Source organism: Alnus glutinosa, chromosome 8, assembly GCF_958979055.1.
Source record: "Alnus glutinosa chromosome 8, dhAlnGlut1.1, whole genome shotgun sequence".
In the NCBI taxonomy this organism is placed as follows: domain Eukaryota; kingdom Viridiplantae; phylum Streptophyta; class Magnoliopsida; order Fagales; family Betulaceae; genus Alnus; species Alnus glutinosa.
Window position 1 is genome coordinate 26,833,535 of NC_084893.1, and position 119,300 is coordinate 26,952,834.

At 37.2% G+C, this 119,300-nt stretch overlaps 12 protein-coding genes, 2 non-coding genes and 1 pseudogene across 14 annotated transcripts in view; 6 read left to right on the forward strand and 9 right to left on the reverse strand.

The window, feature by feature from the left end:
• Positions 1-2,288, reverse strand: part of LOC133875194 (probable serine/threonine-protein kinase PBL23) — a 3,221-nt gene extending 933 nt beyond the window's left edge. Inside the window, exons 1-4 of the mRNA XM_062313228.1 lie at positions 2,044-2,288; positions 1,112-1,293; positions 828-1,017; positions 1-101 (exon numbers count right to left, since the gene is read on the reverse strand). The exon at positions 1-101 is cut by the window's left edge and continues 306 nt beyond it. Coding sequence (XP_062169212.1) covers positions 1-101; positions 828-1,017; positions 1,112-1,293; positions 2,044-2,167 — 597 coding nt within the window. The 5' untranslated portion in view covers positions 2,168-2,288. The remainder of the gene's footprint in view (positions 102-827; positions 1,018-1,111; positions 1,294-2,043) is intronic.
• Positions 2,289-9,109: 6,821 nt separating this feature from the next.
• Positions 9,110-11,344, reverse strand: LOC133876317 (uncharacterized). Its single transcript, XM_062314592.1, has one exon. The coding sequence runs from the start codon at positions 11,342-11,344 to the stop codon at positions 9,110-9,112; it is 2,235 nt and encodes a 744-aa protein (XP_062170576.1).
• A 3,896-nt stretch (positions 11,345-15,240) lies between these two features.
• LOC133876606 (small nucleolar RNA R21) lies at positions 15,241-15,317 on the reverse strand. Its single transcript, XR_009901594.1, has one exon. It is a non-coding gene; the product is annotated as a small nucleolar RNA R21 (small nucleolar RNA).
• A 191-nt stretch (positions 15,318-15,508) lies between these two features.
• On the reverse strand, positions 15,509-15,587 carry LOC133876607 (small nucleolar RNA R21). The gene has a single exon (XR_009901595.1). It is a non-coding gene; the product is annotated as a small nucleolar RNA R21 (small nucleolar RNA).
• A 3,132-nt stretch (positions 15,588-18,719) lies between these two features.
• Positions 18,720-21,203, forward strand: LOC133875429 (uncharacterized). Its single transcript, XM_062313566.1, has 2 exons — positions 18,720-18,951; positions 20,776-21,203. The coding sequence occupies exons 1-2, from the start codon at positions 18,795-18,797 to the stop codon at positions 21,057-21,059; spliced, it is 441 nt and encodes a 146-aa protein (XP_062169550.1). The 5' UTR covers positions 18,720-18,794; the 3' UTR covers positions 21,060-21,203.
• Positions 21,204-24,215: 3,012 nt separating this feature from the next.
• Positions 24,216-29,356, forward strand: LOC133875374 (probable folate-biopterin transporter 4). The gene is made up of 7 exons (XM_062313489.1): positions 24,216-24,537; positions 25,397-25,524; positions 26,312-26,533; positions 26,914-27,387; positions 27,737-27,934; positions 28,038-28,175; positions 28,439-29,356. The coding sequence occupies exons 1-7, from the start codon at positions 24,457-24,459 to the stop codon at positions 28,698-28,700; spliced, it is 1,503 nt and encodes a 500-aa protein (XP_062169473.1). The 5' UTR covers positions 24,216-24,456; the 3' UTR covers positions 28,701-29,356.
• A 1,909-nt stretch (positions 29,357-31,265) lies between these two features.
• On the forward strand, positions 31,266-34,808 carry LOC133875459 (vacuolar protein sorting-associated protein 22 homolog 1). Its single transcript, XM_062313605.1, has 7 exons — positions 31,266-31,492; positions 31,649-31,759; positions 32,014-32,149; positions 32,734-32,888; positions 33,263-33,370; positions 34,200-34,289; positions 34,391-34,808. The coding sequence occupies exons 1-7, from the start codon at positions 31,442-31,444 to the stop codon at positions 34,487-34,489; spliced, it is 750 nt and encodes a 249-aa protein (XP_062169589.1). The 5' UTR covers positions 31,266-31,441; the 3' UTR covers positions 34,490-34,808.
• A 577-nt stretch (positions 34,809-35,385) lies between these two features.
• On the reverse strand, positions 35,386-36,665 carry LOC133875780 (fatty acid desaturase 4, chloroplastic). Its single transcript, XM_062314014.1, has one exon. It carries the CDS (start codon positions 36,507-36,509, stop codon positions 35,580-35,582), a length of 930 nt encoding a protein of 309 aa, XP_062169998.1. The 5' UTR covers positions 36,510-36,665; the 3' UTR covers positions 35,386-35,579.
• Positions 36,666-39,464: 2,799 nt separating this feature from the next.
• LOC133875256 (uncharacterized) lies at positions 39,465-46,743 on the forward strand. The gene is made up of 7 exons (XM_062313314.1): positions 39,465-39,979; positions 42,165-42,305; positions 42,407-42,772; positions 44,225-44,470; positions 45,117-45,209; positions 45,644-45,844; positions 46,236-46,743. The coding sequence occupies exons 1-7, from the start codon at positions 39,668-39,670 to the stop codon at positions 46,449-46,451; spliced, it is 1,575 nt and encodes a 524-aa protein (XP_062169298.1). The 5' UTR covers positions 39,465-39,667; the 3' UTR covers positions 46,452-46,743.
• Positions 46,744-47,673: 930 nt separating this feature from the next.
• LOC133876319 (uncharacterized) lies at positions 47,674-48,060 on the forward strand. Its single transcript, XM_062314593.1, has one exon. The coding sequence runs from the start codon at positions 47,674-47,676 to the stop codon at positions 48,058-48,060; it is 387 nt and encodes a 128-aa protein (XP_062170577.1).
• Positions 48,061-49,734: 1,674 nt separating this feature from the next.
• Positions 49,735-59,805, reverse strand: LOC133876320 (fatty acid desaturase 4, chloroplastic-like; annotated as a pseudogene).
• A 5,074-nt stretch (positions 59,806-64,879) lies between these two features.
• LOC133875834 (uncharacterized) lies at positions 64,880-77,204 on the forward strand. Its single transcript, XM_062314077.1, has 7 exons — positions 64,880-65,420; positions 65,497-65,637; positions 65,740-66,105; positions 66,183-66,428; positions 75,691-75,783; positions 76,204-76,404; positions 76,796-77,204. The coding sequence occupies exons 1-7, from the start codon at positions 65,112-65,114 to the stop codon at positions 77,009-77,011; spliced, it is 1,572 nt and encodes a 523-aa protein (XP_062170061.1). The 5' UTR covers positions 64,880-65,111; the 3' UTR covers positions 77,012-77,204.
• A 9,490-nt stretch (positions 77,205-86,694) lies between these two features.
• Positions 86,695-89,037, reverse strand: LOC133875333 (cytochrome P450 716B1-like). Its single transcript, XM_062313435.1, is given in 5 exon segments — positions 86,695-87,006; positions 87,142-87,329; positions 87,766-87,909; positions 87,912-88,203; positions 88,461-89,037. Coding segments are annotated over 5 exon segments (1,419 nt in total). The 5' UTR covers positions 88,953-89,037; the 3' UTR covers positions 86,695-86,703.
• Positions 89,038-97,953: 8,916 nt separating this feature from the next.
• On the reverse strand, positions 97,954-100,505 carry LOC133875746 (cytochrome P450 716B1-like). The gene is made up of 4 exons (XM_062313972.1): positions 99,892-100,505; positions 99,122-99,563; positions 98,481-98,668; positions 97,954-98,351 (listed from the first exon to the last, which is right to left on the reverse strand). The coding sequence occupies exons 1-4, from the start codon at positions 100,381-100,383 to the stop codon at positions 98,049-98,051; spliced, it is 1,425 nt and encodes a 474-aa protein (XP_062169956.1). The 5' UTR covers positions 100,384-100,505; the 3' UTR covers positions 97,954-98,048.
• Positions 100,506-113,747: 13,242 nt separating this feature from the next.
• LOC133874581 (cytochrome P450 716B1-like) lies at positions 113,748-116,120 on the reverse strand. Its single transcript, XM_062312438.1, has 4 exons — positions 115,577-116,120; positions 114,881-115,322; positions 114,261-114,448; positions 113,748-114,169 (listed from the first exon to the last, which is right to left on the reverse strand). The coding sequence occupies exons 1-4, from the start codon at positions 116,066-116,068 to the stop codon at positions 113,867-113,869; spliced, it is 1,425 nt and encodes a 474-aa protein (XP_062168422.1). The 5' UTR covers positions 116,069-116,120; the 3' UTR covers positions 113,748-113,866.
• Positions 116,121-119,300: the final 3,180 nt, after the last annotated feature.

Genomic DNA, 119,300 nt, shown 5'->3' on the forward strand with positions numbered 1-119,300 from the left:
ATGCAAGTATTCAAGCCCTCTTGCTGCACCTTCAGCAATTTTCATTCTGGTACTCCAATCCAAAGGCTTTCTGTTTGGAGTTAAATCTGGTAAGCAGATTTCTTTGAATCACAAAAAAGTGTTAGTTCAGAATTTGCAGAAAAAATAAAACAGAAAAAGTAAATGCTTCTGATGTGCGTTACAAAGCCATTTTCTTTAAGAAGTTATTTGCACCCACCAATTATGATCAATTGCTATGCACTGGGTTTCAACAAACAAAACACTTCTCCAAGATACAATAGAGCCCAAAAATCATCTGAAGTTTGGTTGCATTTTGCACAAGACCAGAACACCCTCAGAATTTCTATCGCAGCAAGGAGAGAGAGAGAGACGAATTTTAAAGCTTCAGAATGATTTTGAAAGAGACAGAAGAAGAGAACATTTATATCTCTTAAACTGGTCTGCATTGACTTACAAGCAGTGTCAATTTAGCTGTTTTAATGTATGTTTGCTAACAGACAGTTGTTAAGGAACAATGACGATTGGGAAAGCTCAATAGTCACCTCTGGTCTAGCTATTGTACACATGGTTCGTCTCGCTAACAAGAAAAGACAAAGGCACACAACAAAGTTTGACAACATGCAGCATTTGAAACATAGCACTCGGATGCCAAATTGAAATAAAAATAAATTTTCTCTCTTGGATTTAGATTGGTTGGCTTAAAAACATCCAAGTGATCATCATATCAGCTTAAGCTTTTTGATAATTCACCCAGATTCTCTTTAGAAGCCCTTAACCTGATGCAATGCTGCCTATAAATGATGCAAAATAAGCCATATGGGGCTTACCAAGAAGGTGATCCTCTAAGGAACCATTGGCCATGTACTCATAAACTAAAATCCTCTGATCCCCATCAGCACAATATCCAACCAAATTGACAAGGTTAGGGTGGTGAAGAAGACTCAACATCAAAACCTCTACAAGAAATTCTCTGTTTCCTTGGAAACCATTCCTGTCAAGTTGCTTCACTGCAACAACCTGGGTGAGATGCAAAGCACAAAGTTAATAAAACTTCCTAGAATATCTTTTTCTTTGTACATGAATGAACTAAATATAGGTTATAATGGTGTACTTGATTTGTGCTTGCAATGTGCCCTTTGTACACCCTCCCAAAGCCTCCTTCACCCAGTAGATTTTCAGAACGGAAGTTTTGAGTTGCAACACATAGCTCCCGGAAAGTAAAAATCTTAGCTGAAATATTCCCCTTTCCAATCTTTTTAATCTCTTCTGATATGTAGTGTCGCCTGCTGCTATCTGCAAGATATATATAGAACCTGTTGAAGCTGCCAAAGGAAAAGGAAAAAAGCTACTACATCTTCATGACAACCTAGGAGACCATGATATGACAATGGAAAAAGGTGAAGGCAATTGCAAGGACATGATAAACTCAGCTAAAAATAACACACATTTTGTTCAAAGCATTGTTCTTAGTAACCATGCCATGAAGTCATAAAGAAGAAATGAACAAAACAAAAAATTAAAAAAATAAAATAAAAGACCCTCAAATTTTCAAATCAATTGTAGATGTAGATTGGCAAATGTTAGGTAGTTTAACATATATTATGCATCTGAAAGGTTTAGTACTTATCTTGATTCAAATGAGTAAACTTGCAGAGATTTGAAGGAAGCAGATGATGCCCGTTGTTATTAAAATAATTTTTTATCGGTTTAAAGTTTTGGAGTAGGCGGTGATTTAACAATTATAATAGCAACTAACACGTGAAATTAATGGTAGTATTCATAGGACACATATAAGAGATGGATCAAGAAAAAGGTCGAATCTAAGACGGGAACATCAAAATTCAAGTCTTTGAACATGAATATTGTTCATATAATCATATCACTTGCTAATAATTTACAAGACAAAAACTTGGATTACTGTACCTATATATCTTACAACATGATTGAGAGGCAAATAATATTGGAAAGAAAAAGGAAAACCAAGACAATTACTTCATCTGTAATTAGTTGAGGAAGATTAACATTGAGACTAAACAAATTTACCTGATTTGAAGGAGAGCTTAGCGAATGAGGCTAACGTTTTTGTGTCATGATATTCCTTAATACTTTTTTTCAACGACCTTCTGTTGATTTTCTCTTGTGACATGCAACAATTGAAGCAGTTCATCTTCCTCCCCCTCTACAACTTCAATCCCACCACACCCACATTCAAAAGATCATCAAAATCTCGCTTTGCATCTCCGGAAAACTTTATACGTCATGCCGATATATGTTTGATAAAATTCGATCACCGGAAGAAACAGTTTGAAATGGAAAAATCAATCCATCAATTGTCTAGGCAGGCTCTGGAAAAACCAGATCTTTGTTCTGGTCTATCATAAACAAAAGAACATTTTCCCACATTGTTTGTTTTGGTTCATTTTCCTCCAAATCCATTGAGTCCCAACAGGCAAATGACCAAGTCAAATTTGCTATATTAAGAAGAAAACAGACAGGTTTCCTGCCTTTGTTTAACTGCTTCTCTGATGCATTCTCAAATATTTGTTGGGGCCAAAAGGGTCTTCATTATGTGCTTTCCCCCATATATAGTGATTTATGGTTTACCTTTAAAAATGAACATGACCCACCATAAGAACTATAAGACTTGCTTGGGGCACATTATTCTCTTTGAAGTACTTGAAAACGGCTTTGTTTGATAACATATTTTTCCTTCTTCCTTACGTTTTTTTTTTTTTTTTTTTTGATTTTTTTTTTCTTTTCTTTTTCAAAAAACAAAAATATTAATAAATAAACTAAAACACAAAACACTTAAAACTATTTTCACATTTATATTACATTATAACTATAACAACCCACATCTGCGCTATTACCTTAAAATGACTACTCAATTTAGAGTTTCCCTATAATTCATGATAAAGCTCAATTTCACTTAATAACTAGGTAATGTGAGACTTAACACTTATGACTATTTTTATAAACCACATATTCTATGCGGGCTATTCATCTTCTCAATATGGGACCAGGGTGTTACAAACTCCCGATGTCCTCGTCAGGGCCACTTCATGCAACACTCTAGTACCACATGGCCTGGCATTACTAGGTGGCTCTGATACCATTTGTAACAACTCAGGGAAAAACGCTAGTCACATTTGTGCTATAATAACTAGAGAATGTGGAACTTAACACCCATGACTATCTTTATAAATCACACACTATATGTGGGTTACTCATCTTCTCAATATGGGACTGGGGTGTTACAAACTTCTAATGTCTTCGTTAGGGCCACTTCATGCAGCACTCTAGTACCACATGGTCTGGCATTACTAGGTGGCTTTGATACTATTTGTAGCGAGCCAGAGAAAAACGCTAGCCATATATGCGCTATTATCCCAAAAGGACTAATAAATTTGAAATTTTTATAAAATTCATTATAAAGTCTAGTTTCACCTAATAACTAGTGAATGTGGGATTTAACACTCATGACTATCTTTATAAACCACACAATCTATATGGTCTACTCATCTTCTTAATATAGGACTGGGGTGTTACAAACTCTTGACGTCCTCATTAGAGCCACGTCATGCAGCACCCTAGTGCCACATGACGACCCAAAAAAAAAAAGCTAGCTACATCTACGCTATTACTTCAAAATGACCAGTAAATTTTGAGTATCCCTAGAATTCCTTATAAAGCCTAGTTTTATTTAATAACTAGGCAATGTGAGATTTAACACTTATGACTATCTTTATAACTCACCCACTCTATGTGGGGCTATTCATTTTCCCAATATAGGACCGGAGTATTACAATAACACTTCTTGAAAAAAAAAAAGAAAAAAAAAAACCCTTTAAAATGCATTAACAAACAAAGCCGACAGAACCAATGGGGGCCAGAAGAGATTATGGCTTGCCGAGTTTTTATTTTTTGATTTATTAAAATATATATATATATATATATATATATATATATATATATATATATATATATATATATATATATATATATATATATATATATATATATATATATATATATATATATATTTGCCTAAATATTAAGCTTGGCCTATCGAAATTAGATTCGGTTCTCATTCATGCTTTGACCCTCCTAATGAAAAATCATTTTCCGTCTCTTTTCTTAATTACAAGGTTGAAAAGCTGTTTCTGTTTCTGTTCTTGTTTTTGTTTTTGTTTTATTATTATTATTATTATTATGCATGTGTATTAAGCCACAAGACACGGCCTAGAACAAAGAAAAGGGTGGTAAACAAATGCTACTCTTATTTTGCCTTCCAATTGCTGAAATTACAAGAGCATAGGGAACATTTTTTTTTCCTTTTTTTTAAAAAAATAATAATAATAATAAGTTGTAGAGGCGATTATTGTATATATTACGGCGAGAGGAAAGCAGACTTGATAGACATTATTGTAAAGTGGCTTATATAAAGCGGTTAAATTTGAATGTACGTTTTTAGAAGCAAATTTGGATCGAAGGCCTTCCTTCGCATGGCGCAGTATTTTATCATCTGAAGACCTCATTAAGGAGGGTTTGATTTGGAGAATTGGAAATAGTAATTCTGTTCACATTTGGGGGGACAAATGGTTGACTTCGCCAATGACTTACTCTGTCCAAACTCCGCGGAAGATTCTTCATGGAGACGAAACGGTTAGTGCTGTTATAGATCCTGAGTCTAAATGGTGGAATGTGACTCTTACATTCCATTTTCATCGAGGAGGAAGCTGAAATGATTACATCTATTCCTCTTAGTAAATATGGCCAACGTGATTTGCGGATCTGGCAGGGGTCTACGGCAGGTGAATTTACGGTGCGTAGTGCTTATTATACGGAAAAAGAATGACAGGAGGTATCGAGGGGAGAGAGTTCTCATAATTCAGTTTTGCAGAGTTTGTGGAGATTGATTTGGGGCTTGAAGGTTCCCAATCCGGTAAAAATGTTCTTCTGGCGGGCTTGCCACAACATTCTTCCCATGAAGGATAACTTACAAAAGAGAGGTGTGGTTCTTGATTCCTCGTGTATTTTTTGCAATTCAGAAAAGGAGTCGATCCGTCGTGTTCTTTGGGACTGTCCATCGGCTGTGGATGTTTGGGGGGCTTGTGGAAAACAAATCCAGAAATGTTGGGTTGGGGGCTTGTGGAAAACAAACTCGTTGTTGCTGGTGCAGGTATTTCGCAGGTATTTCGAGTTGTTGGTTAATTTTTTGTTTTTTTTTAAAAAAAAAAAAAGAAAAAAGAAAAGAAAAGAAAAGAAAAAAATGTTATCAATCAAAGCTCCCTATTGTCAATGAGCTGGGTTTGGTTAATGAGAGGCTATTATTTACACCAAATGCAACTAATAAAATAGTTATCAAATTTCTCTAAAAAAATAAATAAAACAGTTACCAAAACCTACATACTCTCGTACCTTAGTGTGATTAATATTTATATCAAAATTGTTAAAATATTAATTAAATGATTAGATACATTATTTAGAAGCATAAATACGACACTCAATTGGGTCAAAAGAAAAGCGCCTATAAATACGACCTAGTTGAACTGGGTCAAAACACCGAAATAGGTCATGAGGCTTTTTTTATTAGTCCAAGAAACATAATTCCATAAAACCCTGAGGGTGAAAAAGAATAAGGCTCGTTTAGTAAACCGGTTTTTGTTTTTGTTTTTGAGAATTGTTTTCGAGAACAAAACAAAAAACCATTTTCTATTTTTTTTTTTGGTTAAAAAAGTATTTGGCAAACTGTTTTCGAAAATAGTTTTTGAAAATAAAAAACAGTACCTAAGGCGTTTAGACAATTGTTTTCAAAACAGTTTTCACTTAAAGAAGAAAATAGAAAACTATTTGGCGTTTTTATATATTCTTTGTTTTTTTTGTTTTTTTTTTTTTTTCCATTTATTGGGTGATTTTCAAATAGAATTTTGTCAAATTTATGACATTAGACTTGATAGCCCAAATAAGAATAGTACATTGTGATTATTGAGGTATTTAAAGCAAAACTCTTTTACACTATTTTTGTTAAAAACTATTCATAATGTAAGCTCTATTTGGGTGGCCAACAAGATGTCCTTTTTAATAACCAAACTTGTCATTTACCTACACGAAGAATATGGATAAATGGTTATGAGTTAATAGAGATAGTAAAAAACTAAGAACTTAACATTTAAAATATGATTCACAGGCCACAACCATTCCTACTATCATGTGTCCCATATTTTTGGATAAACATGCCTAATAAAATTAAATTGATCAACCATGATCTATTGTCCCACCTGCTTCTAATAACAACATTAGTAATTCCTCATATAGTCATGAGAGATACAAGATTGTAGAAGAATTGAAACAGAAATCCACTTATCTAAATACTATAGAAGTTGAGGGAATAAAAATTGTAAATAACACAAAATATTAACCCTTCCATAGCCTTAATACTTGATACTAATAATGTCAGGTAGTGTCGTTCTCATTGCATAAGCTGCATAAACATGATAAACAATAAACTAGTTAAACATAACTGACTCTAAAGGCTATACGCATCTAATCAGTTCGATGCTGCCACATCTGTTGTGCAATACTCTCCCTCAAGACAGCCATCTCATGCCCAGCTAAATATAATAGGTTCCGCAGGTTTCTTACATGCCTCAAATCGGACCCACCGACACTTTCATAGTCATCCATGCGGTCTGGGGCACAAAGGGTTCAATTAAGAGACATCCTTATATTAACAATGATTAAACCATTTATTCAAGCCTTACATTAATTAATTCACCTCCAGTAATATAAATACGTAAATATCTAGTAACCTCCATACTTCAAAAGTACCAAACATAAATTATATGAACTCCATAAGGCATAAGCCATCACCATAACCAGCTCCCTGAAACAAAGACAATTTACCCTAATCTTGACAAATTATAGTTCCTATTTAGTGGCTAAAAATACCAAGGTTATTCAAACTTTCCATAGCGAAAACGTTGAACAAGTTGAATTGAACAAATAGTCAATGAGTTTGAATGACAGTGACAAGCAAGGGGTTGCCTCTTTTTTTTTTCTTCTTTTTTTTTTAAAAAAAAAGAAAAAAAAAAAAGAAACACTTACATTGGAAAGGAATAAACTCCTTGTTCAAATTCTTCATACAGTAATCAATTTGAGTCTAAGGAATCAGCACACTCATGTAGAGCAAGACTAGAAGGGTAGTAGCAATCTCGCTCCAATTGTATTGCATTCACCATCATTGCAAAAGCGATTTACACTATCATATTCCTTAGATGTTGCACAAAATAAATAATTCCATGCATATTACGGTTTATAGGTTTCTACCATTCAAGCTCACTCAATTGAGCAGAACAGAGCACAATGACCAAACCAACCAGCTTGTCTTACTTCAATAAATTCAAACACAAAGCAATTCTAACATGCCATAGAATGGGAGATGGAGTCCAAAGGGGTTCCAGAACAGAATTAAGCACTAGCCAGTTGATTTTATTTTTCATTTATACCACAATATCACTTCTGACAGAACAAGAAAGACAAGCAGCATAAAATAATCTCTTCAAAGGTTAGTAATAGGGTAAGTAATAGATTTGTGGACTTCTCATCAAATCATAAATGGATTTGGAGGCCATAATCTTATCAAACTAGTAAATTATAGTAGAAGAGTTCAATTTTTTGTAAAATTACCTCCACTTCCTCTGTGCTTAAGTTTCCCACTGCTACATAGTAAGTAGAAGACCTTGATATCATGTCCTGTGTAATCATATATACCACTTCCTGGTGAATTAGAAGTTGCCAACATCAGAATAGGATTAAAATAAACAGAATATATATACATACTGTCCAACTTCCATCTCACCATGAATGAGGTTCCACGATAATGTGGTATTAGGGTATGTAGGTACGTTCCTCAAGCCATTGAGTAAGGCCATCACTCCCTGCAATGTGCTGGCTTCAGAATAATATGGAGAACGAATGCTCAATTGCAATCAGTTGATAAGAATACATGAAAAGCCACAGGCAAATTTCACATTATGAGCACAAGAAGATTTAAAAAAAGAAACGTAGAAAAATGTTTCAGGTACAGTAGGCCTTATGATAGTCTAAATGCGGCTTCAAGGTGAAAATGTGATGCATACCAATTTTGTCATTCACCATACACAGTAGGTACACAACAGCAAGCCTTCTATCTGCATCGGCTGCTGCTTTGGGAACAACATTGAATGAAAAACATCATGTATGTGGACTGATTGTCATCAAATGGCCATGGTGTCAAGCTTATATGACCTTTCTCTTAAAAGAAACCTACAGTTGCAAGGAAGAAATCAGAGTAAAAGTGAATGAAAACTGTAATGCTTTGTAATTCTTAACATGGGAACTATAAGTTTTTTGAAAAACACAATAACTATGTTTGTGATAGTTACTGCTGAAATCTGTTCACTGCGTCTTCTGCTGAACAGATTTCAGCACTACATCAAGTAAACTATATGGACACCACTAATTATGCAACAACCTGCACAAAATATGCATCATCTAAAACATCAACAGAGGCTACAACTTAATGTAACAGGTTGAGCTAGAAGTATAAGCACCAAAATACTTAGTGCTTTGACTCCACCCTATGCGTTGAACCATGTAACTAGAAAGACATTGCACATTCACCAGCAGCATGTGGAACATGTCAACACTTGCACATAAAAGTTGAAGTGCTCCATTGAACCTCAATGAGATGACAGAGCTTAGGAGCTCTAAACCTGCATACTGTCCTACCAAAAGTTCTCCCACTTTTGCAATCATTAAGAAGGAGAATTGACGCTACTAACACAAATATTTAGATTTTCCATAGCTTGTAACAATACTCATTGATATCAGGCAAGACTGAGTCACAAGTTACTTCACAAGCAACAACTTTCAGCTCTAATCAGCACTCTCTAAACCGTAAATAAATTCTGTGAAACAAAAGCATTCAGACATGAGTTGTTCTAGAAGTAATTGTCAGAGAAGGATTACAATTGTTACACTGCCTGATCAGTTCCATAGGAAAGAAAATTGTTAGGCACCTAACAAAATAGTTTTACTTAGAAGCATTAGCAACTTATTAGTGCAGCTATGGATACTTCTTGGCGGGCTCGTTCACAAACTTGCGATCAGATCTTGCCGCTTTTAGCTCTGCATATAGTCTCTCAAGCCTATTTACCCGAACCTCAAGCTCCAATCCTGGCATGTCCTTTTTGCAATAGCTGCCGCTTTCTCCATCATTGTCTTTGACATGCACCTCAGCCTTGGATGGGCGTCCCATTTCAATCACAGTTGCATCTGCCAGATTTCTTTTGGGTTCACGCATTGAACCTCCACTGTGCAAAATCTTTGGCATTGTCTCATCAGCTCCATCATCTGCCATTGAATGTGATATAAATTTTGAACTAGAGCCTGAGAAAGGCTTAACATCAGTAGCCAGTTTGTTCTCAAGATTTTTAGGTGCACTCAAAGCTCCATAGAGTGTATGTTCAGCTTCCTTGATGGTTTTCTTTTCGTCTACTTTATGACATTTTGGAGGAAAACCAGGAGGAACAGAGACATGGTAATCTGCCAGAATTCTTTTGGGTTCAAGCATTGAACCTCGACTCTCCAATTTTTTTTGCATTGGGCTCATCAGCAAGTCTTTTTTAGCAGCTCCATCACCTGCCATTGAATGTGATATAATTTCTGAATTATAGCCTGAGAAAGGTTTAACGTCACTAGCCAGTTTGTTCTCAAGATTGTTGGGTGCACTAAAACCTCCAAAGGGTTCATACTCAACTTCTTCCTTGATGGTTTTCTTTTCGTCGACTTTACGACATTTCGGAGGAAAACCAGGAGGAACAGAGACGTGGGAATCTTCCACCTTTCGAGCAGGTATTCTGGCAAATCTTCTTCTATTTCTAGGCCGCCTAACAAAGTGCTTGATTGCGTCTTCCTGAGCAAACATTGATTGCTTCCACCACTTCAAGTATAGTTCGGTAACATCTGACTCAAAGAGTCTGGCTGGAACGTACAAATGTTTATCTTCAATTGGCCTACAGTAGTTGCTCCAAGCAGTTTCTCTATTCATATTGAATCGAGGAACACAGCCCGGAATATCTTGATCCATACCAAATTGCATAGCCACTCTGTGTGGAAGGTATTGCTCTATACACGTTTGTCCAACCAGCTCGCTTGCCCTTAAGCATCGTGCAAATGAAGCTACTTCTTCATCCAAATCAGGACCAATCGGCACCCACCTTTCTTCATTTCTATAGAGCTTTGGAGACAACCAGTTCTCCAAGCCTGCAGCATAAGGCCGCCACTGAAAACCATCTCCTTCAGAGTCTATGACCAATCCCAACTTCTCAATATTCAACTTCTTCACTTTATGCCACCGAGCAGCTCTTGGCTCACCATCTTTAATCAAATTTGGTGTTTGCCGCAATGTTGGGAATCTCTCCCAAATCCAAACCTGCACTAGCTGAAATGGCGCCCAAAGGTCAAGCACCAACCTGTCACCTTTATCCTCATTTTTCATACATCTGGCCAAATCAATATTTTCTTTCAATAAGCTCAAATCCCAGTATATGCTAGCGAGGACTGCCGGCGCTAGCGCAATTCTAGTTCCCCTCGCTAAATGAATTGCAATCGGAAAAAGATTTCTTCCAATGTTAGAATACAAAGATGCAGGAAAGACATACCTTGATAGCCACAGCGCCAGAAACGCTACATGCTCGAGCTTGTGGCCATTCCCCATGAAATAGTGCATCCATGCACCATGGCTTGCCACTGTAAGTTGTTTATGAGCTTCAGTCAAGCTATCTCTCATTTCCCACAAATCATTGGTTTCAAGGGGCTTTGAAATAGAGTCGCCTAAAACAGAGTAACCCCCCAAAACCATCATATCCTCCAGTGTGATTGTTGCTTCAGCCCAAGGAAAGAGAAAGGTATTGGTCTTAGAACACCACCTCTCAGCAACATTAACAATCAGATTATTGTGCCTTAGGATTTGGTATTTGGAGCTCAATATTGCCTCATATATACCAGCTTTCTTCCATGTGGATTGATGCTTGGAATGCAAGCTATCCACCCATTCTTTCCAGTTGTTCTGCGGGTGTCGCCGACCTTTGTACTTTACTATCAAAGGCAATTTCTCGACCTCAGGAATGGTGGGTTTGGGTGGAATAGGAAGAAAAGGAAGTTCAAAATCTGGTCCTGGAGCAGAGTTTACAGAGGGTTTAAGAAAGTGTGCTTTTCTTTTAGTTGGGATACTATCACCTGTGGGTGAAATCATCAGCTCCTGTCTTTCCTCGATGATGGTGTCTGATAGTCCGGCCATTGTACAGCTTGAAAAGGGTCACTACGGACGATAACAAAAAGAAATGTTTTTTTTTTCTTGCTTGGTTCTCTTTTTCTCATGAAAATGAGGGAAAGAAGAGGGTTCTGCTACTGATGGGACGCAAAGGCCGCTAAGATCATCTCGCTCTGCTGCTTTGTATATGACCTTAGGATCATCTTCCTTGACCTCATAGAAGGGATCCAAGGAAGAAAATGGTTGATGGGTATGGGTGTTTCCGTGTTTGTATCAGACTTTTCTCCAGTCAAAGCTTCCTCCTCTCCTCTGTTTGGTTACCAGGAATATGAAGGGGTAAAAGGATTGTGGCATTGTTATAAGACTGCCATAGGCTATGAAAAGGAACCCTCTCTTATATGGAAGACCTCATAAATGCATTATTTATCCTTTCAAAGTCTATCATCTGTTTGGTTCTCAGGAAAATGATGGAAAACACAAGGAAAATGTCAAGAAAATGGAGTTTTGAATGAAAAGTGAAAACAAAAAAGGTTTCTTTTTCGAGACATGATTCTTGCACAACAATTACACAACTCTACTCATACGAGGTGTGATCATGTGAATGGGTTGTGCACGGTTGTTGTACAATAAGCATTTTCCTTCTTTTTCCGGTGTCTATATTTGGCCATGCATGGCAGAACATCTTCACGCGGTATGTATGTACGACATGTCACTCAGTGAGTGCTGTAGCCTGTAGGCAAATCTGCAGGTGCTTAAAGTAAATGGACAAATGTGCCCTCAACACTGGCTAACGACACCAAATGTGATACATTTACAATTTTTGAACAACTTCAATAATTTCTTTTCAAATTAATTATTGAATTTGTGTTCTAAATTTGGCTTATATGTTGTAAAAAAACACTACAGCATAGCCGCCCGCTGCATAGGTGCCTTCTTTTTTTCTTTTCTTTTTTTTTTTTTTTTTTTTTTCTCTTTTTTATAAAACACTTAAAACTAGATCTTGATCATTAAAAAAACTATGGCACCTATGCTTTAATTTTTTTTATAGCACCTAAGCCTAATCCTCGTTTTTTTTACATATACGTCTTATATATTTAATGGTTAATTTTTTTTTTTAAAAAAAATTGTTAAAATTATATAGAAGTTGTAAATGTATTTTGTCTTTAATGACACTGTATCATAACTTCAAAGAAAGATAGAAAGAAAAATTATAAGAAGAGCATGTTTATGCATTGATGGACAAAGGGTGCTAGGAATTTTTTTTCACTTTAGTTTATTAAATTGGCATTTATTTTTAAATACGTGATTTTTATAAAAATTTTGTTTAACTCAATTTGAAAGAAAAATTTATCATAGATTTATATGAGAAATGCTAGATGTTTCAATTTAATTTTTAGGTTTTTAATTTCAACAATTAGATTCTTAGGTTTTCCTTTGATTTCAATTAGGTCCTTTCGTCAGTTTATTGTCCGTTTAATAAACAATATGCTACGTCAAATCACTAAACTAATGCAACATAGCTCTTGTTTGACATGTTAACTGAACGCGCCATGTAACACAATTACTTTAAATTATAAATACACTTTAAATTAGTTTTTAAAAAAATAGTTAAAAACAATTTATTTATTTACATTACATTTGTAATATTAAATAACTGTGCCACGTGACACGTATAATTGACATATAACATGTCAAATGAGAGTCACATGATTAGTCTGTAATAACATATTATTAATTAATTAGAAGGTCGGTTAACATATGTACCTATTTAAAATCAGAGAAAAATTTAAAGACTTAACTGTCAAAATTAAAAGCCTAAAAATTAAATTTAAATTGCAAGAAAACTTAAGGACTAAAATCTTTTTAAGATTAAGACCGTAATCAAAGACTAGGGCCAAAAAAAAAAAAAAAAAAAAATAATAATAATAATAATAATAATAAAATTTATACTTTAATAAGTCTTTGTGAGAAATCTGAAAATGACATGGGAATTAATGACGATGCTGCTGCTATGGCAGGAAAAGGAGCTTTACATTCATTATCTCATGAGACAGTGAAAAGGCAAATAGAGGACAGCTTACTGCTAGCTTTGATGGAAATGGCAGGGATTTTTGCTGAACCTTTCTGCTAGCTTATTACACATTTGTTATACATTCTCTCTCTCACATGGGGGAGACCCATATGTGATGAGTTCCACCCTACGTAAGAGAGGAAGTGTGGAACCACTGTATTTGCTTTATTTAGTCATTTTTGCACCTTACAAATATTTCCTGCATCTGACCAACTAGCTGTACACCACCAATATACTGTAATAGGACATGCTTTTTAGGATATTTGAATTTTTTATTTTTTATTTTCTCATTTTGAAAATTACCAATTGAATTGGTAAGAAACCTGTTGGCAAAGTACTTCGCAGCACGCCTTACAAATATTTGCTGACCAACTACACATTGTATGCATAGAACGTCTAAATAATACTGTTACACAAACTTTATATCAATTGGTTTGTGAAAAATTCAAATAAACTTTAAGCATATAAGGATCATTTTCAGTTTATTTAAACTGGAAATGAGTCGGTTAGTATAAAAATAAAGATAAAATTGTTATTTCATATTTTTTTAAACAATCTTGCTTTTCCACTTAAACTAACCGGCTCCTCTTCGGGTCAAATTTGAACTAGAGAGCATCCAAATGTCTTTCAAACTATTCTCACATGTAATTAAAAAAACATGTGTTTCTCATGCACAGAAAACACGTACCACTATTAGAAGTTGGTTGGTAGGAAATTTGCGAAATTTTTGTCCAGAATAATGCATGCCTAAAGATAGATCTTCCTTCAAAAACTCACAAATTTCAATTTTAAACCAACTGAACATTCGCTAGATATTTAGAAACTAATCAAAACCGAGAAGATTTTTGGAATGGCTGTTGATCAAAAACTTATAAAAACCAATTTACATCACTGCAGTCTCCAAACAAATTACAATGGCTGACTGGCTTTTGATCAATCTACCAAACACAAAATCTATCTAAGAGCAAGTATTTCAGATGCAATTAGCCCAATCGACTATCCCTTTTACAAAAGAAGTTGTTCTTCAGCATGCAAGGAAGACCCTCTGCCATTGGGTCTGATCAGGCCTGCTGTGACTACCACCATAATTTGCTAGCAGCCTAAAATGAGACGCCCACCTCCAATGATTAACCTAATGTAACATGCGTCTTCTTCTTTTTTCTCCCTCACTTGGCCAGGGCACTTAGTCTGGTGTTCATAAGCTCCACATATAGCATTTAATAGAAGACTTGGGGCAGGGGAAGGGGAAAATAGCTAATATTGCAAGTAATGGCATTAAGTTCCAAAGGAATTGGCATGGCATAAACAACATCTTAAAAAACAAAACTGTCTTATCATCCAGGTAAAAGTTACTTGAACCACTAAAACACTAAATAAGCAATCTATAAATTTAGCTAGTTCTTCAAGCAAAGACCATCCAATGGCTCACTACTCCACAATCCTCCTCTTGAAAAGCAAATAAATTTCACATTTTTTACAGTCAAACTCAAATTTTAACAGCATGTGTAAACAATTCATGCAACACAATAATATGCAAAGACAAAAAATAAAAAAAATAAAAAAAATTACAAAACACATCCATCAGATAGAACCTCCTCCCCTTATAAGAAGGGGATGGGGGGTGAGGCTATAGGTTCAAGAACCAGTATGTGCCTGCGCAACTTACCACTCAAAATGAATTGGATTGTTTTTCATTGGGATGCTAAGTCACTTTTAGAGATATCCATATATATAAAATAAACAAACAACCAAATGAATTTCACAAATCATTGATAAAATGAGTTCGCAAGCAGGTTTACTCCTTTCTTATAAAGCATGTAAAAATAAAGTGATACAAACCCAAAACCAAGCACATCCCTCAGAATCTATTACTCATCAATAGAATTCTGTCCACTACTTTTAATTTCTATATCAATCTTCATTGGGATGCACAAGATTTTTTTTAATAAGAGTCCAAACATAAACCAGGAAGATGTGCATGCAAAAGGCTAGCAAACAAGTAATCAACTTCCAGATGAAATAAAGAATGTGGTATCCTGGTGAAATGACTTGAAACCACTGAGAGAGAACTAACAAAGCATTTAAAAAGTCTAGATTTGCAACTCTATAATGCCAAAAGACATCCCTCAGAATAAATTGCTCATCAAATAGAAATTCAGTCCACTACTTTTGATTTTCACATAATTCTTCACAGGGATTCAGAGCAAAATTCTTGAGCAGAGCTCAAATATAGAAATCAAAGGTGCACACACACACAGACACACAACACATTCATTGCAATTTGCATTCAGAAAATCAACAATCAGAGCGCATGAAACACCTTAGAAGGCATATGCTTATTCAAACCAGCCACAAAAATACCAAAACCACAAACCCTAAACAATGAAATGCTAGACGCTTAGGCAAATACAGAACCATATCAAACATTGTGTTTGGCTACTGAGAGAAGAAAAGAAATGCAAAGAAAATCAATAGGATTCCGAAGGTTGACGAGTTAATCTCATAACTGAGAAACTCAAAACAATTGAAATGAGTGAAGAAAAAAAAAGATATATTTAGCCTTCAATCGTCTGAGTGATGATGAGCTGGTTCTCTCTGAGTTCGATTAGGGTTTGCTTGTGATATATAGGAGGGACGAGGAGGGAGAATTTCATTTTGAGTCCTTAAGATTTGATTTAATTAGATATAAACCCCTCAATTGAAGTGAATTCCCAAAACGTTGCCGGTCTAGCTCTTGTGTCAGGGTGCGTTTGAGATTGCGATTTCGTAGATAATAAGTGCGATTTAAAATCAAATTGTAGACATAAATCGTTTGAGAACTGCATTTTTAAAAATTACGATTTGAAAACGCAGAACATCTGCTTTTTCAAATCGCAGGTAATATGATGTTTTTTTAAAAATGCAGAATTTTAAAGACTAATTTGCGATTTTAAATGTTAAACTGTGATTTTGCCAAACACTTAATTGCGTTTTTAAAAATCACTTTTTTTTCAAATCGCACATTTTAAAATCGTGATTTTAAATAACACTTTTTGAAATTGCAAACCCAAACCCTCGGTGTGCTATTATTGTTTTTTTTTTTAATGACCACAAGTGAGATTTCGAAGTCTGCAAAATGTTTATCAATACTCAGTTTTCTAATTTTCTAATTAGACCTCTAATAAAAAGATTCACATGTTTAATCATAAAATGTGCGAACAGGTAAGGATTATTTAAAATTATGAAGTTTGTGATGCATTTTTTTTTTTTTTTTTATACATATATTTTTTATCAAAGGATTTTTACACTGAATTATACCTATATTATAATTCTTAGAAATTTAATGTTTTTAGTAAAATCCTCTAGTTAAAAAGATAAGTAATGAGAAAGTTACTTTGTTTATGGATAAATGATGGATTAATTACAGGAGTTTTCCTCTACTATTTTCAAATTTTTACATGAGATTTACATTCATATTTTTGGTGTCATTGAACAACTTTTATCTAAGTTAGTGCCTTCACATTAAGCTTTTAAAAAATGTACTAAGGATAGGTAATTTGGGGGATCAGAATTTAAAAGTTGATAATTTAGGAGATTACTTCTAAAACCGCTGATAGTTTGGAAGGCTAAATTGTAATTTTTCTTAAAAAAATAAAAATAAAAATATAATATAGTTGTTGTTTCTTTTAGATAAATGTTATATTTAGAACCAAAATTATAGTCATGATCATCAAATTTACTAGTGCTTTGCAAAGTGCTAACAATAAAATGCAAGTTTGCCAAAAAAAAATAAATTGCACTCTTTATTCCTTAACAAAACCTTTTACTAATGCCTCCGGTGAATTGCATAAAGATAATTTATTAAGGCTCGTTTATTTCGACGTAAAATATTTTTTGTTGAAAAATATTTTCAATTTTTTTTTTTTTTTTAAAAAATTGATTTATTTGAAAATAATTTTTGACGTTTGGCTTGTATGAAAAATAAACTACGGCGAAAAAAGGTCGGCAACTTCCGGTAACCTTCGGTAGTGGTTCGACGGATGGTCCGGCAAACTATGGTGATTTGAGAAGGAGGAGCTCAAACTTGAAAAATAATTGACGGTTTTTAAAAAGAAAAAAAATCATTTTACTTAAATTAAAGATGATAGTAGTTAATTGAAAATGTTTTCGGTTTAACCACAATTTTTTATTGTACCGAACACCAAAAAAATATGGAAACAAGGCAGAGCACAAGTTAGCCACAAATAAAAACTAATTTAGTTACCATGATGTCTTTGTAATTTTATAACCGTAGGAGTGTTTTTTTATTTTTTATTTTTATTTATTTTTGTTGACATTAACCGTAGGAGTTTCTTGGGTCAAAGTTTGAGGGCTAAAAGTGGTTGCCATCCCTTTAAGAAGCCTTAAAAAAAAATAAAAACTTTTTTTTGTAAGTCCATCAATTTTTTTTTTTTTTTTTTTTTTTTTTTTTTTTTTTTTTAATTTTTTTTAGAGTACATCACACAATTTTGAGGGATTATAGTATGACGAAGTTTCCCACCATATTAGATTGGACTAATTTTTTTCAATCTATCTTATTAAACTCATATAGGTTGTTAGAGTATGTAATTTTTATATGCATTTTTAATAAAATTAGCAAATTACACGAGTTCTCATATGTATTTGAGAATCACGTGCTCTAAAGACAAATGCTAATTTAATAAATTGAATTTTTAAAAAAATTCCAACCCAATTTTGAAAAAAAAAAAATTGTCCTTGTTATTGGAACTTTAAATAAAAATCAATGGAAAAACGTGGAAGGGTTATTCAAATAGTGATTTATTATAAATTAAATAGTAATTTTAAAAGTTCAATTATTTTTTTCTTTAAAAAAAGAAAAATAAGAAATCTTTTCGTAACACAAAAAAAGACACAAGAGACTCGGAGAACTTCACTTATTATAGTGTGTCAGGACAAAACTTATAATAGTTTATTTGAGTCAACTTTTTTTATTTATTTATATAACTTCCAAGATCCAACTTTTATTTTATCCATTATATAATTTCATATTTATTATTTAAGATAAATTAATATAATAAAGCAATATTCTCATATACAATTTATAAGATAATGTCTAAAGAATTATTGCACTAAATGTGTCATAGAACTCTTTTACTTACCAAGCCAAAAAAATAATAATAAAGCAAAAATACAAAGGACTTGTTTGGATGGGGAATTCTTAAGCTGACACTTCAAGTATCTTTTTTCACACTACCGACAGGTCCAACGCAAACCAGCCAAACAAGCCTAGTAGAACTGGACCGTACAGTAACTGTAGAGGACCCGGACCCAGTAAACAGACCGAACGGCAGGGCCTGCATATACATTCGTCGAAGGAAGGGTGTGTTTCTGAAGCCCTTGAACGTCTTGGAAGCCCAAGAGAAAACCATGGAAGCTCAGAAGAAGCTGGTGATGGGTCTCTTTCTGTTCGTAGTGTTCGTATCTGAGTCTGGTGTAAGAGCTTGGACTGGTGAAATCCATGGAAGAGTTGTCTGTGATGTCTGTGGTGATTCTTCCATTGGACCTGAGGACCATGTTCTTGAAGGTCACCCTCTCTCTCTGTTAACTATGATCTTATATTCCTTGGTCTGATTTTTGTGCTGGGTTTTTTTTTTGGGTCGTGATTGTTCATGGGTTGGTGATTATGATGTGGGTTATGATAAAAGTTGATCCTTTTGGGAAATTGGTGTTTGCTGATGTTAAATTGCTCTAGATTGTGTGTGAAATTTAAAAGAGTTGCACTGATTTTGAAGGTTATGGTTTTGTTTTTTTGCTATGTTCTGGTTTATTATTTTAATGCTTATTTGTAATGGTTGTGCTTTGACTGGTATGATCATTTGAGTGATAGTTCTTTCCCTTTCATCCATAGAGGTACAGATTTAGTGTTTGTTGTCATTAATAACATTTTTTTTTTCTTTCTGATCAACATGTAAATTCAAGACGTCCCCTCAATTGGTAAATATAAATCATTTATTCATGTTGTTTTACTGATTCCTCTACCATAACTTTTATTCGTAAACTATAGAATTGGGCACTTGTTGGCCAATTTAATGTTGCTTGCCTGCTGAAATCTTGTTTGCTTCTCATGTCAAAATCACGCTACTGGGATTATTTAGTGTGGAAAAGAATGCATAATCCTCTTGGTGAATGGGAGGCATGTATCATTTTGTGTTATCTAGTATCTAATAGAATGTCAGATCACGCTATATGTTCTACTGCTGCTACAATATGTTCTGATGCAGTTTCTTCCATCTGAGTGATTACATCTATATGAAGGTTTATTAGTTTTATGAGTCATAACTGGGTATTCTTACCTACTTTAGATGAATTTGAAAGACGGCAGTAAAAAGCTTCAAGGTTTCTTTATGTAATTGTTGATCTCGGGTTATGAGTTTCAATGTGTGTAATAGTGATCATGCAAGCTATAGATGTTCTTGGTTCTTTTTATGCCGAATTGACTATTTCAAGGTGCAGAGGGACTACCCACATCATTCATAATTTAAAGTTTAAAGTTTGAACATTTTAATAACTTTTCTTGTTGTGGCCATCAAAATTTTAGCATTTTTATTTTGTAAATTAAGTAGTCACCAACTTTTGAAATTTAATTGGAACAGTTGAGATTTTTATGGAAGGATAGAATGTTTTGAAAATCTGAAATGGAACGAGTAAGAAATATGGTAAATTTTAACAAAATAGTATGTCAAGATTCTCAATCTTGGTTGAAATTTAGTCCTTCTTATGAGCCTGGGAAGGCTGGTCAATTTAATACGAAAAGAAGGTTTTAGTGATTGATATAACAGCTTTCCAATACCCTACTAGGATTTTTAGAAACTTTCGTCAACAATGATTTTACAAAATAATGGAAATAAAGGACTTGCTTCCATGACTTGGTAGAAGTACTGAGATGCTTCACCCTCTCTCTTCCTTATGCTTTTTTGCCATATTGGTAGCTGCTAAATTTCTTAATATGTACTTATGAATCTTCACAAATTAGATCATTCCAATTATTTTACACAGCTTTGAAACACACATTTTGTCGTTCCGTACCATTTTAGCAGCATCTAGAATTTTGGGGAACATTATTATCAACTTTTGTCATCTCTTTTCGAGATATACTCAGTTTTGTTTCACAATATGATTCAATCATTTTGGTTGGTTTAAACGCTGAGAAAACAAAATGGAAGATATCCATATATTTCCTGAGGATATTAATCTTATCAAGCTGAGAAGGAAGCCACTTTGAACTTTTAATACCTTAAACAGTTATTTAAGATTCAATTCCAGAATTTACACAGATCGAAACTTAACCTTGTAGCTTGCGTTTAGAATCAGTGGATTGTTAAAAAGGGTGGTTATTATCATGATGCAGGTGCTGAGGTAGCTGTTCTTTGCATTACAAAATCAGGGGAAGTCTTAAATTATCAGGCATTCACCAATGCCAAGGGGGTATATACAGTGGCGGAGACAATGCCGGAGAGTGACCGCTGGGATGCTTGCCTCGCACGGCCTATCAGCAGTTTCCATGAACACTGTACCCATCTTGGCGATGGCAGCTCAGGAATCAAGTTCAATTATAATAATCCATCAGGTTATTCTCACACTGTCAAAACCTTCATCTACAGACCTGCCAGTATGCCAACCTACTGTATTTAAAATATCTAGGCCTGGTGTATATTTTTAGTTGAAGTTGGTACTTACTTGAAGCGAGAAGAAAAGTAAGCAACAAATGGTGCATATTGATCATGAATATGTGCTTATGTAATGGACATCTAATATACTTGCTTGCACCTTGTCGCAGATCATGTGATTGTATTTGTGCTTATTGTCATAAAAATAGGGGTGGGCGTCGGTTCGGTAGGCGGTTAAATCGGTTAATTCGGTTGGTTAACCAACTTTTGTCGGAATGCAGTCGGTGAATTTATTTCTGTTAAGTCGGTAAAGCGGTTAATAGGCGGTCGGTTAAGTCGGTTAAATCGGTTAAAATGGATAATGAAACGACGTCGTTTTGATTTTTTTAAAGGAAAAAAGAAAAAGAAAAAAAAAAGGATCAAACGTTTCGTTCTTACTAAAACGATGTCGTTTTGTTTTATGTCGGTTCCGTTAATAGGTCGGAATAGAAGTCGGTTTGGTTATCGCTTAAATGCGGTTCGGTTCGGTTCGGTTCGATTCGATTGTTGCTTAAAAGGTTCGGTTCGGTTGCCGATCCGGCTTTCAGAATAAAATTTTATACCGACTACCGAACCGAAATTAGTCGGTAAAGTCGGTAGGCGGTCGATGACGGTTCGGTTCGGTTCGGTTCGATAAGCAGTCGATAGACGGTTAGGCGGATAATTTGCCTACCCCTATATAAAAACCCTATCTTTTGCTCAAAGTGTAATACTTGAACTAGCCTAAAAATGTCAGGCTTGGCTTGTAGTGTCATTACAAATTTCAAAAGGGTATCACTATATGTTGGAATTAGACCTCGTGGAGCTTGGTTTGACAGATCTGAAGCAATTTGAGTAGCAAATATGAGAGAGCTCTTGTGAAGCCTTCTTGTCCGAACAAGAGGGTGGGCTGCCCGATAGATATGCTTGGATAGGTGGGTCTTAAAAAATCTCTCTCAACAATTCGAACAACAAAATTGTTGAAGATCTGTATCTTGGTTTAAAATGCCTCCCATGACCTTGTCGGGGCAGTTTTGCCTAGTGGATCATCAATTAAGGAGATGGCTCTTAAACCCAAAATCAACTTGCTTGCAATTGGATCGAGATCTTTTAGAATTCTTAGGATATTTATGTGAGTAGATTGATTCAAAATCTCTAATGAATTAATAAATGCTGATATGATAAATTCTCTATCATTTAATTTGAAAAGATTATTTCGTCATGTAAACTATTCGAAAAGATGTTTTTGAGTCTTATGACCCTTTTAAAAATAAAGGTTTAATCTTAATGTTTATTTTATTTTATTTTATTTTATATTGAATAATTTTACTTTTCTTACTTATTTTATACTGGTTGACGTGTCGTGTTTTTATAAATTGACATTAGAAATTACGTATAACACCTAACATTAGCCGGTACAAAATAAATGTGATAAATAGATGTGAAGAGTAATGCCACATATTCATTAGGTTAATGTGACAGTGCCCATCAGTTATTGGGATCAGTCCTTATTAAAAAAATAAAAAATAAATTTAAGAACTAATGACATTATCACGTCAATTCAATAAAACGAGAGCGTAGAATTTACTCTCTTTTTATTGAGTAGGGGGCATGTTTTTTGCTTTGGAATTTTGTATATTGTAGTTTTGCCTTTGAGTGGTGAACACGGTTACTCTAGATCATGGATTTCTTTAGGATCGATTTTGTTCCTAGTTTATTCTCGAAATTTTAAAAAATCTATGTAGTTGAACACCTTAATATCTCTGTAACCTAATAGTTTCCCAACCAAGATCAGCAGAACATATTTATTTAGGTGATAAATAATAAGATAATAAAATCTAAATTATTTATCAGATATCTTAAAGAATCTAAGTTGTTTAACCACCCCAATTTCAAAAATAGACTGAGACGGAGATTCTGTATTATTAAATCTCCGTTAAATTTAGAGTAATATATTTTTTTTTATTAATAATACTTTGTGCCACCAAGTACTTATTTTTGAACCTCAATGTAACCAAGCTTGTTTACTGAATACTCTGGCCTTTTACATATCATTTGAAAAATAAAAAAAAATAAATAAATAAAAAAAAAAAAAAGGGAAAAAAAAGGAATGAGTTTTGAGAAAATCAGTAAGTAAACACTTGAAAACTCTATGTAAAACATTATATTAAGGATATAATTTTTTTACAAAGCAGTTTGTAAGAAATTTCGTACAACCCTCTTTATTAAACTAAAAATATTGCATACGTGTTAAATATTTTCCTTACATATTTTTTGGAATATACAATGGCCCTGTTTGGAAATCTCTCTACCCACTTCTCCTTCTCCCTGTGCACTGTGCGCAGGTCAGAAAAGTACAGCTTTAGAAAAAATAGATTTTTTACTTTTCCATTTTACCCCTAGCGTGAAGAAAATGAAAAGCTATTAAGTGAGGAAATACGCATCTTGACATGGGTAAAAAATGAAAAAAAAAAAAAAAAAAAAAAAAAGTTCATTCTGGAGCACGTCATGTATACGCACATATCTGACAATGAATTTTTTACGTTCCCGTTTTACCCCTGACAAGAAAATAAAATAAAAAGTGTTGCCGTGAAGAAATATGCATCTTTCCAGAGGTAAAAAATGGAAAAAAAAAATTAGTACAGCTTTCAGAAAAAATAAATTTTCCACTTTCCTATTTTACCCATGGCAAAAAAAAAATGAAAAACATTGAAGGAAATACGCATGTTGACAAGGGTAAAAAATGAAAAAGAAAAAGAAAAAGAAAAAGAATTCATTATGAGGCACGCATATTTTTGATAATAGATTTTTTACTTTTCTGTTTTACTCTTAGAAAGAAAAAAATGAAAAGCATTGAAGTGAGGAAATATGCCTCTTGTTAAGAATAAAAAATAGAAAAAATAAAAAATAAAAGAATTTCGTACATTTCTGACTTGTACAGTGTGCAGATAGGGAGAGTAGTGGGTTGAGGAATTTTCAAACAGGGCAATGAATCTGATCCTTCTAAAAATACAAAAATACAAGGTATAAAAGTCAACGTACCGTCGTGATCAACGGCTGTGACTGTTTCATGACTATCGCTGTCCTTTTGTAGGGTTGGAAGCTCATGTGGCGAGACTTGGTAGGTGCGGTGACGCGTTCTGAAACGACGAAAAAGCCCCGTTGGGCAGCAACGTTGCCGCTACAACTTGAATTACACAGCAGGAGCAAAAAGGTCAATCATGTACACCACGAAAACGAAAGAAAAAGAAGCCGTTGAAGAGGGAGAGCGTCATGAAACGAAGCATGGAATATATATGAATACCCTCCAAAAACGGAGCAACAAACTGGGAAGGAAATAACCCAAAAGAGCCGAACAAGGAGAAAAAGTACAGAACACAAACGCGCGCACACACAGATTGAGAATGATAGGATGGGTGAAACGGTTGAAGGCAGCGTTTGGGGCTTCGTTTCTTTGGCTGATTTGCTTGATTTACTTCACCCAGGTTCACATTCTTCATCTCTGTCTCTCTGTCTCTCTTTTTTAGCTTAAAAGGGTTGCTTTATACAGCGAGTTTATTGGGTACCGTTGATCTGTGAATTCACGATTTTGGGTTTCTGGGTCCGGTAGTTTTTGGGTAGTTCTTTGGAAGATATCTTTTTTATTGCGTGGTTCTATGGAAGATTTTTCTTCTTCTTTTGTGTGTGTGTTTTGGGTGATTCTTTGGAAGATATCTTTTGGGGTTTTTGTTTTGTTTTAATTCTCAAATTATATGATGATCGGTTCTGAACTCTAGCTGATATGGGTTGGAAAAATATGAACTTTGTTATCTTTAGAATTTGATAAGCTGTAAAGATGGATGCTTGGAGCATAAGATAATCTTCAACAGACTAAATTTAGTGTCTTTGTTGATTGTTTGGCGTTGTTTTTGGAAGTACTTTTACTTGGTGCTTTTGAAAGCGAAATTACCCTTGATTTTTGGTAGAAGAAAATTCCTACGTTATGCTCATTGAGATAAGCGTTTTTTGTTAGAATTTTGGATGTACTTTCCGGCTTTTAAAATTGAAAATTACTTTTTTTTTTTTTTCCAAAATAAGTACTTCTAACATGTTCACCAAATGATGCACGAACAGACTAACTTTTAGAATGATCAAAATATTTTTGTTTGCACTTATATGTTTAGATATAGATTTTGGGTTAATTTTGTAGCTTAAGGTAGTTAGTTTGGCAAGCATGATTGTGCCTGAGCCCGAGGAGTAATTTTCATATAGAGTGTTTATGGCACTTCATGCTTCCCTTTACTTTTCTACCTTATGTTCAAATTTCACCAATTGAACATTTTTACTATGGATATGTGAATATAGGGTTTCAGATCCTTTGTTTGGACAGCAGTTTCCTACCAGCTGAAAGACAGGCTTAAGCTATCACCCTCGGCCTCCCAGTTCGTGACTTCAATAGCATTTTTTCCATGGAGCATCAAACCATTATATGGGTATGTATTTTTCTTTTACTCACTACACCCGCTTGAAGCACATGTATATGCATGTGCACATAAGCACACACTTACACATTCATCAGTGGAAGAATCAAACAGGATTTCCGAGGCAGTAACTTTAGCAATCTTGATAATGCTTATATGCTGCTTATTTACACAGTTATGTATTTGTATGATACTGGAAATATTCAGGTTCATGTTTATAATGTAGTTCTTATGGCATTCTTGAATCCAGTGGTCATGAACAAGTTGGCCTTGGCTTTTAGAGCAATTTAAGATATAAAGCAATCTTTGTAATCAAGTCAAATATTAAACTTGGAACAATTTAGTTAAATTTGAATAATCATACAATATGATAGTATAAGATTTGTGTGATGTTGTGTTTTAAAATTGCTATACCGTTGTTCATATAAGATCTATTCTATGCCTATGAGAGGCAACATCAATCCATTTCAAAATACCAAGCATATATTAGAAAGAAAGATTTCATGGGACTTTCAATCAGCCCTAAGAAATTTCCACACAATCGTAATCAAGCATGTCCATGTCTATCTGGCCAATTTTTTATTTAAAAAAAAAAGGATGTAGAAATTGTAAGCAAATATGTATAGCACATGATAAGTAGTAATGTATTCGGAGAGTGGAGAGTCTATTCAAACGAACTTCTAAATTGGTGGTAGGAAACATGGTGGGCTGTGTCTAGAAAGCTGCCTTTTTATTTTTTTTTTTATTTTTTTTTATTGATTATCATTTATATGGAATCTGGTGGTTTATGTCATTGCAGAATTTTGTCTGATTGTATACCGATTAAAGGAAGAAGAAGGATTCCGTACTTAGTGATTGCTACTGTGCTCTCTCTTGTGCCATGGCTTATTTTAGGCCTAAATGCAACCCTGAGGAGTTCCAGATGGCACCTCATGATTGTCTTAACAGTGCAGAACCTGGGCTCAGCCATGGCAGATGTTGTAGTTGATGCAATGATTGCTGAGGCAGTAAGACTTGAGCGGTATGGAACAAAATTTGAGTTTCATTTCCATTCCAGTGTACATGAAATTTAAGAACAAATTGAAAATTTCATGAAATGACTTGCCTGCTAGATTACCTGTCAATGGCAAAAGATTCAGTAGGCATACAACCTTAACTATTTAATTTCTGCCCAATAGGAGATCTCCTCTTTTAATTTTGTACGGCAGAATATCACTGAACCCACCCACCCAAGCTGATGGCTATATCTTGTGCTTGTGTCTAGTATTGGTGTGTGGATCTTTTTGGTCAGGCAAACTACCTTTTATGTTGCAAGTATTTCAAGTTGATTATTCAATTTAGTATACAGTATTGATGATCTTATAGGATAAGACTAAGATCTCAAAACTACACTTTGATCAGGGCCTCATTTGCTGGAGACCTCCAGTCATTATCTTGGTTGTCCATGGCTTTGGGAGGAATATGTGGAAGCATGCTTGGAGGACTTGCATTTACCAACTTGCAGATAGATACAATTTTTCTGCTTTTTTCTATACTCCCAGCTATACAGTTACTATCGTGTGGTTTGGTAGAGGAGAATTCTGCAGGCAGTGAAGTGTTGCCTGAATTTTCTAATTCAAGAAGCTCCCACATGGTCAATGGGAACAGTAGTGTTCTGGATGAAGATAATTTCTTAGCAAAGAAGTCCAATATCAGCACTTCAAGGAGAAAGAAGAACAAAAAGAAGAACAAAAAGAAGAACAAAAAGGAAGCAGTAATCCCTAGTAATTCCCGGATTCATGAAAAAGGCAACTTCTTGGCAATACAGTGGTTCCACTCTTTGAAAGCAGCTGCTTACAGTTTGTGCCACGCTTTTAGGCAACCAATCATTTTGAGGTAACTATTAAAAGAGAAAATTCATACTGAAATGGATTGATATAATTGCATGTGAATGTCAAAAACTAATGAGTTCCTCTCCAGGGGCTTTGCCATTTTTAAGGCAACCCATTGAGATGATCATGATCAGTCAAATAGATGATGTTGCATGGTCCAGGATAGTCTATAGGATGGGTAGTTAAATCATCTTATAGGATAATTTTTTTCCCCATAAATCTACCTGGTAGAAATGCAATTAATGAGCCTGTCCCCCATTGGTACTTGTTGTCAATCTAATTGATTCCCTGTATTTTTTATTCTTTCTAACCATGGTTACTTTTGATTCTAACTTCCTTCTCGGGAAGGACAGACCAATGACTTGGTTTTTCCTTGCCCATGTTACTGTTCCAAATCTGTCAACAGTCATGTTCTATTACCAGGCAGAGTTCTTGAACTTGGAAGCGTCTTTCTTGGGGACGGCACGTGTTGTTGCATGGTTAGGCCTGATGCTTGGAACCTTCATGTATAATAAGTACTTTAAGACAATGAAGTTAAGAAAAATCCTCATGTAAGTATTATGAAGTCCAGTTGGTATTTCTATGGCTGATACGTTCCTTCTCTTTTTCTGTAATTTAGTTTGACTAATGATGCTCTGATCATGATCTATGCAGGTCGGCTCATATTGGCTTGTCTTTCTTGAGTCTCCTAGATTTTGTGTTAGTGTCTCGATTGAATATTGCCTTTGGAATATCAGATAAGATCATGGTGGTCTTTGGATCAGCTCTCCCTGATGCAGTCAATCAACTTAAGTATGTTCACTTTTCACTTATTGCAATCTTCTCCTGTTATCTCTTGTTTGTTAGACAGTAAATATCTGTACATGTAGAATTTACCCCCGAATGTCATATTAATGTGTTTGCACAAAAACCTGTCTTATGAATTCATCCATTCATCTGCCCATCTATTCCTGCCTGCATGCATTTGACAATTCTGACCACAGGTGTCAGGAAATTAGAAGTTGGTGAATCTTTCATCATCCTTACTGTTGTTGACTTTTGTTCATAAACTGCAGGTTTATGCCATTCCTGATCTTATCAGGACAGCTTTGCCCTCCGGGAATTGAAGGGACTTTATTTGCCCTTTTTATGTCCATAAACAACTTAGGATCCACTTTGGGATCATTCATGGGTGCTGGGTTGGCTTCAATTTTGAACATCTCTTCGGGTTCTTTTGACAACCTTGGTTTAGGAATTGCCATTCAAGTCCTCTGTACTTTCATTCCGATTGCTTTTCTGTTTTTGATACCAAAGGAAGCTACAGGGATATCAGTGTAGATAGTGATTGATTCTTCAATGGAAAAGGGGATAGCCTACAACCACAATTGATAGAATTCTTTTCTTTTCCTCCACTGCAGTGATTGGATAGTGGTGGAGATTTACAGAACTGCACACTAAAAGTATTCAAGTTTTGGCTTCTTCTGAATTATAGTTTTCCATTCAGAGCATGCCTTTGGACCTCTGGTGATACTGATATATAACACTCTGTAGAGCAGTTTTGGTTTAGTAATTGATTATAAAATACAGAATATTAGTTTCCTGACATATTTATGAGCTAAAAGGAGGCTGCTTCTTTTATGGTATCAACCCTGAGATACTTTAATCTACATCACAATGCCAAGGATGGAGTTGTTTTTGGGACGCTTAAGAGGACGGACTGGGTGGGGAACGCTACTTAAAACACGCCAAATCAGCCGGTGTACTCCTTTCATCTTCTTCTTCCTCCTATAAATGAGAAGAACAGAAAGAAAATTACAAGGGTTCTTTCCCATTATCAAAGAGAAAGTCTAATAAATGAAAAAGAGAAGTTAGAAATACATTCAGTAAATCTGGAGAGAGCGGCCCATTTTGCTAGATCATAAGCATGACATAATTTGCTTGTATGAACTTTGAATGCAACGTCAATTTTATAAAAGGCTATTACTTATTAGTAACGAGTTCTTCAGGTTAGCAGAGCATTTTCTATAGATTCTCTAAAAGCCTCGTATTAGCTAAATAAATGTCTAATACGAGGCATTTTTCATCATCACCAGATTATCTTCAAATCATGCTAAAGGCATTTCTTTTTGTTACAGTAATTCTCAACATGTAGATAATTACTGTAGCAAAATGTTCCAATTTTTTTTTTTTTTAATCTTCTCTCTCTCTCTCTCTCTCTCTCCTTTTTGTATTGCTTTTGTGTTCCTCACTGCCAATCATCGACTCAGTGATTCGGAGCAATGGCCTCGTCCTCTCGACCGAGGACTAGGCTGCCATTCTTGTACCGCAAGCTATTGATGTCGTACACGTCATCCACGTCATTGTCTTCATTCTTTACCAATGTGTCTTGTGTGAGTGTAGTTGTTGTGCACAAGAAGTGTAAATATCATTTCTCGTACGAATGACCATATCGTGCCGCTTCGTGTTAATCCTATGTGGCGTTGTATAAAAATGAATAATTACCTAGAAAAGCGAAAAATAGCTTCTCAAATAGAGGACCCCAAGGATCTTATTTTAGCTATTTGTAGTCGCTATGATTATGGATAATTGTATCATTGGTCCTTGGGGTATGCTATAATTATAAATCACTCCCTATAGTTTAAAAAGTTCATGAGAGGTCCCTGTGATAAACTATAATTACAAATCGATCCCTGGAGTCAAATTCCGTTAAATTTTTTGACAAATTCTGTTAAATGCTACGTCAGCGCTGCGTCAAATCAATAAGATGTCGACATGTGTCCATCTGAATAAAAAAATATAAATAAACTTATTTTAAAAAATAAAATAAAAAAAGAAAAAAGAAAAAAAGGAGGCCATCTTATTGGTTTAAAAATTTATATTTTTTTATTCAGATGGACACATGTCGCCATCTTATTGGTTTGACGTGGCGCTGACGTGGCATTTAACAGAATTTATCAAAAAATTTAACGGAATTTGACTCCAGGGATCAATTTGTAATTATAGTTTATCACAGGGACCTCTCATGAACTTTTTAAACTATATGGAGTGATTTGTAATTATGGCATACCTCAGGGACCAATAGTACAATTAATAATTATCTCCTATGATTAAATGGCGGTTTAAGAAAACAATAATAATAATAATAATAATAATAATAATAAATTATAAAATAATATTTAAAGGAAATAGATAATTGAATAGAAAATTCGTTAGAGTTTTTATTAATAAAGTAGTAAGTAAAATAGAAAATAATGCTTTTTGGTTAGCTAAAATAGTTAACGTTGTTGGAGATGCTCTTAGTAAACGAGTCCTGAATTTGCATTATACACCAGATTTCTTGAAAATTTTTTTTTGAATTACGTGTGAGAGAAGACAATTGTAGGGCCCACATGCTCTGAGCAACCCGGAGTATGGGATTTGAGATTTGAGATTTGATTCATACACAATACCATCACAACAACCCTTCACATGAGGGTGGGCCAGTGAAAAGTCGTTGTGTTGGTGTTATAAATTTAACATTTTTCATGAAATTTATCTATCCATAAAAAGTGGGCCATGCACTCATCCTCTCTCATTCCTATTCAAATTGCTGTAACTCAAACAAAGAATTTCAACAGATCTCGAGAATTTCTTAATTTCAGTGAAATGGATAAAATCCATTTTACAAGCGAGCAAGATTATTTAACGGTGTCCATTGTGTCACACTATTTAAAATTTTTTAAAAAAGGTAGAAATATATTTATTTAAATCAATAAAATATAATTTAAACCATAAGTGAATGCTAACTAAAATGGATCGGATCCATTTACACAACACATGTAAAAGCGACAAAACCGCGGTACAGAAAGAATCTGTTTAACCGATATCTCTCGACGCAACAGAGCTAGAGTTCGTCGCTATAGGAAGTATTCATAACTGTTGTAGGCTTGTAGGCTGTAGCGACATTACTCGCCGCGATAACTTTAGGAGAAGCTACGTTTAACCATCAGAGCGATCAATTTGTCAGCCAAAATCAATTTGTGTGCGCGTACTGAAACTGTTCCTCTTTAGCTTCAAATTCCCAAGAAGGAGAAGAAAGAATGAGAAGAAGACCTGGAATTGGAGGATTACAAAATGCCGCTGCAGCTAGGGTTTGTTCCTTATTTTTATTTTTTATTTTTTTTAAAAAAATTCTTTTGTATTACTATAATCACCGTTTTGATTTGGGTTGGATTTTTTTTTTTTTTTTTTTTTTTTATTATTATTATTTGTACATGAATGAAATTAGAATGCAAATGAATCTGTAGGATCAGTATCGGATGCTGGGTGAAAATGTAGCCAAGATTAGAACCGATTTGATGAAGGAACAGCTCACCACGTTTCGCTCCCAGCTCGAAGAATTCGCTCGCAAACACAAGGTCCCAAATTCTTAATATTCCACCGAAATTAGCTTCTGATTCGGCGAATTTATCGAAAATCAAAATATTTGTGTAGGTTTTTAAGTTTCTGCAATTTGAAATTCGTTGATTTGAGTGGCTTGGAAGGTTGTGAGCGATCGGTTGCGTTGTTTGAGGGATTGGAATCAACGTTGTAATTTGTAATATAAGCTCGTGTTTGTTTGTTTTTAAGGATTTAAAGTTCGAGTTTGTACTCTACTGTTAATGTGGTGCAGAATGATATAAGGAAGAACCCGGCATTCAGATCGCAGTTCCATGAAATGTGTGCGAAAGTAGGAGTGGATCCCTTGGCCTCCAACAAGGGCTTCTGGGCGGAGCTCTTGGGGATCGGTGACTTCTACTATGAACTTGGTTGGTTTCGGCTTCTTGATCTTATGATAAAAGTGTTCAAATGTTGTTAATTTACAATCATGGAGCTATCATATTAGGTGTTTCCAAAGTGTTTTAGATGAATGCTTAATCAATGGGCCAGGAGTGAGTGAGGGAGAGGAAGCCTATGTGCCCCTTTTTATCTCATACTGAGAAATTGCTGATGAACATGCATTGAGAGAGATGCAAATATAACCATTTTTTCCTAGGCTGGGAAATAGATGATGATTTTGCGCTATTTGTAATTTTGAGCTATAATCATTACTTGGATTTTATGAATTGAGTTGCTATATTCTTGGTGTCTGCCTAAGTTGAGCGTCCTTTGCAATTTATGTTTACCTTAATCTTTAGTTCATTATTCCTTGTTATGTTGAAACTAGGAGTTGTGATGTTTTATGGACCCTTGTACATGCAATAACTTGAGCATTTTAGAAGATTTTCCCATATGATAAGACTCCCTGTTAAGTTCACTGTTGATTTCCTAGTTGTTCCTTTTAACTAAAAAGTTTACATGCCAATATTTTTTTAAAATAGAATGCTAAATAGTTAGCTACTTGGCTAGACAGGAGTACAAATTGTTGAGATTTGCTTGGCAACAAGACCCCACAATGGAGGCTTGATAAACCTGCAGGAACTGTGCAATTTGCTTCGTCAGAGACGGAAAAGTGACCGTGAAGCTGTTTCTGAGGATGACTGCCTGCGTGCCATAAGTAAGCTGAAGGTATTATTGTTACACCTTTATCACATTTATTTTGGTAGAGAATATATGCTTCATTTTAAGTTTGACAAAAATTAATGGTAGACTTACTTTCTTGCGGTGCCTGCTAGAACTTTGGGTGGCTTTGCTTAAATACTTTCATTTGTGCCACCATTTTGTCCTAGTGTTTGAGCTGCCAGTATATGCCTTTTAGCCCTGGTGGTTCTAGAGGCAAATTATATTTTGTTTTAGAGTATTAGTAACTTTTGAACTTATTGTTGCATTCTAAATGTAATCAAGAGTTCTGTATTGTGACCGGGATTTTTTTTTCTTCTGAATTGGCTTGCTTATTCATTGTGTAATGGTATTAATATTAACATCGAGTTCATGAATTCCAGGTAATGGGTAGTGGTTTCGAGGTGATTTCTGTTGGGAAGAAAAAGCTTGTTCGGTCTGTTCCAACCGAGTTGAACAAAGACCATAATGAAATTTTAGAGCTGGCTCAGGTTACTAGCATTTTCTATTTTCTTCTTCCATCAAACTTATAAGTATGCTTGATGAATATGATTACTTTTCAATTCTGGTCTCATGGGAGTTAATTAGAAATTTGGATGCACTTATAAAAAAAAAAAATAGAAATTTGGATGCATTTTTTTCTGAGATATAAAGGTCTATTACCTCGCTTTAGATGTGTGGTGCTGGATTGATAAGAGTGGAAGAATTTATTTTTTCATAAGTAATTTGCGAAGAGGAAGAATTTCAAAGTGTTACTGTTCCGAGATGTGGGACAAGCTCGTAAGCAAAATAAAACGTGGACACCTAGCTGGTTGAGGTTTTAAGGTCTTCTGTCAGGAACCTGAAATGGGTTTCTTGCAAAATGAACCTCTTCTCTAACATGCACTTTTTGTTCGCTAACCAATTATACAATAATAACAATATAACAGATTAAAATTTTCTGTGGTAGCAAGTAATGATCAATCCCTAAAGACGTAGGTTGTACAAAATTTTCACTCTGGATTTATCATAAATCTACCTCTTATTTCAGTTTATTTCTAATCTAAGTTATTTGATAATTAAAATGGAAACACAGCTATCATAACAGTTTGGTATTACCTAGTGGATCTTTTTCAGAGATACTCTTATTGTTTTGAAGGATTTTTTTTCATTTTTTTTCCCTCATTTTTTTCTGTCGCCCATTCATGTCAGTTTGAACAAATGAAGCTCCATCAATTGTGAATTTATCTTGTTTGGTTTATGTCATTGGGATGGATCTACATTTCTTTGAATTGAGGAAAATGATTATTTGAAATGGTGTTTCCTTTCATGTTCTGTTAGGCTCAAGGCTTTGTGACCGTCGATGAAGTAGAAAGACGTCTATCTTGGACCTCCGGTCGTGCTATTGATGCCCTTGATACTTTACTAGATGTATGTTTTGCTATCAATGGCCTATCTATTCCTCTCTATTTCCTTCCCTGCATATGCATATTTGGATCACGGAGGCTCAGAAAGTATGTTGGTTTATGCAGGAAGGTCTTGCAATGATCGATGACGGCCACAAAGATGGTAAACGCCGATATTGGTTTCCCTGTGTATCTTCCATCTCAAATTCAGTAGCTGATACTTGAACTAGAGGTTTTCAAATTAAGGCAGTTTGATGTCTCGGGCAACGACCAGGAGGAAAATCTTCATTGCGATGTTATTTTCTTTGTAATACTTGTTGGTCCAATTGAAAGAATGATCTTTTGCCCCTTCTCTCTCCCCATATGCACACATACCTATCTCAGCCTCATCTAAGAGAGGTAACTAGATAGATGTATACAGGCTTGTTATAAAATTCATGTAGTGTTCTTCTGTGTTAAAGATGTAATTGTCTTCACTGGCTCTACACTCTGCAACTTCTGCTTGAAATTTTCACACTAAGTTAGGTAATCTGGTTTGTAGACAGTATTTCTTAATGCACCTTTTACCTTTGTTTTGTTTGTCGTCTAAATGGACCTTGTTTTGCCCATTTTCCTATATGACACTGCCTACACTGTTTTTTGCCGTCAATATCAGGTGGTCGTTTTGATTGTGCTAAACATCTTTGTTGCGCCAATTTTCCCAAATAACACTGTAAGCATTGTCGTTTTGGCTTTAACTGATGTATGGCGGCTCCGCTTGTGAAAACGGCGTTCGTTGTACCCATTTACCTCATTGACGGTTGAGCCAAAATGGGTCACCATTTACCGGCTATTGATCGGCTATTAGAACCTTTCATTAACTCGAGTTCTCCTAAATCTTATTTCAGTTTAGTCTTTTTGCAAAACTAAGCATAGTATCAATTGGTATACGCATAACCTAGTTAGATGGACTGTCTCGACTGATTTCAGTAGAAGCATTTTTGTTTCTTTCTTACCCCCGCTGTTTTCGGTGGCCATTAGTTACATTAATATCCCTTTGTTAGCTTTCTCCCCCCTTTCTTTTTGGTTGGTTGTTTGTGCGTATCATTGTGCAATGCCTATGTTTCCTTATAACAACAATATCGCTGAACAGAAATTTTTTATATATATATATATATCGCTGAATTATTTGCAAATGTGTATATATCCACAAATGAAACACGTATCTTGCATTGCAAATTTGCAATAACATGAATTCACGAACCATACATCATAAATTCTAGCAAGAAAACTAGACCATGTAAAAGAAGAAGAAGAGAAGAGAAAAGTCAGTGACTCAATGGGCTGTAATTTGAGAAGGGCTCTGCGTCTGTTCGGTCCAGTCAGACCCGGGATCACTCCAAGACCGGGGTCGCACTCCTAGCTTAAAGAACAACACCATCTCCAATGCCTCAAAAACCTTTTGCTTATCCAAAAACTCATTCCACACGCCACTCACTATGCAGTAGTTATTGTCATAAGGTGGACGATGATGAGCAGCATGCTGTGAACGCGACACTAGAAGTCCTGCATCTTGCAGAGCCACCACAAGAGGCGGAAGCCGGCTCTTTGTTGTATGAGCCCAAGCATGAAATTGCTGGCTGAACATAATGCAACCGGAGCACGCAGCAACGAAGCCATGAAAAACTGGGTCATTGAAAGCAAGGTCGAGTGGGAGCACTGTGAAGGTCACGGCACGAGCTAGGGCGTGCAAGTTGTTGGCAAATTGGCGCCTAGTGATCGTCCATGGCCACTTATGGTGACCTTGGAAACCCTCTATTTGGGTGCCAAAGAGTGGAGTCGAGGCACTGCCATAGTTGTCAATACCCCAGTGGTAGATTCCAGATCCAAGGTCGGCTAAAATGTAGCCAACCAAGCCAGCTAAAATGGGTTCGAGCCACATTTGTGATTCGGCTGCGCCCGTTGTTGCCTTTGCTAGAGAGATGAACACTGTGGTGCACCCACTTGCTACCCATGCACGATGAGACCATGTTGATGTCAATGTTGGGTCGTTAAGAATGGGGCGGTTAGGAGCTGTGGCTGTGATCACCGTTGGTGAGGGATTGAGTTGCGGTTCAATGACTAAACGATCAGGACTAGACTTTGGCTCGGTGGTGGTGGTTGTAGTGGCAGCGCAATACACATGTGCGCGGAGGGACGGAGAGCGGCACGTGCGAACATGGTGTCGGGAACTTAAAGGGTATTTATGTTGAGCCAAGATTGACATTGGAAGTGCTCAAGAGAAACCAGTTGTAGTGCCTATAAAATGGTGTCTGTGAACAGGCCAGGGGGCTCTGTGGAGAGAAATGGAGAGGGTTATGATGTATGTGGTGGTGGGTATAGGGGATGCGTGGGACTATGGAAGTCTCTTAAGTGCATGGTGTTGGATTGGTTTACGTTTTCTTGGACGACATTGAAAAGAAGCCACTCAAAACACACGAGTTTGGCAGCAAAATGCCAATCGCAAGCCTTGTGGTCCATTTAACATGAAGGGTTATGATTTCTGTTGCTTATTTGGCATTGTTTAGAGCCGTTGGATTGGATTGGTTTTTGTTTTTGAGAATGGGACGCTACAAAACCAAAAGCAAGTTGTGATTGGATGGCAGCTCATGAGAAAGTTGTAGATGATGGTTTTTCCACCAATAGCAGCTGAAGTATATTCGGGTCCTAAAAAGAATCTACAACTTTGAACAATTTTTTTTTTTTTTTTTTAAAGTGTTGATGTGGAAAACCGTTTTTGTATTTATAAGAGTATTATGTGTTTGTTTCATAGAAACTTGTTCTTTAGGGATTTGATTCCTGCACTACACCATCACAATAAGTGCACAATAACCCCTCACATGATGGTGAACTCTACACACTGGAGCCCACCTTCATGTGAGGGGTTGTTATGCACTTGTTGTGTTAGTGTTGTAAATCTAACATTTTTCTAATCCAAAACATATAATTGGGTCTTTGACGTGTAATGTAATGCTTATGATTGCACAACAAGTCTAGAACATAGTGGTACATCTTTCCATGTCCGTGTGTAGTAAAGATCATACACTCAAATTTAGTAAATTTCCAACTTCTAAGCAGTTGAAAACAAAAGGTTCGGTCTCTTCTTATAAAGAGCAAAACAACCATTTTTCCCCCACCACCCTTCAACATCTTTCCAAATTGCTTACTGCACTAAAATATGTCCTTGATGGTATTGACAAAAATGTCCTCATAGTTGGGGTCTTAAGGATGGCCTATCTCCTCTTGTTGTTAGGACACCTGTCTTAATAGTGGAGCCCAGACAAATTCTCACATAAAATTGTCTTATTACATTGCAATAAGACAATTCTATTGCAAGGAATCAAAATACATATAAATGGTTTTATCAATTTCACTGTAATTCTTCTAAACATCTTGGACTTAATTTTTACTACTATTTAACCATTTATATATATTTTAGAGGGTTGCTATTAATAAAAAAAATTAAAATTATGATCTAAGTGTTCCACAAATTGGGCCTGTTTGGTTATTGTTTTAAAAGTTGTGGTTGTTGTTATTATTATTATTATTATTATTTTTTGTTATTAAATTCAAAAAAGAAGAAGTAAACAATATAAAATGTATTCTTAAAAATTGTTTTCATATTGCAGATCTGGTCCCTCCTCATCGCTCTTTTCATTTCTACTCCTCGCTTTTACCCTCCCCTTTCCATCCTGGTTTTTTCTTGTATTTGTATGTGTTTCTTTTACCAGATCAACAATTTTTACATCTTTATTATGCATCCGTTCATCTGCCTTTGTACTGTTCATCTCCTCTCTAGTCGCTGATGTTATTTGCTGGTTATGTCTTTTGCTTTGAATAAGAGTTTTCTTCTATTTAGATCTGCCTTCTTGGGCGATCTATGGGATGAAGGTTAGTCAGGTGTGATGCGTTATCTCTCATAGCATGAATAGTTCGGTATGAGGGGTTATCTCTCACGACTGATTTAAATTATTTTTTCTAAGATATTTTTCTATCCTTGTTTTAGATCTAGTATTCTAGAAGTAGTTATACTCTTTAATTATTTTTGTACATGTGTTAGCGGAAGATGAAAGTCATAGATATCACTTTATTGTAAAAATTTTGTTTGTATCTATGACTTTGTAACCTCATAGCATGTGACTATGGTTTTCCAGAATTTTATGCTTTGTGATGTAAGAGCATTATGCTCATAATCTTTGATCAATAAAATATTCAGATTTTTTGTTAAAAAAAAAAAATTGATATTTTTGAAACTATATATATATATATATATATATATATATATATATATATATATATTTTAAGTTCAAGAAAGACAAAACCATTGAATATATCTAAAAATACAACAAAAAATCCCATGATCTTATGTGTTTTTATTTTAATAATTTTTAGAGGCTTTTTTCTAGTTGTAGTAAAAAAAAAAAAAAAAAAAATTCACTAACAGTGCACATGTGATATTTTTCGTCCATTTTAACACTAAATGTTAACACACGATGTAACTTATAATAGAATAGTAGTTAGAGGAGGTCAAGTGTCACATTTAAAAGCTTAGCTATCAAATAGGCTATGTGAGATTGTGTTGGGAAATAAAGTTTTTGTACGTAGAAAAAGCTTAAAAGTCGTTATTTTTTTTTAAAAAATAAATAAATAAAAATTCATTTTCAAGCTTCCACAAAACGTAGTTTTACTTTTTTAGAGTGTAATATATTTCCTTTTTTTTTTTTACCAAACAAACTCATTTTTGCTTGCTTTACATAACTTTTTATGTACTAAATATACTTTTTAAGTTTCTTAACACAATCATAAACAAAAAAGCTTAATATTAAAAAGAAAAAGAAAAAGAAGCTTAATCCAAAAAGACTTTTGGAACTAACAAATAATTCATAAACTTACCATATCATATAAGCATGCATCAATCTTAAACTAACTTTGTATAAGACAAATCTACCAAAATAAAATAACACTATGCAATACATGGACCATGGAATATCCCATCATGCTTAGGCTTAATATATAGAATATCCATCTTATATATATATATATATATATATATATAAGATCCAAACAAGTTTGCATAAAAAAGGATTAAAAAGAACAAAACGGTGTCGCTTTGTAGAGTGGAAGTAGAAAACAAATTCCCATGCGATCACAAGTCCTAATCAGTAATCAAGAGAAAAGTTCCCCGTGGTAATTGAATTCCTCGATGTAAATAAAACACAAATCCCAAATACATTTCCATGGAGGAGAGATACAGGGGATAGCCTGAATAGGGAACGTGAAAGGAATTCAATTCCTTCATTGCAACCCTCTTACTCTCTCAGTCTCTCTCTCTCTCTGTGGAAAAAAATATTTCCTTTTCTAACTCTTTTTCTCTCCCACACCACCATGGCTCCTTCCCCATCTTTGCTTCCCATCTTCTTCATGATTACAGTTGCTTTCTTCTCTCTACTCCCACATGCTGCGAAACTGCCATTTCACCCTTCGGATGTGCTCCCTCTGCTGCCCAGACAGGCCTCGTGGCCTATCCTCAACTCGCTTTACAGCCCGGTGGACCTTCTGCCCAGCTTCGTGGGCGCTGCCTCGTCCCCGAACGACACTTTGGAGTGGAAAGGCGCGTGCTTTTATAAGAACAGGGCTTGGATGGAGTTCCACAACAAGAGCGGCACTGAATTTGGCGGTGGTACCCTTCACATTAAGGTCTGGAATTTGAGCTTACTTGCTTGCTTTCTTTTGTTTTGTTGGATTCTGGAGTGTTGGGTACCTGGGCATTGTAGTTGGATTTTGCTGATGTCTGGAATTGAACTCGGAATTTTTTTTATTTTTTTTTTGGGTTTATTTTGCTTGTTTTGTTTGAGTTTAGCTGGTTTTGTTGTAATTTGGAGTATTGGGTATCTTAGTTTGGCAGTGGGACCCTTCGCATCAACCTCTTCAATTGAAGTTACTTTTTATGGGATTGTTCTGCTTGTTTTCTTCGGTTTTAGTTGGATTTTGGAGAATTGGGTATCTGGGTATTCTACTTGAATTGAAATGGTGTCTGGAATTGAACATAGTTTTATGGGTTTATTTTTCTTGTTTTGTTTGAGCTCAGTTGGTTTTATTTTAATTTGGATTATTGCAAATCTGGGTATTGTAGTTGCATTTATTGGTGTCTAGTGTTAAATCACTACTTTTTTCGAAAGCTTAAGCTCAAAGGAAATTATGGATTTAGCCATTTAATTTATATTCTAACACTCCCTTTCACGAGTCGACTCAAACTATCCATTAATAAGTGAGGCACAACATGTGAAATATTTAATTGAAATGAGAGGTGAATGAAGGAAACAAAGTTTGAACTCATGGCGTTTGTCTTTGATATCATGTTAAATTACAACTTTTTTCAAAAGCTTAAGCTCATAGGAAATGATGAATTTAATAATTTAATTTATATTCTAATATCTGGAATTAAACGTAGTTTTATGTGTTTGTTATGCTTGTTTTGTTTGAGTTCAGGTGGTTATGTGTAATTTGGAGTATGGAGTATCTAGGTATTGGATTTATTGAACTTCTGTAGCTGAATTTGGTGGTGGGACCATTCACGTCAAGTTCTGGGATGAATTTAATCTAGGTTGTTTTTGCATGGTTTCTCTGAATTTAGCTGGTTTTAGTGAAACTCAGAATTTTGGGTATCTGGTTATTGTAGTTGTTGAACTTTATTACTGGTCTGGAGCTGATCTTCTTTGGCTGTTACTTTGATGGGCAAGTCTGAGGGTTTGTGGTCTGGAAGATAATTGATTAGAGTTATAGTTTGTTTTACAATTCAGCTGTAGTTGGTTTATATTTTCGTTATGTTCCTGGGTTTAATTTTAAATAAAGAATATTGCAGTATTTGATCATATGAGTATTCCTGAGGTCTTTCGTATTCATAGGTTGTTAGAAGGCTGGTGGTCCAAGACATACCTCCTTTGGCTAGTGGTTAAGTTCTTATGTATTTGTTAATTGTCTGCAATTTTGGGTTACTAGGTATCTTAGTGCTTTTGTTATTGGGTGCTACTGCATGAATCCGAACTTGTACATATCTTTTTCCAGTAATTGGTTGAATATTTTCAGGATAAATCCCAAATATGGATTGTTGTACTACCTTTATTCTTTTTGTTGATGTTGTTTATATATTGGAGCATTGCTTTTTCTTGGTATCAAGTTAATGAACTTTGCTGTACATATTTGAATAATTCATGGTTTCATTTGATAGCTTATTTGTGGATTTGGCACCTTTCTCTTGTGGTCTTGCTCTGTTCCTTTTCTGTTTACGTTTTTGTTTAGTCTACCTGGTTTCTTGGATGCCTTGATGATGTAGGACAAACAATGACCACAAAAATCACACAGCAAAAGTAGGGCAAAGAGAGGAGAAAGGAGAGAGAGAAGAAGCTAGAAAGAGAAGAGTCAGGAAAGAGAGAGAAGAAGCTAGGGGAAGAGAAAGAGAGAGAAGGGAAATCAATTGCACATAATTTTTATTCCATCAAAGTCTTCCTCCATTGGAGTACAAAAGACACTTAAATAGACTAATGACTAAACCCTGGGCAACATTCATTTATTGACTTATCTAATGTAAATTAGGACAAGACCCATTTATTGAATTGCCTAAAATAATTTAGGACAATCTTCTATTTATTGAATTACCAAAACAATCTAGGGAAACACTTAATACCACTGACTCTTGGAAATGGAATAAAATATAAAATTAAATACTAATAATTTGTTTCGCATCACTTGAGGGTTTTCTTCTGCATATTGTTTTGCATAAGTTGCTTAGATTATGCTATGGAGTGCTGTATTGAAACAAAGTAGTTTCTCTTCTAGGTGAAGAAACAATAAACTGTTAAGAATTATCTCTGTGCCTGTCCAGGTTAGCAATGCTCATAGTTGGACATGTATGGATCTTTATGTCTTTGCAACTCCATACCGTGTGTCATGGGATTATTATTTGCTATCTCGGGAGCATACATTTGAGTTTAAACAGTGGGAAGGGAAAGCTGAGTATGAATATGTAAGTTGCCACTTTTAGTTATTGAAGAGTCACTACTTGTTCTATTTTGTTTGAAGCATGACTATTGTGTTAGACGTGGCTTTTTCTTTCTATTTAATCAGGTGAAAAACAGGGGAGTTTCGATTTTCCTCATGCAAGCAGGCATGGTGGGAACTCTTCAAGCATTATGGGATGTATTCCCCTTATTTACAAACACGGGATGGGGTGAGAACTCTAATATAGGATTTCTCGAGAAGCACATGGGAGCTACCTTTGTACAACGCCCTCAGCCCTGGGTAACAAACATCAGTGTTGATGATATTCACTCTGGAGATTTCCTTGCGATATCCAAAATCCGTGGCCGATGGGGTGGTTTTGAGACCCTGGAGAAGTGGGTCAGTGGAGCATATGCTGGTCATACCGCTGTTTGCTTAAAGGATTCTGAAGGAAAGTTATGGGTTGGTGAATCAGGGCATGAAAATGAAAAGGTAAAACAATGAAAAGCTGCTAAATGTAGTTATAATATAGTGTTCCTGATAGCATGTAACTTTTATTAGTGATGTCCTCTAAATATCATTATTTTTGTGGTATTTTCTTCTTCTAAATATCTTTTATAGATTATTAATATATCTCTTTCAGTAGTGTATATTGGAAAGCATCTGTGGCTGAGCTTTACTGCCAGATGTTCCAGTTGAAAATTCTGATGAGTTGAATTAATGGCCTTGGAAGCCACAAAACAAAACAGTGTTGGCAACATCTTCTGCCTAATTTATAGACGTTCTGGTTTTGGTGTGTATTGAATATTGCTTTTCCATTTTATTTGGGCTTTACTTTTTGAGAAATGCTATATGCTATAATTCTATCTAACATTCATCCAACAAGGCTGACGTGGCACCCCAACAAACCCTTGGATTAATCCTTGTTAAGTAAAAAAAAGATCTAATGGTTGATTTGGAGTGCCACGTTAACATTGTTGGACCATTGTAGGATAAAAATATAATATCTAGCATTACTTTTACTTTTTTCTCTCTTTTGAAATCTCACAATCCAGTCTGGTCTGCGAGCCTGATCATTGATTCTGTGGCTTCTTTGCCCCTACCTTAAGAATTACTTTTGCTCCTGATCTGCACCTGCGAGGGGTTATGCGAAGCTTAATATGATGGTAGTTATTTGGAAAATCCCATCCAAGCCAGTATTTTGTGAATATGTGAAACTTGTAGGAGTTTTATTTTGTTTGCTTTCTCTGTTATTGGTCGGTTGGCAGTGAGATCTGTAAGGCTGATATCTGGGCACCTAATGGATAAAAGTCACGATCTTCCTGGTTTTGTGGTGGAAGGCAACTCTAACATGGTCATGAAGTAGGAGGTGAAAGCTTTGGATATTTTCCCTCTTGTAGGTCATTTCAGAGTGCCCAGCTACAAGCTCTAAGTTTGGCTTCTCTTGGTCAGATTTAAGTCACCTAGAGGTTGATTTCAGTGCTGGAGTGCTGTAAAAATTGCTAGGCTGCTTTTCTGGGACATATAATCCTTGGTAGTGGCACCATTTCTATCTTAAATCATGCTTCTTAGATCCACTTAAGTTTCTTGCTCGGCATCTTAGTTCAATTTGCAGAAGCACTGTCCCCATTGATTGATTATACATTTTCTCACTTGATTTTCTTATTTTCTAGTTTCATCGAACTATATGGCTCTAAAAGAAAGCAAATGATTATCCTCTCTCTTTTTCATCAAGCTCTGAAGTCGCTCATTGTTAATAATCAGATGAACTTATAGTTTCCCATAAATGAAATTAAGTTGCTTATCTTGGAGTGTCAGCAACTCACTCTCCCTCCACTCAAACTACAAATAATTGAATTTGAGTTGGGTATGAGGGCTACTTTCCTATGTAACTATGATTTGGAGTTAATGTGCGAGTGTTTTGCCTATCTTTTTTTGTTGTAGGGAGAAGATATAATTGCTGTGTTACCGTGGGATGACTGGTGGGATTTTGAGCTGAATAAAGATGATTCGAATCCCCATATTGCATTGCTTCCGTTGCATCCTAATACGAGAGCAAAGTTTAATGAGACTGCTGCATGGGAGTATGCAAAGAGCATGGATGGAAAACCGTATGGTTATCATAATATGATATTCAGTTGGATAGACACTATAGACGGGAACTTTCCACCTCCCTTGGATGCTCATTTGGTATGTATATTTGAATGTTTGATTTTCAATTTAAGTTTGCAGTATAGTTAATGCTATAATCTTGACTTTGCTCTCCACTTCTGATTTTGTAAGCAGACTGATTTTTTACAATTTGCTGGGTTATTACTGCAACTATGATCCAGCTGACATCCTATTTATTGCTTTTGTCTTGTCAAAGTTGCATTGAAGCCCTAAAACTCTGAATATTTTTTTGGTAGTTCCCTTAATAATGAGGATATCATGTCAACAAAGAGTCATTATTGGTCATAATTTTGGGTTCATCAAAAACTTAACTAGTGCTTAAAAAGCTAGGGAGAAAAGACCTCATGAATTTGTTGGATTCTATCAAAATTTAAAAATCTTTCAATAGGATTGTGATTGATAGATGTAATACAAAGTATCGTATTCACCACTGCTCAAGGAACTCAACTAGAAGAAGATGAAAGCTTAATAATACCTTTCCTGGTAGTCATGATAACTTTTATCAGTCACATTGCGATGCATATAAAGCCAGTTCTGCTCTTTAAAATGCACCTTTTGTTGTGACAGTTCTGCTCCCTCCCTCCCTCCCTCCTAGCTGAACTATCTTAATTTTAAGAGGCATGCTTAGGTTATTGATTCTGACTGTTAAACTGTGATTCTGCAGGTGGCTTCTGTAATGACAGTTTGGAATCAAATACAGCCTGAATATGCTGCTAACATGTGGAATGAAGCCCTGAACAAACGCCTTGGGACTCAGGTATTATAACAACTTTTCCTCTACTTTTGATGTTATGCTTGTCAGGTTAGCTTATAGTGTTATAGGTCGAAGAAGTGGATTTTTTTTTTTTGATTTTATTTAATTTTTTTTACTGTAAAAGATGAAAAATAATGTATTTTTTCATCCCTCGCATAGATGAATGGGTTGCATGTAAGTGGTTTGAAAAAAACAAACTTATCGTTATAGACCACATAAGGAATTTGTTAGCTGGAAATTCCAGGGTCATTCCTTCTATCTCTTAGACCAAACATAGATATTATGGCTTAACCTAAACCCTCACAGGTATCAGATCTGATGGGAAGACGATAAGAAGACAGTTGTTTGATCTTCTAGATCAAAGAACTGTCATTTTGGAAATTCAATGTGTCATTTATTATTCGTTGATTATCTGATGTAACTCGTTTTTCATGCAGAATCTTAGTCTTCCTGATGTTCTTGTAGAAATTGAAAAGCATGGGTTATCTTTTGATGAATTGCTGACTATTCCCGAAGAGGACGACTGGCTATACGCTGATGGGAAGTCAACGTCATGTGTTGCTTTCATTCTTGAAATGTACAAGGAGGCAGGACTATTTGATCCAATTGCTAGCTCTATTCAAGTCACTGAGTTTACAGTGAGTCCAACAATAATAATATGATTACTGTTTACTCCGGAGTAAAATGTCACTGATTGCATCATCTTAATAGTATTGGTTGATCAGTATATAATACATAAAGAAGAAACAAGAATATCATATACATCATTGGAATTAATAAGAATTCTGCGGTTGTATTGATCATAGCATAAGGATATCTTACAGCCAAGATAGATTACCACCCCCTTTACCTCCTCTCCATTGTGTATTTAATAAACTTTATAATATTTAAAAAGCGAATTAGATTGTTACAGGTAAATGTGGATGTCCATTCAAGACTTTATCTTTTTAGGTGATTAAATGAAAACTCTCTTCCTAAGTAGTTTACAATTTTGATGTGTATTTATTTATTCTGCTACCGCAAATGCAGATAAAGGACGCTTATATGCTCAAATTTTTCGAGAATAATTCAAGCCGTCTGCCAAAGTGGTGCAACGATGGGGACAATGTGAAGCTCCCTTTTTGTCAGATTCGAGGGAAGTATCGAATGGAATTACCTGAGTACAATTCTATGGAACCATATATGCACATGAATGAAAGATGTCCGTCTCTGCCACCAAAATACTCAAGACCACAGAATTGCTAGAGGTCTCTGTTTTTTATTTTTTTCGCTGGAATTTTTATACGCATGGATGAACCTCATCCCTGGCTTCTTAGCTGATAGGTCTACTCTGTATGGCATTGTTTGATATGATGGCATGAAAGATCCATATGGAAAGTATTTTGATTTCAGTTGTAAATATGCTGATCAGACAGTACAAAAGGAAGGCAATCAACTATTATTTTTTTTTTTTGATGAATAGAATCAACTATTAAATTGTTGTACAATATACATGATAGCTAGAAAATGAAGAGTGATTTGCATAGTATTAGTCCCTTTTAATCATCTTTAATTTCCCATGTTAATGCTTCATTAATTTCAGTGCTCTTGAAGTTTTAATATGCTCTTGGAAATCTCATCCATTGTAAACACACTTTCACAATATTGAAGAGAAATTTGGTCAGTCAGGAGATTCAAGCGGCCATGGAGACAGCAGCTTCCACTTTTATCCCACAATCTCCTTTATTTGATGGCATGTCGTATTTTGAATTCGAGTTGCTCAATTACTGGATATCTTATACTAGAATATAATAGTCCGTAAACCTTTTAATTTGATCCTGCAATGCTTACACATGCTACCCTTGATTTTTCAGAGTCCATAGTCGAGCTTGATTATATATTTGGGCTATATTTAATATTTATGTAGTCTTTTGCCTACGATTAGAGGTATGAGTCGATTTCTTCTAGGTGTAACAGTGAGTTGGTGGAGGCTGTTGAGCACCCCCGTCATTCATTATGAGTCCATTGTGCTGGAATTGCCGAAGGCTTGGGAATCCTTGGACAGTTCAGGAGCTTCACAGTTTGATGAAGAGCAAGTAGCCCCACTTTCTGTTTCTCATGGAAACAAAAGTGTACTCTGGAGTGGTACAACGATTAAGGTGTTCTCTAGGCTATGTGGGTATGGTTCAGATGGATCCTGTGGGGCGTAGTGATGGTTTGGCTTTCTTGTGGAAATCTGAGAAGGGAGTGGAGGTTATGAACTTCTCTCAAAGGCATTTCTTCGCTATAATTATCCTGATAGACTCGAATTTTTCTTGGACTTTCATCGGGTTTTATGGTCACCCTGACTGGGCTCTTCGTGAAAGCTCTTGGAAGCTCCTGTCACATTTGGGTAATTTGAGCCGGCCTGCACGGCTTTGCATGGGTGACTAATGAAATAGTCGCTCACAATGAGAAAGTTGGAGGAGTGGTCTGTTGTGAAGCCCATATGGATTGCTTTCGGTCCACTCTAGTGGACTGTAATTTGGGTGACTTGGGTTACCGTGGATCGAAGTTTACGTGGAGTAACAAGCGGGATTCAACAAATTTTGTGAAAGAGAGGTTGGACCGTGCCGTAGCTTCTCCGGGTTGGTGCGCCAATTTCTCAAGTGCCTTAGTTGATGTTCTCCTAGTTAGTAATTTTGATCACAAGCCTCTTTGGATTTGGTTTGATGCGGATTTTTGTATTTCCTCTAGACTCTTCTGCTTTGAAGCTAAATGGAATATTGATGAGGAGTGCTCCACGATTATCCAAGATGTTTGGGGCAATGAGGAGGATGGGAGGGACTCAATGGAAGATACCATGCAGAACCTTTCAAGGTGCAAAAATGCTTAACAGAATGGAGCAAGGTTAAGTATGGTGCTATGACCAAAACCATCAACCATCTTTCCAAGAGGCTGGGCCAGTTGCAGAGGATGGAGCACCCAGGCAACTTGGCAACCATAAAACAGGTACAAGGAAAACTTAATAAGCTTCTTGAAATGGAAGATATCAAATGGTGTCAGCGGGCTAAGAGACATTGGTTTAAAGACGGCGATCGAAACACTCAGTATTTCCACGCTTGGGCCAACCAACGTAGAAGATCCAATCATATAGGCTCAACAAAAGATCTTGAAGGTCAAGTGTGGACCCAGCCCGAGGAGATTGATAGGGCTTTTACACTCTATTTCCAGAATCTGTTTGAATCTAAAGGTGTTGTAGGCATTGACGAGTGCATCTCGGCAGTGGATTCCTAGGTCTCTCCCGACTTCAATACTATGCTGATAGCCAACTTCTCCCCTGAGGAAATTAATCAAGCTTTGTCCCAGATGCATTCTCTTAAGTCCCCGGGTCCAGACGGATTTGGAGTAAGCTTCTGCCAACACCATTGGAGGACGGTGGGTGATCGGGTAAGGGCTGCCATTTTGGATTTTCTAAATGAGGGTTCTTTTAATCCTTTGATTAATGAAACGTTCATAGCTTTGATCCCCAAAGTTGCTAATGCTTCTTCTATGAGTGAGTACAAACCAATAAGCCTCTGTAATATTATGTATAAGTTGATAGCAAAAGTTTTAACCAATTGGTTGAAGCTTATGTTGCCATCCATTATTTCACAACACTAAAGCGCCTTTGTGCCGAGTTGAATGATTACGAACAATGTGTTGATAGCATATGAAGCTCTGCACTCTATGAATACTCGTATGAAGGGTAAAAAAGGGTATATGGCTGTGATGCTTGATATGAAGAAAGCTTACGATCGGGTGGAATGACCCTTTCTTGAGGCGATGATGAGAACTATGGGGTTTACGGAGAAGTGGATCACTCTAATCATGACTTGTGTGAAGAGTGTGTCTTATTTTGTGTTGGTCAATGGTCATTCATATGGGAAGATCATCCCCTCCCGCAAGCTGAGATAAGGAGATCCGTTGTCACCATATCTCTTTTTGATTGTAGCGGAGGGGTTGAGTTCTTTACTTTCTAAGGCGGAATCTGATCAACGCATCTCGGGAGTTCCTATTGTAGCAGGGGGCTATAGGCTTAGCCACTTATTTTTTGCAGATGACTCTCTCATTTTTTGTAGGGCAAACTTTATGAAGTGGGGGAATCTTTTTCAAGTGTTGCAAACCTATGAGCGAGACTCAGGTCAACAATTGATTGTTGCTAAGACTTCAATCTTCTTTAGAAAAAACACTCGAGCTGAACTCCGATCTTTTATCCGCACCTCAGCAGGTATTTCAGTTACTTCTTGTTTTGAGAAGTATCTAGGACTACCAGCCTTGGTGGGAAGATCTAAAACTCATAATTTTGTTGGAATTTGTTGTCGTGCGAAGAAAAAACTGGATGGGTGGAAGGAGAAATTTGCAATGCAAGATAACGTGTTTAATTTGCAAATGTATATATTCACAAATTAAACACGTATCTTGCATTGCAAATTTGCACTAAAATGAATTCACATACCATGCATCATAAATTCTAGTAAGAAAATTAAACCATGTAAAAGAAGAAGAAGAGAAAAGAAAAGTCAGTGACTCAGTGGGCTGTAATTTGAGAAGGGGTCTGAGTCTGTTCGGTCCAGTCACAGCTAGGATCACTCCAAGATCGGGGTCGCACTCCTAGCTTAAAGAACAACACCATCTCCAATGCCTCAAAAGCCTTTTGCTTATCCAAAAACTCATTCCACACGCCACTCACTATGTAGTAGTTATTGTCATAAGGTGGACGATGATGAGCAGCATGTTGTGAACGCGACACGAGAAGTCTTGCATCTTGCGGAGCCACCACATGAGGCGGAAGTTGGCTCTTTGTTGTATGAGCCCAAGCATGAAATTGCTAGCTGAACATAATGCAACTGGAGCATGCAGCAACGAAGCCATGAAAAACTAGGTCATTGAAAGCAAGGTTGATTGGGAACACTATGAAGGTCACGACATGAGCCAGGGCGTGCAAGTTGTTTGCAAATTGGCGCCTGGGTGATCGTCCATGGCCACTTATGGTGACTTTGGAAAGTCTTTATTTGGGCGCCAAAGAGTGGAGTTGAGGCATTGCCATAGTTGTCAATACCCCAGTGGTAGACTCCGGACCCAAGGTTGGCTAACATGTAGCCAACCAAGCCTGCTAAAATGGGGACTATGGAAGTCTCTTAAGTGCATGGTGGTGGATTTGTTTACGTTTTCTTGGACGACTTTGAAAAGAAGACACTCAAGTACACGAGTTTGGCAGCAAAATGCCAATGTTGCCTTGTGGTCCATTTAACATGAAGGGTTATGATTTATTTGCTTATTTGGCATTGTTTAGAGCCGTTGGATTGGATTTGTTTTTGTTTATGAGGTTGGGATACTTCAAAACCAAAAGTAAATTGTGATTGGATGGTAGCTAATGAGCAAGTTGTAGCTTATGGTTTTTTCCATTAACAGCAGCTGAGGTATATTCGGGTCTTAAAAAGAATCTACAACTTTCAGCAAATTTTTTTTTTTTAAAAAAAAGTGTTGATGTGACACATAAGTGAAACTGTTTTTGTATTTATAAGAATGTTTTGTGTTTTAAATGGATTGTTGATGTATTTATCTTGAGAACGGATAACAAAAATACAAACAAACATAGTAAAATTTTATTGAATTTTTCATTTATTCAAGATCAATTTTGGAGTTGGTAAACTTAGTACCCACTAAGATAAAACTTATTTATCAAACATTATAATGTGTAAAATATATTTGAGAAAAATATGAAAGAGAAAAAGGGCGGAAGCATATAAATGACTACATTGTATTAAAGTAGTATATCTAACGCTATTACACATGTTTCTATTTATAGAGAGACAATGAGTAGTGAGCAAAAAACCCTAAACTACATAAGGCATGGAATAAACCCTAATAGGAAAGACATAATACGGTAAATATAAAATATTCTAACATCCCCCTTAAACGGGAAAAAGAAAGGGAAAACGGGAACCATGTTGACAAGGTTTGGCCCATGTATGGGCTTTCTCGGCTGGCCTATTCAGCTTAGCTGGGCTGAAGGATTGGGTTATGTTTGAAATATTTTGGCCGGCTTGAATATATGGGCCAAGGAACTGAGTCTAACCTAACAAACTGTGGGTTGATGGGCTAGCCTATTCGGCTTAGCTTGCTGGATTGGTTCGATAATGTGTCGGGCTGGCTTGGTCGACTGAACCGAACTGAAAGAGGCTTGGACTAGATGGAACCAGATTGAAAGAGGCCTAAACCGGATAGAACCGGCCTTGAAACCACTGAACCGGTGGTGAACCGGGTTGCTGAGGGACTGGATTGTGAAGAACCATACTGAACCAGTGCTAAACCGGATTAAGGAGGCCTGACCCGGACTGAAAAGGCCTGAATCGGTTGAGAAGAGCACATAACCGGTTTGAAAGAAGCTGAACTGGACCTGAATCGGTTGGAAAGCTCTGGAATGGAGCTAAAACCTACTGAACCAGGTCTTTGGAGCTCTGAACTAGACTGGAAAGGCATGATTTGGCTGAGAAAAGGCCTAAACTTGTCTAAAAAACTATGAAACTGGTCTAAAACAGTGGTGAACCAGCCTTGGAAGCTCTGGAATGGAGTTGAAAACCTGAAACCCACTAAATTGGGTCTTAGGTGGCTTGAAACCGGGTGAATTGGATTGAATAAGGCTGGAACCGGGCTGAAAAGGCTGAAAATCCAGTGGACTGAACCAGCTTAACACCCGCTGGTTCGAGTTGAATCCTCAAACCCCAGTGACCCGGTTTGAAACCGATTTTGGACTAGGATGGAATTTGGCTCGATTGGCCTGGTTGGCTGAATCGGGTCTAACTCGCTGGTTTGGGTTGACAGTGGTGGGCCGGTTTTCATGGCAATCCGAGTTGATTTGGATGGATAACAGGTTGAACCCGATCCGATGAACTGTCTGAGCGTGGAGGCGCGTGAGTGCGTGGAGGAAGGACCAAAAAATTTTGGTCGCGCGTGGCTGCGTGTGGGGCCTCAGATGGGGAAGATCGAGGTTGATCTGGAATCGTCATTGTCGAATCTGCTGATTGGCGCGGTCACGTAGACGATCGGCTGAACATGGGCGGCGCGTACATTCTTCGATGAGGCTAGTCTCAGCAGTTCTGGACTGTGCGGATCCTGATCTATCGATTGGTACTGTCACGAAGGCAATTGGTCGAGTATGGAGGCGTGTGGCAGCACGGGCAGTATGCTTGGGTTGCACGTGGAGGCATGTGCGGTTGTCGTCGATGACTGATCTTCCCTTGATCGTAAGATCTGTACCTTAGAGACCTGATTCCGGGATTATTTTTCCAGATGTGGCTACGATGAAGGCGTTGAAGAGACTGACAACAATTTTAAAGGCGTGAGGCGACGTGTGGGCGACTGGAATTATGAGATTGTCTTAGAGCACGTGAAGAACGCATGTAAATTTCAAGGACATTTATTGAAGGCCACAAGAAAGTGGTTCCGATATCATGTTAAATATATTGGGGAAATATATGAAAAATAGAAAGAGCGAAAGAGAAAGAGTGGAAGCATATAAAGGACTACATTGTATTAAAGTAGTATATTTAACACTATTACATAGGTCTTTATTTATAGAGAGATAATGAGTAGTGAGCAAGAGACCCTAAACTACATAAAGTAATGAATAAACCCTAATAGGAAAGACATAACATGGTAAATATAAAATATTCTAACAGTTTCATAGAAGCTCGTCCTCTGGTTTTAATATTAAGTTTGATTTTTTCATTGATCTCAAAATATTCTTCTAAATCAAAAATAACAAAATGTTTATCCAAATACATTAACAAATATAACAAAAAATACTCATGGCTTTGTATTGGTATGTACTTATAATAGAAAAGTAATGTTAAATACTACACTCTCATTTTATGATTTTTTTTTTTTTTTAAAAAAAATAATGATTAATTCAAGGGTCGATGGGTATTGCCACATTAGCTCAATGGGATGAGGTGAGATGGGATGTAGTATGTAGCAATATTACTCATTGTAGAAATATTGGGAATGTAAATCGGATGATCAAAAAGATTTTGACACGATTCGCTTTTGATAGAGTAGTGCAACATACTACACTCTAATCCCATCCTTCATCCCACTGAACTGATTTAACAGTGCCGTCAACTCTTGAATCAGATCTTATTAAAAAAGAACAATTCAAAATTGATAAACACTATCACATCAGTCTAAAACATGTAATTAGGTCTTCGACAAGTCTAAAACATGGTGGTACATCTTTCCATGTACGTGTGTAGTAAAATCATACACTCGAATTTAGTAAATTACATTGCAATAAGATAATTCTATTGCACATAATCAAAATACATATAAAGGGTTCTATTAATTTCATTGTAATTCTTCTACAAATTGATGTGTCATTTTATGTGGCAACTGCTACATCAACAATTTAAAAATTTTAGTTGTTAAGTTGATGATATGACAAAGGCCATGTAAGCACCACATTGGTTTGTAAAAAGAATGATGTAAGATTTGTAGTGTATGTGGCAATGCTCTTCTAAACTTCTTGGACTTAATTTTTACCACTATTTAACCATTTAGAGCATTGCTATTAATAATAATAATAATAAAAATTAAAATGATGATCTAAGTGTTCCACAAATTGGGCCTGTTTGGTTATCGTTTTAAAGTTTTTTTTTTTTTTTTTGGTTATTAAATTCAAAAAAGAAGAAGTAAACAATATAAAATGTATTCTTAAAAATTGTTTTCATATAATTATTCCTGAAAACGATCTATCTTTATAAATCAAAATGATGTTTTCTTGAACTTTTAAGTTCAAGAAAGACAAAAACATTGAATATATCTAAAAATAAAACAAAAAATCCCATGATCTTCTGTGTTTTTATTTTTTCTAGTTTTTATTCTTTATTTTAATAATTTTTAGAGGCTTTTTCTAGTTGTAGTAAAAAACAAAATTCACTAATGATGCATATGCAACATTTTTCGTCTATTTTAACACCAAATGTTAATGCACAATGTAACTTATAATAGAATTGTAGTTAAAGGGGGTTGAGTGTCACATTTAAAAGCTTAGCTGTCTAATATTCTATGTGAGATTCTATTGAGATATATAGTTTTTGTATGTAGAAAAAGTTTGAGACCCAAGGGGTAACTCAATTAGCTGTGGACCACGCCTCATGAAGTGGAGGTCACTAGTTCAAATCCCCAATTCCCCCTCTTGTGTGGGGAAGCTTAATCTAAAAAGACTTTTGGAACTAATTAACAAATCATTCATAAACTTACCGTATTATATAACAGGGAAGCTTAATCTAAAAAGACTTTTGGAACTAATTAACAAATCATTCATAAACTTACCTTATTATATAAGCATTAGGGTTGTCAATTTTTGACACGACCCGCGAATCCAACACGAACAAGATACGAAAATATAGGGTTTGGGTTCGGGTCATAATCAGGTCAACCCGATTATAACATGGTTAGATGAAAAAAAAAAAAAAAAAAACAGAAACTTCAGGAAACGGTGGAACCTAGCCGGGTCTTTTGTGGTTATATTTATGTGTGTATAACCAGAGTCTTCGACGGTCTGGAAATATAACCAGAAACTTCATGCAGCCACGACCGTCGAAGTTCAGGTCTTGAAGTTGAAGTCGAGCTCCACCACGCAACCTTCCAAAACGGCATCTCCCCCAACGGCTCGTTCACCGTTCACGTCGTCTGAGGTTCAGTGACTTGGGAGCCCTAGATTTGGTGCTTGACTGCTTGTTGGCTGTGAACACGGTTTCCCGTGCGATCTGGGTTTGGAAACCACAGGGATTGCCGGATTGGGTTGCTTCTCTCGCCAGATTGTGTTGTTTGCCTGTTTGGTTTTCTCTTGTGACAGTGTGACTGCAGTGCGAATTGGGGATTTGGGGTTCTGCCATTCTGCGGTGGGTACGAATTGGGGTTCAGACAAAGACGAAGACGAAGAGTCGAAGACGATCCTTCATCCTTTTTCTTCTTCGGACGATTGTCACGATTCGGGAGTCTCGGACGAAGCTTCTTGGCTTTTGCCTTCTTCAGTTCTTCTTCTTCACAACGGGTTACCCGGGTCGTGTTCGGGTAACTCGGTTGATATACGAGTCGTGTTCGGGTTTAAGAAATCAACCCGATCAATAATCGGGTCGGGTTCATGTCGGGCCCGATTGTGTAATCAGGTCGGTCGGGTTGACACGAACCCGACCTGTAAACCCAAATTGCCAAGCCTAATAAGCATGCATCAATCTTAACCTAACTTTGTATAAGACAAAATAACACTTTGCAATACATGGACCATAGAATATCCCATCATGCTTAGGCTTAATACATAGAATATCCCATCATAACACCCATGCATCATCCTTCCACTGGACAACCCCTCTCAACTCACTCAGCCTTCCTCCCCAGTTCATCCCAATCCATACACTTATTCACCCAGAAAATCAACCAGGCAAACACGCAAACTCTCTCGGTTCCATCCATACTTCAAATTATCTAACACCCCTTCTTCACCCCATCTTCCCTTTGTAACTTCCCCATCACCTCCTACACCTCCTCGATCCACTCTCCCCTGACCTGTGCCCCTCTCCTCCACTACCTACAAGAAGGTGGGAAGACATCGATGATGTGCCATTGGCTATACTCAAGAAACACAAAGGCCAGCAGTTCTTCACAGGCTTTTTCTCCTATTCGGAAATGGCAGCTCTTTCATTAGCTTCAATGAAGGATTCAACAGCCTCTTTGAAGGCACTCGGGCCACTAACTGATAAGCTTTCAATAGCTACAATGACAGCACTTGATCAACCACCCGGCAAGACACTGAGCACAACCTCTCAATCTCCTATCTAGCAGGAGAATGTGGACCAACCGGTGCATATTTTACAGCTCCTCAAGTCAAGAGACTTCCATTGACATGGCTGCTGCAACCTCCTCACCAATGACAATTTGCAGGTTCACTCGATCGAGCTTCAAGGGGGCAAAAGCTCTTCAATCCTGCTGTTTATGTTTTTGAGGCCGAATCCTGTTCAGAGGCTGAGACCGAAGAAAAGGGGTGGACTAGCTTGGTCTACCTCTCTAGCAATGAAAATATTAGCCTGAAATTGTAGAGGATTAGCCCATGCCTCTACAATTCGCTACTTAAGGGCCAAGGTTAGAAAACACTCTTATGATATTTTGTTTCTATCTAAAACTAAAATGCTACCGCATGTTGCTTGTGTAATTTTGAATGGAATGGTTTTTTTTTTTTTTTTTTTTAATGGCTCATGCTCATCTTGTTGGTATTAAAGGAGGTCTTTTGTTAGCATGACACACTGGTGTGGAAATAGAGTGTTTTCAAACTAATGTTAATACAATAACTGCTTGGTGTTATTCTTATCCCCCTATCATCCTTGGACAAAGACAGCTTTTAGACTTTGGGGGTCAAAACTAGAAAAATAAAAAAAATATAGAGGTGTAAAATTTATTTATTTATTTATTTTTTAGATTTTTTGTTTTTTTTTTTGGAAAACTTTTGGCTTGGGGGGGGGGGGGGGGGGGGGGGGCAAGGGCCCACAAGCCAAGGTGTAGCTCTACCCCTGTCCTTGGATGCTTTCCAGTATTTATGATTATCCATATGTGTCTAATAACTCACAATTTTGGGAAAATATGATGAATATTGGCATGAACTATTCTGGCCCTTGGTTGTTTATTGGAGATTTCAACATGATTTTAAATCAAGCAGATAAAATGGGTGTTTTACCTTATGCCTGCTCCTCCAATGACTTTTTTAGAACATTTGTGAATTCCTTTGGCATGGTAGATTTAGGTTTTTCTGGGAACCTTTTACATGGTCTAATCTTAGGGATAGTAGACATTTGATTAGGCAATGTCTGGACAGAGGTTTTGCCACCCCGAATGGGTCCATCTTTTCCCTTCCTTTTCCATTTTGCATCTTTTCAGCAATAAGCTCGAATCATAACCCCATGCTGCTAGATACAATAACACCTGCAACCCATCTACCTAGACCATTTAAATTTGAGGAATTATGGACTAAACATCCAGATTGCAATTCAACCATTCAGGTAGCATGGTCTTCTTACTTCACTGGTTCTCCTGAGTAACGCCCCGCCTTTTACAAAAAGGCGTAATTAAAAATTTTGAATTTTTACGTGACATTCCAACATCATCAGAGTTGAGATCTAGCAGCAGAATATTATTTTTTCTTAAAGACTTGGGAATCATAACATATCAAAGCTGATTGAAATACCTCTTAATTATAAATATACTAAATACTTTAATCGTATCAAATCAAGTGCCACAAGCGGCACATAAACATACATAAAAAGCCTATTAACAACTAACATCAATTTAAGCGTTATACAAATAATAACATCTATAAACATATCTAATTACAATATAACTAGCTATCTGGATGCTAGCTTAGTCCATTTTTAGTCTTTAAAACTTTCACCGATAAGTATGTGATTGCCAATTCTTTCATAATCCCATACTGTGATCAAGTGAGTTCGCTATTTCCAATAATATGATGCATATAAATTTATTTATGAAAGGAAAATACGTACACAATGTATAATATAACTTTATGTCTATATATATATATATATGCAATTCATGGTCTATGATCGTGAGTCATAGTCATAGATTGAATATATATATATAGACACACACACACACACACAAAACAATGTTGTGATGACAGTTTTATATGCAATGTCTTAATTATTTTCTTTTGCACTCCTCTCGTTAAGGATCATATGGTCCAGATTAACGTGTTGTGGGAGCCTACGGTTCTTGGGAGCTTAAGGTCCCTTCACTTAAAACTTATTTATCTGTTGCCGGAAGCTTAAGGTCCCAACTGACTGAAAGCCTAAGGTCTCAGTCGCTTTGACTCTTAATCTGTCACGGGAGCCTAAGGTCCCACTGGAAGCCTACGGTCCCACTTTACTATTAATCAGTTTAATTAAAATAGTAAAATATGCAAATTTCACATTTGCAAACAATTAAATAAATTCGTAAACATGATATTATGAAAACCCCCTGGCATTACTCTCGGTAAGTATATAAATACTTACAGTACTTTGGTGTAGTTCTCATTTCATCATCTGCAATATAATTTAGTACAAGAGATAGTTTATTAGTACAAGATTCCTAAGAAACATATTTTAAGACTTTTACATTTCTGACTTCTAAACCAACTTAACTTAATTTCCTAATATGGTTTAGACATAATAACGGCACATAAAATAGACCGATTCACATGTCCACATATTTTATGTGAGCATTACTACGACGTTTATAAATTAATGTCAAAAAAATACATTTTAATTAAAAGGGCCATTATATTAGCTTTAACATTAAAAACTTATATATATTCAAATCAAATAAGCATAATATCTCTATTAATATAAATAATGAGTTTTATATTTTTAAAATATAAGGACAGGACAACGGCATAAATAATTATAATAAAATCCTTTTCCCGATTTTTTATAAAATTTGGAAGAATTATGGCATTAGAATGTTTTCTAAAACTTTAGGTAGCGTAACGGCATAATTATAAAACAATTCCAATTTAATCATTTTATAAAATTGGGCAGAATAACGGCTCTTTATAAAATACTTTATTTTTACTCGAGCATCGCAACAACGTGATTTATTATTTAAATATGCCACTTGGATCATCCTGTTAAAACAAAACTTAAAACATTAGATCACTTTTAAAACTTTAAATAATAAATAATATAAAATACATAAAATCAAGAGTTTAATAAAAATACCTCAAAGTGGGATATAAAAATACCCACTCAAAGTCTAAATCAGTAGAGAGAGAGATAGATCTATTTCCTTTTTATCTTTTCTTTTTATTTCCTTTCACTAGAGACTTCTTTTGTGCTGGGACCTGAGAATGGGAGAGTTGAGAGAAAGATATTTATTTTTTCTTTTCTTTTACCCATCGAACACACAGAGAAGAGAAGGAAAACAGAGAAAGAGAGAGACACGAGAGAGCTATTCCTCTTTTATTTTTCTTTTCTGCAACTAGGGAGAGCAAGAGAGGAAGAGAAGAGATGAAAGAGAGGCAGAGATTTTGGGTTCTCATTCCCATCCCCATCCTCGTCCTCATTCCCATCCTCATCCCAATTCCTATCCCCATCCCCATCCTCATTCCCATTCCCATCCCCATCCCCATTCTCCCCATCACCTTCTACACACTCATAAGTTGAGGGCCAACCCTATTCACATCATATTTATCTTCAAAAACATCTTCATCATCGCTAATTTTATCATCCCACCATGGATCATTAAGAGCAACCCTACCTCCAACATCTTCATCTTCATCATCTTCCCCACCTTCCCCATCTCCATCCCCATTCCCATCATCTTGGAAAGAAACAACATACAGTTCAATAGCATGGTTCTCCACATGTACCGATGACATATAATCCATATCATAATCCGAGGACACTAGATACAAACCCACAACTAAATCTTTATTAGGGTCTCTAAAGTAAATTAAGTCACCCGGACTGTACCCATATTGTTTCACAATAGACTCAAGTATAGAAAAAGTAAAACTATCCCGATCAACACTATCAGGATGAACAACCATTTCACCCCCCGAATAGATGACTCCATATACTCTGTCGAACCTACCCCCATAATTTATTTCAAACACCAATTTCATCCTAGACATGCAAAAATATTACATTATCAATTAGACTAAGGGACCACTAGTATACAATTTTAATTTTACATTACATTTACAACATAATTCATTCAGGGAAAAATAAGCTATGGACCCACTACCCTCAATATACACCCAAGGAATTAATATGTTATGCACCAAGAGAGAACATGGGACGACTATATTATGCAACCAACTAGAAAGTTGAACCATGCACATGGGCCTAAATAACATGATTAAATATTCCACCATGATGCATGTGGTCCCATTGCAAATAACAACCAAATATAGGGATACCTAGCAATGTCTCGACATGATAGCATGGAATAAAGTGAGTCTAACCAATCAAGCAAAAATTAAGTGGCAGTTGTTCTGTTCTGGGAAGTTTGTCTTTAATTGAAGAACATAAGTTGTTTGTAAAAATTAAGGTAGTTGAGAAGAACATAGCTTTTTGGTCCTTCACTTACATTTTGTTTGCTTATTGAGAAGAATTATAGTGAGAAGAATTGCAATTTGCATGTAATATTGTTTGCTTATTTTGTTTACTTCTATCATTACACAAACCCTAAACCCTAATATTCAACCAATCACTAACCATAATTAAACTAAGTAAACAAAATAAACAAACTCTCAACTCAAATCAGTGTCAACCGAAACCCCCAAATCAAATTCTCGACAATTGTTATGCTTTTATCCCAAATTTCCAACAACCCCAAAACCCTAGAAATTAGTAAACTTAGTAAACAAATCACCAACCACAATTAAACTAAGCAAACAAAATAAACAAACCCTCAACTCAAATCAGTGTCAAACAAAACCCCCAAATTCCTGACAGTTGTAATGCTTTTATCCCAAATCCCCGACAACCCCAAAACCCTATAAATTAGTAAATTTAGTAAACAAATTATCAACCACAATTAAACTAAGCAAACAAAATAAACAAACCCTCAACTCAAATCAGCGTCAACTGAAACCTCCAAATTCCCGACAGTTGTAATGCTTTTATACCAAATCCTCAACAACCCTAAAACCCTAGAAATTAGTAAACTTAGCAAACAAATCACCAACCACAATTAAACTAAGCAAATAAAATAAACAAACCCTCAACTCAAATCAGTGTCAACCGAAACCCCCAAATTCCCGACAGTTGTAATATTTTTATCCCAAATTCCCAACAACCCTAAAACCCTAGAAATTATTAAACAAATCGCCAACCACAATTAAACTAAGCAAACAAAATAAATAAACCCTAACCTCAAATCCCATATAACCGAAACCCCTAAAAACTTGACAGTTACTGTGTACTCACTCTTCAAAACCCAAATGCCGACAAACCCTAAAATATATAGAAAGCACAAAAAAGGAATGAAAAAGACACTCACCTGCTTTTTCGGTTTGGTTGAGAGAATCTCGGTGTCGAGTGGGGACCAAAATCGGGAAATCGATGTCGCCTTCTTCCTTTTGAGTGGAGAGTGAAGTCGAGTAGGGAACAAAGTTTGAAAGTGAAGTTTTGGGGGGGCACGAGACAGTGATATGCGGGTTGAGTGGGCTAGATGGTGTCAAAGGCAATTTTGGGGATGAAAAGTTAGTTAAAAAATGACGGGCATGTGGACGGAAGGTCCACGGTAGAACACGTGTACAACATCAGGGGGGTCATCTACCAAAAATTGTACATTGGGCGTCAGATTGCCAATGGGTGAATACATCAGAGGGGCAAAGTGTAATTTACCCAATTTCTTTTATCCACCGAACACACAGGGAAGAGAAGGAAAACAGAGAAAGAGAGAGACACGTGAGAGCTGTTGTTGCTATTCCTCTTTTATTTTTCTTTTTTGCAACTAGGGAGAGCAAGAGAGGAAGAGAAGAGATGAAAGAGAGGCAGAGATTTTGGGTTCTGCTCAGGTATGTCCGAGAGAGTGATGAAAGGTTTGTGAGGAGTTTTCCTCCTTTGTTTTTCTGCTATCTACTGAAACACACGGAGAGTGAAAAAGGAAGAGTAACTCTTTTCTATGTTTGGGCTCTGGCTAGGGAGTTCTTTTCTCAGAGGTCCCAACCGAAAGGTACAAGGATATGGGAGAGGATTGAGTTCTTTCTGAGAGAAAACAGAGAGAAAAGAGAGAAGATGGCTGTTGTTTGCTTCCTTCTTCCTGTTAAGAGATAAACAAAGAGAAGAAAGAAGAGGGAGGTTTGGGAGAGTAACAAGAGAGTTTCTGCCGGGAGAGAAATTTAACAGAGAAAGGAGGATGAAGAAGAGATGGTGCATGAATCTAAGGAGGTGCATCCTCCTTAGAAATAGAATTAGGCATTAGTTAGCTTTCTAATTGCATAAATATTTAGTCACTAAGATTCTTGTTTAGTTGTTTTAACCTTCATAATATTTAAGGGACGGATTGGGTTCATGCTTGGACCAAAAATCATCAATGGGTAATGATGATTTTAATAAAATCAAAGGCTCATTAATTAATAACGCTGAATGTGAATTTTCGTCCAAATTAGAGGTAGTATGTTTTGCGCTCTAAACGGAGTCCAAAAATTATGAAATTTGGAAGGTAGATAGAAGACTTCGAATATAATTTTCTAGTTTTTGAATCAACTAAAACAGAGTTTGTTTGATCATATTTCCATCATTCCAAAGCTTAAGGTCCATTAAACTTTTCTAATGGAATTAGAATTATAAATGTACTTCTAATGTTGATGAATATTTAATCTTATAAATGTTCATATTTTCTTTTATATCATTATTAGTAGGGCTGAGCATGGGGTGGAGGGGGGCGGGGATGCCCATTTTTTGGCACCGCCCCGCACCCCTACGGGTTTGGAAAATCGCACCTGCGAACCGCACAAAAAGGGGAGAACCCGTGTGGTGCGAGGTGATGCGGTGCGGGGGGGTGCGGGTTGTGAGGGTATATGCGGGTTTAATTCCTAGATACATGAGAAATCAAACCAAAGCTAGATTTTCTCAGGAACCAAACAAAAAAATCAGATTCAAACAAATCACAAAAGCCAGATTTAAACAAATCACAAAAAAGGATGAGAGGTCAGAGGGGAATCATTCAATACTGGTCTTGAAGAGAGCGTCGACGAAATTCCCGTCATTCCCGGTCTCCTCGTCAACCCTGATCTGGAGCTTCATGACGTCTCCACAGGACTGGCAACTCGGCTAGGCCTATCAAGCTCTCCATGGTCATCTCTTCTTTGAAGAAGAGATGGGAAGAACTAAAGAAGAATGAAAAAAATTGAAGAAGAACGGGGCTCCATGGTCATCTCTTCCCAAAGAAGAAATGGGAAGAACTGAAGAAGAAAGAAAGAACTAAAGAAGAACGAGGCAGATGCAGGAAATCATGAAGTCTCTGGAAGACCAAGAAAAGAAAAGAAAAATGAGGGGGGGAGGAGGGGTGTGGCGCAGGAGAAGTGTTTAGGGATTTAGGGTTAGGCATTTTATTTTTTTATGCGGGGCGGGGATCCGAGAAAAAAAAAACACTAAAACCCGCGCCCCGCCCTGCACGGGTTGGTTAAAATCCAACCCGTACCCGTTAAAAAAACACAAAAACCCGCATTTTTAGGGGCGGGGATGCAGATTGGGGCAGGGGATGCGGGTTTTTGCTCACCCCTAATTATTAGGTCTTAAATTCTAATTTAAGACGTCATATTTTATGTCTCAAAATTTGGGGTACTACATCCCAAACGTGCAGGACTGGATAAAGATTATCCTTTCTCCTAGTACTAAATTGCATATTCCAAGGGTTGACCATCATAGGTTCCAAGTTTTTTCAGCTGTCTCTTGTGATCTGCTATGGTTTCACCGCAACAAAGCTTTTCATGATGGTAACTCATACGATGTTCTTCAAACCTCAAGGAATATCAACAAGATCTATCTTCAACACAGTGCAGCTTGAGCCCATCAAAAGAACCTACCTCTAGAGAAATGGCTCCGTCCTCCGACTGATTGGTATAAGATCAATTTTGATACAGCCATTAGAGATTCTTTCTTAGCTCATGGGGCTATCTGCAGAAATCATAATGGTCATATCCTTATGACGATTTCTCAAATAAAGCCTTGATGTTCACCAAATAAGGGTGAGGCCTTAAGCTCGTTTGGCTACTTCACTAGCAACTCTCTCCATCTAAATAATTTTTTCTTGGAAGGTGACTCCCAAGCAGTTATACTAGCTTTTTAACAACCTAGTATAACCCAAAATTGACATGTTTTTAAGAGCATTCCTAGTAGCTTCACCAAAATAGTTTTTTAGCTATTTTGGTGAGCCAATTTGATGAAAATCTTGAAAAACCACTCCCAGCAGCTTCACCATTTTAACCAAAAAATTTTGATGACTGAAATTACTAACCAAATTAGATGAAGCATTTTCACTCAACAACCCACTCACCAAATTTTGTTTCACCTTTCTCTCTCACATGATTAACACACTTTTTTCCTTTTTTTTTTTTTTTTCTCTCATTTTCTTCTCCCATCTCCCATCTCTCACACGATAATGTCCTTATTTCATGGATATGAATGATTTTTTGTAAAAAGATTATATAGAGAAAAAATAAATAAATATGAAAAAATTATTATTTAAATGGAATAGTGAATATTGACTAGTTAAAATGGTGAGGTTGCTGGAGGAATTTTAATAAAGTGGCTCACCAGAATAGAAAAAAGTGATTTTTAATTATTTTGGTGAGTAAAATTTGGTGAAGCTACTAGGAATGCTTTCTACTACTATATATGATACTGTAGACTCCATCCCACCTGACACATCATCATCAGTCAAGAAAGCCAATAAAAGTATAAACTTTTGTATTCATTATGTAGCACATTGGATCGCAGTCAAATTGAACTTTGATAGCATTCCCACCTATTATTCTCCTCTTCTTCTATCCCAATTGTCAGCGGTAAAAGTTCACCATAGGCTGGTTGATCCAGCTTTAACTTTAACTTTAGCTTTAGTTTATCATTAGCTTTAGACTTTATGTTGCCAACTTTACCCTGTTGGCTCTAGTTTGAATGTCGCATGTCACATGCTAATTGAATTCCTCGATGTAAAGAAAACACAAATCCCAAATACATTTCCATGGAGGAGAGATCGAGGAGACAGGGAACGTGAAAGGAATTCAATTCCTTCATTGCAACCCTTTTAACTCTCTCTTTCTCTCTCTCTCTCTCTCTCTCTCTCTCTCTCTCCGTGGAATTTTTTTTTCCTTTTCTACCTCTTTTTCTCTCCCACACCACCATGGCTCCTTCCCCATCTTTGCTTCTCATCTTCTTCATGATTACAGTTGCTTTCTTCTCTCTCCCACATGCTGCGAAACTGCCATTTCACCCTTTGGATGTGCTCCCTCTGCTGCCCAGACAGGCCTCGTGGCCTATCCTCAACTCGCTTTACAGCCCGGTGGACATTCTGCCCAGCTTCGTGGGCGCTGCCTCATCCCCGAAAGACAGTTTGGAGTGGAAAGGCGCGTGCTTTTATAAGAGCAGGGCTTGGATGGAGTTCCACAACAAGAGCGGCACTGAATTTGGCGGTGGTACCCTTCACATCCAGGTCTGGAATTTGAGCTTACTTGCTTGTTTTCTTTGGTTTTGGCGGTGGTACCCTTCATATCCCTGTTCCTGTCCAGGTTAGCAATGCTCATAGTTGGACATGTTTGGATCTTTATGTCTTTGCAACTCCATACTATGTGTCATGGGATTATTATTATCTATCTGGGGAGCATACATTTGAGTTTAAACAGTGGGAAGGGCAGGCTGAGTATAAATATGTAAGTCACCGCTTTGAGTTATTGAAGAGTCACTACTTGTTCTATTTTGTTTTGAAGCATGACTTTTATATTAGACGTGGTTTTTTCTTTCTAATTAATCAGGTGAAAAACAGGGGAGTTTCAATTTTCCTCATGCAAGCAGGCATGATGGGAACTCTTCAAGCATTATGGGATGTCTTCCCCTTATTTACAAACACTGGATGGGGTGAGAACTCTAATATAGGATTTCTCCAGAAGCACATGGGAGCTACTTTTGTACAACGCCCTCAGCCCTGGGTAACAAACATCAGTGTTGATGATATTCACTCTGGAGATTTCCTTGCGATATCCAAAATCCGTGGCCAATGGGGTGGTTTTGAGACTCTTGAGAAGTGGGTCAGTGGAGCATATGCTGGTCATGCCGCTGTTTGCTTAAAGGATTCTGAAGGAAAGTTATGGGTTGGTGAATCAGGGATTGAAAATGAAAAGGTATGAGGGCTACTTTCCTATGTAACTATGATTTGGAGTTAATGTGCAAGTGTTTTGCCTATCTTTTTTTGTTGTAGGGAGAAACTATAATTTCTGTGTTACCGTGGGATGAGTGGTGGGATTTTGAGCTGAAAAAAGATGATTCCAATCCCCATATTGCATTGCTTCCGTTGCATCCTAATATGAGAGCAAAGTTTAATGAGGCTGCTGCATGGGAGTTTGCAAAGAGCATGGATGGAAAACCGTATGGTTATCATAATATGATATTCAGTTGGATAGACACTATAGACGGGAACTTTCCACCTCCCTTGGATGGACATTTGGTATGTATATTTGAATGTTTGATTTTCAATTTAAGTTTGCAGTGTAGTTAATGCTACAATCTTGACTTTGTTCTTCCACTTCTGATTTTGTAAGCAAACTGTTTTTTTTACAATTTGCTGGGTTATTACCATAACTATGATCTAGCTGATATCCAATTGCTTTTGTCTTGTCAAAGTTAAATTGAAGCCCTAAAACCGTGAATATTTTTTTGGAAGTTCCCTTAGTAATGAGGATATCATGTCAACAAAGAGTCATTATTGGGCATAATTTTGGGTTCCTCAAAAACTTAACTAGTGCTTAAAAAGCTAGGAAGAAAAGTATCGTATTCTATCAAAATTTAAATATCTGTCAATAGGATTGTGATTGATAGATGTAATACAAAGTATCGTATTCACCACTGCTGCAGCGAAGTAACCAAACTACAAGAAGATGAAAGCTCATTAATAATACCTTTCTTGGTAGTCATTGTCAACAATTAGGTAATAATCTCTCCTCTTTCGATATACTTTCCATTGAATCAGTACAAATAAATAGAAAACTTTACATCCTATTTTTGGTCTATACACGTATCATGCCACAATCACAGCATAATTGTTTTCCTTCCATGTTTGAAGATTATATTCTATAGCCATACACTTTTCATTTTGGTTTAATTACAGCTCACGCCAACACTCCCCCTCAAGTTAATGCATACAGATCTCTCATGCACAACTTGTTGAGTGAGTTGTGAAACTCTTTACTTGATACTTGAGTATGTCTGCTAGTTGATCTTCGGATTTCACAAATGGAAAGCAGATTATTTTTTTCTTCTTCAGATTTTCCTTGATGAAATGTCGATCCACTTCCACATGCTTTGTACGGTCATGTTGGACTGGGTTGTGAGATATTGCGATTGCAGCTTTGTTGTCGCAAAAGTGCTCCATTTCTGAAGTAGGAGCAAATCTGAGTTCAGTAAGAAGTCTCTTGATCCACAGTAGTTCAAATAGTCATTTTGCCATCCCACGAAATTCAACTTCGGCCTTGGAGAGTGCTACTACCTTTTGTTTCTTGCTTCTCCACGTGACCAGGTTCTCGCCTACAACCCAATCTGCATCTGTATAGCCATTAATTTTTAAATGGCTATTCTTTGAAAACATGAGCCCCTTTCCAGGCGAAGCCTTCAAGTACGTTAGTATCCGAATTACAACATCCATGTGATCTTCACTAGGATATGCATGAATTGACTGACTATACTCACAACATATGCAATGTTTGGACGAGTGTGTGAGAGATATATTAGTTTGCCAACTAACCTTTGGTATCTCTTTTTGTCCGTTTGTGCCTGGTCTGGGTATTCGCCAAGTCTGTGATTTTGAACAATTGGGGTATCCACTAGCTTGCACTCCAACATTCCTACCTCCATTAATACATTCAGCACATACTTCCTTTGGGAGAGAAATATTCTTTCACTGGACCTGGCAACTTCTATTCCCAGAAAGTACTTGAGTCCTCCCATGTTCTTCATTTCAAATTCAGTGGCCAATTCCTTCTATAGTCTTGATATTTCTTCTTCATCATCACTTGTGATAATCATGTCATCCACATAGACTATCAACATAGTTACCTTGCTCACGTTATGCTTTATGAACAGTGTATGATCTGCGTTGCTTTGCTTGAACCCGTATTTTCGCATTGCCAAACTAAATCGCCCAAACCACCCTCGAGGTGATTGTTTCAGATCATATAGAGCTCGTTGTAGTTTGCACACAACATTGGTCTCCGTGGATGCAATGTATCCCGGGGGAAGGTCCATGTATACTTCTTCTTCAAGGTTGCTGTGTAGAAAGGCATTTTTTACATCAAATTGATGTAGTGGCTTGTCAAGGTTGGCTGCAAGAGATAACAAAATCCTTACAGTGCTCAGTTTCGCAACTAGTGAAAACATTTCTCGATAGTCGACCCCATATGTTTGTGTATAGCCTTTCGCCACCAGTCTTGCTTTGTACCTTTCTATAGATCCGTCTGCCTTGTGTTTGATGGAGAATACCCATTTGCATCTGACTGCTTTCTTTCCTTCAGGTAGTGGGATTAAGGTCCACGTGTCATTCTTTAATAGTGCCTCCATCTCCTCCTTTATTGCCTGAGTCCATTTCGGTTTAGACAATTCTTCCTGAATTCCAGTTGGAACTTGAACTGAGGAAAGTACGTGCACAAATGCTCTTAGGGGTTCAGACAATCTCCTGGTAGACATGTAGTTGGCAGTTGGGTACTTTGATCTTCGCTCTTTAGCATCAGGAGAGTATCTTTTCGGTGGCTTGCCACGATTTTCCCTGAAAGGTAGTGTGTATCCATCAGGAGTATTCAAGTTACTGATATCTGAATGTGTGTCAAGATTGATTACCTCAGGGATATTCTCAGCAGATGGGACTGCAAGTACTGTTGAAGGGAGGGGGCTTGGCTCAATTTCTGAAGGGGTGTCATGTTCTAGCGATGCATTATGCTCTGTAGGTTCATCCGGTCTTGTGGGCTCAACTAGCCCTGATTGTGGTTCTTCACCCGTAATTGTGTCATTGTTTGGCCAGTCAAAGTGCATCCAATTCGGCTCTTCATCTCGAGTCTCCTGAAGGGTAGAGTTAGGGGCTGAGAAAAAAGGTTCAGATTCTAAGAAGGAGACATCCATAGTCACATAGAGGTGGCGGGTAGAGGGATCATAGCATCGATAGCCCTTCTGGTGCACCGCATAGCCCAATAAGAGACAGTGGAGGGCACATGGGTCCGGTTTGGTGCTTTGGTTCTTGTGAAGGTGCACATAAGCCACACACCTAAATACTCAGGGAGGGAGCATGAGGGTCGTGGGTAAGGAGACATGGGATGCCAGGACCTGGAGTGGAGTCTGAAATTGTAAGACTTTGGAGGGAAGTCTGTTAAGAAGGTGGACAATGGTGGATACAACATCAATCCAGTATTGGGTTGGCACATGAGTTCCATGTAGCAGAGCTCGGGCAGTTTCAAGAATATGACAATTCTTCCGTTCAGCTACCTCATTTTGTTGTGGGGTTTGGGGACAAGATGTCTCATGAAGGAGTCCATGTTGGTCGAAGTAGATGCGGAACCGCTGATTAACATATTCGCCGCCATTGTCAGAACGGATAACTCGGAGTTTGGCAGAAAACTGAGTTTGGATCATCGCATGTAAAGATTGAAAAACTGAGAACACCTCATCTTTATGTTTCATCAAGTACAACCTTGTCATTCGGGTACAGTCGTCAACACAAATGACGAACCAACGAACGCCGAACCAATAGAGATAGGGGAGGGACCCCACACATCCGAGTGAACTAGAGTAAATGGATCAATACTTTTATTCAAGCTTGGCAAATATGAAGTATGGTGACTTTTGGCTACAATGTAGGTAGTACATTTAAGATTAGAGAGCACTATATTAGAAAAAAGGTCGGGTAGTAAGTGTTTCAGATAACCAAAATTTGGATGCCCCAGGTGTTGATGCCATAACTGGATTTGTCGTTCCCTTCCATCACTTTGTATGTGGAAAACATGACCCATTTTGACGTCGTCCACGTAATATAGGCCCCCCTGTTTAGTACCACACCCAATTATCTCCTTGGTGAGAATATCCGTAAGAAGACAAAAATTAGAGTAAATGAGCACAACACAATTTAATTCTTCAATAACTTGGCTAACAGACACTAACTTATGCGAGAGCAAGGGGACAGGTAATGTATGTGATAATTGTAGAGAGGAGGACAGAGACACTGTTATGGCCTTTGTAATCGGGGAGACGACCCCATCAGCATTCGCAACACAGGTGCGTCGGGGGGGGGGGGGATCTCGTAGTAAAATCAGTATCATCAAAGTTCATATGGTCTGAGGCTCCGGAGTCGAGGAGCCAAGAATTATGGTCACCATCACCTGAGGAGGTTGCTAAACTAGAACCAATGTTACCATATCGGAGACTGTTCCCACATCTTGGGACTTGGCCTGAGGAATTAGGGAAAGATATGGGACACTACAGCCACCTTACCCGTGCTTGCATTTGTACCCACAGAGTCTCCCTTTTTCTTTGCCTGCAATTCATACCACCAGTCAGGATAGCCATTTTTTTTTTTGATAGGTAAGAAATCAATTTTATATAAAAAGCGTAAGACGCCCTTTAGTACACTGGTGGTATACAAGGAAAACGCCTATCTAAAAATAGAAAAGCGAGTGAGGAAGTCTGAAAAAGAAATATACAAAGGATGGACATAAGCCGAAGTCCAACAATACAAAGAGTGATAGAGTAAAGAAAGGATCTTTTCTAAGGATCTTTCCAAGTCTTCAAAACTCCTATTGTTTCTTTCCCACCATAAGCACCAAAAGATACAAATAGGCGCCATTTTCCAAACAACAGCACTCATTGATCTACCAGATGACCACCAACATGCAAGCAAGTTAATAACCCGTCTAGGCATAACCCAAGACATCTCGAAACGGCTGAAGAGAGAATTTCACAAGACAGAAGCCACGTCTTCTTACACATGCAGCATCGATTGATCACGATGACATGTCGTTTCCTAAGGTTATCCTGGGTGAGTATCTTAGCGAGTGCCGCAGTCCACACAAAGAAAGCAGCCCTAGGAGGAGCTTGAGTACGCCAAACACTTTTCCAGGGAAAGCGGATGCTACCAGCGCTAGTTAAGGAGTAAAAAAAGGTCTTAACTTTGAAAACTTCTTTTTTGGAGGGGACCCACCACAAACTGTCTTCATTGTCTCGGTTCACTTTGACTGAGTGAAGCAATTGAAAGAAAGAAGCAAAGACATCCACCTCCCAGTCATGAGCCTCCCTGATGAAGCTCACATTCCACTGGAGTTAGTCGCCCAACAACTCTAGATTATCCGCAACAACGGCATCCTTAAGACGTGCAATGCCGAATAAAGCTGGAAAAGCTTCTTTGAGGGTTGTGTCTCTACACCACAAATCATGCCAAAAACTGATCTTGGAGCCATACCCCACGACAAATCTAGTGAAACGAGAGAACAAAATCCAGCCTTTCCTGATGTTTTTCCAAACCCCCACCCCAAAGGCACCTGACGGCTCAAGAGAGCACCAACCGCCCCTAAGGCTGCCATATTTAGAGTCCACCACGACTCTCCACCAAGTATCTCGCTCAGACCCATAACGCCATAGCCATTTGCCTAGTAGGGCTTGATTGAAAGTCCTCAAGTTTCTGATACCCAATCCTCCCTCAGAGATCGGAGAGCAAATCTTATCCCATCTGACCAAGTGATATTTGAATTCTTCACCTATCCCTACCCAAAGAAAGTCTCTTTGAAGCTTCTCAAAACGGTTGGCCACACGAATATGAATGGAGAAGAGAGACAAGAAATATGTAGGGAGGTTGGAAAGTGTACTCTTGATGAGGGTAACCCTAGCACCCTTGGACAAATACAACCTTTGCCAACTAGCCAAACGACGCTCCATATTAACCACGATATCATCCCAAGTAGATGTAGCCTTGTGGTGCGCCCCAAGCGGCATGCCAAGATACTTCAAGGGTAGTGAGGAAGTCCCACAACCCAAGATAGAAGCCAACTCGGCAACATTGTCCACATTGCCAATAGGAACCAAGAGAGATTTAGCCAAATTAACCTTTAATCCAGAGACAACTTCAAAACAAACTAGGAGAACATGCAGATAGCGAAGATAGTCAGGATTAGCCTCACAAAATACCAAGATGTCATCTGCAAACAACAAGTGAGAAATGTTGATCACGGTAGGCCTAGAACCCACCGAAAAGCCTGAGAGGCGACCACAATCAACAGCACCAGAGAGTATTTTGCTCAAAGCCTCCATGACAACTATAAACAGGAGGGGAGAAAGAGGATCACCCTGTTTCAGCCCTCTAGAACTATTGAAGAAGCCAGGTAGCGAACCATTGACCAACACAGAGTGGCGCGCCGAAGAGATGCAATGAGAAATCCAAGAGACCCATTTATCCCCAAAGCCGCATCTTTTCAGCATGTACAATAAGAACTTCCAGTTGACGTGGTCAAAAGCCTTCGTAATATCCAGTTTGCAAAGAACCCCTGAGATACCAGACTTGATACGGCTATCCAAGCATTCACTGGCTATGAGAACCGAATCCAAAATATGTCTACCTTTGACAAAAGCATTCTGAGGCACTGAAATAATCTTCTCCAAAATACGGCTCATCCTATTAGCGAGAACTTTAGCAATGATCTTGTAAATACCACTCACCAGGATGATGTGCCGAAAGTTTGCAAGATCGGTTGCCCCAGGGGATTTGGGGATTAATGCAATGAAAGAGGCGTTGAGGCTTTTCACAAATTTGCTATGAGCATGAAAATCTGTGAAGACCCCCATGATATCAGCTTTGAACACATCCCAGCAGTCTTGAAAAAAAGCCAAGGGGTAGCCATCAGGACTAGGAGCCTTGTCTCGGTTCATAGATTTTATCACCTCTAGAACCTACTTTTCCTCAAAAGGAAGCTCCAACTGAGCGGCCTCCTCCGGGGATAAGGAGTTGAAAGCAATACCATCCAACTTGGGCCTCCAATTGTGTTGCTTAGAAAAAAGAGACTCATAGAATAGAACAATGTGGTCTCTGATGGCCTGATGATCAGAAGTGACTGAGCCATTAACAGACAAGGATTCTATGGAGTTGGATCTTCTGTTCGAGTTAGCGATTTGATGAAAGAACTTAGTGCATTTGTCGCCCGCTTTAAGCCAAAGGACCCTGGATTTTTGTCTCCAGCTGATTTCTTCTTGGAGAATAGTTCTTTCCAGCTCACTAGCAATCGAGTTTCTCCTCAAAAGATCCTCAGAGTCTAAGCCTCTCTCTACCTCAAGACTGTCAAGCGCGCGCAATTCTTCAAGACGAGCCAATTTAAGGGATTCCACATTTCCAAACACCTGTTCGTTCCAAGATTTGAGAGCAACCTTTAAAGCCTTCAATTTATGAGCAAGGACAAAGCTAGGGGAGCCTTGAAAGGAGTAAGACTCCCACCAAAGCCTCACCCTCTCCACGAAGCCATCTTCTTGAAGCCACATATTCTCGAACTTAAAAGGTCTTTTCCCCCTAAGAATTCCTCCGCAAACGAGAAGGATGGGAAAGTGATCAGAGCACAAGCGGGGCAGCCTCTTCTCGATGAGACCAGGATATTTAGCTTCCCAATCCGGAGAGACTAGAAATCTATCAAGCCTAGACCAAGAGGAGAGATTGGTCCAAGTGAACGACCCTCCTGCAAGGGGAAGATCCATGAGCTCATGCTCTAAGATAAAGTCCGAGAATTCCGTCATCGCAGAAGAAATACGCGCGGCTCCTAAACGCTCACAGGGAAAGTGGATGACATTGAAGTCGCCACCAATGCACCAAGGGAGATCCCACAAACTGAGCAAACCAGCCAATTCATCCCATAAACTCCTACGAAGAGGATCGAGGTTAGGGCCATATACCCCAGGAAAAGCCCAAGTGAAGTTATCTGCACAATTTCTAAAGCTGCAAGCCACGACGTATTCCCCCACTTGAGCCTCAAGTTTTTCCACAACGCTCCTATCCCACATCAATAAGATACCACCAGAAGCCCTGCTAGAAGGAAGATAGCACCAATCCGCAAACTGAGAACCCCACAAGCTTTTCACAATACGGTTAGAGATAAGATCTAATTTGGTTTCTTGCAAACAAATGATGTCAGCCTTCCACTGTCGGAGGAGGTTCCTGATTTTTAACCACTTGCTTGTTTGATTTAGCCCTCTAACATTCCAAGAGATCAACTTGGGATTCATGAGGAATCACTAAGAACCCTCCTCTTGTTCCTACCACGAGAAATTAATAGCCATTTTTTTAAAAACAATTATCACTCGTGTGGTTTTATTTTCCACAGTGGGAGCATTTAACCCAATCAGGGGTATTTCCGGCATTTCGTGACTTAGGGGTCACATGTTGTCTTCCTGAGTGCAGGCTGGAGGCCGCACCAGAGTGTGAAGGGGCTTGATGTAATCTCAGCCCCTTGGTGGCCAAAACCGCGCCAGAGGCAGTGTTGGGGTCGTCGGCGCTCATGACAGCCTGCCAGAGAGCCTCCCAGCGAACATGGCGTAGGCTTGCTCGATGGAGGGGAAGGGTTGGATTTGGAGCACATCGCTTCGGATGTGGTCAAGCCGGTCATCAATCCCGTCGAGGAAGGTGTAGACGCGATCCTCCTGGAGCAGGGTGTTGTAGTGGTGGATGTCAGCGGTGCATTCAATTGAGTTCGGCCGCCAGAAATTGATTTCTCGCCAGAGTCCTTGCAGATCGGTGTAGAATTTCTCAAGGGAGCTATCGGCTTGTCTCAGGCGAGCAACACGTCGCCGGAGTTCGTAGACTTGAGAGGTATCACTGCCATCAAAGTATGTCGTAGCAATGGCATCCTAGACTGATTTGGCAGTGGGAAATCAGATGAAATTACCAATGAGTGTCGGATTCATAGAGTTGATCAACCATCCTTTGACAATGGCGTTATTAGTACGCCACTTTCGAAAGGATGGATCTGCCGTCGGTGGTGGTAGACAATCGCTGTTGATAAATCCCAGTTTGTCTTTGCCGGAGATGTACATCTCGACAACCTGGGACCAAAGGCCATAGTTGGAACTGTCCAATTTGATACCAATTAGAGCGGTCGAACTTTCGGTGGTGAGGGTCGGGGTCTGGACTTTGGATAGAGCTTCGGTCATTTGATTGGTAAGGGTGGTGAGAATTGTGGTGGTTTGTGGTGGAGCATCACCGGAGTTGGTGACAGTTTCGGCCATTGCTAAAAGGTATAGATTAAGCACGAACAGCTAGGGGTTTTTTTGGGGGCAGGGATCGAATTCCTTGCTCTGATACCATGTCAACAATTATAATCTCTCCTCTTTCGATATACTTTCCATTGAATCAGTACAAATAAATAGAAAACTTTACATCCTGTTCTTGGTTTATACAAGTATCATGCCACAATCACAGCACAATTGTTTTCCTTCCATGTTTGAAGATTATATTCTACAGCCATACACTTTCCATTTTGGTTTAATTACAGCTTTCACCAACAGTCGTGATAACTTTTATCAGTCACATTGCGATGCATATAAAGCCAGTTCTGCTCTTTAAAATGCACCTTTTGTTGGGACAGTTCTCTCTCTCTCTCTCTCTCTCTCTCTCTCTCCCTCTCACACACACACAGCTGAACTATCTTAATTTTAAGAGGCATGCTTAGGTTATTGATTCTGACTGTTAAACTGTGCTTCTGCAGGTTGCTTCTGTAATGACAGTTTGGAATCAAATACAGCCTGAATATGCTGCTAACATGTGGAATGAAGCCCTGAACATACGCCTTGGGACTCAGGTATTATAAAAACTTTTCCTCTACTTTTGATGCTATGCTTGTCAGGTTAGCTTGTAGTGGAATAGATCGAAGCTGTGCATTATTTTTTATTTTTTTAATGTAAAAGATGAAAAATAATGTATTTTTTCATCCCTCGCATAGATGAATGGGTTGCATGTAAGTGGTTTGAAAAAAAGGAACATGTCATTATAGACCATATTGGGAATTTGTTAGCTGGAAATTCCAGGGTCATTCCTTCTATCTCTTGGAACGAACATAGATATTATGGCTTGACCTAAACCCTCATAGGTATCAGATCTGAGGGGAAGACGATAAGAAGACAGTTTCTTTGATCTTCTAGATCAAAGAACTGTCATTTTTGAAATTCAATGTGTCATTTATTATTTGTTGATTACCTGATGTAACTCGTTTTTCATGCAGAATCTTAGTCTTCCTGATATTCTTGTAGAAATTGAAATGCGTGGGTCATCTTTTGATGAATTGCTGATTGTTCCCGAAGAGGACTTCTGGCTATACTCTGATGGGAAGTCAATGACTTGTGTTGCTTTCATTCTTGAAATGTACAAGGAGGCAGGACTATTTGATCCAATTGCTAGCTCTATTCAAGTCACTGAGTTTACAGTGAGTCCAACAATAATAATACGATTACTGTTTATTCTGGAGTAAAATGTCACTGACTGCATCATCTTAATAGTATTGGTTGATCAGTATATAATACATAAAGAAGAAAAAGGAATATCATATACATCATTGGAATTAATAAGAATTCTGCGGTTGTATTGATCATAGCATAAGGATATCCTACAGCTAAGATAGATTACCACCCCCTTTACCTCCTCTCCATTGTGCATTGAATAAACTTCATAATATTTAAAAAGCGAATTAGATTGTTACAGGTAAATGTGGATGTCCATTGAAGACTTCATCTTCTTAGGTGATTAAATGAAAACTCTCTTCCTAAGTAGGTTACAATTTTGATTTGTATTTATTTATTCTGCTACCGCAAATGCAGATAAAGGACGCTTATATGCTCAAATTTTTCGAGAATAATTCAAGCCGCCTGCCAAAGTGGTGCAACGATGGGGACTATGTGAAGCTCCCTTTTTGTCAGATTCGAGGGATGTACCGAATGGAATTACCCGAGTACAATTCTATGGAACCATATATGCATATGAATGAAAGATGTCCATCTCTGCCACCAAAATACTCAAGACCACAGAATTGCTAGAGGTCTCTGTTTTTTATTTTTTTTTCGCTGGAATTTTTATACGCCTCATCCCTGGCTTCTTAGCTGGTAGGTCTACTCTGTATGGTATTGTTTGATATGATGGCATGAAAGATCCATATGGAAAGGATTTTGATTTCAGTTGTAAATATGCTGACAGTACAAAAGGAAAGCAATCAACTATTTTTTTTTTTTTTTTTTTGATGAATAGAATCAACCATTAATCATCTTGAATTTCCCATGTTAATGCTTCATTAATTTCAGTGCTCTTGAAGTTTTAAGGGAAAATTGCATCATTGGTCTCTGTGGTATGCCATAATTATTTTTTAGTCCCTGTGGTTGAAAAAATTATTGGGAGATCCTTGTGGTACGTTATAATTACATTTTGCTCCCTCGGTCAATTTTTCGTCCACCCCTTCGACGGATTCTATTAACCTTACACGTCAGACCCAATAAAAAATTGACACGTGTATATTTGTTTTCAAATTATTTTTTGGTCATTTTTTGGTTTTTCCACGTCATCTGGGTTGGGCACGTCGACTGACCCGAGTTAATTAATTTTTAGGGCTGACTTATTTTACCCCAATAGTAAAAACCCTCCATTTACTCCCCCACAATCCATTATCGCACAGTTTGTTCCCCGAAAGCCATAGTCGTCTTCTTCGCCAGTTCAAGGTCTTCTTCGCCGGTCACGCTGTAACTCGTATCTTCGCCGGTCACGCTACTCAGCCCAGCATCTGCTTCGCCGGTCACGCTGCTCAGCCCATCGTCTGCTTCGCCGGCCACGAGTCACGCCGGTCGTCGACGGTATCGTCGTTGTTCCTCGTTCTTTTTCATTCTTCTTTGCCGGTTTGCTGGTCACCACCATTTAGGGGTTTTTGTTCCACTATTTTCTGTATGTAGATTTTTTTGTTGAGAGAACCCCCTTTAGTATGTAGAACAGATTTTTGTTTAGGGTTTACTCTGTTCTCTTGAAATGTCGGAATTGGTTCTGTATCCTTTAATTGTTTCGGAATTGGAGATAGATGGGTTGAAGATAGATGAGTTTGATCGGTCACAGATGGGATTAAATAGAGGTTGGAGACAGTGGGTTCCAAAAAGTTTGGCTTTTGGGGCTTATTTTATCTTTATGTGCTATTTGTGGGGCTTGTTTTCCCCCTTTATTTGTCTGCATCTGTAATGATAGCGATGTTCCACTCTTTTTATATCTCTTGGGTGTGGTGCATGTGAACTTGGTTGCTAAAGTTATTGAACTATGCTAAAATATTAACTATGCACATGTGTGTTCCATGTGCTAAAGCATTAACTATACTTTGTGGTCCATTACCGATTGAACACGTGGGTAGGTGATAGTTCCATATCATTATTATTAATTTTTTTTTCATTGAAACAGATAATTTCAAATGGTACATGTATTTGACATTGTTTAATTCACGTAATGGAAAGCACCATACTATGTTTTTTTTTCTTTCCTTTTCCAGTTGTTACTATGACACATACTTAAAAGTTGTGCTTTTGTTTTATTTTGTTTTGTTCTTTCTTTGTCACATTCGCTTTCAACAGTACTAGAACAGACTATGTTGTGGGGGCTTCTAATTCCTAGGCCCATGTTACTTTTCTCTGTGTTTCGGGAATTTTAACTATGTTGGGAGAAAAAAAATAAAAAATAAAGTGGCAAGTGTACTCATCTAATAGCTATTTTTATATTGTCGCAGAAATGGTAAGAGTACTCATTTACTGTGGTGGCTACCCCGAATATCTACGCATGACCTATGTCGGAGGCGAGATATATGACCAGGGAGAAATTGACGAAGACTTATTATCGATTACGCATTGGGGACAAAAGCTACATAGTTTGGGGTACAGGAATCATAGTGGGTTTTGGTGTAAGCTTGATAATGAGTGGTCAGACAATGGACTTCATCACATCCGTAATGATAGTGATGTTATCGAGTTGATTGGTATGATACAAACAAAGAATACAAGAGTGTTGCACTTGTACGTGGATCACGAAACTGATGTGGCTAATTTAATTGACCCAACTGAACAACCAGCTGACGTTGAGAGAGGGGTTGGAGAGGATGAAGTTATAGAAGATGCTAATGTTGAGAGAGGGGTCGGGGATAAAGGAAGTGTAGAAGATGCTAGTGTTGAGGAAGGTGTTAGGGAGGACTCATCTGACGATCCTGATTATGAAGCTAGTGGGGATGAAAATTTAAGTGAATATGAGACAACTGATGCTGAGGATGACGATCTTTACACAAATGTTGGGAGAGGTAAAAATATGGAGGATACTCACAACAACTTTGATTGGTTTGGGGTTGGTGCAACCTCTAATGCACCAAACGTCAATGTCATCCCAGCTGATTCCGGCGATAGTGAGCGGGATATGGATAGTTTATCCTCGGAGTCTGACGATGCAAATGCCTCTCGGTCTAGGCGCATGAAGATAAGATACCCAGACTTCACTGAGAATGATTTGAAAGGCAAAATAAAGCTGAAAAAGGGCATCCGATTTCCAAATACAAAATTGTTGAAGATTGCCCTTAAGACTTTTGCCATTCAGAATGGGTTCGATTTTGTGTACCAGCACAATGATAAAATTCGAGTGACAGCGGTGTGCAAACTAAAGTGTGGGTGGCGGCTTCATGCGTCGCAGTCAAACAAACGAGATGCCATACAAATTAAAACCTTCGTCAATACGCATAACTGTGGCACCCATCATGAGAACAAAAAAGCCAACATGCATTGGATCGCAAATCAATACCTTGAGGAGTTTAGAGACGATCCCACATGGACTGTATACGCTTTGAGAGAGCGAGTTAAGAGGGACTACAATATCAACATTCCAAAATGGGTTGCCTACCGAGCCAAGACAATTGCCATGAAGAAGATATATGGGAGTGAGGTTGAGCACTACCAAAACAGTCGGGACTATGCTGCGGCGGTGCACAAATGGAATCCGGGCAGCATGTGTGGTTTGCTAAAAGACGACATTCATTTTCATAGGATGTTTGTATGCTTGGATGCATGCAAGAAAGGTATGATTGCTGGATGCAGGCCGATGATTGCATTGGATGGTTGCCATTTGAAGGGTCCATACAAGGGACAATTATTATGTGCGGTAGGCAGGGATGGGAATGATGACATGTACCCAATTGCTTATGCTGTTGTAGAATCCGAGTGCAGAGAATCATGGACATGGTTTATGGCTAGTCTTCTTGATTGCCTTGGCCCTATTGAAGAGCGTGGATGGGTCTTTATGTCTGATAGGCAAAAGGTGATATATTTGAACCATTTTCTTAAAACACATGATTTTGAGAAAGATATTATGCTAATGTGATATATTTGTCTCTTTTGCAGGGTCTCATGGATACATTTGATACTATGTACCCTGGAGTTGAACACAGGTTTTGTATCCGACATCTGCATGCCAATTGTAAGCAAAAAGGGTGGAAAGGAAGAGCATTTAAAGATGAGTTGTTTGGAGCAGCTAGAGCCACAACCGAATTAGATTTTAAACGGCACCTAAATGTGATTAAGGGTATGAGCCAAGAAGCTTTTGATTACTTGGAAAAAATTGATCCTAGAGGTTGGTCAAGGCATGCATTTGGAACCAATTCCAAAACTGATATGATATCCAATAACATTGCTGAATCTTTTAATTCTTGGATTAAGGATGCCAGAGACAAGTCACTCCTAACCATGTTGGAGATGATTAGGAGACAGTTGATGAATAGGTATCACATTAAAAGAGAAGGAGCTAGTCAAACCACTAATAGGATTTGTCCAAAGATCCTAAAAAGGCTAGAGAGGTCCAAAGATTTACAGAGAAATCACATTTGTCAATGGCGAGATGGGGCAGCATTTGAGGTAGACAGCTGCTATGGTTCAAGGAGGGTGGTTAATCTTATCGCCATGACATGTAGCTGTGGTAGATGGCAGCTTAATGGGATTCCGTGTCCTCATGCATGTGCTGCCATTTTCACTGACCGGCGTAATCCAGAAGACTTTGTGCATGCGTGCTATTGGTATGATACATACAAAAAAGCATATGCTCCTTCAATTCATCCAATGCCTGGCCCTGATGAATGGCCAAAAGTTACCATTGACACCATTCTACCACCATTGGTGAGAGCTCAACCTGGACGCCCTAAAAAAGCTAGGAGAAAAGAAACAGATGAGCCTAAACACCCATATAAAGTTACAAGGCAAGGGTATGATGTTAGATGTGGGAATTGTGGGTTGATTGGCCATAATGTCAGGTTCTGTCACGAGCCATTGAGGCCAAACCGTCAGATCAATAGGAAGAAACCGAGCAAAAAGAAAAGAACTGTAAGGACGAGCCAGTTATACATGTTGGTTTTGGCTACTTGATTTAAATATTTTGTTGATGTATATTCTCTTTTCATGCAGGGAACTGTGCATAATGAGGGAAATGTGAGTAATGAGCAAGTCTCGCAACCAAATGCGTCTGGGCCATCCAACGTAAGGGCATATTTTGCAATTTTTTTTTTATTATATTGAATTGTAATGAGGAATTGATAGTGTATATTACTAGTCAGCCTAGTCATAGTATATATTTTATTTAGTCTAATTATCTATATATGTTACTAAGGGATTTTTGTGGATGTGTTGTTTTTTCCCTGCAGGAGGGGAATGTGACAACAACTAGAGGTTCACAACATGATGGGGTACAAGAATGGAGTAATGTATTTTGTGATTGAGTATTTTGTAAGAAACAATATGATGGTATTTTGTTGATTTGTTGTGTGTGGTGGTATTTTGTTAGGAAGAACATGATGGTATTTTGTGGATGTATGGGGGTATTTTGACGAGAACAATATGATGGTATTTTGTGGATGTATGGGGGTATTTTGACGAGAACAATATGATGTATTTTGTGGATGTATGGGGGTATTTTGACGAGAACAATATGATGTATTTTGTTGATGTATGAGGGTAGTTTGTTAGGAACAATATGATAGTATTTTGTTGATGTATGGTGGTCATTGGAATGTATTTTGTTGATGTATAGTGGTCATTGAAAGGTATTTTGTTGATGTATGGAACATTGGAATGTATTTTGTTGATGTATAGTGGTCATTGGAAGGTATTTTGTTGATGTATGGTGGTAATTGGAAGGTATTTTGTTAATGTATGGTGGTAATTGGAAGGTATTTTGTTGATGTATGGTGGTAATTGGAATGTATTTTGTTGATGTATGATGCTTATGGGATCCCAAAAACAGGCGAATTACAAAATGCTATTTAATTTCTACTTTATAATGGCATTTTATTTTTCCAGAACGATGGAAAGAAAGCATGAGTGGGTCATCTTCCATTTCAATATGTATTTAGCAGGCATTCAGGATACATCAATAAATTAAGCCTAATATAAGAGCACAAATCAATGTACAAACACAATGAGCTTCCAGCACCATAAAAGACCGTGGGGCTAAAGTCTGCTACATTGCAAAGACACAATATTTCAGCATCTCAATTTTCAAGTTACAGAAATCCAATTGGAACTACACATAATTGGAACTACTAAGGATAAGGATTTAACTACACAAAATGAACTTCTTGGTGCCTTTGGTTTGGGAATTACGATGACATCAAACCAATGGAGTACAACAAGAGAATCCTAGTGAAATTAAGAAACACGAAAAGCAAGGACCTACTTTTTCCAAGTCCATATCAACCACTTGTTACAAACACTACCTCCAAGATGAACAAAAGTGATCTAAACAGGACACATAAAAGCAAACAAAAGAGCAACAATTATTCCCCATGACATAAACATAATCACATTTGATCGCTTCTCTTTTTTTGCTTGTTTCCGAAGTTCTTCTTCCATAGTCTTAATCTTCACCCTCAATTCGTATACAACCTCGCCGCCACGTTCACAAATGCGTGGTTCAAACCATTCAAAATATTTGCAATGTGGGCCTTTGCCGTATCGAGCGCATCCAAAGAACCGTCTTCCCGGATTTTTCCTCGTCCATGAAGTCCTTAAATATGTTTTCATACCACAGTAGCATTCCCGTGCTGGCGCTTCACTGCAATTTTCCGATGATGACCAATTTGAAGACATCTAAATCAAAAAGACAAATGACTTCAAATTAACAAGGTAGTTCCAAATTCAATTCCACACTGTTTCTCATTCAAAGCTAAAAAATTATGTCTTTCAAACAAAAAATATTATGAGTTTGGTCAGATTAAGTTTATCTCATAAAACTTAATTTGTTTGCAGTTGTCTTATTTTCTTATTAGTAACATCTCAAATGCACTTGGCTTAGTTTGTTTGCAGTTTTTGTGCCATATAGTAAACACTTGAGTATCTGAGATGATGGATGATAGCTTAATTTTTGGTTAATAAGTCAGAAAATTATGTTTGTATTGATACTTACCAAAAAAAAATTATGTCTGTATGATATCCTTGTTACCTAACCTAATGGTTTCCATGTGAATAATGCATATACATTGAACTATATTTTCAGATTAATGCATTTTATTCTATTACTGCTTTTATATCTGCTCTTAAACAATTAATACATAGTTAATGCTTTAGCACATGGAACACACATGTGCATAGTTAATATTTTAGCATAGTTCAATAACTTTAGCAACCAAGTTCACATGCACCACACCCAAGAGATATAAAAAGAGTGGAACATCGCTATCATTACAGATGCAGACAAATAAAGGGGGAAAACAAGCCCCACAAATAGCACATAAAGATAAAATAAGCCCCAAAAGCCAAACTTTTTGGAACCCACTGTCTCCAACCTCTATTTAATCCCATCTGTGACCGATCAAACTCATCTATCTTCAACCCATCTATCTCCAATTCCGAAACAATTAAAGGATACAGAACCAATTCCGACATTTCAAGAGAACAGAGTAAACCCTAAACAAAAATCTGTTCTACATACTAAAGGGGGTTCTCTCAACAAAAAAATCTACATACAGAAAATAGTGGAACAAAAACCCCTAAATGGTGGTGACCAGCAAACCGGCAAAGAAGAATGAAAAAGAACGAGGAACAACGACGATACCGTCGACGACCGGCGTGACTCGTGGCCGGCGAAGCAGACGATGGGCTGAGCAGCGTGACCGGCGAAGCAGATGCTGGGCTGAGTAGCGTGACCGGCGAAGATACGAGTTACAGCGTGACCGGCGAAGAAGACCTTGAACTGGCGAAGAAGACGACTATGGCTTTCGGGGAACAAACTGTGCGATAATGGATTGTGGGGGAGTAAATGGAGGGTTTTTACTGTTGGGGTAAAATAAGTCAGCCCTAAAAATTAATTAACTCGGGTCAGTCGACGTGCCCAACCCAGATGACGTGGAAAAACCAAAAAATGACCAAAAAATAATTTGAAAACAAATATACACGTGTCAATTTTTTATTGGGTCTGACGTGTAAGGTTAACAGAATCCGTCGAAGGGGTGGACGGAAAATTGACCGAGGGAGCAAAATGTAATTATAACGTACCACAAGGATCTCCCAGTAATTTTTTCAACCACAGGGACTAAAAAATAATTATGGCATACCACAGGGACCAATGATGCAATTTTCCCAAGTTTTAATATGCTCTTGGAAATCTCATCCATTTTAAACTCACTTTCATAATATTGAAGAAAAATTTGGTCAGTCAGGAGATGCAAGCGGCCATGGGGACAGCAGCTTCAACTTTTATCCCACAATCTCCTTTATTTTATGGCATGTTGTATTTGGAATTCGAGTTGCTCAATTACTGGATATCTTATAGTAGAATATAATGGTGTGTAAACTTTTAAATTTGATCCAGCAATGCTTACACATGCTATCCTTGATTTTTCAGAGTCCATAGTCGAGCTTGATTATATACAAGCTCGTAATCCGTGCGATGCGCGGGATTCTTTCTTATAATTTAGTTTCATAATAAAAAATAAAAAATAATGGAAAAAGAGAAGCATAGAAAATATAGATAAAAAATGAAAACTGAAAAATACTAATCATATATTATATATAAAAGCCGAGTTCTTCCTTAGAATGGCATAAAATAGTGACACGTGACATGAACTCATATTTTTTAGTGACTAAACCGGTCATTTAAGTACTGAACTGGTCTTTTAATTAGTCATATTAAATGCACCGTTTATTTTACTTGAAATACATAGACTGTTTAGTTTTACTTAAATTATCAATTTTTTACTCAAAGGACCGGTTCAATGTTTAAAAAGTATGGATTCATGCCACGTGTCCTAATTCTAGGCCAACTTTAAGTTAGAACCTGACTTATATATATATATATATATATATATATATATGATATATGATACGTTTCAATAAAAATAAAATCCATATAATTTTGAAAATTAAAAAAAAAAAAAAATGGCATTTCAAATTTAATGCTTAATTAACTCTTTAGTGTTTTAAAAATATTTATATTCATTTTGTGCACAATAATCAAATAACCAAATAGAAAGAGGTAGAAATTAGTGAGAATTTAATGACAAAAAAAAAAATTTGACATTTCTATTCATTTTTTATTCAATATAAGAGAGTTAATTAGTCATATTAAATGCACAGTTTATTTTACTTGAAATACACAGACAGGTTTAGTTTTACTTAAATTATTAGTTTTTTACTCAAATGACCGGTTCAATGTTTAAAAAGTATGAATTCATGCCACATGTTCTAATTCTAGGCCAACTGTAAGTTGGAACTTGGCTTATATATATGATATCTTTCAATAAAAATAAAATCCATATAATTTTGAACATTAAAAAAAAAAAAAAGCATTTCAAATTTAATGCTTAATTAAATCTTTAGTGTTTTAAAAACATTTATATTCCTTTTGTGCACAATAATCAAATAATTTTTTTTTTCCTTTTTTGGCTTTCAAAAGCAGAATAATACTTACAAAAAATAAGTGAAAATTGTAAAAATCACATAAAAGAAAAACAAATATCTCATAAAACATTTAAATGAATTAAAACATAAGACCCTTATTTTTAGTTTAATTCATATAAATTAAAACATGTTAAAATCTTTGTACCCATATGTGTAGTTTAGAATGAAAATAAGTATGAAAAATAAAAATAGCAAGAAGAAAACCACGATTTTGATTATCAAAATATAAAATAGAAAATTAGTAGGAATTTTTTTTAATGTCGATGTGATACCTATTATATTTCAATCCTATATAATTCTGAATATTCGAAAAAGCAAATGAACAAAAAAAAATATATCTCATAAACATTCAAATAAAGAATTGTTCAACCACAAATTTCACAAACAAAATGGAAACATATTTATATTTCAACCAAAAATATAAAAATACCAAAGAGTCCTACTTAAATCATTAATTGAGAGAGAGAGATTAGTTGTACCATTAATAGAGAGAGAGAGAGAGAAAAAGATTAAATAGACCAGTTCAATATTATTTAAAAGACTGGTTCAGTACTTAAATGACCGGTTTAGTCACTAAAAAATATGGGTTCATGCCACGTGTCACTATTCTATGCCATTCTAAATAAGAACTCGACTTATATATATATATATATATATATATATATATGATATGATTTGGGCTATATCTATATAGTCTTTTGCAATTATTCTTATTATGTAATTACGACCCATGACAGAAATGCAATGTACGATAAGCATGATACCAGTTACACTGTAAAGAGTTTACAGAGCTAACATAGTTTCCTTGGCACAAGTTTGATTGGTAGACCTTGAGTTGGTACTGGCATGGGATCTCTGCTGAAAGAATTGTCTGCGCAAAGCTTCCATGTGAACTGAGTTACCAGATAATGAATTGTGACAAGGGTTTCGATTCTTGCAAACTCATATCCTGGACATATTCGAGGACCTGCTCCGAATGCAACAAACGTGTAGGGTGGAACCGATGCTTGGTTCTCAAATCTACTTGGGTCAAACTTTGTTGGTTCTGGGAATATGCTACTGTCCATATGGGTCGTTGGTGCAGCCCAGAATATCTGAACGCCAAAATAGATGGGTTTCAATTTTATAATGGTTTCAAAGAGTGACTTATCAAAAAAAAAAAAAAAAAAATTGTTTCCAAGAGTGATATATAGTGGAACATCTAAAGAGGAGACATAGCTTTTACTTACCTGCCACCCTTTAGGAATTAGGTATCCATCGTATTCAATATCTTTCATGGCCTTCCTAAAGTTACCAAAGGCAGGAGGAATCATCCGCAATGTTTCCAATGCTACTCTCCAAGTGTACTTCATTTTGGCTAGGTCTTCCCACGTTAGAAACTCTCCCGAGGGCTTGGTCTTTGCTATCTCTTCCTGTTCTGCAAAATCATGAGCATCCCACTCATCATCTTATTTGAGCAGAGTTCAATATAATTGAACCATTTAATGAGTTCTCTCAATCAATTTTCCTGATTGGCATCACCTAATTCACTGTGCTTTCAAGACGAGATTTGCTTTAACTCTAGTTATTTAATCACCGGAGATTTCCTATTGATAAAATAAATGGTGAAGATAGCAAGACGAATCTTAACCTTTACCACTGTCACTGAGTTTTTCCCCAATTTTGCAATCTTCATTGTTTATTTGAACAATAGGAGATATCCAATGATTAAATAACTGTAGTATGGAGGCTAATCAAATCCCTTTAGAACGAGTTTACAACAGGGTTTATAACTATGGTCTATTGTGTATTATTTTCTAGGTAACTTGATCTTAAGCTATCATCATTGCATTGAGAGAGAGTATGATGCATACCTTGAAGAACAGCTGCATACACAGTAGGTTCATTTGCTAGAAGCCTCATTATGAAAGTCATCAGAACAGATGAAGTATCGTGTCCTGCAACCATGACAAGTATGACATTGTGGACAATCTCATTCTCTTTTAGTACTTCTTCACCTCCTTGCGCATGCTAAGCAAACAAGTGATGAGGTCTTGGTGAGGAGAAGCACCCTTCTGCTCCAGTTCCACTCTCTTCTCACGTATGAGGTCCTTAACCATGTTTTGAACAGTTGCACTTGCTCTGAGGCCTCGGTTGTAGAGTGTGAATGGCAAGTTAATTGGAACCGACCACATCCCAAATAGCATCTCTTCGAAGCAAGCCACAAATTTTTCTCTTCGAGCTCCTCGCTCAACTCCGAATAGAAGAGAGCAAATTATGTTGAATGTGAGGGTCTTCATGAGGGGCAACACCTATCAGTAATACAAACGTCACCCTTGTATCTTAATGTTGAATTTTTAGTTTAAACAACTAACCCCTGAACGCGAGGTTTGTGAAAACTCAATTTTTTAAGTTAAAATTTTCTATTAAAGTCTAATTGATGTAGTGTTCGTTTGGTTTAGAGGATTCAAATGTGCAGTTTGGCCTGCCTTTTTTAAAACCTGGAAAAATATATGTTTCAAGTACCAAGTTAGTACTGTTTTTTTTTTTTTGTGTAACATCAACATACCTCAACCTGTTGCTTGCCTTGCCAATGCATCTGAAGGTGCTCCTTGACTTCTCCATCCATTTTCCCCACATACTGCTTTAATGATTCAGGCTTTAAGAATGATACAAGTGCCCCTCTAACACGCTTGTGATCTTCACCACTCAGCTCGAATATATTCCGATCGCCCACAATCATTCGAAACGACTGAGTTTGCTGGTAACTAATTGAGCTGCTATCACTGTTGAATACAAACTTGTTTGCAGCCTGTCCACAAACGAACACTGTTGGTTTGCCAAAGAGGCTTAACTTTGATATTGGACCATACTTTCTGATTCTTTCTTCTAGCCATTTTTCTGCGGTGTTGGCACGCATGGCTCGAAGAAGGCCAAGGCTTTGGCCCAAAAGGGGTATTCCAAGTGACCCTGGAGGCACCCTTTTTGATGATCTTCTTCCCCTTGCAAGGAGAAGGAAGATGGGAATGAGGAAGAGAAAGATAGCCAAGAAAATATTCATTATTTTTGTGTGGCTTTGGTGTATAGAAGTGAAAGGGGGTGTTGGGGGGGTTTTAATAGATTGGTTTAAGAGAGATAGAGAGTTGATGGTGCAAGGCATCTGTTGTTCTGAGAACTTAGAAGGAACTGGACAGCCTTTTTAAGAGAGTGAAAGGTCAAATTTTCCGTCTCTCTGTCCTTCAATGATCAGATGAAAAAGACTTCTTCATTGTAATGCCAAATGCATGAAGACAAGTTATATATGTTTTTTATTTTCCTTCTCAGGGCAATCATAAACCAAATTTCTATGTGAATGATTCTTTTATTGGCCAATATGTAACTAATTGAGACCTCTTAAGCTATTTTTATTAATGGTTTTGAAAGGTGTGTTTTTTTTTTTTTTTTAAAATAATAATTAATTTGAAAATGTTTTTTTTTTTTTTTTTTTTTTGAAGCTGGCATGTATTAAACAAAAGAAGAATACACATCAGACCCGGACGAGACCAACCCCAACACACAGGAGGGGAAAGAGTTTAACCACACACGGCTTTGAGGGTGAGAAATAGCATAATTGGCTAAGGAGTGGGCAACCTTATTCCCTTCACGCTTAACATGAGCAAAAGACCAGCAATCAAATCTTCTTAAGAGGACTTGAATATCGCCTATCAAATTGCCGAGGTGCCCAGCATCTTCATTAGCCCTATTGAGCTCTTGAACGACCTCCAACGCGTCACCCTCAATAATCACTGACCGAAGCCCCAGAAACAAACCGAATTCAGTACAAAGACGAGCACCAAAGGCCTCCGCCACTGAAGAGTCCGAAATATACCGTTGGGAGGAACATTTGGCAGCGATAACCTTCCCTTCAAAGTCACGGGCCACAACACCAACCCCAATCAATCTCTGATTCTTATCCAGAGCAGCGTCCCAATTCAACTTAACAAAGCCTTGAGGAGGTTTTCGCCACTGGACAGGCAGAGAGGGAGGCTGGACTTGAGTGTTCAACGACAAAAGGCTAGAAGCATCCCTAAAATCTGAGAGGGACTCTGAAGCACCTTTTATCAGGCACCCAGGGGGAGTGAAGACTCCGTCAAAGACGTACTTGTTTCGCCTGAACCAGACCCGCTGAGCGACCATAGCAAAAAACTGAAGATCCTCGAGAGACAGTCTAGCGCTTAAAAGCCCGAAAAGAGTCAAAAAATCAGAATCTCCCGTGGAACATTTTTGGATACGGGCTGGACAAGCAGACCACACCGCTTTAGCCGCTTCGCAAAGCCAAATAGCATGGATGCTGGATTCAAACTCAGTACCACATAACGGACAGAGAGGATTGTCAACAACTTTTCTCTACCAGAGTTTCCCTTTAGTGGGAAGAATGTCATTACAGGCCCTCCAGAGAAACAATTGAACCGTTCTAGGGATCTTTAGTTGCCAAATCAGCTTCCAACTTGACCTGGTGCTGGGAGTGAACGAGGAACAGCCCTTCTGACGATCCAAAAGTTCCAGATCAAGATTGTAAACGCTCTGGACCGAGAACAGCCCATTCTTTGTTCCTGCCCAAACCAACCTGTCCTTCATCAGCCGGGGACTGATCGGGATATTGCAAATCTGCTCCACCGTTTCTGCAGGGAAGATTTGCTCCAGCAGAGGTATGTTCCACCAGTTAGTCTCAAAATTGATCAAATCACTAACTCTCGCTTTTGGGCTAATATTCTGAATATTTACTTGAATCATATGGGTTTGTGTTGAAGGGATCCATTTGTCTTCTCTGATTTTAATGTTAGAACCATCCCCAATCTTCCACAAAAGGCCTTCTTTTATTAACGGTTTTGCTTCCCAAATACTTCTCCAAGCGTATGAAGGCCTAGAACCCAGGAGAGAGCCCAAAAAATACCCCGAAGAATAATATTTCTCCTGGAAAATCCTTCCAACTAAGGATCCAGGGAACTTGGTAAGTCTCCACCCCCTGTTTTGCGAGAAGAGCATTATTAAAACTTGTTAGGTCCCGGTAACCTAGACCCCCACTCAGTTTGTTTCTTCCTAACCCACTCCAAGACATCCAGGCTATTTTTGAGTCATTCCCTTGGTGCCCCCACCAGAATTTCCCCATCATTGTGTTGATATCCCGGCACAGCTTTTTGGGGAGCCGAAAAACACTCATGGTGTATGTGGGAATAGCCTGAATGACAGATTTAAGGAGAATTTCCTTTCCAGCATGAGACAGGAACTTCTCTTTCCAACCGTTAATGCGCTTCCAAATCCTCTCCTTTAAACCGTTAAAAGTAGAAATTCTGGATCTTCCAATAAGGGCTGGAAGCCCAAGATATTTCTCATATTGAGTGGTAGGACAAGCATCCATGCCTTGAAGGATCGATTGTCTGTCAACCTCTCGGGTATTTCGACTAAAAAAGATAGCAGTTTTCTCCCTGTTGACCTGCTGCCCCGAAGCTGCCTCATATATACCAAGAATGGTTTGGATATGAGACCACTCCTTAAGATTTGCCCGAGAGAAGAGAAGGCAATCATCGGCGAAGAAGAGATGAAGAATTCTAGTTCCCCCACGGGAAAGAGGGACCCTTGAAATGAGACCTTCCTTAGAATAATGCTGTAACCATGAGCTTAGAACTTCCGCACATAGAATGAAGAGGTAGGGAGAGAGAGGATCTCCTTGGCGAAGCCCTCGGGAGGGAGTAATAAGGCCATTAGGCTGCCCATTTATGAGGATTGAGTAGGTAACGGTCCGGATGCAAGACATGAGGAGGGAAATCCACCGGTTTGCAAAACCAATCTTACGAAGCACACCCTCCACAAAATCCCATTCGATCCTGTCGTAGGCTTTACTCATGTCGAGTTTCATAGCCATAAAGCCTTCCTTACCCTTTAATCGGGTATCCGTGGTGTGAAGGGTTTCGAAAGCCACTAGAATATTGTTAGTGATAAATCTCCCCGGAATAAATGCACTTTGTTCCGGGGAGATGATATGAGGAAGCACATGCTTAAGCCGGTTCGCCAACATTTTAGAAATAATTTTGTATACCACGTTACATAAACTAATCGGCCTAAATTCATTCACCCTTGAAGGAGAGTTCACCTTAGGGATAAGACAAATATAGGTGGCATTAATCTCAGTTTCAACCAGCCCCCTATTAAGAACCTCCAGAACTGCCCTAGTGATATCCGGGCCAACTAACCCCCAAGAATTTTGAAAAAAGCCGGCTGAAAAGCCATTCGGACCCGGGGATTTAAGGGGGTGCATTTGAAAAAGTGCATGTTTAACCTCATCCCCTGTAAAAGGCTGAAGGAGAAACTGATTCATGTTATCAGAGATACGACAATCTATATGGTTAAGGCATTCTTCAATTCCAACAGGGCATTGGGAAGAAAATAAGTGAGAATAAAAATCAACAAAAATTTTACTTACCTCCTTTCTCCTCCTCCAGACCCTTCCTTCATCATCAGTAACACTACGGATGGAGTTCAGTTTCCTCCTCTGATTCGCCCACGAGTGAAAGAACTGGGTATTTTTGTCCCCTGCCAAGTACCAGTGTTGTTTGGCCCGTTGCTTCCACCTCATGTCTTCATGTTCCAGGATATCATTAATCTCCGCTTGAATAGATTTAATTTCTACTAGGGAACCCGAGTTGGACCTATTTTGAAGCTCCAAAAGTTGTTCCTTCTTCTTTTTCAGTATCTCATCCACCTTCCCAAATTTTCTTTTACTCCACCTAAGGAGCTCCCTTTGACAAGAGGAAAGACGGTGCATAATCCCCAATATAGAGTCCCCTTCAAGCCTGTCCTGATTCCACACCGATTGAATCAGACCTTGATACTTTGCATCCCTTGACCATGCTGCTTCAAACTTAAATCCCCTTCTGCATTGCTTATAAACCTCTTTTTTTCCCTTGAAAGAAACCAAAATGGGGTTATGGTCAGAACAAATGGCCTCCAAAACAGCCACTGCTGCGCCTGGGAAAAGAAGGCACCACTCCCGGTTTCCCAAAGCCCTATCAAGCCTCTCTTGAATAAAAGAGTTATCAGTGTGCCGGTTATTCCAAGTGAATCTAGGACCGGTGAAACCCAAGTCACTTAACTCACAGTCCTCCAGAGCCTCCCGAAAAGCAGCCATCTGGGATTCACGTCTAGGCCCCGCCCCATCCTTTTCTGCTTGCTCAAGGATTTCGTTAAAATTCCCTACACAGCACCAGGGTAAAGAAGGATTGCCTTTTAGGTGTTTCAGTTGATGCGATATGAAGTTTAGAAATATTTTTGGTGGGGTCTATATCTTTATTTTAAAAAAATATTCTTTTCGGGGTCCACTAAAAAAAAAATGTTTGGGCAGACATTTTGAAATGCGTTTACTAATCCAAATAATTCAAGACATACCTACTTTGGCATTTGTTAATTGTCTGCAATTTAGGGTTACTAGCTATCTTAGTGCTTTTGTTATTGGAATGGGTGCTTTTGTCTGTTGATGATTTTCGATTTTTCGCTCTAGAGATTTCCTTTCGATATCCAAAATCCATGGACGATGGGGTGGTTTTAAGAAGTAATTCTAGAAGTCTTTCGCGTGTTATTTTTGTGTCCATTTAAAAATGAAGTAGCTTTTAAAATTACAATTTGATCAAAATTCAATAGTGGTCAATTGAGTAATACTACATATCACCCTTGTGTCCTCCCAAAATTGATGTGGCTCTTAAAATCACCATTGAATTTATGATAAACCACTATTGGATTTTGATCCAATGGTGATTTTAAGAGCCACGTCAATTTTGGGGGAATACAAATGTGATATGTAGCATTACTCGTGATCAATCATAAGCTCAATGGTGATTTTAAAAGCCACCTCATTTTTGGAGGAACACAAGAGGGATTCTAGCATTACTCGGTTTTGAGACTCCGGAGAAGTGGGTCAGTGGAGCGAATAATTCTAGAAGTCTCTCATGTATCACTCTTGCGTCCCTCCAAAAATGAAGTGGCTTTTAAAATTATAAATTGATCAAAATTCAATAGTGATCAATTATAAGCACAATGGTGATTTTAAAAGCTACCTCTCATTTTTGGAGGAACACAAGAGTAACATAAGAGAGACTTTTAGCTGTAGCATATTATGGTCAATGGATACAGTTGTTTCCTTAAGGGATTTTGAAGGAAAGGTAAAACAATGAAATGTTGCTTAAAGAGATATATAATGATAGAGTAATGCTAAAAGTTCTTCTTAAATAACATTTTTCTTACGGAGGGATTTTCTCCAAAGTCATTGTAATTATTTCCTTGTACAAACAATTGTTAGCATTCTCTCCCTTATTTGGGAAGATTGATCCATGGGCTGATCAGCTGTCAGCCATGGGAAAGCCAGTAGACGACGAAGATCTAATCTCTTTTGTGATCAATGGATTAAACCCAACATACAATTCATTCATCATGCATTTTACTTGCAGTTTGGGACCGTGAAATGTCGTTTGCAGATTTTCAAGCAGAATTATTAAGTCATGAAATTCTGCTTGAGAGTCAGCAACATCAGACGATATCTCCTTTTACCAGCAAGCACCTTGTCATGGCTCAGTCAACCGTAGAGCCAAATTCCCATCCAACCCAAAACAGAATTTCAGAAGACTTTCCCCTTCACTGGAAAATTTTTCCTCTCCAAATCACTTCTCTAAGCCACAACCAAATGCCTTGAATGGAAATACTAGTCTGCGATCACCTTGTCAAATCTGTTGTAAGATCAATCATTGGGTGTTAGATTGCTACCATAGAATGGACTACTCCTACCAAGGGCGCCATCCACCATCGCAACTTGCAGCAATGGTTGTAAAAATAAGTTTGAAAAACTGGGACATACTTTTGTCTCTCTCCCCCTGTCTCTAGAACTTTTCTCGGAGAGAGAGACTTAGCAGCTTGTTTTCGCCGGTGGGGGGAGGCTTCACGTCTCCCCCCCTGGCGCTGGTCTTCCCCTAGCCTTCTCGGGCTAGGGCGGTTTTTGTCATCCCACTGGTTTGCAGTGGTGGATGTTTTGTTTCTCCTAGCCCTTGGGCTGTGGAGCTGTGCTCCCTCCTGGATTTAGATCCGGTGAGGCTGGTGTTTTTTTTCTTTTCTTTGTTGTTTTGTTGTTGTTGGAGCAAACAGAAAGAGTCCCAAACTCTTGCCTGTGGGTATGGCGGATGTCGGCAGGTACTCGGTGAAGTTGTGCTTTTTGCCAGATCTGTAAGCCTTGGCTGGGTGTTTGTCGACAGGAACTTCTCTTTCGTGGTCGCCGGCCTCTTCTAGTTTCGGTCGTCACTCGACGGATCCGTGTGGTTCTCTCCTGTGCGGCGCGTGGCCAGCACGCGCCGGGGAGTGTCCTCCCTGGGTTAGCGCGTGAGGGTCACAGCTTACTTCTCCGGCTTCGTTTTCGTGCCGATCTGGTCTTCTGGAGGTCGTTCGATGGCGGGATGGGTTCCCGGTTTCGGTGTGTGTTTCGACATGCCCTGTGATTCGGTCGCGGTTCTCATGGTGTTGGTTGTTTGGTTTTTTCTGTTTGTATTTGTAAATTCTTGTTCTTTGCTCACAGTCTACCACTTTGGTAGCTGCTTCAAGACAGGTTTTTCCTGTCTTTGTGGATGGAATTTCTTCAATTTCATTCACTGCCATCGCCTACGGGCTCTGTTGTAACCTCGGGTGGAAGCTCCTTTGCTGTTTTGTTCATGTTTTATTACGAGGCTTTTGCCTTATTGTATCCCCTTCTGGGGTTTTATTCATCAATGGAGTTCTGGAGCTTTGTTCAAAAAAAAACTTGCAGCAATGGTTGTGCAAACTAATGCTGAATTTGAAAATCAAGACCGTATACAAATAGTGGTGCCAATGCCCACATCACTTCCCCGCAATCGTTTGAGGGTAATGACAGTATTGGAGTAGGAAATGGTTTTGGTTTGTCCATCAAAAACACTGGTTCATATGTTTTCCATACTAATGAATAAGGATATCTTACAGCCAAGGCCCAAGATAGATTACCACCGACTTTACCTCCTCTCCATTGTGCATTGAATAAACTTTATAATATTTAAAAAGCGAATTAGATTGTTACAGGTAAATGTGGATGTCCATTCAAGACTTTATCTTTTTAGGTGATTAAATGAAAACTCTCTTCCCAAGTAGTTTACAAGTTTGATGTGTATTTATTTATTCTGCTACCACAAATGCAGATAAAGGGCACTTATATGCTCAAATTTTTCGAGAATAATTCAAGCCGCCTACCAAATTGGTGCAATGATGGGGACAAAGTGAAGCTCCCTTTTGTCAGATTCAAGGGAAGTATTGAATGGAATTACCTGAGTACAATTCTATGGAACCATATATGCATATGAATGAAAGATGTCCATCTCTGCCACGAAAATACTCAAGACCACAGAATTGCCAGAAGTCTTTGATTTTTATGTTTTTTTCACTGGAATTTTTATACGCATGGATGAACCTCATCCCTGGCTTCTTAGCTGCTAGGTCTACTCTGTATGGTATTGTTTGATATGATGGCACGAAAGATCCATATGGAAAGTATTTTGATTTCAGTTGTAAATATGCTGATCAGACAGTACAAAAGGAAGGCAATCAACTATATATATATATATATGAATAGAATCAACTATTAAATTGTTGTACAATATACATGATAGTTAGAAAATGAACGGTGATTTGCATAGTATTAGTCCCTTTTAATCATCTTGAATTTCCCATGTTAATGCTTCATTAATTTCAGTGCTCTTGAAGTTTTAATATGCTCTTGGAAATTTCATCCATTTTAAACACACTTTCACAATATTGAAGAGAAATTTGGTCAGTCAGGAGATGCAAGCGGCCATGGGGACAGCAGCTTCCACTTTAATCCCACAATCTCCTTTATTTTATGGCATGTTGTGTTAGAAAAAGTAAATGAAAGTAGAAAAACGAAATGCTCCTAAGGCGCGTTTCAACGTCGCTTTCCTTAATTAAGAAATTATTTGCCCCCACCAGAAAGGTATGTAAAAGGTTACAACAAATATTTCTCTAAGATACAATGGAGCCCAGAATCCTCTATTTTTTTTAATTGCATTTTGCAAAAACAAAAATTAAGCCTGAACACTTCAAGATTTTTTTATTATAGCAAGAGACAGGCATAGACTTTTTAATTTAAAAAAATAGAAGTATCAGAGAAAGCACTCAAGATAAAAGAAATTTTGTTATCTCTTTTATTAATCACTGTACAACAGTTACTTCTGTATAATATTGAAAATAATTGTTAATCCAACCGTCCATAATTGATTAAGTAACAGTCATAAACTACTATTTTAACATACACTTAAATCTAACCATCAGATCAAATAACTGTCTATGATTGTTTAATAATAACCATTAGATCGTTATTAATTAATCTCAACCGTTAGATCAAATGTGATTTGACCTTATAGTTTATTTTAGTGATGGTCCAGTAAATCTAACCACTGGATCTACTTAAGAAGCATCATATGGTTTAGATTAAACCACCAGATCGATTGATCATGACCATCCAAAATTGAAAGGTCATGATTAGATCGCTCCGAGCTCCGATGCTTCGTGCCAAGTGCGCCATCAAAGTGCCACTAGCACCCTACAACCCACTGCCACACGCACACACGTGTGCGTGTGCCTGTGCATCTGGTGCTTCACACCGTACTAGAGTATACACATAAGAGTATACACCTAAGCATTACTTTAAATGCTTGAAGTGTATTAGACCTTATAAATGTCAACTATAGTTTCTCTTTTTCCCATGTGGGACTATCTTCATTTAATGCTCTTTAACACATTCCATTTAAATCATTCTCAAGAAACAAAATAAATATATATACATATTAATTTTGAAAATACTTTAACATGTTGTATTAGGAATTCGAGTTGCTCAATTACTGGATATCTTATAGTAGAATATGATAGTGTGTAAACTTTTTAATTTGATCCAGCAATGCTTACACATGCTACCCTTGATTTTTCAGAGTCCATAGTCGAGCTTGATTATATATATTTGGGCTATATTTATGTAGTCTTTTGCAATTATTCTTATTATGTAAGTACGACTCATGAAAGAAATACAACGTTAGATAAGCATGAAAGTAAAGATTTTACAGAGCTAATGTAGTTTCCTTGGCACAAGTTTGATAGGTAGACCTTGAGTTGGTACTGGCATGGGATCTCTGTTGAAAGAATTGTCTGCGCATAACTTCCATGTGAACTGAGTTACTAGATAATGAATTGTGACAAGGGTTTCGATTCTAGCAAACTCATATCCTGGACATATTCGAGGACCTGCTCCGAATGCAACAAACGTGTAGGGTGGAACCGATGCTTGGTTCTCAAATCTACTTGGATCAACCTTTGATGGTTCTGGGAATATGCTACTGTCCATATGGGTCATTAGTGCAGCCCATAATATCTGAACGCCAAAATAGATGGGTTTCAATTTTATAATGGCTTCAAAGAGTGAATTATCAAAAAAAAAAAAAATTGTATCCAAGAGTGATATATAGTGGAACATCTAAGAGGAGACATAGCTTTTACTTACTTGCCACCCTTTAGGAATTAGGTATCCATCATATTCAATATCTTTCATGGCCTTCCTAAAGTTACCAAAGACAGGAGGAACCATCCTCAATGTTTCCAATGCTACTCTCCAGGTGTACTTCATTTTGGCTAAGTCTTCCCACGTTAGAAACTCTCCCGAGGGCTTGGTCTTTGCTATCTCTTCCTGTTCTGCAAAATCATGAGCATCCCACTCATCATCTTATTTGAGCAGAGTTTAATATAACTGAACCATTTAATGAGTTTTCTCAATCAATTTTTCCTGATTGGCTTCACCTAATTCACTGTGCTTTCAAGACGAGATTTGCCTCAACTCTAGTTATTTAATCACTGGAGATTTCCTATTGATCAAATAAATGGTAAAGATGGCAAGACGAATCTTAACCTTTACCACTGTCACTGAGTTTTCCCCTAGACTTGCAATCTTCACTGTTTATTTGAACAATAAGAGATATCTAGTGATTAAATAACTGGAGTATGGAAGCTAATCAAATCCCTTTAGAATGAGTTTACAACAGGGTTTAGAACTATGGTCTATTGTGTATTATTTTCTAGGTAATTAACTTGATCTTAAGCTATCATCATTGCATTGAGAGAGAGAGGGAGAGAGAGTTTTATGCGTACCTTGAAGAACATCTGCATACACAGTAGGTTCATTTGCTAGCAGCCTCATTATGAAAGTCATCAGAACAGACGAAGTATCGTGTCCTGCAACCATGACAAACATGACATTGTGCACAATCTCATTCTCTGTTAGTACTTCTTCATTGTCCTCCTTGCGCATGCTAAGCAAACAAGTGATAAGGTCTTGGTGAGGAGAAGCACCCTTCTGCTCAAATTCCACTCTCTTCTCACGTATGAGGTCCTTAATCATGTTTTGAACTGTTGCACTTGCTCTGAGGCTGCGGTTGTAGCGTGTGAAGGGCAAGTTAATTGGAACCGACCACATCCCTAATATCATCTCTTGGAAGCAAGCAACAAATTTATCTCTTCGAGCTCCTCGCTCAACTCCGAATAGAAGAGAGCAAATTATGTTGAATGTGAGGGTCTTCATGAGGGGCAACACCTATCAGTCATAGAAAACATTTTGTGAACAAAATGTTGGCTTGCACATCCCAGCCAGAACTTGGCATTTTTGGGGGGGCTTGTACAAATTTCACCCTTGTATCTTAATGTGGATTTAAAATTCATCCTTGAAATTTTAGTTTAAACAACTAAACCTTGAATGTAAGGTTTGTGAAAACTCAGCTTTTTAAGTTAGAATTTTCTATTGAAGTCTAACAAATATAGATTTCATTTTGTTTAGCGGTTTCAAAACGTGCAGTTTTGCATGCATTATCCACATATTATGTTAATTTACCAAGTTAGTACTTTTTTGTGTAACATTAACATACCTCAACCTGTTGCTTGCCTTGCCAATGCATCTCAAGGTGCTCCTTGACTTCGCCATCCATTTTTCCCACATACTGCTTTAATGATTCAGGCTTTAAGAATGATACAAGTGCGCCTCTAACGCGCTTGTGATCTTCACCACTCAGCTCGAAAATATTCCGATCGCCCAAAATCATTCGAAGTGACTGATTTTGCTGGTAACCAATTGTGCTGCTGTCACTGGTGAATACAAACTTGTTTGCAGCCTGTCCATAAATGAACACTGTTGGTTTACCAAAGAGGCTTAGCTTTGAAATTGGACCATACTTTCTGATTCTTTCTTCTAGCCATTTTTCTGCAGTGTTGGCACGCATGGCTCGAAGAAGGCCAAGGCTTTGGCCCAAAAGGGGTATTCCAAGTGACCCTGGAGGCACCCTTTTTGATGATCTTCTTCCCCTTGCAAGGAGAAGGAAGATGGGAATGAGGAAGAGAAAGATTGCCAGGAAAATATTCATTATTGTTGTGTGGCTTTGGTGTATAGAAGTGAAAGGGGGTGTTGGGGGCGGGGGTTTAATAGAGATAGAGAGTTGATGGTGCAAGGCATCTGTTTAAAATAAGTTCTGAGAACTTAGAAGGAACTGGACAGCTTTTTTAAGAGAGTGAAAGGTCAAATTTTCCGTCTCTCTGTCCTTCAATGACCAGATGAAAAAGACTTCTTCATTGTAATGCCAAATGCATGAAGACAAGTTATATATGTTTTTTATTTTCCTTTTCTCAGGGCATCATAAACCAAATCTCTATGTGAATGATTCTTTTATTGGCCAATATGTAACTGATTGAGACCTCTTAAGCTATTTTTATCAATGGTTTTGGAATGTGTTTTCTTTTCTTTTCTTTTTTTTAAAAAAATTAATTTAAAAAAGTATTTGATGCAATATGAAGTTTAGAAATATTTTTGGTGGGGTCTATATCTATATTTTAAAAAAATATTCTTTTTGGGCTCCACTAAAAAAAATGTTTGGGTAGACTTATTGAAATGCGTTAACTAATCCAAATAATTCAAGACATACCTACTTTGGCATTTGTTAATTGTCTGCAATTTTGGGTTTCTAGATATCTTAGTGCTTTTGTTATTGGAATGGGTGTTTTTGTCTGCTGATGATTTTCATAGATATCCAAAATCCATGGACAATGGGGTGGTTTTGAGACTCTGGAGAAGTGGGTCAGTGAAGCATATTCTGAAGGAAAGGTAAAACAATGAAATGCTCTTTAAAGAGATATATAATGATGGAGTAATGCTATAAGTCTCTCTTGTGTTTTTTTGTGTCCCTCCAAAAAATGAGGTGGCTTTTAAAATCACTATTTGATCATAATTCAATAGTAATCAGTCACGAGCACAATAGTGATTTTAAAAGCCACCTCATTTTTTTAAGGACAAAAATTTTATACAAACCGGTTTGTAAAAAATTTTCTACAACCCACATATTAATGCTATTAAAAAAGCATGCGAGAATTAAAACACATGCCATTAAAACAACATGTGCTTCTCACATGCCAAGAGACACATGTCACTTTTATATGTGGGTCGTAGAAAATTTCCTACAAACCGGTTTGTAGGAAATTTTTGTCCTTTTTTTAATGGACACAAAAGTAACACAAGAAAGACTTCTAGCATTACTTCACAATCTGCTTGATTTTATGGCATGTTGTATTTGGAATTCGAGTTTCTCAATTACTGGTGTGTACTGGCAAGGCAAGCAACAGGTTGAGGTATGTTTTGTTTTCCTAATCAGAAGACTTCTATTGAATCATTTCCTATTCGGAAGACTTCAGCAGCTATTCAAATTCAAACACAAGACAGCTCACAAGACAGTCAACCGTAGAGCCAAATTAGCAGGAGTCTTTAATATTATTGGTGTAATACATATTACATTTCGATACAAATAAAACTCATATATTTTTGAACATTCTACAAAAAAAATACATAAAAAACTAAACAAAATGACTGAAAATCGAGTAAATCATACAAACGGAAACAAAAGTACTCCATAAAACATTCAAATAAACTAAAAAATAAGACACGTAATTTTAGTTTAATCCATATAAATTAAAACATGTTAAAATCTTTGTGCTCATATGAATAGTTTATAACGAAAAAGAAGTACAAAGAAAAAAAAAATAGCAAGAAGAAAACATGGTTTAATTTAATTATCAAAGCATTAATAAAAAAATTAGCAGGAATCTATGATATTGTTAGTGTGATACCTATTATATTTAAATACAAATAAAACCCAAGTAATTATAAACATTTAAAAAAAATACTAAAAAAACTAAACAAAATATTTTTTTACGAATACAAAATAAAACAAAATCGTTCATTAAACATTTAATGCAATCAAATAAATCCTCACATCATGTTCAATGCTTAATATCTCTTTGGTGTTTCAAAAGTATTTATATTCCTTTTATGCACAACAATTAAATAAATTTTTGCCTTGATTTGCTTTCACAAGCATAAAAACCCTTTCAAAAAATGGCTAAAAATGGACTAAATCATATAGATGAAAAAAAAAAAAAAAAAAAATCCCAGAAAACATAAGAGTCTTTATCTTAGTTTAATCCATATACATTAAAATATGTTTAAATCTTTGTTCTCATAGGAATACATGGTTTAAAATGAAAAGTATAAAGAAAAAAAATTTCAAGAAGAATACATAGTTTAATCCAAATATCAAAGTATTAATATAAAATTAGTAAGAATCTTTAATTTGTATGATACCTATTATATTTCGATACAAATAAAACGCAAATAGTTCTGAACATTAGGGGAAAAAAAATACAGAGAAAAATAAATATTTTTTTATGAAAATTTATACCCATAGGTAGACATGGTTGAAAACAGAAAATATAAAGAAAAAAAAATAGCAAAAGAATATCCAGATTCTAATTATAAAAATGCATAAAACACAAAGTCCTTCAACCTCAAAAAAAAAAAAAAAAAAAAAAAATGAAAGAAGAAGAAGAAGAAGGAAAAGAAAAGAAATGAAAGTCCTTAAAAAAAAAAAAAAAAAAAAAAAATTATGTACTTCAACACTCTATTATTCTCTTGAATGTCGTTTATAGATGCTCTTGATATAATCAATCTAAGAGAGTAATATGACTTTTTAACTAACTTACTTTTTAACTTACTTGTACGGTTTCTTTAGAATTAATGTATGCAATACATATATAGTCAAAATTATAGGTAGTATTTTTTTTTTGACATGTCCACACAAGAGGGGGGAGGGGGGATTCGACCTAGAGATCTCAGCTTCATGAGGCGTGATCCCCAGCAAATTGAGCTAAATTATAGGTAGTTAAATGTAGTACGTTCTTAGTTTTAAATTGTCTTTTTTTAATTTTGGAGAGCCGCAAATTATGAAATCATAATATTGTATATTAAAATTTTAGAGAGAAAAAAAAATCTGACCACTTAGAATTAATGCATGTTTTTAATTTTAATTTTTTTTAAAAATCTCACAATTTAAGAGGGGGAGGGAGGATTTGAACTAGAGACCCCCGCTTCATGAGGCGTGATCCCCAGCCGATTGAGCTAAATTATGGGTAGTTAAATGTAGTACGTTCTTGGTTTTAAATTGTCTTTTTATAATTTTGGAGATTCGTAAATTATGAAACCATAATATTGTACATTAAAATTTTAGAGAAAAAAAAAAAAAATTCTGACCACTTAGAATTAATGCATGTTTTTTATTTTAATTTTTTAAAAAAATCTCACAATTTAAGAGGGGGGAGGGGGGATCTGAACTAGATACACCCGCTTCATGAGGTGTGATCTAGGGGTGTACAAGCGGTTATAACCGGCGGTTATTGGCTAAAACCGCTAACCGCCTAGCGGTTATTTTATTTTACCAACCGCAACCGCTAACCGCCTAGGCAGAGGCGGTTATTTTTATAACCGCCGGTTAGCGGTTATAACCGGCGGTTTAAAACCGCTTTTGAATTCCGGTTTTGGGCTGAGTTTAGACCGGTTTTGGGCTATGTTTACACCAGTTTTGGGCCAGGTTTACTCCGGTTTTGGGCCGGTTTTTGTACATATTTTAATTTTTTCAAGAAAAAAATTTAATACTTTTTGGGCATTTTGTCCTTTGGTACAAAATTAACAAATCTAAATACAAAATTACAAATCCAAAACACAAACATAACCAAATCCAAATCTAATTTTTCAAATCCAAATAACCGAATTCAAACCAAACAAATCCAAATAACCAAATACTCAAAGACATTACAAATCCAAAATAACCAAATTCAAAACCAAAAAATTACAAAATTTTGGTTTTTTATTTTTATTTTATTTTAATATATATATATATATATATATATATATATATATATATATATAAAAGCGGTTAGCGGTTATTTATAACCACTTTTAAAACCCTATAACCGCTAACCGCCTCCGCCTAGGCGATTAGCGGTTATTTATAACCGCATTTAAAAGCGGTTAGCGGTTATAAGCGGTTAGCGGTTTTAAAGCGGTTATAACCGCTCCGTTTGAACACCCCTAGCGTGATCCCCAGCCGATTGAGCTAAATTATGGGTAGTTAAATGCAGTAAGTTCTTAGTTTTAAATTTTGTCTTTTTATAATTTTGAAGAGTCGTAAGTTATGAAACCGTAATATTGTACATTAAAATTTTGGAGAAAAAAAAAAATCTGACCACTTAAAATTAATGCATGTTTTAAATTTTAATTTTTTTAAAAAAAATCTCACAATTTAATGCGGCTATAATGACACTTAATGATATAATGCGAAAAAGTATTTATTTTTCGTCTCATGAAGATTAACAGGCATGATCTTTTCCATTAAAGCACAATAAATTTATTAAAATCATGACAAAACCAGTTCAATCTTTAAAATTTACCGGTTTTTTCAGTGTTTTAAAAATTATGGGTTCACGTCGCGTATCATAATTCTCCATTGTACAAAGAACATTGCATGAATATATAAATCACATAAAATTTTACTATCAAAATAACCATGTTTTTAGTTTTAATTCATATAAATTAAAACATTTAAAATATTCTCATATGTGTAGTTTGAAATGAAAAGAAGTGTAAAGAAAAATAAAATAGCAAGAGAAAAACCTGGATTGTGATTATCGAAGCATTAATAGTAGGAATCTATGATATTGTTAGTGTGATACGTACCTATTATATTTCAATAAAAATAAAATTCATACAATTTTGAACATTAAAAAAAAAAAAGAAAAAACAAGTATTTCAAATTTAATGTTTAATTAACTCTTTAGTGTTTTAAAAGCATTTCTATTCCTTTTGTACACAATAATCAAATAAAATTTTGCCTTTATTGACTTTCAAAAGCAAAATAACATTTCAAAAAAATACGTGAAAATCGTGTAAATCACATAAAACATTCAAATGAATTAAAACATTAGACCCTCCCTTTCCAAAAAAAATAAAATAAATAAGACCCTTATTTTTTATTTAATTCATATAAATTAAAATATGGTAAAATCTTTGTTCCCATAGGTGTAGTTATGAAGAAGAAAAATAGCAAGAAAAAAACTTTGATTATTAAAGCATAAAATCGAAAATTATCAGGAATTTTTTTCATTGTCGATGTAATACCTATTATATTTTAATCCTATATAATTCTAAACATTCGAAAAAACAAATGAACGGAAAAAAAAAATTAAAAAAAATAATAATAATCTCATAAACATTCAAATGAAGAATTGTTCAACCAAAAATTTATAAACAAAATAAAAACATATTTAGATTTCAACCAAAAATATAAAATACTAAAGAAACAACTGTCTCCATAAAAGAGTCCTACTTGTATCATTAATTAAGAAATAGAGACTATTTGTATCATATATATATATTACCAAAAGGGGGGCGGAAGCAGGGAGTGGGGGCTTAGTAGAAGATAGTAGTAGTTGTGGTGTGGACAGAGTGATGGTGAGCATAGATGAACAAATAAATATCTAAATTAATTTGCATATAAATATCTGAATACAAAATAACAGAGTATTCAAAGATAGATATCATGAAAATTAAACTCAAAGTAATGCTTAGATTCAAAATAACTTTGAATGTAAAACTTACAAATGAACTCAGGCCAGAACGCAGCTGGCGATTACAAGCTTATACTCAGAAACACTAGAAATATACATTTACAAGTGTTTGGCTTATGAGAGGTTCAAGTGGAATTACAAGCTCTGTGTAATTAGCTCTCCCTTGAACTTCAGACTTCTGCTCCTTAAATAGGCTTTAGGAGGACTCAGGGGCTGGAATCACGGGATGCCAGCGTGCTTAGGCTTGTCAGGCGTGCACCGAAAGCAGATTCTTTCTGCTTTTACCTTAGGTAACTCGCATCGAAAGCAGGGTAAAACTTATGATGAACAATGAAAAAGTCACTATTCATGAATAGTACCATGTCGGGTGGCCGACCGAGTACTGTTCACTTATGTCTTTTTGTACCGTTGAGGCGTCTTAAGAGTCCAAGCCCAAATCAGTGAAATCATAGGGATCTTGGGCATCTTGGAATGCATCAAAGTTGTAATGATGCTGGACAGAAGATTCTGCAGTGGAGGCTTCTTCGTCTTCATCATCACCTTCTTCAGCTTCCATAAGCTGTTGCATGAGCTTAAAAGCTTGCTTAAACTTAGAGGATTTCTTTCCCTTTGTAGAGGTAGAGGAATCTGGCTTAGGAGAAGTAGGCTCAATTTGAGTCTCTGAAACGTGAGTAACAGAGTCTTGAATAATTGGAGGTCTTTCAGGGAACTCCTTCATAAGGCGGGAATGCACCAGGGAGAAATTAAACTTATCCCACCACTTAACTGAGAACTGACGGGCAACGCAGTTCTGGGTGATAAACACATATTGACACTTAAGGATCCACGAAACTTTGAAATGAGCAAAGAAGTGGACTGTCATAGGCAATTCTTCTTCCTGAGGAGACAACTTCTTGACGGTAGAAAAATACCGTATAGCATCTTTGACATCTTCAGGGAGGATCTGGTGAACTGGTCCATGAACTTGCCACCATCTGTGAAACCAGACAGGGATAGGACCCTTAAAATTCCTGTCAAAATTTATGAACCAGGAATGAGAAAAATCTTCATTTTGATACAAAAGAACTTTGTACCAAGCCTCAATGTAATCATGGTAACTGTATCCAACTTTTCTGTTGGAAAGACTTCTGGAGACAAAAGGAGGTGCTCCCCAATCCTTCTGTGCAACAAACTTCATAATAAACAGAGAATGAAAGGCAACTCGCCCAGGGATCCTCTGGCATGGGATAGGTCTTACTTGGATGGACTTAGTTACAAGGAGTATGTCCCTGTAAAACTCAATGGATTTTTCTGGGTGGATGGCCGGGAAATGCCAACGGGGAGGGTAGTAGACTTTGGCAATTTCATTAGGAGATTTTATGTGACTAAAATCAGGCTCAACCAAGAACAGGTTGTGAGGAGGTTCTTTGAAATGGTAAGGGGAAGACTTAGGGTGTCTAATGAAGGGCTTTTGAGGGGGAAGACCATCAAAAGGGCCATCAAAAGGGCTAGGAGGAGGGCTTATTAAGGCAGACTGGAAAGACGGCCTTGGACTTATGGTACTACCTAAGGTAGTATAACGATTCACCATTTGGGTAGGTGAATTTCTTAGGATGAGATCTTGGGAACTTAGTTGGCTTGGGGTGACAAGGTTGAAAGGCTTAGCATTAGAACTTAGAATGGGCTTAGAGGCCGAGGCCTTTTCTTTCTTCTTATCAGTCATTTTTTCCCTGCAAAAATTCACGGGTTAAGAAATCAGGGATAAAATTCTGACTTCCCTTAATATACTCAATGTCAAAATCAAATATGCTTAAGATTGCTTGCCATCTAGCAAAAATCTGTTTAGATGCAATGTTTTGAACATCTTTTTCTAAAACATGTTTTGCACTCATGCAATCAACTCGGATTAAAAACTTTTGATTCAAGAGATCATCTTGAAACTTAGAAATGCATAGTAATATAGATAAAATCTCTTTCTTAATAGTACTATAATTCTTTTGGGCTGAATTCCAGACACCTGAATGGAAACGAACAATTTGTTCAGGTTGGTTGGAATGAACTTGCTGCTTAAGAATACCACCGTACCCAATGTCGGAGGCATCAGTCTCAACAATTTTAAAGGACTCATTTGTGGGAATGCCAAGACAAGGTAATGTCTGGACATAGGACTTAATATCTTTGACATCTGAAGTATGTTCAGTAGTCCATGGAGGAGGATTCTTTTGAAGTCTATCAAACAATGGCTTGCATTTTTTGCGAAGGTTTTGATAGAAATCAGCAACATAATTGAGGGATCCTAAAAACTGATGGAGTTGGGTTTTTTCAAGGATTTCATCAGGAAACTTATCAGCAAATTGGATTACTCTGCTAATTGGGCTTATTTTCGATTGATGGATGTTGTATCCAAGAAATCGAATGTTGGTTTGGAACAACTTAATTTTGGTAGCAGAAACAACCAATCCATTTGATTTGATAACTTCTAGAAACGAGTTCAAATGTTTCCAGTGTTCTTCAACAGACTTAGAGAAGATGAGGACATCATCTATGTAAACAATGGAATATTTGCTTAAGGGACCAAGAATATCATTCATAATATTCTGGAACTCACTAGGGGCATTCTTAAGACCAAAGGGCATTACGTTCCATTCGTATTGTCCAAAGGGTGTGACAAAAGCTGTCTTGTACTTATCCTTCTCATGAATTTGGATTTGCCAAAATCCACTTTTCATATCAAACTTAGAGAAGATCACAGAACCACTTAACCTATTGATTAGGTCTCTCTTATTTGGAATTGGATATCTTATCCATTCCAGGACTTTGTTGAGGGGCTTGTAGTTAATGACTAACCTGGGGGCTCCTCTCTCAAGCTCAGCATTCTTCTGGACATAAAAGGCTGAACAAGACCAAGGTGACTTACTCTTACGAATTATGCCTTTGCGTAATAGGTCTTCTATTTCTCTCCGGCAGAATTCAGTAACTTCTTGACTCATCTGGATGGGTCTAACCTTAGTGGTGATTCTTCCTTCATCAAAATCTTTGATATAAGGAAGGCTTACAGTGTGCTTCTTCCTATGCCAAAAGGCAGTAGGGACATCAGAACAGACTTCACTTTTGATCCTATCTTCAAAGAGTTGGATTCTTTGCTGAAGGGTCTTTTGACTTAATTGTTCCTCAATTCTTTTAACCTTAATCTCCTCCTGTAAGAACCCTATCTGTTGGGTCTTAGACTTGATTAGGTTAACAGACTTAGAAATTGAATTGCTTTTGAAGGCATTCAATTGACTCAATTCTGGTTTGGCCAGAAACTTAAACTTAACCTTTTCATCCATGGGATAGGTAATTAAACCATCCTGGTCTGTCGTAAAAGGATACAACAGAGTAATGAAAGGTAAACCTAATATAACTTTGTCAGTCATATTCTTAACCAAGACAAATGATGTTTTGAAGCAAACATTGTCTTGACACACATGGGCTTTGCTTATCTCAAAAGTAATTTGCATCTTGCTGCCATTAGCAGAACGCAAATTCTCTTTTGACTTACTGTAATACTTCGTAGGAACAAGTCCTTCTTGTATACAGTTCAGATCTGCACCTGTATCAATTAATACAACTACAGATAACTCAAAATCATGAATCTTAATTCTAACCTTGGAATACCATTTCCTAATATGGATTCTGTTGATTAGACTTATACAACTCTCTTCAAATGGAGGAGTGTTTTCAAGCTTAGGCTCAGGTTTGGCTTCGCTATTAGAAGAACTACTAGCGGCTGACTTAAGCTTGTGCTCAATTTTCAAGAGATTAACATCCTGTTTTAACTCTTGATTTTCTTCCTTAAGTATTTTAATCTCAGACTTAATTTGATTAACTTCAAGTTGCAAATCTTTTATTGTGATTTGTTCCTTTGGTTTATTAAATCTTTTAAGCGTGTTGCTTAAACTTATATCAAGGCTTTTAGACTTATTAACTTCTCTTTTTGTTAGAAGTTTTCTTAACTTTTCTAAATATTGCATTTTTAACTCAGGATTCTCAATTTTACTTATAAGATCAAGAAGCAACTCTTCTTGTTCTTCTTCCTTGGTCATAACATCAATTGTTTTGCAACAAGTGTCGTTACAACCGAAACTTATGTTTGGACCTGACTCAGACTCATTGCTACTGCAAGAGCGGTAGCTGTTATCACTTGAACTAGTACTTAGTTCAGACTCATAGTCACTGGGCTCAGTGTCTTTTATCTCTAACATTCTTATTAAATTTTCCTTATCTTCGTTAGAGACTTTTAGAGACTTAATGGTTTCCTTAGCTTTGCAATCCTTTGCAAAGTGACCGGACTTACCACACTTATAACAACCATCTTTGTTGTTCTTAGATTTCTTAAATCTTTTCTTAGGTTTTCTCTTATCTCTCTTATAGAAATCATTCGGCTCAATGCTTCTTTTCTTGAATCTTTTAAACCGTTTCTTATGCTTTCTATCTTCCTCATGCTTACGAGACTTCTTATGCTTCTTAGATGGTGCTATCGAAGGTAGACCATATTGCTCACAGAAATTACCCATCTCGTACTTAGCCTTTTTCTTATCCTTATTGGCTTGGTTCGATATTTTCATATCGATACACATCTTAAGACCTTCTTTCTAGATAGCACTTATGATATTCCCATAGGTGAGATTATCATATTCTATCACATTGTTCTCATTGACTAAGACTTCTTTGATCTTATGGGCGAAGAGGTGAGGCAGACCGTTTATGAACTTTTCTTTCCAAAACGGTTGGTTGCTATCTTTTCTTAGCATGACTCTAGAAAGGAAAACATCCTTATACCATCTAAAGTCGCTCAGGGTTGGACATCTTAGATTACTCAGTTGGTCATGGACCCTAGACGCAAGGTGACTTGGCGTGCCAATAAAATGTTCTACAATGGTATAGAACAAAGTGTTGACAGCATCAGAATCTCCTAATTCAATTTTCTCATTGAATATGGGGATTCCTTCCTCATTGGTTTTGACAGCACTTCTAATGCTATCTCTAGACTCATCGGTGAGATGCTTTTCCCACCAAGCTTGAAGGGTTCCTGTGAAACCCTTAACCAAGAGGTCAACAACCTCTGGTTGGCTTAAATCATGGTTCATAACATAACTACTAGAGACCATGGTCATATGGGTCAACTTATCAAGAATTTACTGCTCTGCTAAACCATCGATGTTCCACTCGTATAGTTTATCAGCAGAAACTGCAAATTGACTTTGGAAGTTTCTTTCCTCAAACTGGATATCCGGAGGGGTAGGTCTGGGATACCAATTCTTAGTGAGACTTGTAGGAGAGAACTTCGGCTTATGGATCCTATTCAGTTCTAAGGCTGAAAAGGCTTTCTCAACTTTTCTGACGTTTTCATCAGATTCAGACTCCGAAGAGGATTCTGTTTTAGATGAATTTTCAGAAGACTCAGGGACCTTAGTAACAGACAGAGTTTTGGAACTACTGGGCTGTTCTTGTTTGGGTTTAACCAAATCCTTAAGCATATCCTCTATTTTCTCAATAAAGGGCTTTTCCTTATTAACCTTTAGACTAGTTCCTGATTTAAGATCTGGGAACTTGACTATTGGTTTCTCTTGCTTAAAAGACTTATGTTTCTCTTTTGGGAGAGGCTTATTATCGAGCTTGTCTTCAATCTTATCCAACTGGTTTCCTATGGAGTTTAGGTACTGGTTGGTGTAATTGGCTTGCTCAATGACTTTCTTAACATCTGAATTCTCAGATGCAACCTTAAAGGGTGAGGCCTTAACCGTAGTGGTTCTATGTTGGAACACTATGGTTTCTTGTGGAGGGTGACTTGAAGAAACAACTGTGTTATCTTCTTTTACCCACTTTTCTTTAGAGATGGTTTGGACCTGGCTTTCTACTGGGTAAAACTCATCAACAAAATCGAAATAAGAGATATGCATCTCTATTTCACTTATGTGTTTCTTAAAGTGACTTAAGATTCCTTTCTTCTGCTCAAGATTGAATCTTTCCTTATAGGCATTTCTTCTTTCAAGATTTGCCTTTGACCAAAAATCCTTGTTGAGCAAATCTGAATTCATCTCAAAAGGTTTCCTCATGGTACATAGTTGGGGGTCTACAGTCATTTCAACTATGAAATCAGATTCCGTAGGAGAGGCATTGCCTTCCTGGGATTCTTCTTCTTCTAGCTGTGTGTCAGCTGTATAGCATGGATGACTCACTTGGGAGGTCGTCTGGACTCCCTTTAACTTAAGCTTTCTTAGTTCTTTTTCCAATTCTAGATCTCGTCGCTTCAGTTCTTCCGTAGAGGTTGAACCAGCAAACGAATGCCTAGCTGGAGTCTTATCCTTGGGTTGTCTAGAAGATCTAGACCTTGGCACTTCAGATCTAGATGCACTAGATCTTGTAACTTCTTCTATGAGAAGATTTGGCTTAGGGGTCGACTGAGAACCTCGGTCGAAACTTATCTTAACAGTACCATCCAAGTACTGCTGGATATAATCTAGGTCTCCTAGATTATGACTTATGAGATCAGGCTTAAAACTCTCATTGGTCAAACTCCATTCCTTGGGTAACTCAATGTCAGTCCAATGGATAGTTCGAGGAACGTGAATATTCGCGTTACTCTGGCTACTTTGGATCAACATGGTTTGACCATTTGGGCTTCTCTTAATTGCACCAAAATTTATGTTGGTTCCAGTGCACTTATAATAGATCCTGTAAATCAAGGCTAGAGGCTGAACTCCTTCTAGAATCTTATATCCTTGGGTTCTAATACTCATGGTTAAAACCTTAAGGATGTGAGGATCACTTAGACTTACGGTGAAATCAGAGAAACAATCAAAATAGACTGGTCCATCATGCATGGTTGCTTCAATGACTCCGAGGAGACTATCCTGCCAGTCAGTGAAACGGGCATCTCTTAATCCTAACATAACAGAGGCTTTAAGACCTCCCCGTGTTAGGGGCTTAATGGCGACCTGAACTAATCCTATGTGGATAAAGTTGTGGCCTTCTCTTCTATGTCGCTTAATGGCTTCTGGGCTAAAAAGCTGGCATAACTCATGTTCCTTATTGAGAGCATAGACTTGCTCTACGGTCTTGACATGCTGTTCAGTTTTGAACGCAAGTGCAGACCACTTCTTCCTGTAGATTTCTCTACTGGGAACCTTAGGTATATTCCAATCATTGACATCAATGAAGGAATCCTCATCGTGGTATTCAACGTGTTCTTCGTTGACTACCTCTGGAATCTCAGGGATCCGAGTGGATCTAGAGCTTACTGATGAGTTAGATCTGAACAATCTATTCATCGCTGCAAGTTTAGGGTTACCTGGCTTAGACTTCTACTGTTCTGGTCTCTCTACCGCGAGACATCTCTCTACCACACTTCATCTCTGTTCTCCAACTAGGTCTCCTAGGTCATACGCCTGTGTCCTATCCGTGTGTCCTCCCGACTTACCTGGCCCTTCTCTCGGCTCTCAACTGCGCTGACGGCACGTTGACGGCAGTGTCCTTTTCCTATTCACCCTAGAATCTTAACAGAGAGTGGTGTAACAGACAAACTTGAAACAATATAAGAACAAGCTCAATAACCAGCCACTTGGGCGGATGCTGAGATTATAACAGGAACAAACTCAACAACACTTATGGCTCTGATACCAATATATATATATATATATATATATATATATATATAGACCGGTTCAATACTTAAAAGACCGTTTTAGTCGCTAAAAAGTATGGGTTCATGCCACGTGTCACCATTCTAAGGAAGAACTCGACTTTTATATATATATATATATATATATATATATATATATATATATATGATAAATATACAATTATGTAATTACAACCCATGACAGAAATGCAATGTAAGATAAGCACGGTACTAGTTACAGTAGAAAAGATCCGGCAGAGCTAACACAGTTTCCTTGGCACAAGTTGGATTGGTAAACCTTGAGTTGGTACTGGCATGGGATCCCTGCTGAAAGAATTGTCTGCGCATAGCTTCCATGTGAACTGAGTTACCAGATAATGAATTGTGACAAGGGTTTCGATCCTTGCAAATTCATATCCTGGACATATTCGAGGACCTCCTCCGAATGCAACAAACGAGTAGGGTGGAACCGAAGCTGGGTTCTCAAATCTACTTGGGTCAAACTTTGAGGGTTCTGGGAATATGCTATTGTCTGTATGGGTCATTGGTATAGCCCAAAATATCTGAACGCCAAAATAGAAGAGTTTTAGTTTTATAGTATTTTCAAAGAGTGATATATAGAGGGACAACAAAGAGGACACAACTTTTACTTACCTGCCACCCTTTAGGAATTAGGTATCCACCATATTCAATATCTTTCAGGGCCTTCCTGAAGCCACCAAAAACAGGAGAATACATCCTTAGTGTTTCCATTGCTACTCTCCAGGTGTACTTCATTTTGGCCAGGTCTTCCCACGTTAGAAACTCTCCCGAGGGCTTGGTCTTTGCTATGTCTTCTTGTTCTGTAAAATCATGAGCATCCCACTCAACAATCTTATTTGAGCAAAGTTTAACAATACTGAACCATTTTTGTGACTTCTCTCAATCCATTTTCTCTCATTTGCTTTGCCTAATTCTCTGTGCTCTCAAGATGGGATTTGGCTTTCCTCCAGTAATTTAGTCACTGGAGATTTGCAGTTCAAATAAATGGTGAAGAATGCAAAACAAATCTTAGCCTTTATCATTGTTACTAAGTTTTCACCAAATCTTGCAATCTTCATTGTTTGTTTGAACAACCTGAGATCTCTAGTGATCAAATAACTGGAAGCAAGTAAAATCCCTCAAGACGAGTTTACTATGGGGTTTAGAACTATGGTCTACTGTGTATTCTTTTCCAAGTAACTTCATCTTAAGCTATCATCATTGCATTGAGAGAGAGAGAGTTTTATGCATACCTTGAAGAACAGCTGCATACACAGTAGGTTCATTTGCTAGAAGCCTCATTATGAAAGTCATCAGAACAGATGAAGTATCGTGTCCTGCAACCATGACGAGCATGACATTGTGCACAATCTCATTCTCTGTTAGTACTTCTTCATTGTCCTCCGTGCGGATGCTAAGCAAACGAGTGATGAGGTCTTGGCGAGGAGAAGCACCCTTCTGCTCAAGTTCCACTCTCTTCTCACGTATGAGGTCCTTAATCATGTTTTGAACTGTTGCACTTGCTTTGAGGCTGCGGTTGTACCGTGTGAAGGGCAAGTTAACTGGAACTGACCACATCCCTACCATGATCTCTTTGAAGTAAGCCACAAATTTTTCTCTTCGAGCTCCTCTCTCAACTCCGAATAGAAGAGAGCAAATTATGTTGAATGTGAGGGTCTTCATGAGGGGCAACACCTATAGTAAACAAATGTCACCCTTGTATCTTAATGTTGAATTTTCAGTTTAAACAACTAACCCCTGAACGTAAGGTTTGTGAAAGTCAATTTTTAAAGTTAGAATTTTCTATTATAGTCTTAATAGATATAGTGTTTGTTTGGTTTAATGGTTTCAAAACGTACAATTTAGCCTACATTTTTTAAACGGTGATTTTTTTCCATGTTTTAAGTTAATTTACCAAGTTAGTACTTTTTTGTGTAAAACCAACATACCTTAACCTGGTTCCTGCCTTTCCAATACATCTCAAGGTGCTCCTTGACTTCTCCATCCATTTTCCCCACATACTGCTTTAATGATTCAGGCTTTAAGAATGATAAAAGTGCGCCTCTAACGCGCTTGTGATCTGCACCACTCAGTTCCAATATATTCCGCTCGCCCAAAATCATTCGAATTGACTGAGTTTGCTGGTTACCAATTGTGCTGCTATCACTGTTGAATACAAACTTGTTTGCAGCCTGTCCATAAATGAACACTGTTGGTTTACCAAAGAGGCTTAGCTTTGATATGGGACCATACTTTCTGATTCTTTCTTCTAGCCATTTTTCTGCAGTGTTTGCACGCATGGCTCGAAGAAGGTCAAGGCTTTGGCCTAAAACTGGTATTCCAAGTGACCCTGGAGGCACCTTTTTTGATGATCTTCTTTCCCTTGTAAGGAGAAGGACGATGGGTATGAGGCAGAGAAAGATAGCCAGGAAAATATCCATTATTTCTGTGTGGCTATGGTGTATAATGTATTGAAGTGACCGAAAGGGGGTGTGGGGGGGGGGGGGGGGGGGGGGGGGGGGGGGGGGGTGGGTTTAATAGATTGTTTTAAGAGAGATAGAGAGTTGGTGATGCAAGACATGCGTTCAAGAGATGAAAGGCCTTTAAAATAAGTTCAGAGAAGGCACTGGATTTTTTTTTTTTTTTTTTTTTTTAATCTTTGGGTTCTTGTTCTCTATGTCAGCTTTTTGGTTGTATCTTTGCCCCCTCGGTAAAATGTTCTATTTCTCTGTACGTAATGAATAATTCTATGAAATAAAAGACAAAACCCACCTAACTTCTTCTTTGGAAAGACATGCAAACAGACAAGTATATTATAGTGATCACTCATTTAATAATAGATTTAAGAAGTCACTACAAAAAAAATAGTTTTTCGCCACTTGCTCGCCACTAGTGTAATGGCTGAAATGTTCCACACTCTCTGTTTTGGGAACATTGAGATTTCTATAACAGCTACAAAGTGATTACAATTCTTCTTATCACATCAACTTCTTTATCTCTTGTTTGAACTGGTTGTTGGTTATTTTTATCTTCCTCCTTGGCTTTTGCAGATTGTCGTTCAACTTTATCTTTGGTTATTTTTATCTTCCTCCTTGGCTTTTGCAGATTGTCGTTCAACTTTATCTTTATCCTTCTCTGACGTCTCAATATTTAACAATCAGGAAAATTTCCTTGTTTCAAATACGAGGATAGGTGTAACGACCCACCCCCAATGACACAATATTGTACGCTTTTAACTTCTCAAACCAGACTTCCCAGGAGGTCACCCACCCTGGGATTGCTCTCGCAGAAGCACGCTTAACTGCAGAGTTCTAATAGGTTCATAACCATCACGGTTTTAAAACGCATTGTGTCATAAATGATGCATTTATACATATAAGCACATCCTCATTCTCAGGCGATGTGGGACGTCACAATCACCCCATCTTTGGACCCAGCGTCCCCGCTAGCGTCCCTCATTGGCTTGTGCACGCTCCCCCATCTCAGGCTGGGCAATGGCTCTAATACCATTTGTAACGACACATCCTCAATGACACAATATTGTCCGCTTTTGGCTCCCCAAACCAGACTTCCCAAGAGGTCACCCATCCTGGGATTGGGGATTGCTTTCGCAGAAGCACGCTTAACTGTGGAGTTCTGATAGGTTCATAACCATCACGGCTTTAAAACGCGTTGTGTCATAAATTGTGCATTTATAAATATAAGCACATCCTCATTCCCAGGCGATATGGGACTTCACAATGTGACCTCCTGAAAAATCTGGTTTGGGGAGCCAAAAGCGGACAATATTGTGTCATTAGGGGTGGGTCATTACAATATATAAGAGAGCTATCATAAACCAAATTTAAAACGAATTACTTATGTGAATTATTCTTTTATTGGCCAATATGTGACTAATTGAGACCTCTTAGCTATATTTGTTAATGGTTTTGAACAGTTTTTTTCTATGTTTTAGTTTGAAATTTCTTTTGATGAGATATATGCAGGTTTAAAAATGTTTTTGGTGAGGTCCATATCCAAGAAAATGTTTTTTACGGGATCCACTTAAAAAAAAAAAAAAATGTTTGGTAGGCTTTTTGAAGAGTGTTTTTTTATTTTCAAAGAAATAAATACTGAACATGCTTATTTTGAAAGAAAAAAAAAAAAAAAAAAAAAGGAAAAAGAAAAAGGAAACACAAACACATACAAATTTGAACAGACTTCTTATAAAAAAAATTAAAAAAAGAAATGAGTGTATGTGCAGCCACCCTCAACGGAGAAGAGGGGTGGCCGCATGACTATCTTATCTAGTTGAAGTGATTGTGCAATCACCCTTGACTGGTTAGGGTGGTCGTGCTGCCACCCTTATCCTGTTGTAAGGATTGTGAGGTAGAGAATTGTTTGTTAAATATCTTGAGAAACATGTGTTTTTAATTTTGAAAAAATAAAAGAGTTTTTGAAAAATAACCAAACATAGTTATCTTTTTCTTTCTTTTGTTAGTTTTGTAAAGGCTTGAGATTATATTGCAGTGGATTTATAACCACAAGTCCAACACTCCGCCGGCTGAGTGGAACCATATTCAGCAGTAGCTTCTTGATGTGATTTAGTAAAATGGAAGAATGACATCTTTTGATGTAGACATTTCCATGGAAAATGAACTATACCTTTCAGAATTGTGCATTAAGTAGGAAAGAAGGGGGAAGACAAAAAGAAAGACAGAAGAAGACAAAAGGAAGGTCAAAAGTTCCATGTTTTCAAGAGAATTAGTCAGTATTAAGGTCTATAGATGAGTGATGTAGGACAAGAATTTCATCATGTTCTCAAGATGCTCTTATTATCGAGAGGGCCTGATTTGACATCGGGATCATTGACAAACAGGCTTATTAATGAATAATTTTATCGTCGGACAAAGAGCTTTACGGAATAGTTATTAGCAAGCCAGGATAAAAAGGTTTTATAGTCGGTACTGAACCTTAATTTCTTACGAGTAAACAACTTTAAGTGGGACATGCTATATCGTCGGCACTAAGTGGACATGAGGATAACTACTATCCAGTACTGGAAGTACAAAAAGAAACGGCTACTAGTCGGGTCGATGTAGAGTGGGAAGCTAAGGCAGGACAACCCAAGGCCGAGACTGCTAAAGTATCCCGAGGCCGAGACGGCCAATTTTCCATGGCAGTTTGTCCCTAATCAATAATTAAAGAAAAAAGGGACATAGGAATATATTGGAGAACGAAGAAAAAAAGGAACAATAAGAAGCTCCTTCTGAAACCAGGTTTCCTTCCATGTTGATAGGGATAAAGGGTTAGATAGGTTTAATAGTTTAGTTGGAATGGAATTCCAACTTATTAAGATTAGATTAGGATTAGATTATTTAATATTAGGATTAGAGCTTATTTGAATTTGAATATTTGAACTTTAAGCATTATCACCTTAGGTATTATCTACTTGTATTTCTATTTAAAGACCATTTGGTCGTTAATGAGAAATGAGAAAAGAATTGATATAGACTTTTGTCTTGTGGTTTGATTCCAGTCTTAATTGGATTCACTTGGGGTCTGTCTCCGGCCATTAATTAGAGTTCACTATCATCTTTCCATTCCATTTCTACATTCATCCCTATTTTTCATACATCCAATCAAAAAACGCGCATCAATTGGTATCAGAGCCAGGTTGACCAACAAGGACCA

Excerpts from the sequence above, each read along its gene's own strand:
- LOC133876317 (XM_062314592.1), bottom strand. The coding sequence starts at position 11,344 with ATGGCCGGACTATCAGACACCATCATCGAGGAAAGACAGGAGCTGATG.
- LOC133875429 (XM_062313566.1), top strand. The coding sequence starts at position 18,795 with ATGGAAGCTCAGAAGAAGCTGGTGATGGGTCTCTTTCTGTTCGTAGTG. Across the intron at positions 18,952-20,775 it reads TGAGGACCATGTTCTTGAAG|GTGCTGAGGTAGCTGTTCTT; the intron begins GTCACCCTCTCT and ends ATCATGATGCAG.
- LOC133875374 (XM_062313489.1), top strand. The coding sequence starts at position 24,457 with ATGATAGGATGGGTGAAACGGTTGAAGGCAGCGTTTGGGGCTTCGTTT. Across the intron at positions 26,534-26,913 it reads GAGGCAGTAAGACTTGAGCG|GGCCTCATTTGCTGGAGACC; the intron begins GTATGGAACAAA and ends CACTTTGATCAG. Across the intron at positions 28,176-28,438 it reads GATGCAGTCAATCAACTTAA|GTTTATGCCATTCCTGATCT; the intron begins GTATGTTCACTT and ends CATAAACTGCAG.
- LOC133875459 (XM_062313605.1), top strand. The coding sequence starts at position 31,442 with ATGAGAAGAAGACCTGGAATTGGAGGATTACAAAATGCCGCTGCAGCT. Across the intron at positions 31,760-32,013 it reads AATTCGCTCGCAAACACAAG|AATGATATAAGGAAGAACCC; the intron begins GTCCCAAATTCT and ends AATGTGGTGCAG. Across the intron at positions 32,150-32,733 it reads TGACTTCTACTATGAACTTG|GAGTACAAATTGTTGAGATT; the intron begins GTTGGTTTCGGC and ends TTGGCTAGACAG.
- LOC133875780 (XM_062314014.1), bottom strand. The coding sequence starts at position 36,509 with ATGTCAATCTTGGCTCAACATAAATACCCTTTAAGTTCCCGACACCAT.
- LOC133875256 (XM_062313314.1), top strand. The coding sequence starts at position 39,668 with ATGGCTCCTTCCCCATCTTTGCTTCCCATCTTCTTCATGATTACAGTT. Across the intron at positions 44,471-45,116 it reads CTCCCTTGGATGCTCATTTG|GTGGCTTCTGTAATGACAGT; the intron begins GTATGTATATTT and ends GTGATTCTGCAG. Across the intron at positions 45,845-46,235 it reads TTCAAGTCACTGAGTTTACA|ATAAAGGACGCTTATATGCT; the intron begins GTGAGTCCAACA and ends CCGCAAATGCAG.
- LOC133876319 (XM_062314593.1), top strand. The coding sequence starts at position 47,674 with ATGGATTGCTTTCGGTCCACTCTAGTGGACTGTAATTTGGGTGACTTG.
- LOC133875834 (XM_062314077.1), top strand. The coding sequence starts at position 65,112 with ATGGCTCCTTCCCCATCTTTGCTTCTCATCTTCTTCATGATTACAGTT. Across the intron at positions 65,421-65,496 it reads GTGGTACCCTTCACATCCAG|GTTAGCAATGCTCATAGTTG; the intron begins GTCTGGAATTTG and ends GTTCCTGTCCAG. Across the intron at positions 65,638-65,739 it reads GGCAGGCTGAGTATAAATAT|GTGAAAAACAGGGGAGTTTC; the intron begins GTAAGTCACCGC and ends CTAATTAATCAG.
- LOC133875746 (XM_062313972.1), bottom strand. The coding sequence starts at position 100,383 with ATGAATATTTTCCTGGCAATCTTTCTCTTCCTCATTCCCATCTTCCTT. Across the intron at positions 99,564-99,891 it reads AAGGCAAGCAACAGGTTGAG|GTGTTGCCCCTCATGAAGAC; the intron begins GTATGTTAATGT and ends TATGACTGATAG. Across the intron at positions 98,669-99,121 it reads GTATGCAGATGTTCTTCAAG|AACAGGAAGAGATAGCAAAG; the intron begins GTACGCATAAAA and ends ATGATTTTGCAG.
- LOC133874581 (XM_062312438.1), bottom strand. The coding sequence starts at position 116,068 with ATGGATATTTTCCTGGCTATCTTTCTCTGCCTCATACCCATCGTCCTT. Across the intron at positions 115,323-115,576 it reads AAGGCAGGAACCAGGTTAAG|GTGTTGCCCCTCATGAAGAC; the intron begins GTATGTTGGTTT and ends TGTTTACTATAG. Across the intron at positions 114,170-114,260 it reads TAATTCCTAAAGGGTGGCAG|ATATTTTGGGCTATACCAAT; the intron begins GTAAGTAAAAGT and ends TTTGGCGTTCAG.